General features: G+C 54.6%; 6 protein-coding genes across 9 annotated transcripts; 2 read left to right on the forward strand and 4 right to left on the reverse strand.

Annotated features, from left to right (window-relative positions):
- The first annotated feature begins 19,964 nt into the window (after positions 1–19,964).
- Positions 19,965–63,117, forward strand: OLFM2 (olfactomedin 2). 2 transcript variants are annotated; one of them, XM_055125949.1, is made up of 6 exons: positions 19,965–20,155; positions 57,789–57,938; positions 59,194–59,340; positions 59,526–59,745; positions 60,227–60,333; positions 62,020–63,117. In XM_055125949.1, the coding sequence occupies exons 1-6, from the start codon at positions 20,087–20,089 to the stop codon at positions 62,695–62,697; spliced, it is 1,371 nt and encodes a 456-aa protein (XP_054981924.1). In that variant the 5' UTR covers positions 19,965–20,086; the 3' UTR covers positions 62,698–63,117. The 2 variants fall into 2 exon arrangements, with proteins under 2 accessions (XP_054981924.1, XP_054981923.1); XM_055125948.1 differs by lacking the exon at positions 19,965–20,155 and adding an exon at positions 31,074–31,350.
- A 2,165-nt stretch (positions 63,118–65,282) lies between these two features.
- PIN1 (peptidylprolyl cis/trans isomerase, NIMA-interacting 1) lies at positions 65,283–72,979 on the reverse strand. The gene is made up of 4 exons (XM_004616555.2): positions 72,829–72,979; positions 70,428–70,649; positions 66,285–66,395; positions 65,283–65,814 (listed from the first exon to the last, which is right to left on the reverse strand). Exons 1-4 carry the CDS (start codon positions 72,884–72,886, stop codon positions 65,705–65,707), a joined length of 501 nt encoding a protein of 166 aa, XP_004616612.2. The 5' UTR covers positions 72,887–72,979; the 3' UTR covers positions 65,283–65,704.
- A 3,493-nt stretch (positions 72,980–76,472) lies between these two features.
- Positions 76,473–80,747, reverse strand: UBL5 (ubiquitin like 5). Of its 3 annotated transcripts, none has more exons than XM_055127311.1 (6): positions 80,621–80,747; positions 78,364–78,546; positions 78,084–78,150; positions 77,844–77,927; positions 77,714–77,751; positions 76,473–76,650 (listed from the first exon to the last, which is right to left on the reverse strand). In XM_055127311.1, exons 3-6 carry the CDS (start codon positions 78,137–78,139, stop codon positions 76,607–76,609), a joined length of 222 nt encoding a protein of 73 aa, XP_054983286.1. In that variant the 5' UTR covers positions 78,140–78,150; positions 78,364–78,546; positions 80,621–80,747; the 3' UTR covers positions 76,473–76,606. The 3 variants fall into 3 exon arrangements, with proteins under 3 accessions (XP_054983286.1, XP_054983288.1, XP_054983287.1); XM_055127313.1 differs by lacking the exon at positions 80,621–80,747 and adding an exon at positions 80,396–80,430; XM_055127312.1 differs by lacking the exon at positions 80,621–80,747 and adding an exon at positions 79,928–80,005.
- On the forward strand, positions 80,520–83,152 carry FBXL12 (F-box and leucine rich repeat protein 12). Its single transcript, XM_004616553.3, has 3 exons — positions 80,520–80,652; positions 80,729–80,801; positions 81,892–83,152. The coding sequence occupies exons 1-3, from the start codon at positions 80,564–80,566 to the stop codon at positions 82,711–82,713; spliced, it is 984 nt and encodes a 327-aa protein (XP_004616610.3). The 5' UTR covers positions 80,520–80,563; the 3' UTR covers positions 82,714–83,152.
- A 34,615-nt stretch (positions 83,153–117,767) lies between these two features.
- Positions 117,768–118,223, reverse strand: LOC105943282 (protein krueppel-like). Its single transcript, XM_012934512.1, has one exon. The coding sequence runs from the start codon at positions 118,221–118,223 to the stop codon at positions 117,768–117,770; it is 456 nt and encodes a 151-aa protein (XP_012789966.1).
- A 12,502-nt stretch (positions 118,224–130,725) lies between these two features.
- LOC101546918 (zinc finger protein 77-like) lies at positions 130,726–137,793 on the reverse strand. The gene is made up of 5 exons (XM_055127617.1): positions 137,665–137,793; positions 134,980–135,060; positions 132,942–133,068; positions 132,203–132,294; positions 130,726–131,944 (listed from the first exon to the last, which is right to left on the reverse strand). Exons 2-5 carry the CDS (start codon positions 134,998–135,000, stop codon positions 130,958–130,960), a joined length of 1,227 nt encoding a protein of 408 aa, XP_054983592.1. The 5' UTR covers positions 135,001–135,060; positions 137,665–137,793; the 3' UTR covers positions 130,726–130,957.
- Positions 137,794–139,169: the final 1,376 nt, after the last annotated feature.

Genomic DNA, 139,169 nt, shown 5'->3' on the forward strand with positions numbered 1-139,169 from the left:
TCACCCCACATTTTGAGGGTGACCCAACACTTTTCTACAAAGACGTGGGGAATGGAAGAAGATATAGCTCAGAACTCCTCAAGTCGGGGTGAGGGAATTGGCCACAAAGGAACTGCGGCTGCTTTGTTTTAATTTTCTTCCTTGTTTGTTTATGGCTGGGAATACACCAATATTGCTCAGGGGGTTCTCCTGGCTCTGCACCCAGGAATGACTCCAGCATGACTGGAGAATCTTATAGGGAGCCTATGAATGGACCTGGGTCCTGTGAATGAATGCAAGGCAAAAGCCCTAAATATTCTGCTCCCACTGCATAGGCCCAAACTGCGTGCTTGATCCTTAATGACCCTATACTTAACACTGAAGCAAAGAAAAGGGCTGAAGATCTTAAGCGTGGGAAAATTCGGGCTGCGGCAGTTCCTCTGAAGCACCACGAGATGGCGCTTATGTTCGTTGCAGTCCCACCCCAAGCTCATTTCTCTAAAAATTCTCCACAATTGGGTTTGCTTCAGTGATAAGTATGGGGTCATTAAGGGTCAAACACAAAGGTGCAACAGGTGCAGCAGTAGGAGAGCCTTGTGGCTGCTTGTCTTTCACGAGCATGACCAGGGTTCAATTCCCACCTTCAGACCTTTGTGGTCTACATAGCTGAATCTGCTCGGGGGTATTGAGTGGGTTGTCCCAGCTTTGTCTCTGAACCATGAGGGGTGCAGAGGATTGAACCTGGCCTGGAACGAGCAAGGCAACGTCATTTTTCTTTTACTTTTTGTTCTCTTCACTCTGAGCAAGAAAGCTTCTGAACCAACTTTGCTGTCTGTGACCAAGCCATTTAGAAATGTTTCCTGTTAAGGGGCTGGAGTGATAGCACAGCGGGTAGGGTGTTTGCCTTGCACGTGGCCGACCCGGGTTCAAATCCCAGCATCCCATATGGTCCCCTGAGCACCGCCAGGGGTGATTCCTGAGTGCAGAACCAGGAGTAACCCCTGTGCATCGCTGGGTGTGACCCAAAAAGCAAAAAAAAAAAAAAGGAAATGTTTCCTGTTATGGGCAACCCACACCCCACCACCCACATTCTGAGGGTGCCCCAACCCTCTTCTACAAGGAGGAGAGGCCATGGAAGAAGGTACAACTCAGAACCCCCAAAGTCCAGTGAGAGAATTCACCATCAAGGGACTGAGGCTGCTTTGTTTTTATTTTCTTATTTGTTATTTTATTATGGGGCTGGAGCGATAGCACAGCGGTTGGGCATTCACCTTTCACGCGGCTGACCCGAGTTCGATTCCTCCGCCCCTCTCGGAGAGCTCGGCAAGCTACCGAGAGTATGGAGCCCGCACGGCAGAGCTTGGCAAGCTATCCGTGCGTATTGGATATGCCAAAAACAGTAACAATAAGTCTCTCAATGAGAGACGTTACTGGTGCCCACTCGAACAAATCTATGAGCAACGGGGTGTGACAGTTATTTTTTTATTTTTTTGCTTTTTGGGTCACACCCAGCAATGCACAGGGGTCACTCCTGGCTCATGCACTCAGGAATCACCCCTGGCGGTGCGCAGGGGACCATATGGGATGCTGGGATTTGAACCCGGGTCGGCCGCGTGCAAGGCAAACGTCCTACCCGCTGTGCTATCACTCCAGCCCCCCGTGTGACAGTTATTTTATTGTGGGGTCACACCCAGAGAATGTCAGCGAACACTCCTGGCTCTGCACTCAGAAATCCCGATGGGCTCTGGGAGCCAGCTGACGAACGACGGTCCTGTGAATCAAGGCAAGAGCCCTAACCGCTCTGCTACCGCTGCACCTGTGGAAGCTGCGTGCTTGATCCTTAATTACCCCACACCTAACACTGAAGCAAACCCGTGAGGAAATTTGTAGAGAAACCTAGGGAGCAATGAAAACGTCCACAGCGCCATCTTGTGGCGTTTCGGCGGAACTGCTGCTTCCCGACTATCCCAAGCTTGATTTCCAGTCCTTTTCTTTGCTTCAGTGTTAAGGATGGGGTGATTAGGGATCAAGCTCGCAGCCTAGGGCCATGAATCAAATACTGATCCGGGAAGGGGCTTGCCTTGTATGGGGTGACTCGGGGGCTATCCCTGCACCAAATACGTTCCCCCGAGCATCTTCAGGACTGAGTGCAGAGTCAGGAGTAACCCCCAAATATCACCGGGTGTGGTCCCCGAAACACAAACAAACGAAAGCCTTTCACGGAGGATTCCAACACGCTGAACTTGGGGATGCCCAGCTGAATCTTGCTTCCACCACCTTCCTCCACGGAAAATTCGTGAAGGTCTGCATTCGATAGGACAGGAACTATGTGCAAATAAGGGCTTAGAGGGAGAGATTCTCTGCTGGGCAAAGCGCTTGCCACGCTGCTGGGTTCAATCCTGGCACCTGGGTCGCCCCATGCGAGGCAAGCGCCCTCGATGCTTTGCTACCGCTGCACGGCCTGAGGCGGCCTCCTTGATCTTAGTGACCCGCAGGTTAACATGGAAGCAAACCCAAGGGCTGGACATCTTGAGCGCAGGAAAGTCGGGCCATGACTCTTCCGCCGATGCACCACGAGAGGGCGCTGTGGGGCGTCTCCATCCCTCTCAGGGACGTTTATCAAAGAAATGTTCATCCCTGGTCCTGACCTCCCTCCAGAACCCACTATAGCTCCCAGGACCCTCAGAATTTCTGCATAAGAAAACAAAAACGAATTTTTGCACAGGGGAGCCTCATCTTCGTTCCTCTCCTTAGTCCACCGCACTGACTGGACAAGCTAGTGGCTCTGGCTTCTTTATTTGGGGTGTGGGCTGTGGGGGGCCGCAACAGTTTCTCAGGGGGCTCAGGTGACGCTATATGGCGCCTGAGATCGAACCCAGGGTGAGCACAGAAGACAATTGTGCCTTCCTGCAATGCAAGCTCTCCAAATTGGCCTTTTTTTTTTCTTTTTAGGTCACACCCGCAAATGCACAGGGTCACTCCTGGCTCATGCACTCAGGAATTACTCCTGGCGATGCTCAGGGGACTATATGGGATGCTGGGATTCAAACCCGGGTCGGCCACGTGCAAAGCAAACGCCCTACCTGCTGTACTATCGCTCCAGTCCCCAAAGTGGCCCATTCTTACAGGTATCCAGCCCCATCATCCTCACAAGCCCGCACTCCATATTCTGAGGGTACCATCTTCCTTTCAGAGAGAGTTTTGGGGTTCCTATACATATGAGAAGTCCCAAGTCCTCTGCTCTCTGTGGAGAGGGTGGCTGAGGCCAGGTTCAACTTCAGCATCTCTAAAGGTTTGGGGTGAAGATACCTACCATCAGAGAAATAGGGAGTGGGTTAAAATAATTTTGATTAAAACAGCAATAATGAGCCTAAGACCGGGCAATCTCCTTCCCTGGAAATTGTTCTTCTGCTGAGGATTTTTTTTTTTTTTTGCTTTTTGGGTCACACCTGGCGATGCACAGGGGTTACTCCTGGCTCTGCACTCGGGAATTACCCCTCGCCGTGCTCAGGGGACCATATGGAATGCTGGGATTTGAACCCGGGTCTGCCGAATGCAAGGCAAACGCCCTACCCGCTGTGCTATCTCTCCAGCCCCTTCTGACGAGGATTTATTTAATTTATTTTTTTTCCTTTTTGGGTCACACCCAGCGATGTTCAGGGGTTACTCCTGGCTTTGCACTCAGGAATCATTCCTGGCGGTGCTCAGGAGACCATATGGGATGCTGGGAATTGAACCCGGGTCTGCCGAATGCAAGGCAAATGCCCTACCCGCTGTGCTATCACTCCAGCCCCCGAGGATTTTTTTTATTTTTATTTTTTAAATTCTTTTATTGAATCACCATGTGGAAAGTTACAAAGCTTTCAGGTTTAAGTCTCAGTTATACAATGCTCGAACGAGGATTTATTTTAAATCGGGGGTTTTAATATAATTTTTTAATAGGGTGTGGGTTCTCTGGGTTCTGGAGACCCTTAAGAGTACTTGGGATTAAACCTAATCTGCCGTGAACAAAAGAAGGTTATTTTGTTGCTATTCCTTTTGTGATGAGCAAGAAAAGTTCTGTTTTGTTTTGTTTTTGCTTTTTGGGTCACAACCGGCAATGCACAGGGGTTACTCCTGGCTCATGCACACAGGAATTATTCCTGGCAGTGCTCGGGGGACCATATGGGATGCTGGGAATCGAACCCGGGTTGGCTGCATGCAAGGCAAACACCCTACCCGCTGTGCTATCACTCTAGCCCCGAGCAAGAAAAATTCTGAACCCACTTTGCTCTGTCTGTGACCCAGCCCTTAGGAAAGGTTTCCTGTTACAGTCAACCCCATCACCCATGTTCTGAGGGTGCCCTAACCCCCTTCTACAGGAAGAGGGGACATGGATACAGCAAGATACAGCTCAGATCCCCCAAGTTGGGGTAAGGGGATCTGCCAACAAGGGATTGAGTTTGTTTTGATTTTATTTGGTTTGTTCATGGTTTGGGGGCCACAAGCCAGCAATACTCAGGGGTTCTCCTGGCTCTGCACGACTCAGCATGACTGGGGGGCTGCATGGGGAGCCAAAGAAAGGACCAGAGTCCTGTGACTGCTAGGCAAGAGCCCTGACAGTTCTGCTCCCGCTGCTGCATAGGCCCAAGCGGCTTGCTTGATCCTTAATGGCCCTATACTTAGCATTGAAGCAAAGGAAAGGGCTGGAAATCTTTTTGTTTTGTTTTGTTTTTTTTTTGTTTTTTGGGTCACACCCGGCGATGCACAGGGGTCACTCCTGGCTCTTCACTCAGGAATCATCCGGGGACCATATGGGATGTTGGGATTCGAACCCGGGTCGCCCGCGTGCAAAGCAAACGCCCTACCGGCTGTGCTATCGCTCCAGCCCCAAGGGCTGGAAATCTTAAGCGTGGGAAAATTCGGGCCGCGGCAGTTTCGCCAAAACGCCACGAGATGGCGCTTTGGGCATTGCAGACACACCCTAGGCCTGTTTCTCTAAATTTCCGCCTTTGGGTTTGCTTCAGTGTTAGGGATGGGGTAATTAAGGATCAAGCAGGCTGCTTCCACAGGTGCAGCGGTAGGAAAGCTGTGTGGGTGTTTGTCTTTCACGCGGGTGACTAGGGTTCGATTCTCGCCTTCAGATCTTTGTGGGGCACATAGCTGAGCATCCTCTGGGGGTTTGGGTGGGTCACCGCATCTTGGTTTCGGACAAAGAGAGGTGCAGGGATTTGATCCTTGTCTGGAACGAGCAAGGCAAGGTTATTTTCTTTTATTTTTTGTTCTTTTCGCTCTGAGCAAGAAAACTTCTGAGTCCACCCTGCGATGTCTGTGACCGAGCACTTTGAATGTTTCCTGTAATGGGCAAGCCACACCCCATCACCCCACATTCTGAGGGTGACCAAACACTCTTCTACAAAGACGTGGGGAATGGAAGAAGATACAGCTCAGAACCCCTCAAGAAGGGTTGAGGGAATTGGCCACAAAGGAACTGAGGCTGCTTTTTTTTTTTTTTTTTTTTTTTTTTTTTGCTTTTTGGGTCACACCCAGCACTGCTCAGGGGTTACTCCTGGTTTTGCACTCAGGAATTACTCCTGGCGGTGCTTGGGGGACCATATGGGATGCCGGGGATCGAACCCGGGTCGGCCGCGTGCAAGGCAAACGCCCTACCCGCTGTGCTATCGCTCCGGCCCTGAGGCTGCTTTGTTTTAATTTTCCTCCTTGTTTGTTTATGGCTGGGAACACACCGGTAATGCTCAGGGGGGTTCTCCTGGCTCTGCACTCAGGAATAACTCTGGCGTGACAGGAGAACCCAATGGGGAACCTACGAATGGACCCGGGTCCTATTAATGCAAGGGTGTGCTACTGCTGCACCTGTGGAAGCTGCGTACTTGATCCTTAATTACACCATACTCAACACTGAAGCAAACCCAAGTGAGGAAATTTGTAGAGAACCCTTCCTAGGGAGCAACGGAAACGTCCACAGCGCCGTCTCGTGGCGTTTCGGCGGAACTGCTGCACCCCGACTATCCCAAGCTTGATTTCCAGTCCTTTTCTTTGCTTCAGTGTTAAGGATGGGGTGATTAAGGATCAAGCTCGCAGCCTAGGGCCATGAATCAAATACTGATCCGGGAAGGGGCTTGCCTTGTATGGGGTGACTCGGGGGCTATCCCTGCACCAAATACGTTCCCCGGAGTACCGTCAGGAGTGATTCCTGAGTGCAGAGTCAGGAGTAACCCCCAAATATCACCGGGTGTGGCCCCGAAACACAAACAAACAGAAGGCTTTCTTGAAGGATTCCTTCACGTCAAATTTGCGGATGCCGAGCTGAGTCTTTCTTCCACCACCTTCCTCCACGGAAAACCGCTAAGGTGTGCAGCCCACCGGGACAGGAACTGTTTGCGAATGGGGGCAAAAATCTCTCTAAGTGAGAGATTCTCTGCTGGGCAAAGCGCTTGCCACGCTGCTGGGTTCAATCCTGGCACCTGGGTCGCCCCATGCGAGGCAAGCGCCCTCGATGCTTTGCTACCGCTGCACGGCCTGAGGCGGCCTCCTTGATCCTAGTGACCCGCAGGTTAACATGGAAGCAAACCCCAGGGCTGGACATCTTGAGCGCAGGAAAGTCGGGCCATGACTCTTCCGCCGATGCACCACGAGAGGGCGCTGTGGGGCGTCTCCGTCCCTCTCAGGGACGTTTATCAAAGAAATGTTCATCCCTGGTCCTGACCTCCCTCCAGAACCCACTATAGCTCCCAGGACCCTCAGAATTTCTGCAGAAAAAAAATCTGTACAGAGGATCCTGATCTTCATCCCGCTCCATAGCCTACAGCGCTGACTGGCCAAGCTAGTGGTTTTGACTTCTTTATTTTGGGGTGTGGGCTGTGGGCACCAAGACTTTCTTGTGCGGCTAAGATGACACTACATAGTGCCTGAGATTGAAACCAGGGTTAGCACAGAAGAGGACTGAGCCTTCTCGAAGTGCGATCTCTTCAATTTGACCCGTTCTTAAAGATCTCTAGCCTCTCCATCACATCCCCAGCACCCCACACTGTATCTTCCACCTATACAACTGAAAAGTCCCAATTCCCTCTGTTGTTCTCCGTGGAGGAAGATGGCAGAGGCCAGATTCACATCCAACATCTCCAGAAGTTGGGGTGAAGGTACCTGCCATCAGAAGAACTGGGGGTGGATTGTGAAGGACATTATTTAACATGGTAATAATGAGTCTCAGCAGCCAATCTCCTTCCCTGGAAATTCTAAACACACCAATTCTGCAAAAGATTTTTTTTTTTTGCTTTTGGGTCACACCCGGCAATGCACAGGGGTTACTCCTGGCTCTGCACTCAGGAATTACCCCTGGCGGTTCTCAAGGGACCATATGGGATGCTGGGAATCGAACCCGGGTTGGCTGCGTGCAAGGAAAATGCCCTACCCGCTGTACTATCGCTCCAGCCCCAATTCTGCGAAAGATTTTAATTTCATTTTGGGGTTTGGTGTGGGCCCGTGGGGTCCTAGGGACCATTAAGAATGCCTAGGATTGGGGCTGGAGCGATAGCACAGCGGGTAGGGCATTTGCCTTGCACGCAGTCCACCCGGGTTCTATTCCCAGCATCCCATATGGTCTTCCGAGCACCGCCAGGAGTGATTCCTGAGTGCATGAACCAGGAGTAACCCTTGTGCATCGCTGGGTGTGTACCAAAAAGAGAAAAAAAAAGTTTGGGATTGAATTTCATCTGCCACAAGCAAGTTTTCATTTTTAAAAAAATTCAGTAAAAATGTTATGTTCTTTCTCTCTGAGCAAGGCAAGTTCTAAACCCGCTCTGATAATTCTCTGGCTGAACTGCTTCATAAGTTTCCTGTTATTGTGCATCCCAAACCTGACACCCCATATTTCTGAGGCTGCTCCCTTCCTGTTCTGTGAGAATGAGAGGTGTGGAAGCAAGATTCAGCTCAGTACCCTACTGAGGTTGCATGCAAAGGAATCTGCCAGAATTGGATTGAGGCTGCTCTGATTTCTTTTCTTTTTTTTATGTTTTGGGGGTCACAATTGACGATGCTCAGGGTCGTTTGACTCTGTACTCAGGAATCACTCTTTGCATGAATGGGGGACTGTATGGGATACCGGCGAAGGTTCCCAAGTCTGCAGAACACAAGGGCTCTGCTACTGATGCATGCCCCAGACTTCGTGCTTGATCCTTAATTATTCCATACCTAACACTGAAGCAAACCCAAGAGTGGAAATTTCTTAGAGAAGTGGGCCTGGGGAGCGACGGAAACACCCCACAGCGCCATATCGTGGCATTTAAGCAGAACTGCCGCGACCCGACTTTCCCTCGCTTAAGATTTCCAGCCCTTGGGTTTGCTTCAATGTTGCAGGTCATTAAGGATCAAGCTTGCAGCCTGGGGCGATAGAGGAATAACAGTGGGTAAGGCGCTCGCCTTGCATCGGTTTGGAACTCTTGTACCCCATATGGTCCCCTGAGCACCGACATGAATATTTAACAATTGGCGGAAGGAACCCCTGAGCATTGCTCCGTGTGTCCCCCCAACCGGATGCTCTCTGCCCTCCACAGCCCCCCACACTGACTGGCCCCGCAAGTGTCTCTGGCTTTTTATTTCGGCGTTCAGGATTTGCTATTCCTAGCGGGGTTTGGGGGAACATAAAGAAACGTGATCCTCATCCCCTCCCCACCAGTATGGTGATACTGACAAAGAAACTGAGGTTATGGTTTTTGTTTGCTAGTTTCTAATTGGGGGCCACACCCGGCGATGTTCCGGGGTGACTCCCGGCTATTTTTTCATTAATTACTCTTGTAGGTGCTCAGAGAACTATAGGGGGTGCCTGGGTTCGTACCCGGTTTAACTGCTGCAAGGGGAGCGCTTTTCTACCCACTTTTCTCTTCTCTATTGCCTGAGGTTTGATCTTTAATCCTTGAAGCCAAACTCAGCGCTGGAAATCTTCCCTGTAAACCCGGGACTCGCCACTTCCTCTCCATTGCCACAAGACAGTGCTGTGGATCGTTTTTTCCCTGCCCAGGGATGTTTCTCTCAGGAATGTCCACCCCTGGTCCTGATCTCCTTCCAGAACCTACTGAAGCTCCCCAGGACCCTCCGAGCTCTCTGCAGAGAGACCCCTGATCCTTGCCCACCTCTGCGGCCCCCCACACTGCCACACCAGTCCTCTGGCTTTATTTGGGGTGACCACAGCAGAGCTAAAGGTGTGTGTGTGTGGAGGGGGTTCGAGGCTTTCTGTGGTGCGGGGGATCAAATCCAGGTTGGCCAAGGCAAGGCAAGAGCCTTCCCAGAGTTCTGTCTCCTTTTCCTGACCTTTTTTTTTTTTTTTAAGGTTTCCCATCACGGTCATCCTCACACCACTTCCCCCTCCGTACATTTTTTTTCTTTTTAGGGTTGCTCAGGGGTTACTCCTGGCTCTGCACTCAGGACTTACTCCTGCTCAGGGGACCATCTGGGATGTGGGGATCGAACCTAGGTCAGCTGCGTGCAAGGCAAATGCCCTCCACGCTGTGCTATCGCTCCAGCTGCCCCCCCCCTCCATACCTCCAAACACTCTCTTGCTCCCTGCCGGAGTTTTGGGGATTTCCATAGATTTGAGATGTTCTAAACACCGTGCTCGACCTGTTCACAGCAGTGGAGGGGTGTGGGTGGAAATTTCAGTCCGGTAATCCCCAGGATTGGGGTGAAGCTGGGGGCTTGGTTGGGAATGAATGTGCAGCATTAGCACATGGAGATGGAGGGCAGAAATATCCAAGACCTTTGAGGATTTTTTAAAAATGTATTTGGGGGATCAGTGGGTCGCTCCAGCGGGGTGGGTGGGAGAGCGACACAGGTCCTCGCTTCCTCCTGAATCTTCACCCCTAAGCTCCTCAGCTTCCTTCCTTTCTCTCTTTCTTCCTTCGTTTCTTTCTTTTTTTCTTTCTTTCGTTTCTTCCTTTTCTTCCTTCCTTCCTGTCTGTCTTTCTTTCCTTTCTTCTCTTTCTTTCTTTCTTTCTTTCTTTCTTTCTTTCTTTCTTTCTTTCTTTCTTTCTTTCTTTCTTTTTTTCTTTCTTTCTTTCTTTCTTTCTTTCCTTCTTTTTGGGTCACACCTGGTGATGCTCAAGTCTTACTCCTGGCTCTGCACTCAAGAATTACTCCTGGCGGTGCTTGGGGGACCCTATAGGATGCTGGGGATCGAACCCAGGTCACCTGAGTCCAAAGCAAATGCCCTCCCTGCTGTCTATCACTCTGCCCCACTCCTTTACACTGCAGATCCTTGCACCCCAGCCTTTCGGAGTACCTGATCTTAATCTCCCCTTTATCCTTCATCAGTGGAGGACAGAGACAAGTACCTGGCCTGAGGCTTTTCACTCTCCAGGGAGAGGGGATGGCGGCACTCTCAGACAGGCGGGGTGATGGGGTGCGGGTAAGTCCATCGCAGCAAACCTTGAATAACGGGGGGGGGGGGGGGTTGGGACAGAGAGACAGGAGCGTGGCAGGTGTTTTGCTATTTGTGACCATCCTGGGCTTCACACCCCTTCTGGTTCCTTGAACCCCCTGGAGGGGTTGATCTACCCCGACACCCTGAATACCCAAATAAAATAAGGAAGCCAAAGCCACTTTGGCAAGTTTCTGTCATGGTCCAGGGAGATGGTGGGATTCAGACTCTTTGTCTCTAATTCCCAGCACCGTTTGGTGTAGCCAAAGGCAAAGAAAACTTAATTTAAAAAATAATAAAGGGGGCTGGAGCAATAGCACAGCGGGTAGGGCGTCTGCCTTGCACGCGGCCGACCCGGGTTTGATTCCCAGCATCCCATATGGTCCCCTGAGCACCGCCAGGGGTAACTCCTGAGTGCAGAGCCAGGAGTAACCCCTGTGCATTGCCGGGTGTGACCCCAAAACCAAAAAAATAAACAATAAAAATAAAAATAAAAATAAAGGACTGGAGCGATAGCACAGTGCGGGGTGTGGTTACTTGCATGCTGCAGACTGGAGTTCCATTCCTGGCACCCCATATGGTCCCCCTGCCTGCCAGGAATAATTCCTGAGGTCAGGGCCAGGAGTAAGCCCTGAGCACCACTGGGTGTAGCCCTGAAATAAAAAAGTAAAAAATATTTTTAAAAGCAAGCACATACACACAATGCAACACATACACACAGACTCGGGGTTAAATGCACGTGGGCAAGGGTGGGTGGGATAGTACAGTAAGTAGGGCGCTGGCCTTGCACGCTGACCAGAGTTCGATCTCCAGCATCCCATAGGGTCCCCTGAGCACCTCCAGGAGTGATTTCTGAATGCAGAGCTGGGAGTAACCCCTGAGAATCACGGTGTGGTCCACAACGGAAAATGAAGCAAACAGGCAGGTATTTGGAAGGAGGCGCAATTAAGTGTCCAGAGTTGGGGGCTGGAGCAATAGCTCAGTGGGGAGGGCGTTTGCCTTGCACGCAGCCCACCCGGGTTTGATTCCCAGCATCCCATATGGCCCCCTGAGCACCGCCAGGAGTAACCCCTGTGCATCGCCAGGTGTGACCCAAAAAGAAAAAAAAAAGTGTCCAGAGACCTCTGGAAGGAGCTCGCAGCACATTCAAGAATGTGGAACAGGGGCTGGCAGCGCCGGAAGCACCCGGACACGGCCCCTGATTTGCATACGCTGATAGGAAGGTTCCCACAGCCCCTAATGAATCGCATCTTGTTCTTTGGGCGTGATTCCAGCCCCTGACTCCCAGCTGCGGATGGGTGAGGCCAGGGTGGGCCTTCCAGGGTAGCCGGCTGATAGAGGGGTGACAGACAACCGTATCAAGCCCCTGCCCCCATCAAATCCTCATTCTACCCCCTCCCTCAGGACCCCCCCAAGCATCCGTCTGTAGGCTCAGCCGGATCCACACATGATGACCCACATGCACACACATACACACACAATGCACACACATGCACATGCACACAACAATGAATGCATATGCACCACATGCACACAAAATATGCACATGCACAAAATGCACACACAAACTGCACACACATAGATGCACACACATTCACATGCACTCATGCACATGTACACACACATGCACAGAGACACACAGCCACATACTCACCGTTAGACTACAAATATCAGGGCCCTCCCGGACTTCTGACTCTAATGGGGCGAACAGGTGTGTAAGCAAAGCCAGAGGGGGTGCCACAGAGGTAAAGAAGGTAGGGAGGAGGGCAAGAAGCTCTCTTCAGTCGTGGGAATCGCAGAGGGCTTCCTGGAGGAGGGATCCTTACTGCCAAGGTGTAGTGGGTGTCTTTTGGTGCAGTGGATTCTGGGACTCACACATCCTGTTGGGTGGGGCAGGGTCAAGATACCTGAGCTGTCTGGAGCTGGCTGGCCACACCCTGCAGCTCCGGGGATTGAACTCATACCCTCCGGCTTGCAAGGCAAGTAGGTCTTGTTCTGTGTCACGGGAAGGAAACTAAGTCAGAAAGGGTTGCGGCCAGGAAACGGCTGAGAAATGCCATCCAGTCACCAGGACCACACTGGAGAAGTTTTAAAGATTGATTTTCAGGGGTCACATCCAACGGTGCTCAGGACTGACTCCTGGTTCTGTGCTCAGGGATCACGCCTGGAGGGGCTGAGGGGAGACTACGGGATGCGGGGGATGGAGCCTGCACAGGCTGTGTGCAAAACGCCTTCCCTGCTGTGCTACGGCTCCAGGATGTTTCTCTCCACGGCTGCACCACCAGCATCGAGCTCAGCATGTGTGAGAGCCCCGGGGATTGCACCCAAGGCCTCACGCCAGAGACACTCAAATGTGGGAACTCTTTTTTTTTTTTTTTTTTTGCTTTTTGGGTCACACTCGGCGATGCATAGAGGTCACTCCTGGCTCATGCACTCAGGAATCACCCCCTGGCGGTGCTCAGGGGACCACATGGGATGCTGGGATTCGAACCCGGGTCAACCGCGTGCAAGGCAAACGCCCTACCTGCTGTGCTATCGCTCCAGCCCCTCAAATGTGGGAATTCTTTTTACTTATTTCTTTATTGATGAATCACCATGAGATACAGTTACAGACTTAGAAACTTTCGTGATTGGGGCTGGAGCGATAGTACAGCGGGTAGGGCATTTGCCTTGCACGCGGTTGACCCGGGTTCGATTCCCAGCATCCCATATGGTCCCCTGAGCACCGCCAGGAGTGATTCCTGAGTGCATGAGCCAGGAGTAACCCCTGTGCATTGCCAGGTGTGACCCAAAAAGCAAAAAAAAAAAAAAAACTTTCATGATTATGTTTCAGTCATACAATGATGGAGCACCCATCCCTCCACCAGTACCCATTCTCCACCACCGATGATCCCAGCATCCCTCCCACCACCCCCACCCCTTCCCACCCCCTGACTCCGTGGCAGGTACATTCCTTCTCTCTCCTTTGGGTGTTATGGTTTGCAATACAGGTACCAATCGACCATCATGTTTGGTCCACAGTCTACCTTCAGCCCGCATCTCCCATTCCGAGTGAGCCCTCCAAGCATCATTTACTTCATGATCCCTTCTCTATCCCAGCTGCCCTTTCTCCTGGCACGTGAGACCGGATTCCAAGCCGTGGAGTGATCCTCCTGGCCCTTATCTCTACCATCCTTAGGTGTTAGTCTCTTATTATGTTACTTTATATTCCATAAATGAGTGCAGTCATTCTATGTCTGTCCAAATGTGGCAGACATTTGGCTTGTCTTGTTCGAGGTTTTTGGGTCACACACCTGGTGATGCTCAAAGGCTATTCCTGGCCGTGCACTCAGAGATCACTCCTGGCAGTGCTCAGGGATCCTATGGGATGCTGGAGATTGAATCTGGTCCGTCACCTGTGAAGCAAATAGTGTCCCCACTGTACTATCGCCCCTGCCCCTAAAGTGTGGGGATTCTTTTGTTTGTTTTGTTTTGGGACCAGGCACTTGGCAATGCTCCAGGGTTACTCCTGGCCGTGCTCAGGGATACCGGGGTTGAACCCAAGCTGGCTATGTGCAGGACAGATGCCTGCCCCGTTGTGCTCTCCCTCCAGCTCCAAACCCTTGGAGACAATTTTTGGAGGAGTTACACCCAGCGATGCTCAGGGTTACTTCAAACTCTACACTCAGAAATTACTCCTGGCGGTGCTTGGGGACCCTATGGGATGCCAGGGATCAAACCACGGTTGGTTGCATGCAGAGCAAACGCCTTAACCTCTAAACCCTGTTCTGTCTCTCCAGTCTCTGCACTGGAAGATTTTTAGGGGCTGGAGCAATGGTCCATCGGGGAGGATGCTGGCCTTGCACATGGCCAATTCAGCTTCGATCTCCGGCATCCCATAGGGTCCCTGAGCACCACCAGGAGTGATCCCTGAGCACCACCGGGTGTGATCCCCAAATAAAAACCAACTAACCAAACACAATGTTTAAAGTGTCAGGCACAACTTGGCAGGTAACCGTCCTGGATGTTTGGGGTCGGAGAGACAGTACAGTGGGCGGGGCACTTGCCTTGCATGTGGCCGACCCAGGTTCTATCCCTGGCACTGTAGCCCCTGAGCACTGCCAGGAGTGAACATTAAGTGTTGAGCCAGGGCTAATCCCTGAGCATTGTCTGGGTGCCTGGGTGTGGCCAAAAAAATAAAAACCATAACAACAGTCCCAGTCTCCTGGGTGCAAAGCCTGTGCTCAGACCTTTTATTTTGTTTTGGGCCACACGCAATGGTGCTCAGGATGGACCCCTGGCTCTGTGCTCAGGAATCATTCCTGGTGGTGCTCAGGGAACCACATGGGATGCCGGAGATCAAACCCAGGTCAGCTGTGTGCCAGGTAAGCACCTTCTCCAAAGAACCAAGGCTCGGGCACCCGTGCTCAGCCCTGGAGCTTTGCCCTGCGATCCTTATCTGCGGTTGGAAACGGTGGAATCATCTTTTTTTATTCAGGATCCAGAACATTCCATGGAGGGACCCCACTCCACAGCCCTGCACAAGTCTCCCCCCACCATAGACAGGGACTCTTGCGGGGTACCCCTTCCTGCCCCGGTGCCTCGCAGGCTTCAGGGGTCCAGGGTCGCTTCCAGGAAAAACTCTCTGGCTCCTTCAGGTGGAGAGTCTGGACCAGCTGGCCCACGGATGTGCTGTTCTAGTTTTACTTGATTTCACTTTGGTTTGGGGGCCATGCCCGGTGGTGCTTAATGCTGACTCCTGGCTCTGCACTCAGGAGTCACTCCTGGTGGGGCTCAGGGGACCCTATGGGGTTCCAGGGATTGAACCCGGGTTGGCCGTGTGCAGGGCCAACGCCCTCCCTGCTGTGCCCTCGCTCTGGCCCCGGGGCCTGACTCTTAAACTGGGGGCTCCCGTCTGTGCCCCGTCCAGCTGGGCAGGAGAGGAACCAAGTCCGGTCCTGGCTCGGGCCAGCCCCCTGGGCATCCTGTGGACAAGCTGAGTCCAGCCCCGGCCCCATCAACTCAGCCTGCTCCTTCCTGGCGTGGCAGCCTGGGGAGACAGGCGGGGGCTCCCCGTCCTGCCGCCTTGGCCCCCAGTTCCCAGACGTTGGAGCCCACCTGCCCGCCGTCCCCCAGGGAGGGTCCGAGTCACCCGCCACCTTGCCAGCCTCATTCCCACATGCGCCTGTATCTGTGTGACGCCCCCACACAGGTGCTCACGTGTGTGCCCGTCTGCGCTCCCAACGGACACTTTGGTGCTCAGGTGTGTGGGGGCCTCCAGGGTGCATTGGGGGGCCTGTGTGTGTTTTCCCCGTCTGTGCATGCATGTTTTTGGCTCAGTTGTGTGTGCATTTTATCCCAAGTGCATGTATGTTCAGTCCATGTACATTTGTATGCGTGTTCAGCTGTGTGTATTTATGTGTTCAGTATGTGAGTTTCAGGGATCTGGGTGTGGCCTGTGGCCTGGAGTTGTATGTCTTTGTGGGACTGTCGTGTGCAGGTGACAGATGTGCTGGCTCATGATTAAAGTGCCCAGACCAGACACTGCATGTGTGACTATGTGGTATGATTGCCTGATGGTGCGTGTATGTCACTGTGTGGGACTGCGTGTGGGACTGTGTGTGTGACTGTGTGTGGCTGTGTGACTGTGTATGTGAGTGTGTGCCTATGTGAGAGTGACTGTGTGACTGTGTGTACATGAGTGTGTGTGACTGAGTATGAGTGTGTGTCACTGTGTGTGACTATGTGATTGTGTGAGTGACAGCATGTATGTGTGTGACTGTTGGTTGTGTCTCTGGCTGTGTGAGTGTGTGTAACTGTGAGTGACTATGTGTGAGACTGTATGTGTGTGTGACTATGAGTGTGTGACTGTGTGTATGAGTGACTGTGTATTGTGACTATGAGTGTGTATGTGACTATGTGTGAGTGACTGTGTGTGACTCTGTAAGTGACTGTGCGTGACTTTGTGTGATTATAAGTGTGTGACTGTGTTGTAGGCAGGTAGATAGGGAAAGGCCCCGGGCAATGAAACTCAGATCATCAAAGCCTCCGGGGAGGAGAATCCTGAGACACCCCCCCCTGTGACCTTCAACAGACTCTGAGGATAATAGACCCCTCCCCAGGAGGTTCCCCAAAGAAGGCTATCACCACTCCCAACCTCCCTGGTATACTTGAAAAGAAACCGCATGTGGTTGGGGGAGGCTGTAAAGAACCTATAAAAAACAGCCCAATAGTCCATTCAAGGCTCCCTCCATCTTTGGAGGAGCCCGCGTTCTTTCTTGAGCGCGTTACTCCTACTGCTTTTTCCTTTTCCACTTATCTCTTCCTCCTTCCCTAAGACCTTCTAAATAAAGTCTGTTACTTCACTGCTTGTCTACTCCTGAAATTCTTTTCCGAGAGCGAGACAAGAACCCAGTAACCCTGGGTCCCGGGTGTTTGAGGCGTTGGAGAGAAAGTGACTGTCTTTCTCCTCCCCGCTTCACGAGAGTCACCCGTGGGGCCCACCGACGTCAACTGTGTATGAGTGACTGTGTGTAGTAACTGTGTGTGACTATGTGTGATTGTGACTATGAGTGTGTGTGACTGTGTGCATGAGTGACTGTGTCTGTAGCTGTGTGTGACTGTGTGCGTGACTATGAGTGTGTGTAACTGTGTATGAGTAACTGTGTGTGCGTGTGCGCATGCGTGTGTGTGTGTATGTGTGTGTGTGTGTGTGTGTGTGTGTGTGTGTGTGTGTGTGTGCTTGGCCTACAGCCCTGTGCTGGGGTCCGGATAGGATAAGCCCGGGCTGAGCTGTGCATGCCGGGTGTGTGTGTGTGTGTGTGTGTGTGTGTTGGATCTGCTTCATGGCAGGAGCCGTTTCTGGGATGACAGCGGCTGATCACCCCGAGGCCCTCTGGGAAAGGGCCATGTCCACCCGTTGTGAGCTAGACTACTGTGCAAAGCGAGATGGGGGTGAGGAGTGTCCCCTCCTTAAAGGGAACCGAGACCGGGGCACAGCTCAGCTGTGTCCAGAGACAGGACAGACAGCATGACTGGCCACCACGCTGAGCCCAGCGACATGGGGGTTGCCCAGGCAGGAGAGACACGACGTGAGGGGCTGGCGACACAGGAAGCAGGGGTCACCACACTCGCCTTGCACGAGGTCAGTCTGGGTTCGATTCCTGGTTCGAAAACAAAACCAAAGTAAGCTTGGGGGCTTAAGGAAAGAGCTGGTGGACCCTACATTCCTCTGCAGGAGACACACGTTAGGATTCTTCCTTGGCTCAACCCCCTGGGATGGACCCTCCCTTCTCTAGACCATTTCTAGCTTTTTTTTTTTTTTTGCCACACCCAGAGATGCTCAGGGCTGACTCCTGGCTCTGCACTCAGGAACCGCAAGCTCAGGGGACCATACGGGCTACCAGGGATCAAACCCGGGTCAGCTGTGTGCAAGGCAAACGCTCTCCCCGCTGTACTATCACTCCAGCCCCCTGTAGCTTTATTTTATATTTTGCATGAGGTGAGGGGGAAAGTCAGACTGACCGTCATCCTGGGGGTCGGGGCTAGTACAGCGGGCAGCTTGTCTTGCCTCCTCAGACCCCAGTTTGATCCCTGCTGCCCCTTAGGGTCCTCCGAGCCCCGCAAGGAATGATTTTCTGAGTGTAGAGCCAGCCCTGAGCACTGCTGGGCGTGGCCCCCCCCAGTCAAAACCTCCCCCCAAAAGCAAACAGAAAAAGCACTCAGTCCTGTGAAGCGCTGCAGCTTCTGAGCCGCCGCGGGCGCCCGCCCGGCCCCATCTGGGTCAGCAGTCCCGCCGGCCATCCTGTCTCCGTGACGCCCTTGAGGACAAAGGCTCCCGCTAGGTGCCTCTGTGGCTTCCCAGCCACCATGGCAGAAGGAACCAGGTCACTGCGATGGATCACATGGGCAGGAAGGGACAGAACCAGCGGGGCCCCGCATCTCCCGGACACCCAGCCTCCCCCCTCCCTCTGGTAAAACCAGCCTAGACCCGTGCTCCCCTGCACGCACAGGGCCAGGCAGGATTCTCCAGCCCACCCCCACCCCCGGCTAGTTTTTGGGTTGTCTGGGGGGCCACACCCAGCGATGCTCAGGGATCACTCATGGCGGGGCTCAGGGAGAGCCTGTGGGGTGTCAGGGGTCCTAGCTGGTCCGCCCCCAGCCCCAGAGCCCTGGGGCCTGATGTGGGCAAGGCAGGCACCTACCCGCTGGGCTCTCTCCAACCCCAAGCTTGATGGACACTTCGCCTTTCCCATCACCCCATAAATTATTTTTCCTAAAAGCTATGGGGGAGTAATGGGGTCCCCATGGAGGGGAGAGGCAAAGCAGGCTTGGGGGTGGGGCTGGGTGCAGGGCAGCGTGTAGGGTGGCTGCCTTGCACACAGCTGACCCGGATTGGGTCCCCGGCACCCCAGATGGTCCCCCGAGCCCCATCAGGAGTGATCCCTGAGCACAGAGTCAGGAAGAAGCCCTGAACAGTGCTGGGTGTGGCCCCCAAACAAAGTAAGATTGGGGGCTTTGGGAAGGAGCTGGGGACCCCCCAAGTTCTTTTCCTGGCAACTGACTCTGCTGGAGACACACTTTAGGATTCTCTCTGCATCCACCTGCTCCGGCTCTCTCATCTGGAATCAGAAGCAAGAGGAGGCCCCAGGAGAGATGAGGTGGGGAGAGGGGGAGGGAGGGAGAGGGAGATTGGGAGAGGGGACAAAGGAGTCAGGGCAGGGAGTGTCTGTCCCTCTCCTTTCTCAGCTCCATCTTGGCACCAGCCCCCCCCCCCCCCCCCCGACTCACTGCCTCACATCCACCCAGGTCCTCGCTGCTCAGTTTCTGGTGGGTTCTTAGTGGGTGGCGGCCACACCCAGCAGTGCTCAGGGTTGGCTACTAGGTCTGTGCTCAGGAATTGCTCCAGGCCAGTTCAGGGGACCCTATGGGATGCTGGAGTCTGAACCCGGGTCAGCCACGTGCAAAGCAAATACCCTCCCCCTGTACTAACGCTCTGCTTTTGCTTTTTCTATAGGGGAGGGGGCAAGGGAGAGGCACACTTTGCTCTGTGCTCAGGGGACCAGATGTGGTGCCGGGAATTGAGCCTGGGTCTGCTGTGTGTAAGGCGAGAGCCAGCTCGGCTGTCTTCTCCCTTTCTTGGAGCTCCAGCACCTCTTAAGGGATAAGGAGGGGGCCCCCATTTCTCTTGCAACGGCATCTCCAACATGGAAACCGTTGGGGTGGGGATGAGACTTGCAAACAGGCGAAGGCTTGACCTCTCCCCACAGCCCATTCACTATTCCCATCTAGGTTGTGGGGTGCACATGTTTAGGGGTCCAGGGGAGCTGGGTCCTAGCTGGGCCGCCCCCAGCCCCAGGCAACAGCAGCTATGGGCGGGGCGGCGGGCGGAGCCTGTAAGGGACCGAGGGTGGGCGGAGCTCTAGCTGTGGGGCGGGGCCCACAACAAAGACCAACAAAAGATCAAGACCGAGGCGAGTGGGCGGAGCCATAGCGGCTATGGGCGGAGCCACAGCGGCTGTGGGCGGGGCCCGCAACAAAGACCCGGGCCGCGAGGGGGCGGGGTGGGATCCCGGCGGCGGCAGTGGCGGCGGCGGCGGCGGCGGCGGCGGGCGAGGCGGGCGGCGGCGGCCGAGGGTCGCCGGGCCGGGCGGGATCGCGCCGGCCAGGGGGGCGGTCCCCGCTCCAGGCGCCGCGATCGCGGGCGGGGGGCGCGTCATGTGGCCGCTCACGGTCCCTCCGCTGCTGCTGCTGCTGCCGCTGCTGTGCTCAGGCCTCGCCGGACAGGTAGGGGCCCGGCGGGCAGGTGCGGACGCGGGGGGATGGGGGGACTCGCTGGCGCGGAGGGGGGCATCCCGCGGGCTCCCCTACGAACAGGGTGTGTGTGGGGAGGGGTTCCCGGGCGGCGGCGACCACCCCAGCTGGCGGGAGAAGGTGTGTGTGGCTTCGAACCCGGCCTCCGGCACGCGTGGCTTCGGGGGACAATCTGACCTCAGCTTTGGGGTGCTCAGCCCCTGGCAGACCCTCCTTCTCGCCGGAGCTGAGTGGAGTGGGGTGGGGGACTCTAAAGCTCCTCGTGGGTTTCGCTGACCCTTTACGCCCCTGCCAGGGGGTGTCTCCCTACGAACGGGGCCCCCTGCCCGGTGCCTGCACCCTCATTGTGCGGGAGGGGGCGGGACTCAAGTGTGAGTGTGTGTGTGGAGGGGGGCTCTGGGTAAACGTCTTTGTGTCACGCTGGGCGTGACATTGTGTGTGTGTGGCCATGAGGGGTCTCCTACTGTGCAGGAGTTGGGGTGCCCGGGGGACAGTCTGTGTGTGACCGCGCAGGGCGTGTGATCCTGGGACGTGTGTGTGAGGACCATGCGAATTAATTCCCGCTGTGTGTGCAGGCCACCATCCATCTGGCCCTGGGGAATGGGGGCACAGCCCGTGCGTGACCTGGCGTGTAAGCTTTGGGTGACCGCGTGCCATTCTGTGCCACAGGATCAATCCTTAAAAAAAAATGTGTGTGTGCAGACACGTATGCTTTGTGCACGCGTGTCTTGCACATTCCACTCATGCTTTCCCAGAAACACCTTGCTCTCCAGGGCACCCCATGCCTTAGGTGTTTTTTCCTTTTTGGGGTGGAGGCACCAGCTCTCTTCAGCTCTGGGTAAAACCTCTTTCTTCCTCCATCTTGTGTGTGTGGGGGGGTGTGAGAGTCCCCTTGAATTCTCAGATGTGTGGACACTCGCTAGCGGGGACGCTGGGACCGAAGATAACTGGGACCTTGGCGAGGCTGCTTATGTCTGGGGCTCGGGTTCGAACCTGTGCACCCTGCAGCTGTCGTGCAAGGGGGCTGGCGCCTGGCCAGGGGGCGCTCTTGCTCTCCCTTTTCCACTGGCAAGGAGAAGTTGGGCGGCAGTGGGAGGCTAGCTCTTGTAGCAGGGGGAGAGGGTATCCTCAGCCACAGTTTGACCTTCTTGTCAGCTGACCCAGATCCCATCCTCAGCACCCCCAGACTCCCCCATTCCTGCCAGGAGTGATCCCTGATTAGAGTCAAGGAGTAAGCCCAGAACTGCTGGGTGTGCCCCCACCCCTCCTTGCACGCGCCTGTGCACACACACACACACACACACACACACACACACACACACACACAAGGAATCCACTCACTGGGTGTCCCAGTGACTGGGGTGGTGGGGAGGTGGTTGTGGTGGTATTGAGAACAAAGACACAAAGACACCCTTGTATCTCCCTCCAGGGAGACACAGTGGGAGGGATAGAGCCCGGACTGCAGATGGAAGCATTTTAGGCCCCTCTCCTGCTCCACAGGGGCGGCATGGGAGCTGTGCGCATCTAACAGCACCAGGCTGCATGCAGTAGGTGCCTAACGCATGCACGAGCCCCCAGAGCCTGATGAGATGCTGAGAGGCTGCAGGGAGAAGGGAACAGGGCACGTAGGGGTGGGGTGGAGGTTGGGTTTGGGGCTTGGCTTCTAAGCAGGGCCTTGGAGACCCCTCTCCCTGCCCTGGGGTATTCGGGTCCTGGCTAGCATCTAAGAGCTGAGACTGGCATCAGCGCCCGAGGGGAGGAGCTTATGAGACTTGTCTCGCCCCGCCCATAGAGGGCGTGGCCGGGCCAATGCAGGTCATTCCCTGGAGGGCGGGGCCAATCCAGGTCTTTCCCCTGAGGGCGTGGCTGCTGGGGCTCTGCTTCCTTTTTGGGGTGGAGCAGCACTGCCTGCTGCAGTGCCTCCTGGTGGCCGCAGCTGGTACTGCAGGTACTGATACCCACCCAGCCCAGCACCCCGGTCAAGGCAGTATCTGGAGAATGGACTCTCTGTCCCCTCGACACTCATCCCTCCACCCTCCCTCTCAGCTCGCTTTCTCATCCTCCTCATTCATTCTGCCATGCTTAAGCACGGAGATCTGCTGCTGAATCCAGCCAGGCAGTTCTCGCTCCCCCACCCCCCTGCCCACGCCCCAGTGCCCACCTGGGACGACGACTGAAGCCAGAGGCTGGTGATGTGTGTCGCTGTCAGCACGTAAATAAACACGGAATCGGGGACTGGTGGCGCGGAGAATGAAGAATGACAGGGGCTGGGAGCTAGAGCAGGTGGTGGGTGGCAACGGGATGGAAGGTGTTCAGCGGGGCGCCTGCAGGGGGAGAGCCAGGGCCATGACCCAGGGGTGGGGCCCACCAGGGTGGGTACGAGGGTATCCCAGGGGGCAGTGAGGCTGGAGAGGAGGGAGGGCGGGGGATAGTGGGGGCCCCGCCAGGTTCCCTCGGGGAGATGTGCTTCTTCATAACCCTGGGGAAACTCCCCTAGGATCTAGCCACATCTTTGGCATCATCCCGAATCAGCGTAGCTTCCCCCCTCTGTGGAGCCACGGCCCCTCCCCAACCCAACTGCCTGACTCTTCCCATCAGCTTAAATGTCACCTCCTCTGCAGAGGTGACCCAGTAGCAGAGCACATGGCCTACATGTATAAAGTCCTGGGTTGCAGACGGCAGGCACCACAAGCACACACGCAAAAATAAAACAAACAAAAACCCCACACAAAACAAAAATACCCAATGCCCCAAAAGTTTACCTCCTCCAAGAAGCCCTCCCTGATTAGCTATCTCAAATAAACTCCCAACCTACCACACTGAACTCCTCCAAGAGCTCCAGGTTTTCTTCTCCTTGACTGTCATATGCTCTCCTTACCGTCCGAATAAGCCACACCACACCACAGAGCAAGAGTTCCTTGGGTTCCCACCATCCCTAGCAGAGCCTGGGACACGGCAGGTGTGCAGCAAGGCCAGCTGCAGGAATGGATGAATGGGAGCATGGGGCTTGTTTTGTCTCACACTGTAGGTCACCCTGCCAAGGGAGAACTGGGAGGAAGAGCTCTCCCCACCCCACCCCGAACATCCCCACCTCACATCAGCGATAGCTCCCGGACCCAACATATTAGGAAAAAACCACTTCCTTCCATGCCTGAAATAATAATAAATATTATTTGTTGTTTTTTTTTTGTACTGGGGTGACTCCCAGCGGTGCTCCGGATGACTCCTGGCTCTGTGCTCAGGGATCACTGCTGGCGGTGCTCGAGGGACCCTGTGAGGTGCCAGATATGGAACCCGGGTCCACTGAGTGCAAGGCAGGTGCCCTACCCACTTTACTCCGGCTCTGGGCCCCATGACTAAAATTCTATCCTTCCAGGGCACTGCTGCTGGGATAAAACACTGTCCTCCCCGGCCCCTTTGGAATGTCTCAAATGGCGAGAAGTAGAAGGAAATCTTGAGGATTTTCAGAGCACAGGAATTGGCTGTTTTTCTAAGAGCCCAGTGGGGGGGCTGAGCCCAAGTGGAGCTGAGGCGACACCTAGTGGTGAACGGGGGTTAGCGCAGAGCCTGCGCGTGTCCCTGATTTTGTGTGTGTGTGTGTGTGTGTGTGTGTGTGTGTGTGTGTGTGTGTGTGTGTGTTTGGTTTGTTTTTGAGCCACACCTGGCGGTGCTCAGGACTTAATTCCTGACTCGATGCTCAGGGATCACTCCTGGTGGGGCTCAGGGAGGAGACCCTATGGGGTGCCAAGAACTGAACCCGGCCAGCTGTGTGCAAGGCAAGTGTCGTACCCGCTATCCTATCTCTCTGGCTCCGTGATTTTCTGCACACCCAATGGTGCTCAGGGCTGACTCCTGGCTCTTTGCTCAGAGGTCACTTGGCATTGCTTGGGGGGACCCTAGGGAGTGCTGGAGGCTGAACTCTGATTGCCCTCATAAACGACACAAGTTTACCTGCTGTACTATCTTTTCAGCCCTTATTTTCATTTTTTTTTTTTTGCTTTTGGGGTCACACCCAGCATTGCTCAGGGGTTACTCCTGGCTCTTCACTCAGGAATTACTCCTGGCGGTGCTTAGGGGACCATATGGGATGCCGGAGATTGAACCCAGGTTGACTGCATGCAAGGCAAACGCCCTACCTGATGTGCTATCACTCTGGCCCTCTTTATTAAACTTTTATTTCACTTGGCTCTGTGTTCTGGGGCCACTTCTGGTGCAGCTTGGGGAATATATGGGGATGCTGGGGATTGAACCGGTTCCTGCCTTACGCCTAGGGAGGCTGCCTAAACCCTTGCACTGTCTCCCCACCCCCACTCTCTGCTTTTCTGTCTCCCACAGCCAAGTGAGATTATCCTATATTTATCTTGCTCCTTCTACTGTTTTTCTTGGTTTGGGGCCACACCTGGTGGTACTCAGGGATCACTCTTGATGGGGCTAAGGGAACCAGAGGGGGTGCTGGGGATTGAACCCAGGTCCTTACCAGCTGTCCTATAGCTCAGGCCCTCTGCTGACTTATTTTTGTTTTGGTGTTTGGGCCACACCCGGTGATGCTTAGGAATCACCCCTGGTTCTGCACTCAGGAATCACTCCTGGCAGTGCTCAGGGGACCCTATGGGATGTCGGGGATTGAGCCCAGGTCGGCTGCATGCAAGGCAAATGCTCTCCCCACTGTGCTATCACCTCTTCTGACTTCACTCAACACAAACCCTGGCTCCATGTGAGTCGGTGCAAAGTTCTGAGTTCCTCTTTTCCCACATCGGAATCTCATTATGTCCTGGCCACACCCCTCAGCTCCTTTACCCCTCAGCTATCAGTGGGAACTTGGAAGGACTCCAAATCTTTTTTTTTTTCCCCCGGGGGGATACCTGGCAATACTCAGGAGCTACTTCTGGCTCTGAACTCTGGGATCACCCCTGGTGCTGCTCAGGGGTTAAAACCTACAGGATGCCAGGGATCGAACCTGGGTCGGCCACGTGCAAGGCAAAAGCCCTCCCCACTGGACCATCGCTCCAGCCCTTGGGGATCCAAACCTTGGCTGTGGGAGGGGGTGCGGCCGGAAGGCAGGCACGCACCTGGCCTTTCAGATGCGGTTTGAGGCTCTTCAGATGGATGCCAGGGAGTGGAGCTGGCAAGATCATCTGGTGGTTCTATTTTTAATTCTCCGAGACAGCTTCACACTGGTTCCCCCGAGACTACACCGATTTACCTTCCCACTTGCTAATCCACGGAGGGAAATTCGTGGAGAACCAGTGGAACCTGTAAGCACAGCAGGCGGCTGCTTGCCAAATCAACGGACAAAAATATGTCTTGGGGAGGGGGGCACAGCCCGGGGTGGGCGGTTTCTTGCCTTGCACGTGACCGCTGCTCCGCACATGCGCAGGGTCCCCTGAGCCTGGCCAGGAGCTATCCCCGAGCACAGAGCTGGGTGTCAGCCCTGAGCACCGCCGGGTGAGGGGTCCAAAGAGAGAAACAAACCAACGGCCGCGTTTCTATCTGCCAACACTTAACGAGAAAAGAAACGAAGACAGGGGGCTGGAGCGATAGCACAGCGGGTAGGGCGTTTGCCTTGCACGCGGCCGACCCAGGTTCGATTCCCAGCATCCCACATGGTCCCCTGAGCACCGCCAGGGGTAATTCTGAGTGCAGAGCTAGGAGTGACCCCTGTGCATCACCGGGTGTGACCCAAAGAGAAAAAATAAACCAAGACAATGGCCACATTTGACATCACAGCGGCAAGCGGGGCGCTGGGCCAGGGGATGGCGTGAATGCCACAGCGTGCGCCGGGCACCTGTGAGGTCCTGGGTTTGGTCCCTGGCACTGAGTGAGGTCTCCAGGTGTGGCCTCAGAGCACTGCCAGTGGTTCAAGATCCCCCAAGCACTGCCCAGCGATCCGGGTTCGATCCCCGGTGGCATCCCACCCCTATAGAAACAAGAAGAATCAGGGGACCAAAGACAGTGCAGGGGTGAAGGCGCAGGCGTGCCCGTGGCCGATCCTGGTTCGATCCCCAGTACCACATGGTCCTTTAAGATTTGGATGCCGCCCTGGAAGGCCCCCAAATACTGCCAGGGTGACCCCCGGCCCGCACGGCCCCCACACTCCTGGCGCTTACAGTGAATCCACAGCATATTTAACTGATGGCTGAGAATCCCCGTGTGGTTTGGGCCCCACCCAGCCTCCTCCTTGATCACCAGTGTTGGGGGGAGGAACCCACCACCCCAATTGAAACTTGAATTAACTAAGTTATTTTTAAGTTTTCATTTGGGCCACCCCCAGCAGTACTCGGGCTGACTCCTGGCTCCGCGCTCAGAGATCACTTCTGGCTGTACTCAGGGCACCCTAGGGGATGCCAGGGATCGAACCCGCGCCGGCTGCGTGCCAGGCAAGCACCCTCCCTCCTCTGCTGTGGTTCTGGTCACCTCCTCCCGATTTTAAACGAGAAGTAACCAGAAATAAATTCAGCAGGGAGACAGAGAGTTGTGTGTGGAAACCGCCGTCACTGGAGGCAGGAAAAAAAAAAAAACAGCATAGCGGGCAGGGCACGTGCCTTGAATGAGGCTGAATCGGGTTCGATCCCCGGCACCTCCTAGAGTGGCGCAGAGCCAGGAGTCAGCCCTGAGCACTGCTGAGTGTGACCCCCAAACCAAACCAACAGATCTCCCCGAACCACAGCATTCTTTAAGGAGTTAGAACTTCCACCAATAAAAATCTGTACGGACACACAAAGAATGCAAACAGCTAAGGCTAGAGCAGGGCGTCCAGAGGCGCCCTCAGAACTACAGCTAGTGGGTGCAGGAGGAGGGCGAAAGGCAAGCAAACGAGGGACCTGATTGATAGCACAGCGGGTAGGGCGTTTGCCTGGCACGCGGCCAACCCGGTACCGCCAGGAGCAATTCCTGAGTGCAGAGCCAGGAGGAACCCCTGAGCATTGCTGCGTGTGACCCCCCCCAAAAAAAGCCAAAAAAATATAAGGCAGGCAAGTGAGCCTCCTGAGACCAACGAAACCGCCAGCTGCACCCCCTCCCTGCCAGCACACACACACACACACACACACACACACACACACACACACACCATGAAAAACCTCAGATGTGGAGAGTTGCCATGATTAATACCCCCCACGGAGAGCAAGGTCAGCACTCCTGGGTGCTGGCTTGCAGGGTCTGTGGGGATTGGACCCCAGCAGGACAGAAACAAGCACAGGAAACAGGTGGGCACCCCACCGAGTCGAAGAATTTTCACACAGCCCAGGAAACTAGCCTCAGAGGGAAAAGATCTTCTGAACTGGGACACACACACACACACACACACACACACACACACACACACACACACACACACACAGAGTCTCACTCGGCCTCTGACAAAGGGAGCAGCTCCAGGGCTGGAGCGATAGGACAGTGGGAGAGATTTGCCTTACACGTGGCCAAACGGGATTTGATTCCCTGGCACCCCCCAGGGTCCCCTTGAGGCCCCCCAGGAGTAATCCCTGAGCACAGAGCCAGGAGTGAGCCCTGAGCATGGCCGGATATGACCCGAACATCCCCTCTCCCAAATTAATAAATTATTATTTAAAAAAAAAATCCTAGGGGCTGGAGTGATTATACAGTGGGGAGGGTGTTCGCCTCATGCACGACCGACCCGGGTTCGATCCCCGGCATCCCACATGCTCCGCACCGCCACACCGCCAATTGTAATTCCTCAGTGCAGAGCGAGGAGGAATCCGAGGAGGAATCCCTGAGCATCGCCGGGTGTGACCCAAAAAGAAAAAAAAAAGTCCTAGTGGGAACAAATGAAACACAATAGAATGTTACACGATGATGATAAAGGTTGTTTAGAAAGAAAAACGGGGGGGCCGGAGTGAGAGTACAGCGGGGAGGGCACTTGCTGTGCACGTGGCCGACCCGGGTTCAATTGCTGCCCCCCCCGCCCCCCGCAGGGTCCCCAAGCACCGCCAGGGACGGGAGAACTAACCCAGGAGGGGCAGTGCCGCGCCGAGTCCATCCTGCCGCTAGGTGGCACTTGTGAGCTCAGAGCCAGGAACAGGACCCAGGCGTGGCCCCCAGACCCACAGCCTCAGAATAAAGGGAATAAAGGGCAGCGAGGGAGGGGCGGCGGCCGGGACCTCATGGTGGCTGGGGAAGCCGGTTCTGCACATTCAGAGCTCGCTGTTAATCTCAGAGTCCCTTCCAGGAAAGAAACATGGCCGGGGTGCCCAGAGCCGGGACCCTGGACAGGGGCTTGCTCAGATGCATCACGGGGCAGCTGAGAAGCCAAGTTGTTGGAAGAAGCTAGGAGAGCCCCATGTCAGCCCTGAGCACCCAAAGTAAAAATAGAGTGGAAAGGTTCTGGGGGAGAAGGGGAGAAGGGGGCGCGGAGAGAGGAGTCAAAGTATCAGAGTGTGCTGGAAGGGAGAGGCCGCAGGTGCAAAGGTCCTGGGGTGGGTGTGAACTGGATGTGAGTGGGGATGACAGACCGGGTACCATGTGCAGGATTTAGGGGGCTTGGGACCCTCAGAGAAGGCAGGGAGTGTGAGTGACTGTGTCGCCCAGACAGGAGGCAGCGAGCAGGGCAGGACTGTAAAATGACAGGGTCTTTCGGAGAACAGGAGGCCAGTGCCGCCCAGGGTGGAAACCAGTGGGCGTGGGGGTGAGAGAGTCAGGGCTGGCTGGAGGGAAGGTGGGGGGGTGGGGGTGTGAGTGTGGAGAGGCTCTGCGAAGGCGATACTAAGGGGTTTGGCAGGGCAGGGGGGTGGGGGAGTGCTGCCAGTGGTGGGGCAGGCTTCCCCGGTTCAAATCCTGCCCCCACATCACCAGGGGACAGGTGCCCTCTTTTCTCTGGGGGTTTCTCAGCAAACGCATGTGCAAAGAGCTCAACCCCCCCAAACACAAGTTGCAGTTAAGTCTCCCCAGTGCAGCTCTGAGGAACAGAACGTTTTCCACCCCAGCTTGGGATGCGACAAGCGCCTTATCTTCCCTGGACTCTACACACACACACACACACACACACACACACACACACACACACACACACAGCGCCTTGCCTTATCTTCCCCGGACTCTATACACACACACACACACACACACACACACACACACACACACTCTGCAATGCTCAGAGATCACTCCTGGCGGTGCTCAGGGGACCCTATGGGATGCCAGATATTGAACCGGGCTTGGCTGCGTGCAAGGCCAGCGCCCTCCCCGATGGCCCCTTCCCTGAGCTCCCCAGAGCTCCCTCTGTACCCGGCACACCAACCCCCACCTCCCACCTCCCACCCCAGGACCTTTGCACTGGTTCTGCCCCCTGCCTGGTGTTAGTCCCTCAGCATCCACTCCCTGGGGTGCCCACTCCACTGCCATCTGCCTGCACTGCCCTGGTTTCTAACCTTCCATTTGATTTTTGGGGACCCTTCCTGTAATACTGAAGGGCCATTCGGTGTCAGTGGTGGAACCCAGGGCTCTCATATGCAAAACCTGAGCTGCCCTCCCCAGCCCCCTGCTGCCTGCCCAGCCCCCACCCCTGGTCTTGGGGGGCTGCTCAATCACCTTTCCCCTGGGCCCTCATGACCCCCCAGGCCGTCCATAACCACCCCACTTGGCAGAGGAAAAGGAGGAGGCGAGAGCGCGGGGCTGCGGGGGTACGCGGGGACGGGCCCGGGGGTGCTGGGCTCAGGAGTGACGGAGAGTCGGGGGACCCCCCGGCCGCGCGGTGGGCGCCGGGGCGCAGGCCAGGCCAGGAAAGGCCTGAGTCATCGGCTCCTCCAGACGGCGGCGGCGGCGGCGGCCCCGGCGGGCGGCGGCGGCCGAGGTGACGCGGGGACGCCGGGAGGGGGCGTGAGCGCCGGGAAACGAGGAAATTAAAACCCGCCGCGGACCGGGCCGCAGGCGCAGCGTGGGTGGGAGGTGGGGGCCCCCGGGGTGTCGCCAAGGCCCCGGCCCCGCCTCCCCTGCAACCCCAAGTTCAAGTTCATTGCAGACGCGCGCCCCGCAAAGGCCCCTCCGTGTGCCAGGGGAGCCCCCCACCCTGCGCCCCGCGCAGCTCCGACCGGCCACTCTGCGCCTGGGGAAGGGGGCCGGTCCCCGTAACTGTCCTACTGACGCGGACTCCCCCCTTCTCCAAGCCACAAGAGACCTTGGGGCCCCCGGGTCTTGGGAGCGCCCCCGGGTTTCGCAGAAACCCCCTTCCCTCGACCGTCCCATTTGTCAGCTTTGGGCAGTCGGGGGTCCCACTGGGTGGGGCGCTGCAGGAGGGGCTGCGCAGCGAGGTCCCCCCGCTGGAACACTGCTGGGGTGCAATGGGGGAGCGGAGTGGGAGCGGGTGCAGTGGGAGCCTCGGGGAATGCCTTTGGGGTGCAATGGGAGAGCAGGGACACCTTGGGATGCAGTGGGGGACCCTGGAACACTGGGGCACAGTGGAGGCCCCGAATATACCTTTGGGGGGTTGCAGTGGCAACCCGAGAATATCTTTGGGGTGCGGTGGGAGAGTGGAGACACCTTTTGGGAGCAGTGGGGGCCCAGGAATACCTTTGGGGTGCAGTGGAAGAGCAGAGACACCTTTGGGGGTGCAGTGGGTCCCCGGGAATACCTTTGAGTTGCAGTGGGAGAGCGGAGACACCTTTGGGGTGTAGTGGGGGCCCTGGAGCACTAGGGCGCAGTGAGAGGTCCTGGAAACACCTTTGGGGTACAGTAGGGGTCCCGGAAATACCTTTGGGGTGCAGCGGGGGAGCGGGACACCGCTGGGGGCGGGGCTTGGGGATGCCGCGGCGGCCGCGGGGGCGGGGCAGGTGGGGTCCCCGGCCGCGGGGTGGGGGTCGGCCCCGGCGCCCCGCGGGGCCGGGGCGTGACGTCACGGCTGGAAGTGCCGCGCGGGGGGCGGTGCGGGCGCGGTGCGGGGCCGCGCGGCGCGCTCTGAGCGGAGCCCGAGCCGGAGCCGCAGCCGCGTCCCGAGCGCCCCCGGCCGGCCCCAGCGCGCGCCCGTCCCGGGGGTCGGCGGGGCTCGGCGGAGCAGCGCGGGGCGCGGGGCATGCGGGGCCGCGATGTCGGTGCCGCTGCTCAAGATCGGCGCGGTGCTCAGCACCATGGCCATGGTCACCAACTGGATGTCGCAGACGCTGCCCTCGCTCGTGGGGCTCAACGGCACCGTGTCCCGCGCCGGCGCCTCCGAGAAGATCGTGAGTGGCCGCCGCGCCGGGGGGCGCCGGGGGGCCCCGGGCGGGGGGCGTGGTGGGGTCCTCCGCGCGCCGGTGCTGGCGCCGCAGCCCCGGGGGGCGCCCGCCCTGCTCCCCGCGCCCCGCCGGGCCGGGACCGCTGCAGCAGGGGGGCGCCCCGGGCCGGTTCCCAGTGCCGGGGGGAGCGAGCGGCGTTCCCGGGGCTGCGGAGCCAGCGGGGAGGAAGGCTGGACTGGGGCCACCAGTGGCGGGAACCGGCGCCGACAGGGGGCGTCTGGGGTCCCCACTTCTGGCGCGCTGAGTCTGGATCAGAGCGCACCCCGTCTTCCCCTCTCCGGTCGCGCTCTCCCCAGGGGACTCTCCGTGTCTCTGACTTGGGATCCATTCCCAGCACCGCTTTCTCTCTGCCCTGCACCCCACCCAGTGCGGAATGTGTATCCCCCCGCAAAAAAAACACACAAACCCTTGGTAGGAGGCAAAAGGGTCACAGCTTTGGCAGAGGCTGAGCTGCCCCCCAATCTCCCACATCCTGGCCTCCCCATTCCAGCTTCCTGGCCCTAGTCTCCCGAAGTTCAGGCTGCGCGAGTCCTGGGGTCCCCCCTCCTTCCTAGGATCCCCAATATGGGAGCTAGGGTGCACGACCCTGCGTTTCCTGCTCCTTGCTCCCCCCAAGTTCCCCAGCTCGCTCTGCTTAGCTCCCAGGGTACCCCCAAAAGGGAGAGGTCTTTGCTCTCAAAGGTGATCAGTGTCTGCCTGTGTGTGATGTCTGTGTGTGGTTGCGTGTGCGCGCACGGATCTGTGTGTCGGTGGTGACAGGTGCTGGGGCTGGGGCTGGACACTTGAGAACCTCTGTGAGACGTGACGACGGTGTTGGGAAGTGTCTTTCCGTGGCTGGCCTGGTGTAGCTCCTGCACCTGTGGCCAGGCGCTGGGGACCTGGGGTCCGGCGCTGGGGAACCCATGGAGTGCGCCAGAACGAGTGGGCGTGTCCCCTGGGCCCCGGTGGGCAGAGGGCGGTGTGTGGGTGTGATGGGTGTCTGCCCGCCTGTCGAAAACCTGAGTTCTTACGTGGTCTTCTGGGCAGGGCGTGTGTGTGTGTGTGTGTGTGTGTGTGTGTGTATGTGTGTATCCCTGGACCCGTTTCCTCCCCGCCGCACCCAGGCCTGCCAGGCCGTGGATGGATGCGCGGGCTGTGTGCGGCAGATGGCGTGCAAAACTGAGCGGATGATGTGTCTGGGAATGTGCGCCTGGGGTGGTGGCTCTGCCTGGGGACTCAGGACGCTGTATGTGCGTGTCTGTGCCCATAAGGAACCATGTGTGCAAACATTCAGTGTGTGCATGGCCCCAACGGGTTGTGTGGTTCGCCTGGGGTGTATGTGCAGATGCGCCCTAAGTGTGTGTGTGTGTGTGTGTGTGTGTGTGTGTGTGTGTGCGCGTGCGCGTGCAGATGCTCTGGCAGCCAAGTGGCCTGTCTCCATCCGGCCTGCCTCCCCTGGCAGCTGCCTTGGACCCATCTCTGTTGCACGCTTCTAACTGTCCCCTCACTACGCCTCGCCCAAGGGCTCTGTGGAGGGCCAGAGGCTCTGGGTGGGACCCGGAAAGGGGGGCCTGAGACATGTGGGGTGCTCCAGAATCGCTCCTTCTATGCTGGCACCACTCTGACCGTGGGCCTTGATGTCAGAGCGACGCCAGCTTCCTTGTGTACCAGTGGGGAAGAAGATGCAGTGGGTAAACTGATCTGCCGCCCGCCGCGCATGCGTCCACCCTGCCTTTCCATCCACCCACACACCCACACACTCGTCCATTTCTCACCATTCATTCATCCTCCACCTGCCCGTTATCCGTCCATTCACTCACCCATCCACTAACCATCTATGCATTCTATCCCCCCACAGGCCCATCCATTTCTTTCTTCTTTTGTTTTTGGGGGCCCCCGCCCGGCTGTGTTCAGGGGAATGCTATGGAGTGCTGGGGGGTCGAACCCAAGTCAGTCATGTTGCAAGGCAAGCACCTTCTCCTCTGGGCTATTATCCCGGCCCCACCCCTGCATTTCTTTTCATTCATTTCTCTGTCCGTTATCCACCATTGCCGTTACTTCTCTCCTTCCACCCCTCCGTTCCTCTCGCCACACTCCTTCCCATCCCTCCATCCGTCACCCATGTCCAGCCAGCTCCCGCTCCGCGCGCTGTCTCCATCCCTCTCTCCATGCTGCCTTTCATCCCTTTGTTCACGCGGCCGCCGTGGAATGCGTCTCCTCCGTGCCACGCGGGCTGCCTCTTGCTCGTCTCCAGCTCACTGCCCGCTGTCGCCAAGGCTGGGCCAGTTACTGAGACGGCTGTGACCAACGCGCTTGGGTTTGCATTCTCGCCCTGCTGTTTACCACCAGGGGGACGGACACGAGGAGGGGATCGGTTCATCAAAGTCCTGATATGCTCGTTAAGTGAAGGAGATTCCAGTGCCTCCGTGGACGGCAGGGTCCCCGAGGACGTCTGCCCTGCTCCTGTCCCAGGGCCGGCTGTGTGGGAGTGATAAATATCTGCCAAGGGGCTGAGGCATCGATCCCGTCTTCCCCGGGACGAGCAGTCTTGTCCCCGACTGCGGCCAAGCACGCACAAAGCAGGCACAGAACTGCACTGTCCCTGTCACCCGTCTACATCAATATGGCACCCTGACTGGGGCCAGCAGCGGCAGCGCCCTGAGTGCTCCGCGCGAAGGAGTTAACAGGATCTGCGTGCGTGCAGGGCGAGGCTGGCTGGCTGGTGGGGGCGCCAGGGCGCGGGTTCACCCATGCCCCCCGCAGGCCCCACCAGTAGCGATGCCTGAGTGCAAAGCCAGGAGTCAGCCCCGAGCCCCGCTGGGTGTGGCGCCCAAACCAACAAAAGCTTAAAAAGAAAAGACCCAGTGAGGGGGGGTGCAGGGGGAGCACGTGGCGGGCACGTGCGAAGGGCCATGCTGGGTTACCTGGGTCTCCGGAAACAGGGCCGCCGCCTGTAGCTGGTGGCAATCCAAAACATGAATGAAAGGCCCCCGAGCAGTGGCCATCCCGCGGCCTCGCTGGGCACGGTGGGGAGTCCTGCAGGCAAGGCCCCCAGCCCTTGAGCACGGGTGCGGATCAGGAGCGCCCCGAACCCTTGCTGGGGCGGGCGGAGTTGTGGGCCTCCGGTCTGTGCAGCCTGGCCTAGCCGAGGGGTTCACCAGGCCCCGCACAGAACTCTCCAGCGTCCACTCCTGACCCCACGCACGCGAGGCCACGGAGCCACGTACAGTCGGAGTGCTGGCAGGGGCGTGGCCTCATCCGGTGGACGTGATCTCCACGGTGGATGTTTCCCGAGGTGGGCGTGGCTCAGGCAGGATGGTACGGTGCATTGTGGGTAGACTTCTCTTATTTCTTCCCCCAACACACACACTTTTATTTATGTTTATGTTTTGGTTTGGGGGGCCACACCCAGGGATGCTCAGGGGTTACTCCTAGCTCTGGGGACCCTACGGGATGCCGAGGATCAAACCTGGTCGGGTGCAAGGCAAGCACCTTACCGGCTACACCATCTCTCCGCACCCGCCTCCACTTTATTTGGACACTGGGTCACCAAGTTCCTCCTAATGATTTGTTCCGGGCATTCATATTCCAGCACCAGTCCCACCACCAGTGTCCCCTTCCTTCCACCACCGTCTCCTTTCCCCCAGATAACCCCCTCTGGCCTGCCCCTGGAGCAGGCCCACATAATTTATGTTCTTATTGCTTGTTACCCCTTAATGGCTCACAGAATGATTAAAAAATATATAATTCCTGGAGAAGAAAATGTGTGAAAATGGTTGTATCTCACCACGGGGGCATTAAGTCCTAAGATAACTTTGTGGGGCAGGAGCGAGAGTACTGGCCAGCGGTCATCTGCCTTGCCCTGGCCTACCTGGGTTCAATCCCCAGCAGTCCCTAGGGCCCCTGGATAATGCCAGGAGTTGATCCCTGAGCGCAGAGCCAGAAATCGTTTCACTGGATGTGGCCACAAAACAAAAGGTGGCCTCACACGAGTGATTCCCTGAGTAAGTAAATAAATCAGACACTCACTGTAGTTGATTTGTCTGATTCTCTCAACTACAATATCAGCGCTGTGAGGGCAGGGATTTAAAAAGCACTGGCTGGGCACCCCATGTGGTCGCCCAGCACTGCCAAGGCATGGGATTCTGTGATCCCTGAGCACAGAGTTAGGGGGAAGCCCTGAGCACTGTTGGGGGTACCCTCTCAAACAAAACAAAAAAGCATTAACTTTGGGGATGGGAATATAGCTCGAAGGATCAGAGTTTAGGCTCCGCATGTGGACTCAATGCCAGCACCACGGGACGCCCTGAGCACTAAGCCAGGAGTCTCCTCCCAACCCTACCAGCTCTGGCCCAAAAAATTGAAAAGGAAATAAATAAGAACCAGAGGGAGTGTGGTTGCTTGCTTATGGAGGGCCTGGGGATTGCTCTCTCTCTCTGTCTCTGTCTCTCTCTCTCTCTGTCTCTCTCTCCCCCAGCACCCCAGCTTTTGCTGAATAATGAAGCCTTCCCGTGTCACGCTGGGCCCTGCACACAGTCGGTGCTCAATAACTACTTGTTGCTTGGCTCCCTGAGGGGCCCGGGGTGGTGGTGGGCAGAGGGGCCTGGGCCTTGCGCAGAGATGTCCAGTTTCCCTCCGCCCCCTTTGGGCCGGGAAGGTTGTTTTGGTAACTGGGTTCTGGAGGTGAGTGGGGGCGAGGGCAGGACCCAGGAGGGCGTGAGGAGCAGCTGTGTCGGGAGAGTAGCCCCGATACAGCATCTCTGACCCTCGGGCCACAGCATCTCTGCTTCATTTCTCACCCAGTGATGCACAGGAATCTCTCCTGGTGGGCTTGAGGGACCCTTCGGGGTGCTACGGGTGGACCCTGGATCACCCCTCCCCGCTGGACTGTCACTTTTTTTTTTTTTGCTTTTTGGGTCACACCCAGCGATGCTCAGGGGTTACTCCTGGCTCTGCATTCAGGAATCACCCCTGGCGGTGCTCAGGGGACCCTATGGGATGCTGGGAATCGAACCCGGGTCGGCCGCGTGCAAGGCAAACGTCCTCCCCGCTGTGCTATCGCTCCAGCCCGCACTGTCACCTTTTAAACTTTGCCTCTGCATCTCTCCCTGGGTCTCTCCTCCTCTCTGTCTCGTACCTTTGTCCGTCTCTATGTCTCACTGTCTGTCACCACCAAGTTCCAAACACCCGTCATCTATGTGGCCTCCCGGGTTGGGGGCTGCTCCTGTAGCCCAGCCGTCCCTGGGGTCTCTGTTAACTCTCCTTCTCCCCCTGGATCTTTGGTTTGTTTGTTTTGGGGGGCCATACCCGGCGATGCTCGGGGCTGACTCCTGGCTCTGTGCTCAGGGATCACTCCTGGTGGGGCTCAGGGGACCCTATGGGCTGCCGGGGATCGAACCCGGTCGGCTGCGTGCCAGGCAAGTGCCCTTCCTGCTGGACTATACAGTCCCTTCTGAGTCTTTTTTTGTGTGGGGGGGTGTCACACCCGGCGATGGTCGGGTTATTCCTGTCTCTGCACTCAGGAATCACTCCTGGCGGTGCTGGGGGGCCCTGTGGGGCCGGGCACAAGGCCAGCACCCTCCCTGCTACCCCTTAACCCCCTGCCAGTCTATTTTTTTCCCTTCCTCTGCTCCCTGTCTGGTTCCCACCCCAGTGGTTTCTGGGCGCCCCTGCAGGGCTGCTAACCCTCCCCTCTGCTCCTCCCGCCCAGCCTGTGCTTCTGTCTGTCTGTCTCTTTCCAGGGAATCAGCCCCCAGCCCCTCTCATTCCCGCACCCTCATGGGGGACAGGAAGGAACCAAACAAGCCTCTCGAAGGCCCTGGGGCAGAGGGCTGCAGGCTCAAAAACAAAAAAAAAAAGGAAGAAAGAAAAATGGGGGCCAACCCCAGGGCTAGTGCGATGGGGAGGGTAGTTTGACACTGCTGGCCGGGTTCGATCCCTGGCATCCCATAGGTTCCCCAAGCCCCCCAGGGGTAATTCCGGAGTGCAGAGCCAGGAGTAATCAGAGTAAGCCGGGTGTGACCCAAAAAGCAAAAAAAAAAAAAAAAAAAAAAAAGGGTGTGTGTGTGTGAAGGAGCTTGGACCCTTGGACCCCCAGGACTGCTGACGGGGGAGGTTGAGCCCTTTAGGGGGCGCAGGTGCCCGGAGGGCCGGTTGCCCTTCACCCTCCATCCCCGCGGGCACACAACGGGGGCTCCCGAGGCACCCCGCCCCGCCCCCAGCCGCGGGGCTCCGAGGGGAGCAGCTGCCTGGAGTCACAGCTGCAGAGACTCATTTGGAACAAGGGACATGATTGCGGGAGCGGGGGAGGGGGCCGGGGCCAAAGAGGAATCAGGCTGATCGCTGGCAGCGGCTGCAGGGGTGGGGGGAGCCGGGCGGGCAGGAAAAGGCAGCGGGAGAGAGGGAGCCTGTCTCGTCACGGGGCCATCTGCTCCCTCTCATCCTCTCTTGTGAAGTTTCTTCAGCGCTCACTCCCCTCTCTCCCCCTCTGCCTCTCCTCTCTCTCCCTCTCCCCCTCTTCTCTCTCTCCTCTCTCTCCTTCTCTCCCTCCTCCTTCCCTCCCTCTCTCTCCCTTTCTTTCTCTCCCTCCCTCTCTCCTTCTCTACCCCCCTCTCGCTCCCTCTTTTTCTCTCTCTCCCCACCCTCTTTCTCTTTCTCTCTCTCCCTCTGTCTCTGTCTGTCTCTGTCTCTCTCTGTAGTTCAGCTTCCCCTGCTGGCTTCTGCCTCTCCCCAGCTGCCTAGGTCCCCCGATGTCTATCTAGTGACGCCCACGTGCTCATTTTTCCTTCTCGTTGCTGCCACCGGGCTACCTGGGGTGTAGACAAAGAGGACCAAGGTCAGATTCCCAGGGCAGGCGGGATCGGGATCGAGTCCTGCACAGGGATATTTACCAACCCGTGAAGATGCTCCTCTCCCCCTCCCTCCCTCTCCCCCTTCCTCTCTCTCCCCTTCCCTCTCTCTCCCCTCCCTCTCTCTCCCCCTCTCCCTCCCTCTCTCCCTCTTTCCTTCTTTCTCCTCCTCCTCTCTGCCCCTCTGTCTCTCTGTTTCTGTCTCTCTCGCTCACTCCCCCTGTCTCTCCCTCTCTCTATATCTCTCCCTTTCTCCTCCTCCTCCTTTTTTTTTTCTCTCTCTCCCCCCCCACCCGCTTGGTGGCCCCCAGACTCTCTGCTTCCCTTTAGTTTGTTTTGGTTGGGGTCACACTGGGCAATGCTCATGGGACCCTCTGGCCTGTTGTGTGCTGGCCGGCGCCTTCCTGCCATCGGACCTTCTCCCAGACCTGAGGGCCGACTCCTGGCTCTGTGCTGGGGTCACTCCTGCACTAAGGGAACCTGAGAGGGTGCTGGGGATCGAACCCAGGTTGGCCACACACACACACACACACACACACACACACACAGAGCAAGTGCCTTCCACTTTGACTCCCGCCCCGGTGCGTCTTCCCCTGAGAAGGGCCATCCACACCCAGCCGGGCAAGCTGGACACGGTGTGGACGCCAGCGGGGCCCCAGACCGAGCAGTAAGAGCACCTGCAAAGGAGTCCTCCATCCTTTGTGTGTGAGCGTGTCTGCACAGAGGGCCACACGGGAGGCTGGGCAGGGGTCTGGGGTGCGTCCCCTCACCCTCGAGTGCAGGGGATGCCCAACACACTTCCCCTCTGCCCCACCTGGGGTGCCTGTCAAGGGCAGGGCAAGGTCGCGCTCGTGCTCTCGCTTGGCGACCCCAAGGCTGCAGGGGAAGCAGAGAGGGGGCGGACACTGCAGGCTCCAGCGGAGTCCGGCCCCCCCGCCCCCCCCCCACAGCTGCCCTGCACGAGGGCCCCAGTCTTGTCTCGAGGTGGCGCTCAGGGACTTTCTGAGTAGGGGTGACCCCTGTATGTGCTTGGGGGACCCCATGAGGGGCCAGGGGGTGAGCCCAGAGTGAGAGTACAGCGCTGTGGGCAGGGCTGCTGGCCCTGCACCTGGCGCCCCGCAGGAGTGATCCGCGAGCACAGAGCCGGGAGCACACCCCAAGGGCAGCAGAAAGCCCTTGGGCTTCTATACCCCCCTCTTCTCCTCCTCTCTCTGTCACCCCAACTCTGATTTTGGTTTGGGGACAGGCTTTCCTCAGGACGGGCAGCCTGGGGGCGCCCGGGAACTGTAGGCTAAGCAGGGGCCAGCGGGTGGAGGTTGGGGGAGCACCAGCTCCTTCTGGGGAGCACTGTTGGGCTCTTCCAGGCGGCCTGAGTCTGGCTCCATCAGCTCCCATGGCCGGGAGTCGCCTCGAAACTGTCCCCGGCAATTTCCAGAGAAGGACAGCTGAAGTGGCCAGCCCCTTCTCACTGCCCGCCTCGCCTGTCTCTGGGGCCAGATTCTCACCCAACTGGGGACCCCATGTGATCAGACAGCGGGGTGGGCGCTGCCCTGGCACGTGGCTATTCCCCGGGATCCCGTAGGGTCCCCGACCCCACCAGGAGTGACCCCTGAGCCCAGAGCCAGGAGTTGGCCCTGAGCAGCGCAGGGGGTGGGCTTCAGACAAAACCAAACAAAAATAACCTCTCTTGGGGCTGGAGCAATAGCACAGCGGGGAGGGTGTTTGCCTTGCACGCGGCTGACCTGGGTTCGATTCCCAGCATCCCATAGGGTCCCCTGAGCACCGCCAGGAGTAATTTCTGAGTGCAGAGCCAGGAGTAACCCCTGAGCATCGCTGGGTGTGACCCAAAAAGGAAAAATAAATTAAAAAATTTAAAAAATAACCTCTCTCCCATTGGACACCCCTGTTTCCCAGCGGCTGCCCCAGAGGGGTCCGGCCTGAGGGAGGGTCCCTGCCCTGAGGGCCCCCCACTCCCCTGGACTGAAGCCGGAGCGAGGAGGAGAAATTAGCCATTGTGTCTGGGTTTCCAGACGTTTCCCTCCTCCCCTGCCCGCCCCGGGCTCCCTCCAGCCTCTGCGTTTCATCTGCTTCCTCCGCTCCCCTGGCTCTAACTCGGGCGCCACGCATGCTCCTTGCCAGCCAAACTTCTCCCCCACCTGCGCCGGCCCCCCTCGCCACCCCCCCGCATCTTCCTGGGGCTGCAGCCGCACTTCCGGCCTCGCTGCCTGGGGGTGTCTGGGAGGCTCCGTCTGGCGGCCGGGGACGTGCGCTCTGCCCGGCTCAGAGAGCTGAGCCCCAGACCCGGCCGCTGCTTGCTTCCCTCCGAACCCGCATCCTCCTCCCGGCACCCCTGGGGGGTGCTGCTGGTGGTGGGGGGGAGATGGAGCAGGAGGAGGTGGCCCACGCAGGGTGACCTGGCAGTGGGGAGGGAGGCATGCATGGACCCACATACAAGCAGAGACAGGGTGCGGACCCCGGGGGAGCACAAGGTCTGGGGTCTGTCCTGGGCGGTGTGTGGGTCCCTGCCTCCGAGCACTGAGCTGGGAGCAGCTTCACAGCACCAAGCTGGAAGTCGCCCCTGAGCACTGCCAGGTGGAGTGAAGAGATGGGGAAGCAAAGGAAGGAAGCGGGTGAGAGAGAGAGAAAGAGAGAGAGAGAGAGAGAGAGAGAGAGAGAGAGGGAGGGAGGGAGAGAGAGAGAGAGAGAGGGAGGGAGGGAGAGAGAGAGAGAGAGAGGGAGGGAGGGAGGGAGGGAGAGAGAGAGAGAGAGAGGGAGGAAGAGGTGAGGGAGGGGGCAGAATAATACAGAATAATAGCACCAGGGGTAGGGTGCTCGTGTTGCATAAGGGAGACCCAGGTTTAATGCCGGCACCTCACAGGGTTTGCCGGGCACCAGGAATGATCCTTGAGCACAGAATCAGGAGTCAGCCTTCAGTAGTGCCAGGTGTGGCCCCCAAAGAAAACAAAAGACCCAGAAAGAAGGAAGAAAAAAAGGAGGGAGGGAAGGAAAGACGAAAGGGAGGAAGAGAAGGAGGCTGGGGTTTGATTTTCTTTTGGGCCCAGTCCCAGGGATGCGTAGGGCTGACTCCTGGCTCTGTGCTCAGGAATCACTCCTGGCAGGACTATGAGGACCCCATGGGGTGCCAGGAATCGGATCCCCTGGGTCAACCATGTGCAAGGTGAATGCCTTCCCTGCTGTGCTATGGCTCCCACCTCTGGGAGGGAGGGAGGGAGAGAGGGAGACAGGGAGGGAGGAAGGGAGGGAGGCAGAGAGAGAGAGAGGGAGACAGGGAGGGAGGGAGGGAGGGAGGAGGGAGGAAGGGAGGGAGGCCCTTGACAGCATGGAGCATCTGGGGGTGGCCCCCCCCCGCCCCTCCTGGTGGCCGGGAGGGTGACTTGGAGAGTGAGGGGTGCCGAGGCTGGGGGCGCTGAGCGTGAATCTGACACCATTCAGGAGTTGAGGTCAGACATGCGGTGTGGGTGGAGGAGCAGGCTGAGGGGACCATCCCTCCTTCGGGGCTGCGGATGGGTTGGATGGGTCGGACCTTAGGCCATGCCGGGAAGGGACCCGTGCGCTGGGGTGGCAGGCACAGAGGGCACCTGGACCCTGCCCCGGGTTCTGATTTCACTCTGGGAAGCGGGAAGGTCGCAGCAGAATGGACATGTCCACTGTTTAAAGCCCCCAGGGCACAGGGGCGAGACCAGCCCTTCCTGCACTCTGCAGTCTGGGGTCTGAGGCTAGAGCTCTGCTGTGACGGGAAGCACCCCACGTCTCGGGATGGGGGAGCCCCTGGGACAGCCCTTGTGTGTGTGATGCCCTGGGTTTGATCCCCAGAATGGGAAGAAAAAATAAAAGACACATGATAGGTCTTTGGGCTGGCACGATAGCACAGCGGGTAGGGCATTTGCCTTGCACGCGGTCGACCCGGGTTCAATTCCTCCGCCCCTCCTGGAGAGCCCCTCAAGCTATCGAGAGTATCTTGCCCACACGGCAGAGCCTGGCAAGCCACCCGTGGCGTATTTGATATGCCAAAAACAGTAACAACAAGTCTCACGATGGAGACGTTACTGGTGCCCGCTTGAGCAAATCGATGAGCAACGGGATGACAGTGCTACAGTGATGATAGGTCTTTATTTATGTATTTTGGCTTTTTGGGTCACACCCGGCGAGGCTCAGGGCTGACTCCTGGCTCTGCCCTCAGGGATCACTCCTGGCGGTGCTTGGGGGACCCCATGGGATGCCGGGGATCTAACCCGGTCAGCTGCATGCAAGGCAAACGCCCTCCACGCTTACTATCGCTCTGGCCCCAGGTCTTGAAGATTAATGTCCCCTGTAATAATCCGTCAAAAAAGCCTTATCATAACCCTTGAAAGTGGAGTCCATGTCCAATCCAATCAGCTTAATCAATGGCTGAATAAGTAGCAGTACTTCTACCTTATATAAAAAACAATAATAATAATAATCCTTGAAAAAAACACCCCTAAAATCCACAGTAATGAATCTCCCATAATGCAGTGAGATGTGAAATCTTCTCATGCCCATGAACCCTGGCCTCAGGTTCTCATGCTTAGGGGTTTTTTTCTTTCCTTTCGCTTTAGTTTGGAGGCATACCCAGTGGTCTCAGGGCTGACTCCTGGCTCTGTGCTCAGGGATCACTCCTGGTGGAGCTCAGCGAACACTATGGGGTGCCAGGGATTGAACCCAAGCGGGCTGCTTGCAAGGCTAGGGCCCTCCCCATTGTGCTCTGGCTCCAGCCCCTCATGTTTAGGCGTGAGGGCTTGGGAAGGGGAGGGGTGGGTGGTAGGTAAGCTCTGCCCTGGCTTTCTCACAAATTAATTTGCAAATTAATTTGCAAATTGCAAATTAACTTATCTAAATTACATTAGGAGAAGACAGACTTGTTTTGTTTGGGGCCACACACACGCAGGGATGCTCAGGGCTGCCTCCTGGCTCTAGGCTCAGGAATCACTCCTTGAGATGTTTGGGGGACCCTCGGGGAAGCCGGAGATCGAACCCAGGTCATCCGAGTGCAAGGCCAGTGCCCTCCTCACTGGACTATGGCTCCGGCCCAAACACATTCGTTTGCTCTCCCCACAGTGCTCTGAAAACCAGGTGGGGATCGAACCCGGGGCTGTGGCCTGTGACGCAATGAGCTTAGCCTGTGAGCCCTTTCTTTCCAATCCTGCATTTTTGTGGTTTTATTGTTCAGAGGTGGTAGTCTGGTTCGCTTTCCGCCACATCGGGAGGTACCTGGCTTTTCGGGAGGCCTCCTTGAGGGTGAATCAGGGGGGTCCTTGGGCTTGAACCCTCAGGGTGCCCACAATGCCCAACTTACACTCTGGGGTCTCGCAGGTGGAGTCCTCGTTTGACCCCTGGCACTGCACCGTCCCCAGGGCACTGCCAGAAGTGAACGTTTGGCTTAGGGGTTCGGTGCGACAGTCCAGCGAAGAAGGTGTTTGCCTGGCATGTGGCCGACTGGCTTCAATCCCCGGCATCCCCACAGGTTCCCCCCCGCCCCCCAGCCCTGCCGGGAGTGGTTCCTGAGTGCAGAGCCAGGAGTCAGCCCTGAGCACCGCCGGATGTGGCCCCAAACAAAATCAAACAAACAAGTCTGTGCTTCAGGGTCCGAGTCATCACCTCCTGCCCCTAGTCCCTAATGAGTCCTAAGCACCTCGGGACATGAACCCCCCCAAAAAAATGAGTAGTAAGTTTGCAATCGCCCCATTAACTAGAGCTTCTCCTACAGGGACACTCGATACCTCCCACCCACAGGCCTGTCTTTGCCACTTGGGGTCTGTCCCTGGGACGAGGTGGAAGGTCCCACTTGTCCCCCCCATCACCACCACACCCCCCATGTTCCTTTGCTGGGGGCACGGTGGGGCGCATCTGCAGCATCTCCTGCTCCCGTGGAGGCTGGGGGGACCCGGGGTAACGCATTTCCAAGCCGGAATGGAGCAGCCAAGACAGCGCCAACACACACCTTCTTTGCCCCCCCGGAGTGGGCGGCAGATTTGCACAGACACGGGGGAAGAATAATAATAGGCCTGAGCCGGGGCTGGCAGGACTGGCCGAGAATCTGCCGCACCTCGCCAGCTGCAGTGTGCAAGCCCCCCCCACCCCACGAGAGGAGACATCCGAGAGACCCTCCAGCCCTCCACCCTCTCCCTCTCCGCTGCACCCACACGGCACCCCAGCAGCCTCGCCGGGACCCTCTGCTTCCCTCTCCCTCGCCCTGCCCCATTCTTCTGCCAACTAGTTAAATATTCCGAGGCAAGAAATTCATGAATATTTATAGGGCCCTGGCAGTGAGGGAGATAAAACACACACACACACACACACACACACATATGCACACATTGGGAATTTATGAACCAGGATTGTCTATAAATAACAGTCTTGTGGCCTGGTGGGTTCTTTTTCATCCACTACATTCCGGTTTCAGCTCCAGCCCACCTTGGGGTGCTCTACACACACACACACACACACACACACACACACACTCAGTCACTCAAATTCCCACCAGTCACCACTCTGTTGTGTTACCTTCACACACACAGCTGGGCCCCTGCTGTCCGGGTCCAGCCAACTGTCTTCCTTTGCCATGAAGATCCCAGGATGCAGAAATCCACCCTGACTGGTCCAGGCTTAGCTGAGCCCGAGTAACACACTTTCACATGCTCTGTCCCAGAGATGCTGATGCCCTGACCCGCATCTTTCTGGAGGAACCTCTGTTTCTTTCTCCTGGGGAGGGTAGGTCCAGCAGGCCCCCGCCTCATAGGGTTGATATAGAGTTTGAAAATAAGAAATGAGGGGGCGGGTATAGTCCAATGAGGAGGGTGTTTGCATTGCACACGCCATTGATTCCTGACATCTCACAGGGTCCCCCAGGCATCACTAGGAGTAAGGAGTCACCCCTGAAGGGCTGGAGCGATAGCACAGCGGGTAGGGCATTTGTCTTGCACGTGGCCAACCCGGGTTCGATTCCCAACATCCCATAGGGTCCCCCGAGCACCGCCAGGAGTAACCCCTGTGCATCCCCGGGTGTGACCCAAAAAACAAAAACAAACAAACAAAAAGGAGTAATCCCTGAACATCGCCAGGTGTGGTCCCTGAAACCAAACCTAAAACGTAAGAGAAGGGGCGGGAGGGATAAGACAGAGGTTAAGGCCCTCCTTGCCTTGTACCAGCCGATGCTGGTTAGATTTCCCTCACCACATAGGATCCCCTGAGCACAAAACCAGGAGTCAGGCCTGATCTGTGGCCCCAAATATTTGCTATTAGCGTCATGAGAAAGAATACAACTTGGAACAGCCTCACTCAGGGCTGGGGGTAGCACAGCGGGGAAGGTGTTTGCTTGGCACACAGCCAACCCCGATCTGATCCCCAGCACCGCAGAGGGTCCCCAAACCTGCCAGGAGTGACCCCTGAGTGCAGGGATTCTTTTATTGGTTTTGGGGCCACACCTGGCTTTGCTTAGGAATCAGTCCTGGCAGAGCTGGGGGCCCTCCGGGGTGGCAGGATCGGACTCAGGTCAGCCGCATGCCAGGCCAACGCCCTCCCTGCTGTCTTATCACTCCGGCCTCTCTTTTCCATTTTTTTTTGGTGGGGGGGGTTGGGGGGCCACAACCAGCGGTGCTCCGAGCTGACTCCTGGAGTTGCCTACATGGGATTCGAACCCGGTCAGCCGCCTGCAAGGGAAGTGCCTTCCCTGCTGCTCTCCTATCTTTGGAAGCTGAAGAGAATCAGTCCTGGGGGGCGGGGGAGGGGAGGGGGTGTGGTGTGTCCCAGGCATCTCTGCAGGCCCAAGGGCAGGCTGGGGGGAAGGTCACAGGTGCTCCCCACACCCCCCTGCCGCTGTGGGCTGGCCTCATCACCACCCCCATCAGCACAGAGATCCGGGCCGCATCCCAAGTCCAAGCGCCTCTTCCCCGCCCCCAGAGCCTCCGGAGCGGGTCAGGGCAGCTGCAGTGTCCAGGCTGGGAGCTGTTCTTGGCTCCTCTCGGGTGAAAACCGGGCGGTTTGGCAGAGGGTTCCCTGAGCACCCCAACCCCCACCTCCACTACTCGAGCCAGAGGGAATGCGGCTGCTCCCGAGCCAGGCAGAGCACCCGTGCCCTGTTGCCCCAAGTTATCCCAGGAACCTACTGTGTAGAGGGGGAAACTGAGGCACCATGGAGTAATTCGCCCAGCACTACACAGTTAGCAGGTGCAGGCATTGACTTGTGGGGGCCCTGAGTTGGATCCCAGGCACCCAGGGTCACTGCACACCCCGGGAGTGATCCCTGAGCACCGAGCTGGGAGGAGTCCCTCTGAGCACTGCCCAGTGTACAATACTAGGGTCAAAACATATGCGTGCACGAACGCGCGTGCGCATACACACACACTCGCGCGTGCACCCACGCACGCACACAGAGAATCTAACTCATGCCCTTATGCTTGCAAAGCCTTTCAGCACTCAGCTCTCCTGGGGGAGGGGGGCTGTCATTTTCTCTCTGATTTTTTCTATTTGAGTCACACCCGTCGATGCACAGGGGTGACTCCTGGCTCATGCACTCAGGAATTACTCCTGGCGGCGCTCGGGGACCCTATGGGAATCGAACCCAGGTTGACCACGTGCAAGACAAACGCCCTCCCCACTGTGCTATCACTCCAGCCCTGTCATTTTCTCTTTACCGCTATACACAGTTTGATGATCTATGCGTGCAGAGCCCTTGGTTTTACAGATGGGGAAACTGAGGCACCGCGAGGATCAAGTCACTTGCTCAGAATCCTGCCGCCAAGAGGGGGCACAGTGCACGGGCAGGATTTGTGCAGGTGGCCTGGCAGGTACGGGTGATCAGGACAGGCTGCCCCGCCCCAGCTGAACGAGGCCTGTGGTGGGTTGAGGGGGTTAGTGCCTCCCCCACAATACTCCCTGATGAAAACGCCCCGGGGAGGACCCACCAGGTGGCAGAACAATCCTCAGGCCCCCGGCTGGCTCCAGCCCCAGCCTGGAGCGGGGGCACCTGGGGTCTCTCCCCCGCTGCTCTGCCGGTCAGAGCAGCTGCTTCTCCTGCCGCCCTGATCGATTTCCCTTCAAGTGGCCCATTCTGGATGACAAAGGGGCCCTGGGGACCCAGGTGGCCGCCCGCCCCTGCCCGTCCCCTCTCCCAGCTGAGGAGAGGCCGAGGCCCTGCCAGAGCCTGTTTCTGTCTGAAATTCATTCATTTCCTCCAAAAGCTCCAAGGAATGGGCCGAGTTTGCTATTGCTGCTGTAACCCCCTCCCCAAAACAGCACAAAAACACACAAGTGCACACATGGAGCACACACACACACACACACACACTTATACACACCACCCGCACGCACTCAGAGACACAGATACTCTTACTCACTATACACACAGGCACACGCACGCACAGACACACGTGTGCCCTGCATACACACAAGCATACATATATACACATGCATACGCGCACACACCTGCATGTACAATGCACACACAGACACAGAGACACATGTGTGCACTGCACACACACGCACACACAGCCACCCTGGGCCTGTGGAGGTGCCTGCGTGCCGGGGAGTGTGTGAGTGTGCGGGGCCGGTGGTAACAACACTGCACGCCCGGGACGCTTTATTGGCACCGATGCTGTTTCTCCCGCTTCTGTTCTGGGGGCTCCGGTATGTGGCTTTGGATACAGAAGACCTGAGTCCAATCCCTGGCCCCGCCCCCACGCCCACTGGCCCCATCCAGGGGCCGAGGGCACCGCCGTGAGACCTGTACCCTGCGAACCGCCAGCCCAGGTCAATCCCTGTCACCAGGGGCCCACTACCAGGGGTCGTTCTGATCCTTTTCCCCTTTGTGTGTGCGAAGCACATCCAGTGGTGCTCAGGGCTTAGTCCTGGCTCTGCACTCAGGACTCATTCCTGGTGCGTCTGGGGTGGGGGAGGCCCTCTGGGATGCCAGGGCTCAAACCCAAGCTGACCACATGCAAGGCAAGTGGTACTGTCTCTCCAGCCCTCCCTTCATTTCTTTTGTTTTGTTTGGGGGCCACATCTGGCGATGCTCAAGGCTCACTCCTGGCTCTGCGCTCAGGGATCATTCCTGGTGGGCGTTGGGGGACCCTATGGGGTGCCGGGGATGGAACCCGGGTCAGCCATGTACAAGGCCAGTGTCCTCCTCTCTCTAATGCCTCACTATATTTGAGGGGGGAGAGCACACCTGGTGGACCTCAGGGCTGACTCCTGGCCCTGCACTCAGGAATCACTCCCGGCAGTGCTCAGGGGACCCTATGGGATGCTGGGATCAAACCTGGGTCGGCCGCAGGCAAGGCCAGAGACTGACCCGCTGTACCATTGCTCCAGCCTCTCTCGCTCTGATTCTTCACTCTTTTGCAATAGCTTTGGTGGTGTGTGTGTGTGCGTGCGTGCATGTGTGTGTGTGTGTGTGTGTGTGTGCTGGGGGAGGGGCGCCCTAGTCTCTCTGCCCGAGATGCTTCTGCCAGGCCGGAAGATGGATTTCCCCCACGACACCCGTCCCTGTGCTCTGCCGGATTGATTTCCCGCCCTGGCCCGGGTGCCCAGGGTGAGGATTTATGCCCAGGCCAGAAATTGCATTCCGGGAAGTCTGGGAAGAATCTAGAAAAGCTCCTCCAGGCTCTCTCATTTTATTTATTTTTTTGATGATTGGGCTACACCCCGTGGTGCTTGGGGCTTACTCCTGTTTCTGTGCTCAGGGAGCACTCAGGGGGCCCTATGGGATGCTGGGGATCGAACCCAGGTCAGTGTGTGCCAGGCAAACGCCCTCCCTGCTGTCCTGTTGCTCTGGCCCCACCTCCAGATTTATTTTTCCTCGGGACCAACTTCAAACCGAGGGAGCAAAATCTGAGCCCGTGGGTCCCTGAGGGGTAGGGGCGGACGGTGCCCCTTGGGGACAGGCTCTGCCTTCAGCTTGGCTTCTCAGGGCTGAGAAAAACGGCAGCTGGGGCCGGAGCGAAAGGCCAGCGGGAAGACGTTGCCTTGCACGTGGCTGACCCGGGTTCGATCCCTGGCGTCCTATAGGGTCCTCGAGTGATCCCTGAGTGCAGAGCCAGGAGTGAGTCTTTAGCCCTGCCGGGTGGGGGCTTCTCCAAAAAAGGGCGGTTGAGGGGGATCAAGATAGAAGTTAGGGACTGAGCCCACCAGTGTCTCAGCAAATCCACGGGGGGCTCCTAAAGCTTCCCTGGACAGCGGCACAATGGGTGTGAAAGCCTGGATCCCTCCAGAGCACACCAGTGGCCCCGATATTCTCCCCCTGATGGAGGCGAGGAGGCCGGGAAGGGAGCATCGGGGAAATCCAGTGACAGTTCTGACATGGGGGCGGGGGGGGGGTACTGGGGGGTGGGAGAGAATAGGAAGAAGCTGGGCCACTGTTCTCTCGGCCGCCAGTGTCTCTCCTCCCCACTTGCCTTGAAAAAGGAGACAGGGATGCTAATGCCGCCGCTTCTCTTTGGTACAAAGGCCCCTAAATATTCAAGAAATGAATCTTTGATGTAGACAAAGCAAAGGATCAAAACCCAGCCTGTCTGAAGGAGAGAAGCGCTTTTCATTCCCCGCTGCACGGCTCTAGATCTCCCTGCCGGCCGGGATGCCCCCAGCACAGGGATGGAGGAAACGGGGGCTGCAGCTGGTGCCTTCATTCATCATTTATTCATTCATCATTCATTCATTCATTCATCACTCCCTCAGGAAGTGCCTCTGAAGCTATGTCCTTGGGCCAGGTTGAGGGCTACAAGGTGGGGGGGCTGCAAAGTTGGGGGAATGAGGAATGGGGTGAAGGATACCTTAATTATCCAGGGGGGGTATGGTACAAAAATCTTTTTTTTTTGGACATTTTGGGTCACATCGAGCGATGCTCAGGGGTTCCTCCTGGCTCTGCACTCAGGAATTACTCCTGGGGACCCTATGGGACTCAGGGCATCGAACCCGGGTCGGCCACATGCAAGGCAAACACCCTCCCTGCTGTACTATTGCTCCAGCCCCAACAAAAATCTTTTGCTAGTCCTCAAAAACTATCAGGGCACTTGGTCTGTGGGAGTCCTGGGTTCGATTGCCAGCACCATGTAAGCCCCCAGGATGGTGGGGACCTGGACACCCCCCCACCACAAAACTGATTTTTGTTTGTTTGGGTGTCACAGCTGGCCATGCTCAGGGGTCCATAGGGGGTGCTAGGAATAGAATCCAGGTCTGCTGCGTGCAAGACAAATGCCCTCCCGGCTGTCCTATGGTGCTGGCCCCAAGAACAAAACGTTTTGAAGTGGGGTGAGAAAGAGGGAAGAGGTGTGATTTCAGGATGAGCGGACTGATGATGGGTAGTGAAGAATAGATGGAGGGATGAGAGGATGAATGGATGTGGGTGGATGGAAAGACGGATGATGGATGAATGGATGGATGGATGGGTACGTGAATGAGCGGACAATCCGCTCAGCAAATCTTCCATCCCCTCGGCTTCAGCCTCTCCCAGAAAAAAACCCCGGCGGCTTGGGCCGAGCGAAGCCTCTTTCTCCCTCTCGGCGCCAGCAAACTGACATCTTCTTTAAGGCCTGTCAAGTTTATCACTCAGGGGAGACCTGCCCGATGGCTCCTGGTGTGACAGGGGCAGCCGGCGATTATCTGGAACCCTCCGAGGGGCCGCGGGCCGCGGCAGGGCTTAGCCGCGGCCGACAAGCGTGTCGGGGATCATTCATCACATCCGCTCGGCTGTCCCGACGGTCAGATCCAGCCGCGGCTGCCTCCCGGCCTGCCAGGCGGACACCTGCCAGCTGCCCTCCGCGGGAGAGACCGGGGCTGGGGCGGGCAGAGAGGTGCAGAGACGGGCTGTGCCAGGCGCCCTCTCCGGGGGCCGGGCCGCGCCCTCTCTGCCCAGGGTGGCGGCCGGCCTCGAGGCTGCTCCTGCCGCTGCAGACCCCGTGGCTCTCAGCTGGCCTCATAAACAGAAGTGGACACGAGGCCAAGGAGAAATGCTGACTGCCTCTGAGGGGAGGGGAGACGTGCACCACAGATGTCCAGGCTGCTTCCTTGAACAAAGGGCTGGAGAAGGGTTGTTTTTGTTTTTTTGGTTTTTGTTCTGCTTTGTTTTGTTTTTTCCTTTTTGGGCCACATCCAGCCGTGCTCAGAGGCTCCTCCGGGCTCTGTACTCAGGGAACATTCCTGGCGGGCTCAGGCCACCGGATGGGATGGCAGGGATCAAACCTGGGTTGGCCGTGTGCAAGGCAAACGCCCTCCCCACTGTGCTCTCTCTCCAGCCCCCAAAGTTTCCATTTTCCTTGAGTGTGTGTGTGGAGTGCGGGAGGCGGGGTTCTCACAAGTGCAGTAAGTGCTCTATGGCTGAGCTTTGTTCTTGAGTCATTATTATTATTATTATTGTTGTCACAGTAACAAGGAGTTTCACCGTGGAGACGTTACTGGTGCCCATGGGAGCAAATCAATGAACAGTGGGACGACAGTGCTGCAGTACAGATGTTGTTGTTATTTGTTTGGGGGCTACACCCATCAGTGCGGGGGTTAATCCTGGCTCTGCACTCAGGGATCTCCTGGTGGGCTCAGGGGACCCTCTGGGGTGCCGGGGATTGAACCCGGGTCAGCCAGGTGCAAAGCAAGCGGCCTCTCTGCTGTAGTATCTCTCTAGCCCCCCAAGGCAGTGTTGGGACAGCCCGGAACCCTGCTGGTCTGTACCCTCCACGGGGGACCGAGAAGCTTCCAGAGATATAGGGGCCGTTTTGGGGGGCTGATGCTGTCTGGGAAGGTACACGTGACGTCATGCGGGCGCCATTTTCGGAGGACCGTGGGAGAGAGCCAGGCCTGTTCTCAGAACCAAAAATAGTTAACTTTTCCTGGGAGCAGCTGGCGTGCCTGGTTTTGGGGCGCAGAGCGCGGCGTCGATGGGCAGTTTTCCCTTTTTGGGCAGGTTGCTCGGGGAGCTGAATACCTCATTTTTGGTCCAACCATATGCCGGTGGCCGGGGACTGGAAAAGACGTTTATTCTGTGCCTCCTTTCTGGCTTCTGTATCCCGGCATTTCCCTCGGCCCTTTCTGTTTATTTTTGTTTTGGGGTCACACCTGGCTCTGCGCTGGGGGACCGATGAGAAGCCAGGGATTGAACCCAGCCTGGTGCGTGCAAGGACAGCCTTCTCCCTGCTGCTCTGTGGCGTGGACCCTCTTTTTCCTTCTTCTCTCTTGCCAAGTATATACGTATAAAGAAATCTATGCAAGGATGTATTTGTTGCTAACAATTTAGAGGAATCCACTGAAAGATGACAACAACAATAGTAATAATAATTAATAATATCCCACTGAGGAGCTGGGGAGATCGGGACCCGAGAGCGGGGAGGGCACTTGTCCTGCAGATGTGGATTTGATCCCTGGCATCCCACAGGGTACCCCAAGCACCCCTGGGTTCGACCCCCGGCACCGCATGGTTCTCTGTGCCAGGACAGACTCCTGAGCACTGAGATGGGACTAACCCCATCCTTTTTGTGGGTGTGACCCTTACAAATTCTGTTTTATTTATGTATTTATTTGTTTGGGGGCCATACCCAGTGGTGCTCAGGGGGCCCTAGGGGATGCCCGGGTTGGCCGAGTGCCAGACAAATGCCCCAGCAACCGTAGTACTGCTCTGGGCCCTTTTTTTGGTGGGGGGGGGGTCACACCTGGCGATGCTCAGGAATTACTGCAGGTGGTGCTCAGGGGACCCTATGGGATGCCCAGGATTGAACCCAGGCTGGTCATGTGGAAGGCAAATACCCTCCCCACGGTGCTATCACTGCAGGCCCCATATTCTGGGCCTTTTAAATAGCACCGCTGGGAGCTTCCTTACAGCCCAGGGGTGCCCGGGGCCGCTGAGCTGCCGGGCTGAGTCCTCAAAGACCCGACTGGCCATGTTCCGTGCAAATGCAGCCCGAGAGCGCTGGCAAGATGCCCTCCTGGGTGCCGGATTGCCGCCTCGCCTAGTTAATTGGCACGATCGTGTGGCATTTAAATACCCTTGTAAATCACTTGGAGTCTTCTCTGCAGCGAGGCTGGGTACCAATAAATATCTAAACCCCAAGTCACTTCTGCTTCCTGATTAAATTATCCAGCCTCAAATGCAATAACATCCTTGTCTTATTAAGAGCCAGTCGCTTGCTCTATTCCTGTTGGCTGATCCCTGACAAACAGCCCGGACGGGTGGGCCGCCTGTCCCCGACACCCCCCTCCCCCATTTCTGGGGATTCAGGAGCCGGCTCTGCTCTGGGTGAGGGGAACCCTAGGAAATTTTTTTTTTCATCGGAGCCAAGAGCTGCTTGAGGTTTTGCTTTGTTTTGTTTGGGCACATCCGGTTTTGCTCAGAGTTGATTCCTGGCTCTGTGCTCGGGGTTGTCTCCTGGTGGCGATCAGGGGACCCTCTATGGCATGGGGGGGGGCTGAATCCAGGTTGGCATATGCCAAGAAAGCACCCTCCCTGTTGTCCTATCTCTCTGCCCTCTCCTGTCCCCAGAGCTGGAGAAAGACAGTGTTTACTTCTGGGGACTGCAGGTGGTTTAATGAGAATAGATTATTATTATTATTTTTTTTTGCTTTTTGGGTCACACCCGGCGTTGCACGGGGCTTACTTCTGGCTCATGCACTCAGGAATTACTCCTGATGGTGCTCGTGCTCGGGGGACTCTATGGGATGCTGGGAATCGCCACCCCCCCCCACCCCCCGTCCACGGTCCGCATGCCAGCCCCCCTCCCTTTTTTTTTCCTTTAAGGCAGGAAAAGAATATTTGAGGAGTAGCAACTTGAGGGCACAGGTAGCCTGCTTGGAGGCCGTCAGGGGTAGGTTTTACTCCTGGATCTGCACTCAGGGATCACTTGTGAGTGGCGGGGGGGGGGGGGACCCTATGGACTGCCAGGGATGAAACCTGGGTCTGCCGCGTGCAAGGCCTTAACCGCTGGACTACTTGCTGGCCGCAACTGCACATCATGAGGCTGCATCACAGCTACACCTCCTCCTGAGAGCCTACAGGGAACCGGGATCGAAAGGGACCAGCATAGCTGAGCATCCTCCCCCGCCCCTCACATCACGCCCCTCCAGGCCCCTCCTCCCTGCCGCATTTAATCTCCGCGCCCGCAGAGCGCCCTGAGAGGTGCGAGGTGCTTTGGCCGCTGCAGACAATTATTTTTCCTTGAGAGCCGCCGAGCCCTGCTTGGTGCCGCTCGTCAAATCTTCTCTTTTGCAATTCCATCATTCAGAGGAGGAGGAGGAGGGAGAGGAGGGGGAGAGAGAGAAGGGCACATGGGCTTTGGAGCTCACTAGAGAAAAGGAGGGAAGATGTTAATGAAGGGGCCTGGGGTGCTGCTTCTGGGTCTGTACTAATGGGGGTCTTGGGGAGGGGGCTTGGTGTATGGTGCTTTTTTGTTTTTTTTTTGGCGGGGTGCGGGGCAGGGGGTGATAGGTCACATCTGACGGTGTTCACGGCTGGCCCTGTACTCAGGGATCACTCCTGGAGGTGTTCAGGGAACCCTGTGGGATCCCGGGGATGAAACCCAGGTCAGCTGTGTGCAAGCAAATGCCCTCCCTGCTGTACTGTCCCTCTGGCCCATGCTAGTACTAAAATAAAATAAAATAAAATAAATAAGAAAGAAAAATTGCATTCAGGGGCTGGAGCAATAGCACAGCGGGTAGGGCATTTGCCTTGCACGAGGCCGACCCGTGTTCGATTCCCAGCATCCCATAGGTCCCCTGAGCCAGGGGTGATTCCTGATTCCTGAGTGCAGAGCCAGGAGTAACCTCTGTGCATTGCCGGGTGTGACCCAAAAAGCAAAAAAAAAAAAAAAAAAAAGAAAAAGAAAAAAGAAAAATTGCATTCAAACGACCTGGGTTAGATTCCCTACCACCATATAGGGCCTGCCTGAAGAAGCCCCGAGCGCAACTGGTGTGGCTCCAAGACCAGAAATAAACAAAAATCAAATAAATAGGGGCCGGAGTGATAGGACAGCGGGAAGGGTATTAGGGTATTTGCTTGTATGCAGCAGACACGGATTCGATCCCTGGTACCCCATAGCATCGCTCCCCTGAGCACCGCCAGGAACGTTCCCTGAGCGCAGAGTTAAGGAAAACAAACAGACAAAAAGTCAAATAAAAATAAGGGACCCCAGGGGACAGTGGATAGGGCGCTTGTCTTGTCTCAGCTGCCACAGGTTCAATCCCCGCACTGCACAGGGTCCCCCAGACACTGCCAGGAGTGCTCTTTGAGCATAGAACCAGGAGTCAGCCTTGAGCACTGTGGGTGTGGCTCAAGACTTCCTGAGTTTTTTTTTTTTTCTTTTTGGGTCACACTTGGTGATGCACAGGGGTTACTCCTGGCTCTGCACTCAGGAATTACTCCTTGCGGTGCTTGGGGGGACAATATGGGATGCTGGGGATTGAACCCGGGTCTGCCTTGCGTGCAAGGCAAATGCCCTACCGGCTATACTATCGCTCCCCCAAGCCTTTCTGCTTTAACAAAACAAAACAAGACAAACAACAGGATTTGCACAAAAGGTGACAGTTTTGTATTTGGATGCAAGGCTGGGAAAGGTGAAACTGAAGTGGACAGGTAGGGAGGGGAGCTGGTGGCCGGCGTTCAGGGGTCCGGGGGTACGAGGGGGTTGGGGGGAAAAGGCTAAGTCCTAGGAGGCTTTGGGGAGTGCCGGGTGGGAGGGGCTCTGGCTGGCTGAGCGCAGCCCTGACCCCCCCCCAAAGTTCCCAGACTTGGGGGGCAGGTCTGCAGTGCGACAGCCGAGGCACGAATAAGGGACGGACTCCCTCCCCGCAGGGGAGCCGGGGATCCCCCACCCCCGCCAGGCTGTGCGTGCCTAATTAGGATCATTTCAGATAGCGCTTATAAATGGGTGATTATCCTTATAAATGAGCCGCGGAGCCGCGCGCTTCTGTACAATTATGTCGCTGGCGCACGTTCCAACAGGCGTTTTGCACAACAGCCCCCAGACGGGGCGGGAGCGAGGAAGGAGGCAGCGGGCGGGAGGGAGGGCGGCGCTGGGGCAGCCGCGTTACACACTCGCGGTTTCCAGCCAGGCATTCAGGACGCACATCTCCGCATCCCAGCCCCAAACAACAGCAGCGACCACGACAGCCTCCTGGACGGGGGAATTCACCGGCCCCTGGGGTTCCGCTTCCGCCCGCAGGCTGTTACCTGCGCGACCACCAGAGGGTCCCAGTGAGCACCCAAGTCAGGCACCCTGCGGACCCCAGCAAGGGTTCCAACCGTAACTCATCCGGCCCCCCACATGCCCTCTCTCCTTTCCTGCTTACCCCTTTGGCTCACTGCTGCTCCAGCCACGCCAACCGCCTCCCCCAAACCCACTGCGCCTTTGCTCTTGCCTGTGTTTTGTGTGTGTATGTGTGTGTGTGTGTGTAACTTTTTGGGTCACACGCAATGCTCAGGGATTACTCCACTCAGGAATTAACTCCTGGCATGCTCGGGGGACCCTATGGGATGTCGGGATCAAACCCTGGCCCCTATCTGCTGGCCTATTACTCAGTCTCCTTTTGCTGTATTTTTTTTTTTTTTGGTCACACCCAGCAATGCACAAGGGTTACCTCTGGCTCATGTACTCAGGAATCACTCCTGGTGGTGCTCAGGGGACCATATGGAATGCTGGGAATTGGACTCAGGTTGGCCGCATGCAAGGCAAATGCACTACCCACTGTGCTATCGCTCCAGCCCCTGTAGTTTTTTATTATTATTATTTTTAATTTTTTTTTAATTTTTGGGTCACACCGGGCGGTGCATAGGGCTTACTCCTGGCTCTGCACTCAGGAATTACTCCTGGCAGTGTTCAGGGGACCATATGGGATAATTCGAATCGAACCCGGGTCGGCCGTGTGCAAGGCGCTGTGCTATCACTCTAGCCCCTCTTCCTGTAGTCTTGGCTAAGAACTTTCCCTGCTGATGCTCCCGCCCAGGGCTCCACCCTCATCCTCTCCAGTTCATGGCCTCACTCCCCACCCCATCCCTGCCGTTTCTTCCTCTTGTGGCTGTTGAGGGACCCGAGGACCACACATGTTTGAGGGTGGTTAAGACAGTGCCACGTTTTCAGTTGGGGTGCTTGTGGGGGTGGACGTGTGCGCTCTAGTTCGGGGTTCTCACACTCCTGGCTGCAAAAATTGGGCGTGGTGCCCTCTTGGTTCCAGGGGTTGAGATTACAGAGCTGCCTGGACAAGAAACTTGGAGGATGTGGGTGTCAGGGGGGTTGGACTCCAGGTCTCATGTTTGCAAGGCAGGTACTGCTAGACACGGAAGCCTCGCCCCTCTCCCCCTCCCCCGGGTCTGCTTTGGGGCCACACCTGGAGGTGCTCAGGGATTACTCCTGGTGGGGCCCCAAAGACCCTATGGGGGGGGTGCTGAACCTGGGTTGGCTGTGTGTTAGGCAAGCGCCCTCCCTGCTGTCTGATCAATCTGGACCCTCACCTTCAGATCTTGATTCAAGAGGCACCCATCCCTTCACCCAGGTCATACAGGGGCTGGAGGAGTCCTCCCCACAGCCTGTCTGATCTTGGAACCCCCCACAGACCCTCTTCCAGAGCCCTGAGGAAGGCTGGCAGCTGTACACGTCGGCCCAGGCGCCCGATGGGAAATGCATCTGCACGGCAGTGATCCCAGCCCAGAGCACCTGCTCGAGGGACGGACGCAGCCGGGAACTGCGCCAGCTCATGGAGAAGGTGAGACCCTCTGGGATGGGGGAGGGCTGGACTCCCCCCCCCCTGCTTTCTGTTCCCCAGCTTGCTCTGTCAGGCCAGGATCCTCAGAAACAGCTGGAAATTTGGCAACCCGATGCTTAGTCAATTTCATTTCTTTGCAGCGCTTTTTTTTTTTTTTAAAGGGGGCTCATTTCCAGCCGTGCCTGGGGCGACACCTTAGTGCTGGGGATCAAACCCTGGGTTTCAACCCGTTCAGCCATTTCTCCCCGGCTCCTAGTTTAGTCTTGGGGAAGCCGATTGCTTCTGATAGCAGTGGAGCCTTCTGCGTATGAACCTGGGGTCCCTCTGCCCTGCAGTTCACAGGCTCACACGCACACTCACCTCTCCCCTTCCATCCCAAGAAGCTGCTTTAAGGATCCCTCCCCTTCCAAAGAGTTTCCTGCTCACAGCATCCCTGCAGACGCTTTGGTCTCTCGCCCCGCCACCGCCACTGGGCTTGAACTGTTCTCTGAGCCTGGGCTTGAAAGGGACCAGCAGAGGGTCGGGGAGGTGGCTCAAAGGGCTGGAGAGGGGACCAGAGCGTTAGGACAGTGGAGAGGGTGTTTGTCTTGCATGCCGTTGACCCGAATCCGATCACCACCGACATCCCATAGAGTCACCAGAGCACCGCCAGGAGTGATTCCTGAGAGCGGAGCCAGGAGTAACCCCTGAGCATCGCCAGGTGTGACCCCGAAACAAAACCAATAATACGAGCCAGGGCAGTGCAGTCTCTGCGTGCAGGAGACCCAGGGTTCGATCTCGGGCACCACCAGGAGTAGCCACGGAGCAGTGCTGGCCGCGCTCCCATCAATCCACCACCGAGAGGGCACAATGAGGGAGAAGGGTTGGCAGGCGCGACGGCCCTCGTGGAGTCTCTGGGGAAGGGGCTTCGGAGTCTGGGGTGCTGAGTCTGGGGTCGGTGGGTCTGACAGGAAGCGGGTGCGGAGCGGCGGGACCAGCTCCCTGCAGGGCGAGGGCCTCCGCGTTCCTGGTCACAAGCGCCCCCTGGCGGCCGTGGGCGGTCAGTGCTGCCGGCGGGTGCGGGGCCACGCCAGGAGCTGGCCACGGATGGGCCGGGCTGCCCTGCACCTGGAGGATGCCCTGCATCTGGAGGCTGCTGGCCAGCAGCGGGGAGCGGGGCAGGGAGAAGGCGGACCTCGGGCACCCCCCCAAAAATACACAAACACACACATACACACACACCTCGCCAGGCGTCGTCACCCTGCCCGCTCCCCAGGTGCAGAACGTCTCGCAGTCCATGGAGGTGCTGGAACTGCGCACTTACCGTGACCTGCAGTACGTGCGGAGCATGGAGACGCCCCTGCGCAGCCTGGACGCGCGGCTGCGGGCTGCCGACGGCTCCCTGTCGGCCAAGAGCTTCCAGGTGCGTCCTGCGGGGGTGGGGGCCAGGTGTTCGGGGGGCGTTGGGGGGGACTGCCAAGGGAAGGGCGGCATTCCCGGGGCTAAGCTCAAGGGGCTTGAGGGGAAGGAGGGGAGCAAGCCCAGACGGGGCGGGTGTGGGTCAGAGGTCGCGCTGGAGGCGACGGGTCCCTGTGGGGGCGGGGCCAGGAGCTGAAGGAGCGAATGACGGAGCTGCAGCCGCTGGGCTCGGTGCTGGAGCAGTACAAGGCCGACACGCGTACCGTCGTGCGCCTGCGCGAGGAGGTCCGCAACCTGTCGGGCAGCCTGGCGGCCATCCAGGAGGAGATGGGCGCCTACGGCTACGAGGACCTGCAGCAGCGGGTTCTGGCTCTGGAGGCGCGGCTGCACGCCTGCGCGCAGAAGCTGGGTACGCCTTCACCTGCCGCCTCCACCCCTTGCCCCCAATGCCATCTCAATGCCCGTGTGTTTTTGTTTGCTTGGGGGAGCATCCGGCGAGCTTAGGAATCACTCCCCGGGGGCTCGGGACACACTATGGGGTGCCGAGGGGATCGAACCCGGGTCGGCCCCGTGCAAGGCCAATGCCCTTCCCGACGTCCTATCGCTCCGGCCCCCTCAATGCCCAATGCTTGTTTGCGCTGTGCTGGGACTTGAGCCTAGATTTCCGTGCATGCGAGCACTTCGTCCGGATTGCAGTTTGGGTCTTTCTAAACCTGGATCCCTTTCATTGCCCTGCCCAAGCCCTTTCCCACCAGAGAGGGAACCCACCCTGACCTTTCACCTCCAGCCCCACCTCACTGCATCTCGGACCCTCTTGCACCCCTGCACCCCTGCGCTTTCTCCCTGCACGACCCCCCTCTCTCACCCCGCCCTGTGTTCCCACTTCCCAGGCTGCGGGAAGCTGACTGGGGTCAGTAACCCCATCACCGTTCGGGCCATGGGGTCTCGCTTCGGTTCCTGGATGACGGACACGATGGCCCCCAGCGCCGACAGCCGGGTGAGTTGCTCAATGCCACACCAGTGGTTCTCTTGTACCCAAAAGTGTCCTGTCGTTCCCCGCCCCGCCCCGCACCCCCCAACTCTCTAGGGACCACCAAGCGGACCGGGAACTTCTAACGTTGAGAATTCCAAAAGGGCTCAAGGGGTATGCTGGACCTGCTCTCAGTAACCTTTGATCCCAAAGGTCATCTGTGACTGATGCATGCCTGCCCCCTCATGAGCTTTGAACTCCCAGTGGCTGCTCCTCACTTCTGACTCTCAGAACTGCTGGGAAGGCTGATCACGACCCCCAGGCAGCATCAGTGGTAACCCTCGGCATCCCCCCCCACTTCCTGGTCACTGCCATTGACCTCCCACCATGACTTGCATGGACCAAATGACCAAGAGTTTGGGGTTGGGGATCAGGCTGAAGTTTGCATCCTACTCCCTCCAGTTTTTAGCAGGAACCATGGGCAGGTTCCTCAGGATCTCTGAGCAGCCCTTTCTGTGTCTTCAGAATATTCTGGAGGAGCCATAGCGATAGTGGGTAGGGCGTTTGCCTTGCACACCACGACCTGGGTTTGATCCTTGGCATCCCATAGGGCCCCCGAGCAATGCCAGGAGTAACCCCTGAGCATTGCCAGGTGTGACCCCAAAAGCCAAAAAAAAAAACCCCTAAAACTAGAATATTCTGGAGTGTTGTTGGTACTCACTTCTTTGGGGTGGGGGTTTTGGGGCCAGTGCTCAGGGTCCACTCCTGGGGAGATTCCAAGGACCACCTGAGGTACACTGTTGATGACGATGGTGGAGATTCTGACAGCTGGGTCCCCTGTGCCTTCAGGGCTTACCATTGGCGATAAACCCAAGGGACTCATTGTCGCACATATTGTCAATGACCAGTGTAAGCTCTCAGTGCCTGGGAGTCCTTGGGGATTACAGGGTCCTGTATTTCTTTGGTTTGTTTTGGGTCACCCGGAGCAAGTTATTATTCCTGGCTCTGTACTCAGAAATTACTCCTAGGAGTACTTGGAGGACCGAGGATAGAACCTGGGTCAGCTGTGTGCAAGGCAAAAACCCTCCCCACTCGCTCTGGCCACAATTGCAGTGTCCCTTGATTCTAAGGGGTTAACCCCCTTGACTTAGTGTCTCTTTTTAAGACAAATGGCTTAAAAAGAGGGGCTGGAGCGATAGCACAGCGGGTAGGGCGTTTGCCTTGCACGCAGCCGACCCGGGTTCAATTTCCAGCATCCCATATGGTCTCCTGAGCACCGCCAGGGGTAATTCCTGAGTGAAGAGACAGGAGTGACCCCTGTGCATCACCGGCTGACCCAAAAAGCAAAAAAAAACAAAACAAAAAACAAAAAACAACAAAAAAACCCCAAAAAACAATGGCTTCCTTGACCAAAGATGGGAAGTAGGCTGACCAATGAATAGCCAGGAATAGCTCCCAGAAGGCCCATGATTGGTTGAGAATGAGTACCAGAAGGCTTGTGATTGGACATGAATAACCTCTGGAGGCCCTATGATTGGTTGAGAATGGCCACCAAAGTTTTGATTGGTCATGACCACCAGAAGTCGTCGTGTGCGAAGCCCTGTGATCGGTTGTGAGCAGCCACCAGAAGCCCCTTGCCTTGTGCCAACTTGGTGACGTGGCTCCCTAATGACCCGGGTTAGTTGGTCGCATTGACCTGTGGCTCTCCCCCAGGTGTGGTACATGGATGGCTACTACAAAGGCCGGCGGGTCCTGGAGTTCCGCACGCTGGGCGACTTCATCAAGGGCCAGAACTTTATCCAGCACCTTCTGCCGCAGCCGTGGGCGGGCACGGGCCACGTGGTGTACAACGGCTCCCTCTTCTACAACAAGTACCAGAGCAACGTGGTGGTCAAGTACCACTTCCGCTCGCGCTCGGTGCTGCTGCAGCGCAGCCTGCCGGGCGCCGGCTACAACAACACCTTCCCCTACTCGTGGGGCGGCTTCTCGGACATGGACTTCATGGTGGACGAGAGCGGGCTGTGGGCCGTGTACACCACCAACCAGAACGCGGGCAACATCGTCGTCAGCCGCCTGGACCCGCACACGCTCGAGGTGATGCGCTCGTGGGACACCGGCTACCCCAAGCGCAGCGCCGGCGAGGCGTTCATGATCTGCGGGGTGCTCTACGTCACCAACTCGCACCTGGCCGGCGCCAAGGTCTACTTTGCCTATTTCACCAACACGTCGAGCTACGAGTACACGGACGTGCCCTTCCACAACCAGTACTCGCACATCTCCATGCTGGATTACAACCCCCGCGAGCGCGCCCTCTACACCTGGAACAACGGCCACCAGGTGCTCTACAACGTCACCCTCTTCCACGTCATCAGCACCGCCGGGGACCCCTAGAGGCGAGGCCCTTTCTACTCTGCCTGTGCCCGCTCCAGCTGACCTCCCTCGTCCTCCCTCACACCCTCCCGCCCCTTCCCTCCCCGACCTGTTTCCCCCCACGCACACACCGGCCCCCACTTCCCTTTGCATTTAACCTTGACTGATCTCATTTGGAGTCTCCTTGTCATCCAGCCCGGAGGCGGAGGGCGGCTCACTTTCTTTTTTTATTGATCCCACTTCCCAGCTCTTTTCCTGGCCCCTGCCTGTCTCCCTCCCCTGCCTCTTTGCACCTTATGCCTTCCCCTCCCCACCTCTCCATCCCTGCCCACCCCCCTTCTTTCACTCCTACCCGCCCAGTTTGAGTGCATGGTTGTTTCTTTTTTCTATTTACACTTTCTTTCCGGAGTTGCCGGAATAAACGGGACCTTTGACATTTGATACCCAGGGAGCTGTGTGATGTCCCCTGTCCAGGCCTTGCCCCAGGGGGTAATTTCCTGAACTGGGCAACTGGACTAGGCCTGGCTCCATGCAAGGCAAGAGCCGTAGCTATTGTACTATACCTCTGACACCCTTGGTCCCCCAGCTGGTTGTAAGGCTTGTAGAAGTGCTAAGAGGGGCCAGAGAGTGCAGCAGGTAAGGTTCAATTCCTGGCACCCCATATGGTATACCCCAACCCCCTCCAGGATTAATTAGAGTGCAACACCAGGCATGCTTCATCCCCCATCCCCTCTAAAAAGTAAAAGTGCTGTCATCTGGGTACCTAGGAGAGCTAGCTGAGGAGGGGCATGCTTGCATGGACAGGGACTCAAGTTCAACCCCCCCCACCGCCAAAGGTGGTCCCTAAGAACCTCTGGGCTCAACCACACATCAAAGGGGTTCCCTCACCCCCCAAAACCCCCGAGCACTGATGGGGGAACAGTAAGGGAAGAAAAAGAGCAACCTGACCCAAATAGTCATGGCTCCTGGTCACAACAGTGACAAGTGACTTAGATAATCCTCTCCACCATGGCCCGATAAAGGACCAGCAGCTCTGAATTTATGTCCTTGGAAGGGCAAAGGGCAGGGCAGGGTTTACATTGATCTATTGATTTGGGAGTCTGGGGGCTCCCCTGGTGCTCTCAGCCCACATGCCCCTCCCGCAGCCCTGAACCCAGGTATCACCCATCCTGCTGCCCCCGCATCATCAGTAGCTTTCCCCAGTTTTGCTTTTGATCGGGGATGGGGCGTTTGGGCCACACGTGGCAGTGCTCAGGGATCACTCCTCATGGGGCTCAGGTAACCAGGAGCCAGAGACCGAATCTGGGTCGGCCGTGTGCAAGGCAGGGAAGAGACAACATGTGTGGAGGATGGTTAGGAAGACACCTATAAGACCCTGAACAGAGCCAACCCTTGGGGGCCTCAGTGATCCAGTGAAGGGCTCCCCCCTCCCCAAATCCTCCCCAGCTCATCCCAAAGGCCCCACTTAATCCAAACAGGAACTTTGTGTGCCCAGGGCCTGCCACGGCCAAGAACCCCCTCCCCACCTCTAATTAACAGGTCCCTGATGAAATAATCTCTGGGCAGGCTGGGCTCCTGCCCACGAAGCCCATGAATAATACATAGGGCTCCTGGTGCACGCAGGAAATCCTCAGGGAGAGCAATTCATCTCCATTTCCACGAACCAGCCTGCTGTCAAAGGCAATCTGTTCCTGGCTAGGCAGTGGGTGCAAATGCTTCAAAACATGGGATGGGGCGAATACTTCAAAACTCCCCATGGTCTGTGTTAATTTGGGGGGCAAATCTCCAAGGAGGGTTTGAGGAGTGATGTGGGCCCGGCGCTCTGCACCCACTGCTGTTTGTGCCCTTGGTTCTGGTGCATCTTGTGGTCTGCCCACGGCAGTGCCTGTGTTCTCCCCCATCCCCCTCCCAACACATACAAACACACACACGCGCGCACGCCACCCTCCAGTGAGAATAATTCACCTGGAGTCTGCGTGGGCTCAGGGGTGTATCTGTCCACCAGGGTCCTTCTGAAGGTGGGTGGGTCCATGGGGGGGGACCCAGGACACCCCCAGGTACCCAGAGCGATAGGCTTCCCTCCAGAGGTCATGAGTCTTCAGGCCTTTGGTGTGAAGTGAGGTGCCCTGACCCTAGGGCCTGGCTTTAGACCCTTCCCCAGGCTCCAGGAAGGGGGTAATCTCCTGGCCCCCCTCCAGCCCACAGAACTGTCTGAGGGCTCCCAGGAGAAAGAAGATTCTGGAGGGAGAGTAGGTAGTGCACTCCTGAGGCACAATGAAACTCACTGAAACGCCCCCCAGCTCGGCGAGTGGGGAACCAGCCCAGGGCACCCAGGGTTGAGACCCCACCCCCATCTCAGCTCTCCCAGGATTCCCCTGCCCCTCCATGGACCCTCTGCATTCCAGAAGCTTCTTTGACATCCAGGTCCCAGGATCCTAGTACTGGTACTGAAGGGCATGTCAGTTCACTGGGCGAGGGTACAGGAAGGGTCCTGGGTGGGGGCAGGGAGGGGAAACTCCTGGATGGCTGGGGCCATTTCTCAGGGTGGAGCCGCAATTGGCCCCATGGGGAAAGTGAGGCAGGGAGGAAGTGAAACGCAGACAGCAGCAGCGGCTTGAGGTTTAATGGCAGGTGCACGGAGGGCACCCCAGGCCCTGCATTCACAGGGCACCCCAGGACAGCCGGGCCCCACGCTTGAATGTCTGTTAGGCTTTTTTTTTTTTTTTTTTTGCAACTGGGGAGAAGGGCAAGGCCTCACCAGAAACCCCTAGGGCCCTCCTGCTCCCCACCCCCGCCTGAGCCTGGCGGGACCCCTTGTGGCCAGCCCTTCTCTCTTGGACTGGAATGCGTCCCCTGGATCTGGAGCCCCTCACACCCCTTGCTGAAATCAACTCCTAAAATATGAAGGGGGCGAGGGGAGGTTGCCCCTATGAGGGGGCAGACATGGAGCAGAGACCCCGATGCGCCGCCCTCCCGGCCCTGTGGGGAACAATAAATACTGGGTGGGCAGGAGGGGGGGTGGCCGCCCTCACTCGGTGCGCAGGATGATGTGGATCCCCGAGTCCGTGAACACAGGCCCGCTCATCTCCCCCGTCCGCAGCGCGAAGGACGCGTCCTCGAAGGGTTTCTGCATCTGACCTGGGGGCAAGGGGTGTGCGTCAGGGCTGGCCACAGAGGGGGCGCTGCGCTCAGCCCCACTCCTCTGCTCCATCACAGTGGCACGGTCCCAGGAAGCTGGGAGACGGGGCTGAGATCTCCTGCACCCTGGCCTCCAGGGGGGCCTGGCGGGTAGTCAGAGCCTAGATCAGTTCCTCCAATCCCCCAGTCCTGAGTCCTCCTCTCCCAAGGCCCCCCCAACCTTGGCAGAAAGAAGTGCCCGCCTGGCTAGGCCCCAGGCAGGAACAGGGCTGCCACCTGGTGGGCCCCGAAGGCTCATGCAGCTGCACGGTCACCCCTGGGCTGGGGCGCCCCCTGGGGTTCAGGAGGCCCAGCCCTCCTCTCCTTGCCTCTGATGGCAGCCCCCACCCCTTACCCCCACCTCTGCTGACAACCCTCGGCCCTCCCTGCCTCAGCAGACAGCCCCTGGCTGCTGGCCCTCCCCACCACACCTCTGCTGAAAGCCCCCAGGTCCCCCCTGGCCTTGGCTGAGCTGCAGTCGCTGAACTGTGAGGCCAGGGATTCAAAGTCCTCCTCTCCAGACTTGATCTTCTGGATGTAGCCTGCAGACAGGACACACGGGGGAGAGGGGGAGAGAAAATCCCTGTGGATTAATCATGGAGCAAGTGAGTGTGTGTGCGCCTGACTGAGTGATGCAGGACCATAAGTGTAGCAGGGAGGGGGGGAGGCGTGTGTGTGTGTGTGTGTGTGTGTGTGTGTGTGTGTGTGTGTGTGTGAGAGAGAGAGAGAGAGAGAGAGAGAGAGAGAGAGATACAGGACCATGAGTGCAGATAGGTGTAGGGAGAGGGTGTGTGTGTGTGTGTGTGGTGTGTGTGTGTGTGTGTGTGTGTGTGATACAGGACCGTTACTGCAAGCAGGTGTAGGTGTGAGTCTGTGTGATAGAGGATCATGAGTGCAGACAGGTATAAGGTTGTTTTTTTTTTTGTGTATGAATGAGATGGCGCGTGGTGCTGGAGCCCCTCCAGCCTTCTGAATCACCTCCCTCCCCCCTTCCCTTTTTTGTGGCCCTGTGGCTTGAACCCAGGGTCTCTCACACATGCCTGGGATCTATCCCCTGCTTGGTGTCCCTGCGAGGACCCTCAGACTTGCCCTGCTTGCTGCCCTTCTGTGGGGGCCTTTCCTGCAGAACCCTTGGGGACGCAGAGTGGGCTTGCCAGCAGTCTGAATGACCAAAATGGGCAGAGGAGGGAGACGCCCCTGGGCAGGGTGCGGTGGGGGAACCTTTGGGTGTCCCCTGAGCTGCAGAAGAGGGAAGACATGGGCTGACCGCCTCATCCCATCCACAGCTACCAGAAGGCCCCCAGCCAACCTTCTACAGAGGCATCCGCAGCCTTTCCATGGGGCTCCTGTGTGGAGCCAGGGCCTGCCAGCTTGGGGGCCCCAGGTCAGAGGCTCACTAGGGAGGATCAGGAAGCCCACTGGGAACTCCACCCCAGCTCCTCCCGAAACCCTGACTCTCGGGACCTCCCGGTGGGGTCTGAGAAATGGGCTGTACAGCAGCTCGCCTTCTGCGGGACAGGCGGTGCCCTGACATTCTGTCACCAGCTGTTTGACCAGGTGGCAAGAAGTAACAACTGTGCGCCCAGTTGTTCCCTGAGGCCTGAGCTGGGCCCCTGAGGGGTGCGAGCAGCTCTATAGACAGCAGAGGGCCTGAAGAGGCTCAGACACAGCCAGGGACGCGGGTGGCCCCAACTGCCCCCTGGCCTGGGCAACAAAAGACAGGAGACCCGAGGGTCCCCCACTCCCACCTCTTCCGACCCGGAAGTGCCCAGGAAGGCAAGAGAACAGGCAGGCTGCCCAGAGGTCAGGCCCGATCCCTGGCACTCTGGACACAGCCCTGCAACTGCAGAGCCAAACACGGGCAGCTGGCTGCCACCACGGTCCCTGGTCGTCCAGCTGCATAAGGTGGAATGGTCCTGGCCCATCTCAAGATACAGGACCCAGCATGGGGCGGGATCCTCTCTGACTCCAAGGGACACTGCGTCCGCCCTGATGGAACTCCCTGGCCCCTGCTGCCCTAACGAGAACCCCAACAATCCCCTCACCTACCCCCAGTTTCAATCCCATGACCTCTTCGGGCGCCTGATACTCTCAATCTGTGGTCCCTCATCAGTAGTGCCTCTGGCCAGGCACGTCCCTGCCAGGGGCTGTTTGCAGCTGCCCACCTCAGGACGGGGTCTGTCCCTGCGGCCTGCAGCCTGGTGGCAGCCTGGCCCCACGTTGCTGGTGCCCACAGTTACCTCCTACTTACTCATGTGGAGTCTGGAGTCTCAGAATGGGGTCACTCAGCAAAAAAAAAAAAAAAAAAAAAAAAAAATCAAAAAGGGGCTGGCGCAATAGCACAGCGGGTAGGGCGTTTGCCTTGCACGCGGCCGACCCGGGTTCGGTTCCCAGCATCCCATATGGTCCCCCGAGCACCGCCAGGAGTAATTCCTGAGTGCATGAACCAGGAGTAACCCCTGTGCGTTGCCGGGTGTGACCCAAAAAGCAAAAAAAAAAAAAAAAAAAAAAAAAAAAAAATCAGAATGGGGTCACTCGAGCTGGGGGGGTGGGGGGGACAGGACAAGAGACCATCTTACAAGTCTTTCCCCACCCCCTCCTGCTTGGCTCCCTGCACATACTGTTGGGGGTCCCCAGGTCCTTCCAACAGGGGCCTTGCCCTTGCACGGTCCTCCCAACCTCCTTTCTTCCCTCATCAGCTTCCTCCGGGCCCAAGAAACGTTGCTAGGAAGTAGGTGGCAGGCACTGTGGAGGCGTGTACAAGTGGGAGGGTTCAGCAGGGAGGGACAGAGTCTGTTCCCGCCCTCATGGATAGAACTGAGAAGCCCCTTCCCCCGCCTGTAGGATTCCATTCAGGAACTTGGCTTGGGGGAGGCTGGGGAGAGAGGGAGGGGTGCAGGCACTGGCTTATATGCCACAGACAGTGGTCCTATCCCTGACACTGCAGGTCCCGAGCCAAAGGCCAGGAACAGCCAATGAGCACTGCTGGCCGTGACCCCAAACCCTCCTCTACTCCAGAACAACACAATTCAGATCTTGTCTCTGCGAGGCCTCTAAACCAGCCCCATGTCTGTGCATGCCAGTGAGCTGAGGACTTGGATCATGCCTGGGTCTGGGTCAGCGGTCCCCGAGACTCTAGCCACCGGGACCTGCACACGCTCTCCTGCCGTTCCTTCTGGTCTTGGCTGCGCTCACCCAAGGATGAGTCCTAGAGCACGTCCCTCCCTTTCCAGGACAAAAGAGCCAGGCTAAGAGGTCACACAGCCTGGCCCTGGCCGACCGGGATGAGGGGACAAGGGTGGCACAGGAGCGGGTGGGGAGACCACAGAAACTCCAGTGAGATCCCGGCTGGCTCTGTCCCACAGAATGGACGTGCCTGCCCTGCCCTGTGGCGACTGGGATGTGGATTTCTGCTATTTCCTTCCACTGACTGGCGCTGGTGGTGCTGAGGACAGACCCTGGGCCTCTTGTGTACAAGGTCAGGGCTTTACTGCTGGGCCACCTGACGGGGATTAAAGGGCAATAGCCACAGGCTGGCCACAGATCAGGATTCGAGGAGCCTGGCCTAAACTGGTGGCTTTGTCAAGTTTTATTGGCACATGGCTGTGTGTAGGTTTCCCAGGGTTTATGGTCACTGCAGAATAAGGACAGTTTTGACCCATTTGAGCCCCACCCCCCAACTTTTTCTGTTTTTTGGGACACACTGGCAATACTCAAGGGCTCTAACTGGCTCTGTGCTCAGGGCTGACCCCTGGCGGTGCCCAGTGACCGCATGTGGTGCCAGGGATTTGAACGGGATTTCAATGCACACCCACATGCCGGCCCTCCTTTACTACTTCCCAACCCGAACTGGGCCTCTGTAACAAAGCAGGGTCACTACTGCTCTGCATGGGGAAACAAACCCGACCCAGGCCAGCCTCCCATACCTAGCCCTGGTCCGATGCAGCCCCCGGGGTCCCCTGCAGGTTGACCCAGGACAAAAGCCTTTGGAAAGAATGAAGGTGGCTTCAAAAGGAGGCGAGAGCACGGCCAAGAGAGAGTAGGGGGAAGGCATCGGATGTCCTTGTGGCCGACCCAGGCTCCATCCTCAGCACCCCAAAGGGTCCCCTGAGCCCTGCCAGGAGTGATCCCTGCGTGCAGAGCCAGGAAGAAGCCCCGAGCATTGCCAGATATGGACCTCCCTCACTGTCCCCTCTCCACCCCCAGAAAAACCAACTCCAGAAGCTGACAGGGCCCAAAGAAGGAGTCTCCCTGGCTCGCCCTCAATATGGCTGCTGCAAAGGTGAGACAGGAGTGGGGAAGCCACAGGAACCACAAAGTGAGCTGAACAGATGGCCAAGGGTGGCTTTGGGCTATACCCGTGAGGGACTCAAGTCTGACTCCTGGCTGTGTGTCTGGGATCACTCCTGAAGGGCTTGGGGGAATATTTGGGGTGCCGGGGATTGAACCCGAGTCCGCCGCGTGCAAGGTAAGCAGGCTCCCCTCCGTAATCCCTCTGGCCCCAGGGCGGCTCTAGCTACTGGGTCTGAGGCCTCCGCCCCCCATGTCTCCCTTTCTCCCCAGGATCCACTCACCATTAATCAGCTCCAGGGCCTCCTCCTTGCTCCGGGTGATCTTCTCCTGCCGCCAGGATGAGGGGCGCCGGGACTGGCTGTGCTTGACGAGAAGGTGTGAGCAGCGGACCCGCGATGGCTCGCCCTGTCCATTTCTGCCGCCGCTGCTGCCGCCACTGCTGTTGCCGCTGGGCCGCTCCCACTGGCTGGCGTTGGTGATGTGGTTGAAGTAGTACACGCGGCCTGCAGGGGTGGGGGAAAAGCAGGTGATGGAGTGGGGACCCACCCGTTGGCTCAAGATAGGCCCATGGGCCCAAGAGATGTGACCAGGCTTTAAATTTTTTTTTTCTTTTTGGGTCACACCCAGCGATGCACAGGGGTTACTCCTGGCTCTGCACTCAGGAATTACTCCTGGCGGTGCTCAGGGGACCATATGGGATGCTGGGATTTGAACCCGGGTCAGCCATGTGCAAGGCAAACGCCCTACACACTATGCTATCACTCCAGCCCCTGTGACCAGGCTTTAGACGCTGGTTTGGCACGTGGCCGATCCAGGCTCAATCCCCAGCACTGCCAATGGTCCTCTGGGCTCTGCCAGGAGTGATCCCCGATTTTTATAGAGCCAGGAGTCAGCCCTGAGTACCACAGGCTGGGCCTCCACCGCACCCCAAAAAGGGGACAGTGAGACATCTTTGGTTTTGGCGGGGGGGGGGGGGGAGGGGGGCATACTTGGTGATGGCAGCAGCAGGATGATTCCCAGCTTGGTGCTCAGGGGCTGGGGCCAAAGGCTGCTTCGAGAGGACCAGGTGATGTCGGGGAATCAAACCTGGGCCTCGCGCTTGGAAAGCAAATACTCATTCTGCTGAGCATCTCTCAGCCCCGGGAGAGCTTTGGCCAGAGAAGCCACTGCGGGTCCACCACCAGCCCCAAGGGACTCGGCCATCCTAGGTGAGGGGAGAGAGCCCTGGCCCAGCACTCCAGCTACAAGTTTTCTCTGTGTCCTCAGGAGGAAGCGAGTGCGGTGGGCTGGAGGGAAGCCAGGGGACTGACTGGGTGTGGTTCAGAGCACACCAGAACCTTCCATCTCTCAGGCTCTGCCCTGATTCACCGCCTCAGTCTGCTCCCCTGGAAAACATAAGGAACTGGGGGTGGAGGGGTGCTGTGAGGTGCTGAGGAGAGCTGCCGCCAGCGCCCTCCTCATGAGAAAACTTTCTAGGTGACATTTGCTTCTGTGGCCTCATCTCCTGCGTCTGACAGCGAGGCCACAGTCAAGTCTCCTGACCGCTGGTACCTTTCTAGGCAGATATGGGGGCGGCAGGCGGTGCACCCCTGGAAGTCTGACCGGAAAGGTTCCCCCTTAACTCCAGCTGCAATGCTCAGGGGCGGGCAGTGAGGGGGGAGGGGAGCAAAGCCGTCAGGATCAGAGCAGCGGTGAGGAACTGAAGCCTGAAGAAGGACCCCCAAAAGGACCCAGTGACACTGCGGGCGGGCCAAGCACGCTGGGCTGCACGGGGACCTGCGGCCCACAGCAGGCGGGAACCCCAGGGGATGCACATGGGGGGGTCACCGAAGGCAGGTACAGGGAGGTTGTGGGGGAGAGCGAGACTAGGGCGGGATGTCAGGGCGACAGTGGGAGGCAGGGCTTTGGTAGGGAGGACTATACCCATCCCCCCAAAAAACCTGAGCAATGGGCTTCCGGCACCCCAAAACCCCCCTTCCTTCTCTACAAAATGGGGTGAAGGTCAGAGGGACATCAAGACGCTGTCCAGAGATGACAGAGGCAAAACGTGAGCAGGGGGGTGGGGGTGCAGGCCGGGGGCCGGGGGCGCCAGGGGCGGCGAGGGGGGGGCGGCGCGGCGGGGCCAAGGGCACGGGGGTCTGGGGTCAGAGACGCCCTCGGGAGTCGGGAGCGCCCCGGTTCCGTCCCCCGCAGGATGGGGTGCCGCCTCCCGCCCGTCCCCGCGCAGGGCGTTCCGGGAAGAGAAGCCCGAGCGGGCGGGGGATGGACGCGCCCGCGGAGCAGCCCGCGAGGGTGGGGGGTGGGAGCGGCACCCGCGGCGACCCCGGAGCCCGGCGACACCCCGGCACGCGCTGGAGGGTCGAGGAAGCCCCCCTCAGGGCGGCCCCGGCGTGCCCCGGGGGCGTCAGGCGCCCGGGGCGTAAAGACGCCGGCCCGGAGCCCCTCGCATCGCCCAATCCCGCCGCCTGCCTCAGTTTCCTCCCGTCTCGGCGCTCCTGCGGCGTTAACAATCCCCACGGGGCGGCCGGGGCCGTTACCCGGAGACGTCGCTGAGGAGCCAAGAGTCCTCCTCACGGGAGCCGGGCGGTGGCGGCGACGCCGCGTCGCGCCCCAGAGACGAGCCCCAGCCCGGCTTCCCGTGGCCCCCGCGAGGACCCGCCCGGGCCCCGACCCCCGTGGCACCTGAGCTGCGGCTCATGCGCTTCTCCCAGCCGGGCGGCAGCTTCTCCTCGTCCGCCATCTTCCCTCCTGCCGCAGCGCCCGCTCCGCCTCCGCCGCGCCGCCTGTGCCGCCCGCGCCTGGCTGCTGCCGCTTCCCATTGGCTCGGCGCGCCCCGGCCCGCGGCCTGGAGGCGACTTTCATTGGACAGCCTAACTGTCCGGAAGAGCCCTTCGGCTTTCGATTGGGCAAAAAAGAAAAGTAGGCGGAGCTTCACTTGGTTCACATGCCCCGCCCCCGCCCTGCCTCAGCAGGCCCCGCCTTTTTCCTCTCCGCGGCTCCTGAGTGGTGCGGAATGGATGGAGCCGCCCTAGTCCACGCCCTTTGGCGAGACTCTCCGAGGTCCCGGCCCCTCCTAGTGGGGGGGAACCCTCGTTGCAGCACGTCGCCGATTGGCTACAGTGGCTGCAACTCCCGCCTTCTCGGAGGCCCGCAAGCTCCCCTGGAAAAGGCGTCTGACTGGTGAGGAGCTAACGGTAGCCGACGAGGTACTTGGCAAGGCGGTGCTTCCTTTGCCGTTGCCGCAGCAACGCAGTTACCCTGGTGATGAGCCGCTAAGAACCCCAAAGCCCAAATTTGGCTCTCTCATCCTCCCTCTTCCTGCCGATTTCTTCCAGTTGTCCGAAGCTTACCCACTTCTTGTCATTATCAGCATTAAAAGAAAAAAAAAATTATTCTTTAAGGGGTGGGAGGGAAACTGGGGATACTGATTGCTGGGAAACTACACTGGTGGAGGGATGGGTGTCGGAATATTGTATGGCTGAAACACAATCACAAGCAATTCTGTAATGCTCTATGTCACGGTGATTCAATAAAAAAAAAATTTATCTTGGTTTTGGGGCTACACCTGGTGGTGCTCAGGGGTTATTCCCGGCTCTGCACTTAGGATTCACTCCTGCGAAGGCTCAGGGATGCTGAGATTTGAATCCATGCAAGGCAAGCACTCTACCTACTGTACAATCGCTCTGGCCCCCATTATCATTTTTTAAAGCACAGCTAATCCTTTCCCTTGTGCCACTGGCCCCAACACTGTCCATTGCCTTTGCAACCTAATTTCACTTTCTTGCCTCTGACTTGTGTTCTCTCACTCAGATGGGGCCCAGGGAAGAAGCCGGGGTGAAAGAATGAGGGGCTCCGGTACAGTCCACTTAAAATGGTGTCATTGGAGCTCACAGGACAATGAGCTTGTTAGGGGCCCAGCAGGGAGGAGATATTAGAATCTGAGAGCCCCCCGGGCCACAATGGAGCTCTTGTTAGACCTTGTCTCTAGCAGGGAGCCTGTATGATGAAGAAAAGCAATGGGTGGGTGGAACTGGAGAGATAGTACAGCATGCCAGATGCTTGCCTTGCACACAGCCGACCCAGGCTCATCCTGGCACCCCATAGGACCCTCAAATTCCACTCACACCTCCCCAGTTCTGTGGGGGAAGACAGGCAGAAGGTTGCTGCTGGGGGCCAGAGAGGTAGGAAGTAAGGGTTAAAGGCGCTTGTTTTGAACATGAGCCGCTGACTCCAATACTGCATGCTGACTCCAATACTGCATAGGGTCTCACGGGAACCTGAGAACTTCAGAGCAATTTCTGAGAAGTCAAGGGGCTGGAGCAATAGCACAGCAGGTAGGCGGTTTGCCTTGCATGCGGTCAACCCGGGTTCAATTCCCAGCATCCCATATGGTTCCCCGAGCGCCGCCAGGGGTAATTCCTGAGTGCATTGCTGGGTGTGACCCATAAAGATAAAAATAAATAAATAAATTTCTGAGCAGTCAAGAGTACGCCCTGTGGGCTGTAGTGATAGCAAAGCCGGCAGGATGATTTCCTTGCACACGGCCCACCTGGGTTCGATTCCCAGCACCCCATACGGTCCCTCGAGCACCGCCAGGAGTAATTCCTGAGTGCAGAGCCAGGAGTAACCCCTGCGCATCACTGGGTGTGATCCAAAAAGCAAAAAATAAAAATAAAAAAATAAAAAAAAGTACGACCTGAACTCCATCCCCCTGTGGCCCCCACCCAAACAGCCTCATTTATTGAAAGAGAGAGACCCAAGTTTGGATCTGGGGAAGAGCCTGCTGTGCAAATGTGGGGTCACAATTTTTTCTTGCGGAGGGGGATTTGAGTCACACCCGGTGATAATCAGAAGACCCTTCCCGGTGCTGGGGATCAAGTCGGATTGGTCAGATACAAGGCAAGCCCCTTCGCCCAGGCTGGTGTGAGGCAGTTTATAGGGTCAGGATGGAAGCCAGCAGAGGGGAGAGGAGGCGTGACAAAACAGGACAGACTTCGGGGGCCAGAGATAGGACAGCGCACGTTGGCATGGCAGGCTCTTCCCCAGAGCCAAACTTGGGTCTCCTTTATTTATTTATTTATTTATTTTGCTTTTTGGGTCACAACCCAGCGATGCTCAGGGGTTACTCCTGGCTTTACACTCAGGAATTACTCCTGGCGGTGCTTGGGGGACCATATGGGATGCCGGGGATTGAACCCGCGTCAGCCGCGTGCAAGGCAAACGCCCTACCCGCTGTGCTATCGCTCCGGCCCTGGGTCTCCTTTAATAAATGATGCTGTTTGTTTGTTTTTTTTTTGGTGAGTTCAGGGAATACTCCTGACTATTCAGAAATCACTTCAGGGTGTGGCTTGATGGCCTTTATGGGGTGCCGGGATAGCCTGGGTCAGCTGCATGCCAGGCAAGCGTCCTGACCATGCACGCAGTGGACCAAGATTTGATCCCCAGCATCCCAGACGGTTCCCTGAGCACTGCCAAGAGAAATTCCTGCGTGTAGAACCAGAAGTAGCCCCTGAGCATCACTGGGTGTGGTCCCATAACAAAACAAAGACATACCATCTTGAACAAATCTGGGGGCGGGTAGGCTCACACTCCCCAGCCCCGTGGGGGAAGGCAGGTAGAAAGTTGCTGTTGGGGGACCGGAGAGGCTGGAAGTACAGAGGTTAAAGGTACTTCTCTTGGGGTACAGCGATAGTACAGTGGATAGGGCGATTGCCTTGCACGCAGCCCACCCGGGTTCGATTCCCAGCATCCCATATGGTCCCCTGAGCACTGCCAGGAGTAATTCCTGAGTGCAGAGCCAGGAGTAACCCCTGAGCATCACCAGTTGTGATCCAAAAAACAAGACAAAAAAAAAAAGAAAGAAATCCTGCCCAAGGGTGCTCACCTGGGTTTGATCCCCATACCCTCTGACATTTCATATGGTTCCCCTGAAATGGGTGCTTGGGCAGTGAAATTAGATTCCGAAGGCAACGGAGGTGTTTGGATCAGTGGCACAAGGGAAAGGATTAGCCGAGCTTTAATCACACTGTCAGGAGTGATTCCTGAGTGCAGAGCCAAGAGTAACCCTGAGCATCTTGGGTGTGGCCAAAAAAATGAATAAGATAAATCTAACCACATGGGTTAACTGCTCTGGGGCACTCTGGTGGGTTAGGAGAGGGTGCCAATCAGGCCACATGCATCCTCCATTGAGGATTCCCAGTCAGCATATCCTCAGATGACCTCTAACCTTCAAACCCTGGCTCACATCAATCCACTCGGTCCTGAGCCCCAACAGAGCAATCTCCACACACGCTCAACCCGTCCCCCCCAAATAAGAGACCAACAAAGAAACTTTTGCATTTTTTATTACCATGGGTTTTTCTTTTTAAAAACAGGAGGCCAGGCGGCCATACCAGTGAGGGGGGTCAGGGTGGCAGGAAAAGGCAAGTGGGAGGTAAGGAGGGGGGCGGGTGATTCTGCTCTACTGATAATAAAGCTCCAAGTTCATGCCATCATGGATTTCATCTGGGGTCAGAGACTTAAGGAATCATTCTGGATGTTTCGAGGCCGGCTCAGGGGAGCGTGGGGTGCCTGAGCTTCCTGGCACAAAGCACAGGTCTTCTGAGACAAAGAAAGACGCACACGGGCACTGACCCACAATTTCCCCCATCCAAGGAAGCTGCTTTTGGTTTGGGCCACACCTGGTGATGCTCCCAGGTGACTGACTCCAGGCACCATGTTCAGGGGCTGCCCCTGGAGGGGACCAGGGGACCACTGCATGGCAGGGATTCAAGTTCACCTTCCCATCCATGTCAAAGCATTCCCAGGGTCAGAAAGAAGAGGTCAGCGATCAAGGTACTTGCGTTCCTGCAATGCATATGGTCCCCTGAGTGCTGCCCTGGGTCACTTCTGAGTAAAAAAAAAAAAAAAAAGTTCCTGGGCCCAGCCACAGCTACGGTAAGGGGTCTCCCTTGCACACGCCAGGCAGGGTTTGATCCTCTGCACCCCATCTGGTCCCCCAAGCATCACCAGGAGTGATTCCTGAATGCAGAGCCAGGACTAATGCCCGAGCATCACCAGGTGTGATCCAAAAACAAAGGAACAAAAGTAGTTCCTGACCACTATCAAGTGTGCCCCAGGCCCCACCAAAGATACTCCACCATTTTGTTTTTGTTTTTGTTTTTGGGTCACACCCGGCGATGCACAGGGGTTACTTCTGGCGCTTCACTCAGGAATTACTCCTGGCGGTGCTCAGGGGACCATATGGGATGCTGGGATTAGAACCTGGGTCGGCCTCGTGCAAGGCAAACGCCCTACCCGCTGTGCTATCGCTCCAGCCCCGATGCTCCACCTTTTGACCCAAAATCCCCTTCTCAAGGAAGCAGTTTGGGGCACATCATTAGAATTTAAGGAGACTCCAAACTCTACTATCTGGACCTTAAGGTATCTCAAGGGTGTCTGTCTCCTAAGTGGGGACAAAACCATTTACCCAGTCTCTCGCGCCCCCAACACTCCGGACCCTGAATCGAGAAAGCGTCCTCCCCAGGACGAGTGACCCGGGTCTTGAGACGCCACGCAGAAAGGATACAGTCCCCCAGAGACACGTGGTCCTTGAAAATCGTGTACCTGTGGGACAGATGCCGCGTTCAGAGCGCGGGCCTCAACCCCCACCTGCCTCCCGGACCCCCAGCTCCCCGCCCGCAGAGAGGCGCACTCACCACTTCTTCAACACGATCTTGTTCCAACGGGTTCCCGTCTGGGCCGCAATCAGCTTCTTGAGATCGCCGATGGTGTCATCGGTGCTGGGCGCCGGGGAGTTAAGGCAAAGACCAACCAAGGGCTCCAGGCCCGGTCGGGACACCCCACCCGCCCCCTCCCCCTGAAATCACACCCATGGGGGGGACCTCCACGCCAACTCCACGCCCCTCCCGGGAAACAGGACAGCGAGCAAAGGATACTTGCACTTAACACGGACTTTTTTGCCCAGACGGTCGTTACACACAACCTCGATCATTCTGTTCCGTGCTACGCGCAGGGGGGAGGAAGCAGCAACATCAGAGATGGGGTTATGGGGGAGTCGCCCCAGATTCTCAATTCTCACCTTCGCCTTCCCCACCCCCACCCCCAGCCCGAGTGTCCCGGGCCCGAGGTCCCTCGTCTGCGGGCCGGGAACCCCAAACGTCCACCCCCAGTCGCACCGTCGGGGACTTGGGGAGCGGAGGGGAGCCACGTCCTTACCTCGAATCGCCTGGAACCTGCCGAAAACACAACCGCGACGGCGGAGCGCAGAGACCGAATTAAAGACGTCTCTGGTAACCGGAAGCGGAAGTGCGCGCCCGGAAGACACGCCCCCAACCCGGGGCGCTGCGACTCTCGGCTGCAGGCTGCCGGGTTGCTAGTGAAGTCGCGGGGGTTCGTAACCTAGGGCGGGGCGAGTAATCATTCAAGCGGCTTAGAAATAAGTATCGAGTAGCGTGGACCTTCCTTTGCCTCCAGACCCCATCCCCCGCTCTGTGGCAAGGACTGTTGAAAGCTCGCGTTTTTATTCGCGGATTTCCAAAGACGGTTTCACTGCAATAGTGCGTACCTGGGCACTTGAATGTAGTTAACAGAACAGAAATGTTTGAATAAAGTTTCACTACAGTTACAAAGTGCTGTTTTATTTTACTTTTATTTAGAGGCCACATCCAACGGTGCTCAGCTGCTAGTCTCAGTTTGGTGCTGGGGGTGGCTCCCCTCGTTGCTTGAGGAACTAGGGGGTGCCCGGGATCGAATCCAGGTCCTCTGCACTCGCAACCCGCTCAATCCTGAGCTCTCTGACCTTACTGCTTTTCAAAGCGAGCAATGTAGTCAGTGAACAATTTGGCAGTACAGATCGAAATGAAATATTAAAGATACCCTCTAACCATGCTATTTCATGTCGACAAAGTTCCCTTTGTGCATATGCATCAAAAAGTATTATTGGGGGGCTGGAGCGATAGCACAGCGGGTAGGGCGTTTGCCTTGCACGCGGCCGACCCGGGTTCGATTCCCAGCATCCCATATGGTCCCCTGAGCACCGTCAGGAGTAATTCCTGAGTGCAGAGCCAGGAGTAACCCCTGTGCATCGCCAGTGTGACCCAAAAAGCAAAAAAAAAAAAAAAAAAAAAAAAGTATTATTGGGAGGCTGAAGCGATAGCACAGCGGGTAGGGCGTTTGCCTTGCACGCGGCCAACCGGGTTTCAAATCCCAGCATCCCATATGGTCCCCTGAGCATCACCAGGAGTAATTCCTGAGTGCAGAGCCAGGAGTAACCCCTGTGCATCGCCGGGTGTGACCCCCCCAAAAAAAGGATTATTGGGATGAGGGCGATAAACAAGTGGCTGGAATTCTTGGTCTGCGTGCAGTGACCACCCCTCTTCTCATAGGAGTTCCCCTTCTATCTTCTGTGTCCAAACAATCACAACAGAAATTAACTAAAAATGTAGTGATTACAAGGTTCCCGGCTCTTGATCCGATCCCAGCTGCGTCACCGCCCTAGCCACACCTTGCAGTTTGATCCTCCACCCGGCCCCCAAAGTTTCCGCCCAGTTCTCAGCTCTACACGCCCCCCCTGCAACTGCCGGCCCGCGGGGCTGAGCTCCCGATATAGCCCCGCCCCCGGAAGCGTTCCGCCCAATCCGGCCTTTCAGATTAGCCTCGTCCCCACCCTCTGAGTTTCAGCCCTACCTCCCGAACCTCGTCCCACCCTTCAACCCCGCCGTAGGGGCGGTGTCACTATGCCATTCAGGCCGTCCCCAGTCTAATCCTCGTTCCCACCCACTTCAGTTTCAACAGAGCTCTCCTAGTAGGATTTGGCCTGAAAGCAGGTCCGCCGAGACTCGATCTGCCTTTGAATAGCCGCGCGCCTACGCGCCTACCGCAGCCCCCCTTGACGACCTCTGTCCTCCTTCCCAGTCCTTAATCCCGCCACCCGTCGCCGCGTTAACCCCGCCTTTCCGGGCGTGTTCCTCCTTCAGAGCCCCGCCCGAAATCTCATTCCTGTCTGCCTTTAACTCCACCCCTGGCTACATCACCGCCCTCGCCTCGCCTTCCGGGATTGGTCCGCCTCCAGAGCCCCGCCCCCAAACGGCTTTCTGCCCCGAACTCCGCCCCCTTGAAGCGCGGCCGCCCTCGCCTCGCCTTCCGGGATTGGTCCGCCCTTGACTGCGTCACCACCCCAGCCCCGCCTTCCGGGCTGGGTCCTCATATATAAAGCCGCTCCTCCTCGAGGCCGGGTCCCGGTACGAACTTAGTTGGACTCTGCGTGCCGAAGCTCCTCGCGACCCAACGACCGCCGAGTCTCTGCGGCTCCCCGGAAGCGGATCCCGTGACCCCGCGGCCCGTGCTCTCCCCAGCCCCAGGCGCCCCTCGGACGGACACGTCCCGGGTGTCCAGGACGGAAGTGCGTGTCGGTGGGATGATGGCCACTCTGAGCGACCTGCCGGACTCGGTGCTGTTGGAGATCTTCACGTACCTGCCCGTGCGGGACCGGATCCGCATCTCCCGGTGGGTGCGGGAGGAGGGGCGGGAGGGGGCCCGGCCCGCTGGCCGCTCCTTCTAACGGCGCGTCCCCTCCCCGCAGGGTCTGTCACCGCTGGAAGAGGCTCGTGGACGACCGCTGGCTGTGGCGACACGTCGACCTGACCCTCTACACGGTAACGCGGGCCGCCCTGGTGGCCTCCGTCTCCGCGTCTCGGATGCCAGGACCGTCCCGGCGGGCGCGCGGGGCTGGGCGATGGGTAGTGGGCCCCTTTCTCAGGCCGGATAGCCGCGCCTGCGTGGATAGAGCAAAGCAGAGTCCAAGTAACGTCCCGAGTGAATTTCCCCAGCGGGGCGAGCCAGCTGCGTTGCTGGCGTTTCTCGCATTAGCACTTTTCAGAGAAAGAAAGAAGTATGTGTCTGGATGAATTGTTTCAAATAGAAATAAAGGGCAGGAGAGAGATAGCGCAGGGAGGGAGAGCGCAGGGAGGGAGGGCACTGGCCTTGCACGGGTTCCACCCCTGGCACCACGTAGGTTTCCCACAGCCCTTCCAGGAGTCAGCCCTGAGCACTATGCCAGGAATCAGCCCTGAGCATTGCCAGTGTGGCCCAAAAGAAAATTGCGTGAATTGTTAGAAACTTTTTTTCTTTACTTTTTTTTTTTTTAGGGGGTGTAATCTGGGACACACCCCACAGTGGTATTCAGGGGCTCATTGCTCAGGGGTCACTCTGGTGATGCCCAGGGGAGGAAGGAGGCACCAGGCATTGAACTCCAGGCTTCTGAGTGCCCCAGCCTGAAGAACTATCTTCTTGGCCCCTGGGGTGGTTTTTCTTTTGGGGGGGTCACCCCCGGCAATGCCCAAGGGTTATTCCTGGCTCTGCATTCAGGAATCACTCCTGGTGGTCTGGGGGGACCCTATGGGATGCCGGGGATCAAACCCAGGTTGGCCCCGCTAGACTACCACTCTAGCCCTTTTTTGCTATGTTCTGGATATTCAGAAGCTCATACCCAGGGGATCATGTGGTTGTGGGAATCGGACCCAGTTGGGAGAATGCCAGGCATTCTGTTCTGACCGTTGCCCTGTCCCTGCCGGCCTGATTGTGGGTTACACCCAGCAGCAAGTGGGGCTCCCCAGGGGCAACGACCCCAATAGGGTTGTGAGTGGGTGCTTGTGTCCGTAAGTGTCTGTGAGGAAGGGAAGCTTTTCGGGGCTGCCAGTCTGCGCTCGCCTCTAACTGGCCTCCCACCTTCTCCGTCTCTTCCAGATGCGACCCAAGGTCATGTGGCACCTCCTCCGCCGCTACATGGCGACGCGCCTGCACTCCCTGCGCATGGGGGGGTACCTGTTCTCGGGCTCCAAGGCCCCGCAGCTGTCGCCTGCGCTCCTGCGGGCCCTGGGCCAGAAGTGCCCCAATCTGCAGCGCCTGTGCCTGCATGTGGCCGACCTGACGCTGGTGCCCATCACCAGCCTGCCCTCCACCCTGCGCACCCTGGAACTGCACAGCTGCGAGATCTCCCTGGCCTGGCTGCTGCGCGAGCAGGACCCCAACGTGCTGCCACACCTCGAGCGCATCGTGCTGGACCGCGTGCCCGCCTTCCACGACGAGCACCTGCAGGGCCTCACCCGCTTCCGGGCGCTGCGCTCACTGGTGCTGGGGGGCACATACCGCATCACCGAGACCGGGCTGGACGCGGGCCTGCAGGAGCTGAGCTACCTGCAGTGGCTCGAGGTGCTGGGCTGCACCCTGTCGGCCGACAGCACCCTGCGCGCCATCAGCCGCCGCCTCCAGGAAGTGCGCAAGATCCGGCTGACCGTCGGGGGACTCTCGGCCTCGGGCCTGGCCGTGCTGGAGGGGATGCCGGCGCTGGAGAGCCTGTGCCTGCTGGGGCCCCTGGTCACCCCCGAGATGCCCACCGCCACAGAGATCCTGTCCTCCTGCCTCACCATGCCCAAGCTGAAGGTTCTGGAGCTCCAGGGCCTGGGCTGGGAGGGGCAAGAGGCCGAGAAGATCCTGAGCAAGGGGCTGCCCCACTGTACGGTCATCGTGAGGGCCCGCCCCAAGGAGACCATGGACTGGTGGATGTGACTGCGCTCCCAAGTCAGACCGCCCACCCCCCACCCCCCAAGCTGCGTGGGGGGCAAGAGGGATTCCAACAGTGGTGTCTTGGGCATCACTGTCAGCCTCGGACACCTGCCCCCTCCCGATGTCGGGAAAGGGGGAACACTGGCTACCTCGTGGTTATGTTACCAAGCCTTACTCTTTAGTCTCTGGCCCCCTCTGGAAAAGCCCCCATGAAGAGGCATGGCCAGGGTCACCCCAAGGGTGAGGTCATGTATTGGGGGAGGGGCCTAGAAGTTCTGGGGGACTTTACACAGCCCCCGGCCGTGTGCCTGCCCACCCCCCAGTCTGGCAAGTTGATGGACACAGCTGACCAGAAAGTTCCTAAAGATTCTCAGTTGGATTTTGTTCTCGCTTTTGTACTCTGAAGTTTTCCAGTCTCTTTCTTTTCACAATACAGACTTTTTTTTTTTCTATTAAAGAAACACAAGTTGTTTGTTTGCCAGAAAGCCACTCGGGTTTCCCCGCTAGCCGATTCCTCCTCTAGCATCCGCTGTTTGTTAGGTTGGGGGCCCCCAAGCAGGCGCAGGTTCATTTCAGAGCCCAGAAAGCTAATCCTGGGGGGCTGGAGTGATAGCACAGCGGGTAGTGCATTTGCCTTGCAAGCGGCCTACCTGGGTTCGATTGATTCCCAGCATCCCATATGGTCCCCTGAGCACTGCCAGGGGTGGGTCCTGAGTGCAGAGGCAGTAGTAACCCCTGTGCATTGCTGGGTGTGACCCAAAAAGAAAAAAAAAAGCTAATCCTGGTCACAGGACAGAGGCTGTTAGTGGTGGCGGTGGTTGTGGTAGTGGTTGGGGTGGGGGAGTGGGTTCCCCAGAGTCAGGACCAGCAAGATGCTGAGAAATGTGCCACGCAAAGCACTAGACAACCAACGAAAGTCCAAGTTGTTTTCCCCAACCCCCGGGAGGGAAGGAACTAGATGTTTCCCAGGACTGAGAAGGACCCATGCTGGGTGATCAAAAGGAAGTGAAGGCATCGGGAGGGTTGACGGGTGAGGCTGGGTGGGGACTCGCAGGTGCCTCAGGCTTTGGGGTTCACCAAGTGGCAAAGGCTCTTCCTGTCCCTTGTGTCTCTACCACTTGAAAGTCACAGCTGCCAGTGGCCTACTGGATCCTGAATACCCCCTCCCCAGCCAGAGAAATGTTGCTACTTTGTTTTTTGCTTTTTGGACAGGGGACCCTCCCTCCCCCCTTCCCCCCCACCCCACGCAATGTGCAGGGTCAGTTCTGGCTCTGTGCTCACCCCCAGCAGTGCTTGGGGGCCCAATATCGGGGATGGAGCTTGACGGCCACATTCCGGCCAGTGCATTGCTCGGTGGTCTCTCCAGCTGATCTGGTAGGCGGGGCCGAGAGAGGAAGGGGGGTGAGAATAGGGGCCCCACATCTTCTCCAGGAGGAAGACCTGGTTGAAAGCCCTTCCCCATCCGCAGGGGCACACAGCTCCTTATGGGGGTCATGCTTCCAGCGACCTTGTCCCAGAGCCGCTGGGGCTGGGGGGAAGCTGGGTTGGTCCAGCTTGAGGTATTTTTCCAATCGTGGGCAGGGGCCTTGTTGGGCGTGGACAGGTCAGGATGCAGGGAGGAAGGGTGGGGAGCAACCCCAAGCCTGTTGGGTGGGGGCTTCCTTGATCAGTGGTCTCCCCCAGCAGCCCCCCTGCCCACAGCTCTGCTGCTTTTCTCCCAGCCTTTCCAGTAGGAAGGAAGCACCCTAGGAAACTCATATGCTAAAGGGCCAGTACTAGAAAACTCACAAACTTTTGTATGTAAGGGTCCCCCGAGCCCGCCAAGAGTGATCCTTGAGCACAGAGCCAGGAGTAAGCCTGAGCACCACCGGGGTGGCCCCCATACCAAAATGAAACCAAAACTCTTGGGGCTGGAGTGATAGCACAGCAGGTAGGGTGTTTGCCTTGCACGTGGCCGACCCGGGTTCAATTCTCAGCATCCCATCTGGTCCCCTGAGCACCGCCAGGAGTAATTCCTGAGTGCAGAGCCAGGAGTAACCCCTGGGCATCAACAAGTGTGACCCAAAAAGCAGAAAAAAAAAAGTTTTGGTCTCTTTTTTTTTTTCTTTTTGGGTCACACATGGCCATGCACAGGGGTTACTCCTGGCTCTGCACTCAGGAATTACTCCTGGCAGTCCTCAGGGGACCAGATGAGATGCTGGGAATCGAACCCGGGTCGGCCACGTGCAAGGCAAACGCCCTACCCACTGTGCTATTGGTCCAGCCCCAAGAGACCAAAACTCTTTTTTTTTTTTTTTAAGAAAAGGGCTGCAAATTTTTTTAATTATAATTATTATTATTTGGGGGGGGGCTCACACGCGGCGATGCACAGGGGTCACTCCTGGCTCATGTAGTCAGGAATCACTCCTGGCGGTGCTCAGTGGACCATATGGGAAGCTGGGATTCGAACCTGGTTCGGTTGCGTGCAAGGCAAGCACGCTTTGCTATCACTCTAGCCCCCGAGACCAAAACTCTTAAGGCAGGATCCAATCTCTCAGCTGGACAGGGTGCCCATTTGGGCTTTGGGGAACCCCACATATCAGCTTCTCTCCTACACGTTCATGTCACAGCAGTGAGACTGTTATTTTCATTCTTGGCTAACCATTTGGAAGAAGGAACTGGACAGTTCATGCCTTTTCTTTGAAAGTCAGCTGGGCCTCAGCTGGGGGTGGTGGTGGTGTGTGTGTGTGTGGGGGTGGTGGAGTGTGTGTGTGTGTGTGTGTGTGTAGTGTGTGTGTAGTGTGTGTAGGGGGTGGGAATCAGGGCCAAGCAGTGAACAAAAGGGGATGGTGGTGGCTGACCAGCTGCACCAGAACTTCACGATGGGACTTTCTGTGAGTGCCTGGGGCTGTGCAGAATGAAGCAGTTCCTGCAACCCAGGGATGGACTCCAGGCTGTCTCCCCTGCCTCTTCCAGGCAGCCCCCCTCTCTGCCAAGAGAATCCCACTGCTGACCTTTGTTCAAAGTCCTACTGGTAGACCAGCGTTCGGGAAAATCATACACATTTTTTTTCTCCACAACGATTCCCTCTGGGAAGTTGGTTCACATTTCTATAATGCTTTTACTCTTTCCTTTGCTAGGATAGGGTGGGGGATGGGCCACATCAGGTGTTCTGGGATCCTGCTAGCAGGGCTCCGGATCACAAGGGTGCTGGGAATTGAACTCCGGTCAGCCACAGGTAAGGCAAGAACCTTACTCGCTTGTACTCTCTTTCTGGAAAAATACTTTTTTTGGCGGGTCGCGCCCAGCGGTGCGAAGAACTAACCCAACTTTTTCAGAAGGTAGGGAAGGTTAAAAAGACAACGTGAGGGGCTGGAGCAATAGCATAGCGGGCAGGGCGTTTGCTTTGCACGAGGCCGACCCGGGTTCGATTTCCAGCATTCCTTATGGTCCCCTGAGCATCGCCAGGAGTAATTCCTGAGTGCAAAGCCAGAAGGTAACCCCTGTGCACTGCGGGGTGTGACTCAAAAAGAAAAAAAAAAAAAAAAAGACAACGCGAGTCTTTGCAGATGTAGTACCCTCCTTTCCCAGCAGGTGGCAGCACGTCACCGACGTTGTCTCGTAAATTATGTTGGTCTTCCGTCTTGGAACCGAAATTCAGCCAACTTGCTAACATTTGCCAACCCCTACATAGAGGGGAAAGAGAGGCGCACGTATTTGCGGGCATTTGCTGTAACAGCGGGACACTTTTAGTTTGTAATAAATCTGAGCATGTCCCTCATTTTACAGAACTCTCGAAATAACTAGGACTAAAACAATTTGAATATAGTATGGTGTCTAGAAGGTATCTTGATTACAAGATATAAAGTGAAGTCAACGGCCCCACGCAGCTGAACCCACGGCTTCTGCGTGCAAAACACGTACTCCAGGGACTGGAGCGATCGTACAGCGGGTACACTGGACGGTTGCCCAGGGGGCGGAGTCTCAGAGGCGTTGGGAGGTGGACCCAGGGGGCGGAGTCTCAGAGGGGGCGAGGAGACAGGACCCAGGGGGCGGGGTCTCGACGTAGGCAGGGACACGGGGCGGAGACTCGGCAGGGGAGGAGAGACAGGACCCAGGGGCGAAGTCTCGACATAGGCGTGGATATGGGGCGGAGTCTCAGAGGGCGGGGAGATTGGTTTTGGGGCGGAGTCTCAGAGGGGCGGGGACAGGGCCCAGGGGCGTGGCTTCAGCGAGGGCAGCGATGCGTTCAGTGCCGTGTGGGGGCGTGGCTTGGCGGGGGCGGGGTCGCGTCTGGCCCCTCGGGGTCCGCTAAGGTGGGGGAGGCCGGGCGCTGGGAGTTCGGAGGCCGGTGGTCTCGAGACTCGGGAGGCGGGTAGGCGTTGAGTTTGCTCCGCCTCCTCGCGCGGTGGACATTTAGTCTGTTGAGCGGAGTGAGAGGCGCCAGCGAAAGTTACACAGCCAGGGCGCCCCTTTCTGTCCTTAAACAAGTTGATTTTTACCTACCGTATTTTACTTGGTGAGTACGAGGCTCTAAAAACGCAGCCATTCCTCTAGGAAAAGAGCTTATCGGGATTGTACGGTGAATGTAAGGCAGAAAATAAACGAAATGAGAAAAGCAAAAATGTCAGCTCTGGGGCGGGAGCGGATAGCACAGCGGGGAGGACACTAGCCTTGCAGGAGGCCGACCAGGGTTTGATCCTCGGCATCCCCTAGGGTCCCCCCCAGCCCCGCCTGGAGTGATTCCTGAGTGCAGAGCCAGCAGTACCTGAGCATGGTCTGGTGTGACCCAAAATCAACCCCCCCAAAAAAAACCCCAGAAAATTTCAGCTCTGCTTTACAAGGCAGTTTGATCCCTCCCGCGGAAAACATATCTCCCCAATTCGCGTTCCTAAGAGTAGTAGCAGAAAATTGAATTTACTTACCTTAGGAGGGAGGTTTTCACCACGTGGATTTTCGGAGTAATATCCAACATGCTGTGAGGGATTTGAGGAAAGGTAAGTCTGGGGCAAGCTGAGCAATCCCTGCTCGGTGGGAAGAGAGGGCAGACACATTAGAAAGAATCTGAAAACTAGGAAAAGATGCTTCTGGGTCAACGGCATGGAGTGTGGGAACTTGGGATATGGGTCGTGATGACTGAGGGTTAGCGGATGGTGCAAGGTGTTTACTTGCCTAGTACTCAGTCCACCCTGATTGTCTCCCTGGCTCCTCAGAGGGCCCCCCTTCCACTGCCAGGAGTGACCCCTGAACCCAGAGCCAGGGTTGGCCCTGGGCACCGCCTGAGGGTGTGCTCCCCCAAACAAAAATACGTATAATAACTCAATTCACCTCAGTTCAGACCCCTTATCTGTAGGGGAAGGGCTCCCTCTCCCAAGAAAATCTTTTGCTTGAGAAACTAGATTCAAATCTAGGCTGTAAACAATTTTTTAAGAACCATTTTTTTTGGGGGGGGCTGGAGTGATAGCACAGCGAGTAGGGCGTTTGCCTTGCATGCGGCCGACCGGGTTTGATTCTCAGCATCCCATATGGTCCCCCGAGCACCGTCAGGAGTAATTCCTGAGTGCATAAGCCAGGAGTGACCCCTGTGCATCACCAGGTGTGACCCAAAAAAAAAACAAACAAACAAAAAACATTTTTGAGTCAAACCCAGTGATACTCAAGGCTTAATCCTGACTTTGCACTCAGGATTCACACATGGCAGGGCTCGGGGGAACCTATGGGATGCCAGAGATCCAGCCCAGGTCGACCTCATGCACGGTGAGGTGAGCACCCTCCGGGCTGTCCTATGGCTCTGGCTGTAAACTTCGGAATGACTCGCTCTAAATGGGTGGTTTGTGGGGTGCCCTCCTTGGATCAGATTAATCTGCTTGAGATGCTCACAGAACCCCGGCAAGCCATGGATGCACTAGACCATATCTTCATTTCAAAATCTATCCCCCTAAACACACACCAGCCCTTAGGAAGGGCAGGAAGGGCCAGTTGGGAGAGAGATGGAGAGCAAGAGGGCATGGGCCATTCCTGCTGTCGCCAGCGTGCAATTCTCCCTAGATGACCACCGCTGGGATTTTCAGAGGATTCATAACTCAGGTTCAAGTCTGCACTGAGCTAAAGGTTGCAGGTCTCCCATCACAGATTCCTCTGTGCATGAGGTCAACCTGGGCTGGATCTCCGGCATCCCATAGGGTCCCCCGAGCCCTGCCAGGTGTGAATCCTGAGCACAGAGTCAGGATTAAGCCCTGATTCCTCTGGCCACTGCGTCCTACTTCGGTGATCTCCCCAAAGTGACTTCAGCCACACAATAAGAGACACATCTTTTTTTTTTTTTTGGCGGGGTGGGGGGAGGGTGGTATACTGGCAGTGCTCAGGGCTGAGTCCTGGCTCTGCGCTTAGTCATTGTTCCTGGTGGGTTTGGGGAACCCGAGGGGATGCTGGCGCTTGAACCTGGGTTGGTCACGTGCTGTACTATCGCTCTGGCCCAATAAGAAAAACTTTTCATTCTTAACTTTCAGAAAATTCTTGGGATCTGGGAGTCAAGAAATGTGGAAGTGGGCCACAGCGATAGTACAGTGGGGAGGGAGTTTGCCTTGCTTGCGGTCAACCGAGGTTCAATCCCCGGCATCCCATATGGTCCCCCGAGCACTGCCAGGAGGAACCCCTGAGCATCGCTCGGTGTTATCCAAAAAGTTTTTTTTTTTTCTTTTTGGGTCACACCTGGCGATGCACAGGGGTTACTCCTGGCTCTGCACTCAGGAATTACCCCTGGCCATGCTCAGAAGACCATATGGGATGCTGGGATTTTTTTCTTTTTTTTTTTTTCTTTTTGGGTCACACCCAGCTATGCTCAGGGGTTACTCCTGGCTTTGCACTCAGGAATTACTCCTGGCGGTGCTTGGGGAACCATATGGGATGCCGGGGATCGAACCCGGGTCGGCCGCGTGCAAGGCAAACGCCCTACCCGCTGTGCTATCTTTCCAGCCCCTGTTATGCAAAAAGTTAAAAAAAAAAAGTGGAAGTATGGGGCTGGAGTGTAGTACAACAGGTCAGGCGCTTGTCTTGCATGCAGCTGACCCAGATTAGATTCATGGCATCCCCCAAAGTACCACCAGAAGCAATTCCTGAGCACTGCCAGGTGTGACCCCAAAATAAAACAGTGGATATAGATTAAATATAAGAAACATAGTTGGGGCTGAAGTGATAGTACAGCAGGTGGGGCGTTTGCCTTGCATGCAGTTGATCCAGGTTCAATCCCCAGCATCTCAAAGGTTCCCCTGAGTGGCACTAGGAATAGTTCCTAAGTGTAGAACCAGGAGTAACCTGAGCATCACCGGTGTGACCCAAAAAGCTAAAAAAGTAAAAAAAAAATTTTAATTATAGTTCTGGTTCTCTGAATGTTTGGGGGTGGGGTTGGTCCCACTCAGTAGTACTCAAGAACTGCCCCTGGAGAAGCAGGATTGAACTGGGGTGCACGGCATGTCGAGACAGCGCCTGAACCCCGCAACTCACGCTCTCCCACCTGCCATTTTCTTGCAAATCCCAAGATTGCAGCAGATGAACCAGTGAATCGTGGAGGGCGGCTGTGGCGGGGAGACACAGGGAGTGGGCAGCCCTGTAGAACCTTGCCTGTTCTCTCTGGTGCTTTCAGCTTCGCCGTGCCCTCCTATATTATTACACTGAATGTTTCTCACCGGGTGGCTAAGCCTGGAGTTAGCCCAGGTCACCGGCAGCGGCAGCATCTGTAAGGTCTACGGGACTCAGTTCAGAGAACCAGGTAGAAAGACGACAGAATGGATGATCTCGGACCTGGGCTCAGGGGTAAGGCTTACCTCACCTCTTCATTCCCACATTTTCTTCTTTAAAATTTATTTTTTATTTTTTTCCCGTGATAGATAGGTAGATATTTGCCAACTCAGGGCTTATTCCTAGCTCTGCACTCCTAGTGGGTTCAGGGGATCCTATGGGATGCTGGGGATTGAACCCCGGTTAGAGGCATGCAAGGCAAGCGCCTTCCCTGCTGTACTATCCACCCCTCAGGAGTGTCTGTCTCTATTTTTGTTTGTTTGTGGGTCATACCTGTTGGTGCTTAGGGCTCACTCCTGGCTCTGCACTCAGGGAGGGTTTAAAGTGCAGGGTTCTGGACTTTTTTTTTTTTCCAGAACCCTGCACTTCTGGCAGGGTTTTAAGGACCATGTGTGGTTCTGGAGATTGAACCCAGGTTGGTTGCATGCAAAGCCAGAACCCTCCCCCACTCCACCCATGCCATCACTCCAGCATCCCCTTTAGGCTCATTCTTTTTTTTTTTTTTTTTTGGCTTTTTGGGTCATACCTGGCAATCCTCAGGAGTGACTCCTGGCTCTGCACTCAGGAATGACTCCTGGTGGTGCTCGGGGGACCCTATGGGATGCTGGGGATCGAACCCAGGTTGACTGCGTGCAAGGCAAACGCCCTCCCTGCTGTACTACTGCTCCGGCCCCGAATCTCATTCTTGATAATATCATTTCTCAACAAGTCACCTGCCACTTCGATCTCTGACTTCCCTGACAAGTTCTGCACATAGCTGAAATCTCTGAATCCATCTTTTCACTGCTGGTCATTTGTCCTGCCACCCCGACAACTGACTTATCTTGTTTGGTGTCCGTCTCTATGACAAGGATCTCTCCCAAAACTGAAATAAGACCCTGGAGAGATAGTACCGAGAGAAGGGTATTTGCCTTGCATGCACTGACCCATTTGATCCCTGCATCCCATATGATCCCCTGAGCCCATCATGGGTAATACCAGAGCACAGAACCAAAAGTAAACTTGAGCACTTCTGGGTGTGGGTCCCCGTAAATAAAAGAACTGAAAGAATTATTTCCCCACCCTTCTTTGTTTCAGATGACAAATCTTAAAATGACAGAGATGGCTACAAAACAATGGAACAGTGTGGGAAAACCCATCTCATGGCTGGAAAGAGCTCACGAGGACTTCTTATTGGTTCTCTGTACTAGGAGACAAGAACCCCTGGGGACAGGACAACACAGTATTCGCAGGGGAGCCTTGGAGTCGGTGACCTCCTCAGTCTACTGGAAGTCCCATCTCTGGAGAGAGTCTCTGGGTATGATGAATCTGGGGACAATCTGAAACCAATTCTGACACTGATTTAGTCACGGAGAGTTCTCACAAGTGAAGTACATGACAGATTTGACTCACAGTGAATATCCAAACAGTTTAGTTTTTTGGGTGATGATTTTTGGGCCACACCCAGCGATGCTCAGGACTGACTCCTGGCTCTGCATTAGGAACCACTCCTGGTGGGGCTCAGGGGACCCTACAGGATGCCAGGGATCGAACCTGGGTCAGCTGCATGTAAGGCCAGTGCCCTCCTAGCTGTATGACAGCTCTGGCCTACAACTTAGGTTTAAAAAAAAAATCAATTGATTATTACTATCTTCAAGATGATGATTATTGGAGTCTGCATTTTGGGGATCCCACCAATACCGTACTCCAGAACTGCTCCTGCCCACAGTGTTTTGGGGGGACACATACACGGAAATTATGTGCTTGGCCACCAAGCCGCCTCTCTTGCCCACAGTTTCATTCCTTGACAGTGAAATGTTGATTTGATTTTGCCTCACTTATTATTTTTTAACTGCTGTGATGAGAATCAAACCCGGAGCCTCATAACTGCAAGGCATGTCCATGTTCCACCAACTGATCTGCATCCCAGGTATCTCATAATTTAATTTGTTTTAAAATTTCTCAGGAAAAAAAAAAATCAGTGTATCAAGGAGCCTTGTGAAGAGTTTGGCTACAGAGGGGCCTTGAGGCAGAATCTCTGTGCTTGGAAAGATCTCAACACAGGACAGGATTTTGACAGTTTTACGTGCTTGAAAATTATAATGACCTCCAACTTAGTGGAGACTCAACTTAAAATCCTTACAAAAAGAGAGCACGTTTCATGACATACCTCTTTTTACTTCTGTTTTGGTTTTGGGGCCACACCCAGTGGCGCTCAAGGCTTAGTTCTGGCTCTGCACTCAGGGGATCACTCCTGGCAGGGCCTGGAGAACTCTGTGTGTGTGGAGGGTGCCAGGAATTGAACCTGGGTCAGTTGCCTGCAAGGCAAACGCCTTACCTGCTGTGCTATCACTCAGCCCTACAGTATCTCTTTTTACAGAAGATCTCTTTTAAGAGAAGATCCCTGACTATAACTGAGTGGACATCCTATCTGAAGGAATTCTAACCTGATCCCCACCCCCATCACACCTCTGCCCAGGGCAAGTTACATAAAACTGCTGTGAAGAGAAGAGATTTGGGGTGGCAAGCAATCCACCTCCTTGTTATGATGCGTGTGTGATCTCATGCATGCTGTTTTCAATGCTTCCAGCCCCGACTAATTCCTTAGGACACAGGAAAGCTCACACTGGAGAGAAACTAGGTGTGTAGCCATTGGAGAAACTGAGAATATGCTTCTCAGCCACACACACAAAGGAAATACACAGGAATATATGTATGCAGATTGGCCTTCATCAGAAGTAATAATCTGTACACATCAGAGAGAAACCATGTGCTGTCAATGTCCAAACCCGTAGCCGGACATTTCGCTGGATTCTGCATGAGAAGCCATACTAGGGTGACGCTGGATGGGGCACGGCTGTGGAGCAGACTATAGGAGCTCTCACCTGGCTGTCAACACATGGGCCTGTCAGGCGGAGAAGATGCACCTGTTTCCTGACCGTGGGAAAGCTCGCAGTCACCCATCCCCTAGGAGATGGGAGAAATTGTGGTATCGACACACTCCACAGACTCACCCAGCTGCACCCAAGCTGCTTGAGTAGCTTGCACAGGGAGAAGCAGCTGGCTGGACCACTGACTTCCGGCCACGTGGGAGAGGAGCTGTGTCCACATGATCAGCCTGGAGTGGCTTTTAGTCATCGGTTCTTGCTCTGGACGTGGGAACTCATGACTTTTCAGTTGACATTTTCAAATGTAAGCATTCAAGGCCATCGGTCCCCCTGCTAAATATTCCTTTGGCCACACTCCGGGGGCGGGGTGGTCATCTAAGGCTGCTTCTTCCAGTTGGAATTATTTGGTTTCGTTTGAAATCTCATCTTGATGTCCACAGATGTCTGGTAACTCATCACATCAATTTCATTGGTCCCTGTGATAGAGGATTTGAAGGAAATTTCAATGATCCCTCTCTTCCCCTGGATCCTCTGACACCTAGATGTTCCCCATTGTTTAATTTGGGGGTAATCCATAGTTTCCCATCTATTTGATCCCTTGTGAGTCAGTTCCCCTGACTTTGTCAGACCACCTGCCTTTGGTTCCTAGTGCTTTGTGGCTGACTGTGTTATAACAATAGCATGGGGTTCCAAACATGTCGTCCTCTCTACACCTCTCAAAACACACTTATACATCCTTCTAAGAAACCTCTTCTAGGGTCCAAAGAGATAATACAGTAGGCGAGGCACTGGCCTTGCATGAACCGGGTTCAATCCCCAGCATCCCTTATGCGGTCTCCTGAGTCCCACCAGGAATGATCCCTGAGCACAGAGCCAGGAGAAAGGTTTAAGAATTGATGGGTGTGACCCTCTGCGACAAAACCCAAATCCTAATTCAGCACTTATTTTTTAATATTTGAAAGGCAGATTCCTACAGCCCATTGTTTTCTTCCCCTTTTAGGCCTCTGAGTCATCCAAGTTTACCAAAGAGTGGAGACAGATAGTCCGGGAGCATGAGCTCCTTACAATACTGGGGAGTCTGGCTTGGTGGCAGAGCCCTTGGGGGGTCAAATGGAAAGCTAAGGGTTCAGTTCTGGCACTGAAAATAATTCAGTCATATGGTCATTTTGCCTGAGAACATAATTTGCACAGTAAGAAAACGCCATTTCAGAGGTCCAGGTGGATGGGACTTGACAAATGTTTATACCCCTATAATTGTCATCCCAACGAAGAATACAAAAAAATTCCCATGACTCCATTGAGTTCTAAAACGCGTGTGAACTGTGGAAATAGAAGTTGTGCGGGGAGTGGGTGTTGATGTTAAGCTAGGTTCAGCTCCTGACCCCTGTCCTCTCTCCTGCCCCTGCCTGCACAGACATGTTCTATAGGTCCCCAAAGTGGAAAAACACTGAGAATCCAGGAGTATCGACTGTAATGGATGCAGTGAAATATTGTGTTGTCTAGATGATGTTCTGACACCTGTCATAATGTTGGACTAACCTTGATCAAATCCTGCGTCAGCATTACCGTAAACGTTGCTCTCTCTTGCTTCTCCCTTAGGCATGCGTCTCCCTCAAGGAATAGGCAAAGCCATAGAGGCAAGTCGGTCTCTTGCCTAGGTTGTGGGGGGGAGAGGAGGGGACCTATGAGAGAAATGGGCATGAGGCTCTTACAGGGTTGATGTTTGTGAGATTCAGTGTTTTCCTGGGGGTGGGGGGTGAGTATCAAGTTGTAGAAAATTCTACCTCCCTCCGGCTGAGCCAAGATGTTTCTGCTGTGCGCTGTGCATTTGTTTTTGACAAAACAAACTCAAGTCTCTATCACGTGAATTTGAGACACAATACCCGCCCCTGCAATTGTCTTGCAAGCTGCTGCCGTATTTTTATTTGGGGGAGAGAAAAAGGTGAGCTACATCCCTTGATGGGGTGCATTCCCCTTTTGCAGTGGATTCATGATGTAAAGTGATCCCCCTCCCATTTGTGGGGACCTAAATAGTGTGGCTGTCCTCATTCTTTTTTCCCCTCCAGGATTTTTCTTCTGTGAATCCAGGTCTTCCTATGCTCTAGGTTTTCAAAGTTTGGTTCGCTGTCTCCTTTGGAGGACCTTTGGTTTTCTTCTTGAAACTTCTCCTAGAGCATCGCAGATTGGTTTTCTTTGATGGGTTTCAGCTACTTTAGAATCAACCCAGCTTTTGGGGCTTATCAAGGTGCCCCTTGTCTTGTGGAGTTTGAACAAACTTCTGATGCTCTTATTCTCATATGGATTCGGTGGATTATGGGTTTTTGTTGGGTCTAGGTAACCATATCTACCAATGCAGATTCTATCGGCTCCTTTTGATCTTGATGCCAGATTCTGGCCGACAAGAAGTTGCCTTAGATCCACTAGTCTTCTTACTGACTTTGGAGGGCATTCATTTTCATTTTTTCATCTTCCCATTGGGGGTCTGCTGTAGTTGCTTTTTTTTTTCTTTGTAGAATTTTCTATCAGATAATAAAGTTCCCCAGGCCAAGAAGTGGACTGTCAGGGTCGAAACCCAAGCTTTGCATGAAGGAGTTCCAGTTCAATGCATGCCCTCACACCCCCAACTCTGTGTGGTTCTCTGCTCACCTCTAGGTGTGATCCTCAAGCCTGCAACACAGACTAAAGTTCTCCATGCCTTTCATTAAGCTGTCGGGTTCTCTCCTCGTGCAATGCTTTTCTGACACTTTTCTCTGTTGATCTATCCAGAAACGGAGTTTCTTTGAACACCTAGCAACATCAGAATCCCCGGCAGGTACTGAATCAGTATTTGTTGAATGAATGAATGACTATGTGTCACTTCTCAAGCCAGGTTTTGGTGGTCAATATACATAATATGTAACATTCCAGTTTCTAGTTGACAGGGCTAGCTTGCCCCTTCCTTCCACACATTGCTGTTTCTTATTTGGCTGGTCTCATCTAGACGTATCTTTGAAGGAAATTGTCTGCCATTTTGCCTTCTTCCCAGATCTTCCTTTGTTAGACTTTCAAAGATACACTACCCTCTAAAGTGGCTGAAAAAGCCCCCAGCTTACCCCAAGTTCCATGCTCTCATCTACACATTTACTCCTTGCCAATTTTTGGTGGGCTGTTGTATAGCTCTTTGCTTATGCCTTTTTTTTTTCAAATTTGCACCCCCAAATGGATGCCCCACCCTGACATGAGTCTTGGGAAGAAGCATCGACTCCAGCTTTCCTTAGTATTCTAGTCCTTTGTCAGGAACTGAACGGACTTGAGAAGCTTGACCATTAGCTTGCCAGTTTCACAGATGTTGTGCAGGAAGCGGGTGGTCAGTGACTTCCCTACAGCACAACAAGACCTAACGCTTCCTCCTCCTGTCAGTTATCTTCAAGTCCCTCCACACATGTTATAGTTGTCGTGGCTTTGTGACATAGATCCCCCAATATTTGCTCCAGAAGGAGAGGCAGCTTTCAGGCCACTGGCTAGTGCGCCAGCCAGCCCTTCCCTCTAAGCTTCCTTGCAACAAACTTGCTTGAAGAGGAGACTTTCCCCAGATTAAGAAAGGTAGAATGGTGAAGTGATTCATTAATGCTCTCTATATAGCCACTTTCCTGGGTCGCTGGACGCTTCCCAGGAGAAATCAGTGTGACCAGTATGCAGTCTCTTAAATTGCTCCCTCTCCGGTACATTCTTTGACTGAGGATTGAGAATAGAATCTAGTTATTTTTATTGCCTTGGGACCACACCCATAGGTGGCTTGAGGCCCTACTCTAGGCTGGGCCCAGGGGACTCTCTGAGGTGCCGGAGATTCAACTTGGGATGACCACATGCAAGGCCAGGGCCTTCTCCTCAGTGCTAGCTCTCCAATCCAGGGCTTAGGTCTTTTAGACGAGAAGCCTTAAACAATTGGATGACAGATTTCTTGGGGGTGTGTGGGGGAGAAGAGGGAATCCAATGCATGCTTCTGGCAAAGTCTTCGACTCAAAAGAACTAGACTCTGGTCAGTGGGGTGCGTGCCCAGGAAGTGTGCACCAAGCAGACTGGGATTGGTGGGGGGGAAGCAACCTCTGGCCTGAGGTCAAGTTCTTTGTCTTCAGATTACTATAAAGACTGTCTAATGAAAACTGAGCAGGAACTGGCTTCCTTTATGGAACAAGAGTGAGGAACTCCAAGTTGGGTTGTGTGGTCAGTTCCAGAATGGAGGGGGGGGGGCAAAAGTAGGGACTCACAGCCACTCCCCTTCAGAAGGTTGGAGATGACTCCGGAAGGGTCTGTGCCTCCAGAGCTTTCGTAGAACTGGTTTTCCAGGCCCCAGGGGAGGTGAAGAGTCCAGTTGTTAGGGGATTGTCAAGGAAAAAGGACTTTGAGTTCAGGGGCCCATCAGGGCATTTGTTTGGCTAAATATAGATGGTCAAGAGGCCTCCAGGCCTTAGGATTTAAGCTGTGGGCTTCCCCAGTCTGCCCTGGCAGCAGCTCCTTCTGGGTTGCATCCTTTCTGTTCTTTCTGGCTCTAGAACCCCGTATCACCCGAGGGTCACCCCCCGCCCCCCTTCCCTGCCCCTCCACACATGCTACCTGCCCGCCTACTTACTGCAAGACAGGACGGGAATCCCAGACGGACCCCCAGTCTGTGTGTGGGGAGCGTACAGAGATATGAAGGGCCTTTCGCAAGGCCCGGCCTCTTAAGATTGAAGGGCATGTTCCTGAGTTCTGAGAGACAGCGGGAGAGATGCGGGTTCTCTGTGCTGTTCCCTGATTAAGAGCCGCCTTCTTTGACTTCTCCTCCACCCACAAACTCCAGGGTATACAACAGTCCCCGGCACCCCCACTAGGCTCTGGGCCAAATTGGAAGTGGACAATAGTTGTGTAGGTGAGGGCTGAGCTCCTGATGGGGCCTCATTTCCATTTTGGGTTCCAGGGCTCTGGGGTTATTGAGGAATGCATGGGAGGAAAGCTCATTCTCTGACTTCTAGCTTCTTTCTTTTCTCTGGCATATAATCCCCTCCCCCCAACGCTCCAAGTTCCCCTGGGATCAGTGCTGACAGTCTGTAAGCTCTGAATTCTTTCGGAATCTTCTGGGACTTTCAGCTCCCGGGTTGGGGGGGTGTGTGTGTGGGCGGGGGAGAGGCAGACTCTGATGGCTGCCTCAATATCCATTCTCACAGTTCTTCTTACACTCAGAACCTAAGCTCTAGGGCGGCGGTATGGAGTTATGCAGCAGTGAGCAAACCGTGGGGTGGATCCAGCCTACTAGCCTCTCTGAGATGGAAATCAGGAAGGCGACAGACACATGGGCAAAAACAGAAAAAACACTGATTCTCTGTCTCTGAGTTCTCCTCTGTGTCTGGGGAGGGAAGTGTGTGTGTGTGTGTGGGGGGATGAGTGGGTGTCTCACTTTTAGCCAGCAGTAAGATCCCCAATGGGCGCCCTGCACTCACCTACCTGGAGCCCTCCAGGGCAACATCAGAGAAAAAGGTGCCTTCAGGGAGGGAAGCCTCAGTCCAAGTAATTCCTCTCTGAAGTCCTCCAGCTAAGGACTTCCTCCCTGGGGGGGTGGGGGGGTTTGAGGATGGTGAGCAAGACCCCAGAGTGCCATGGCAACGACGGAGCAGACAGAGCGTGAGAAACAGAGTCGGGGATGCTCAGAGGAAAGAACCCCCTTCCCATGTTTCCCTTTGCCTGGTTGATATGACTTTCTTGGGTGGGGGGCCCATTTTCTGTTTGTAAGGCTCATGCAGCCGCAGATGGGGAGAGGGGACGTGGCAGGATGTGCGGTGGAATCCCAGAGGCCCTGGTCCGCGCTTGGGGGTGTTCAATGGTGGAGGGAAGAAGCATCTCTGGGTTTGGATTCAGACTATCGATCTCGTGGGGTTTTTTTTTGGGGGGGGTGGTATTGGCCCCTGGGGTTGGAGGTTCAATGCAAGGGCCTGAGGTCTAACACCCCATGCCCCACTGCCCTGGCGGTTCTCAGGGACTCCCCCCATCCCAGAGCTGCAGCCGGATCTGCTGGGAGTTCCTAAGTTACTGGGGCTGGGGGTGGGGTGTCCAACTGAGGTTGGCCATGTGACAAGGCCAGGACTTTCACTCCTGTACTCTCTGGCACCCCTGTGTTTTCTTGACTCTAAGAAATGGGGTGGGGGGGTTGTATCTGGTTACAATCTTAAGGCTCTTTCAGGTCTCGGAGGGTACATGATGACACCCCTTCCTACCCCACCTTTGCTATGAATTTTTTTTCTCTGTATCCTCTTACTTCAATCGGAGCGTGGGAAGGCCGTGTATTCTGGACCGATGATTCTTGGTTCTTGCTGGATATGGAATCCAAGCTCTCGCCCGGATGTCCTATTTGATGGGTTAGTAGAATGAGGAACAGCAAGGCTGAATGGGGCACCTTGGAGGCAGTGTCTTGGCACGAGGTGGTCTGGTCCAGTACTCTGTTCTTCTTTCCTTCCTTCTCTCTTTCCTCTCTCCTTCCTCTGCTCTCCTGAGATAACTGCTCAGACGGGCCGGCTTTGCTCTGCTTTGCTCTCTCCTAACCTTTTAAGGTGCTGAGCACGATACAAGGGGCAGTGGCAGAAGTGAAAATCCTATGCAGGGTCCTTCACTCTTAACTTAGTGGCCCTGAGTTGCAGAACTCCGCCCAGTGTCAAGCTGACTTCCAGGGGGAAACTCCTGGAAAGCCCAGCCCTTTGCAAATGCTATTTTCCTGGGGCTCTTTTGTCCCTTCCTGGATTGCAGATCGGGAACAAGGAAGCCCGGGGCCCAGCAGGCCATGAGCCTGCACGTTCCAGGTTTCTCTTTGGCTGTGGTAATTGCAAACGGCTCAGGTCTAGCCAGCTTTAAGGAAAGAGAAAAAGGAAGAGAAATGCTCATTCACGAGCTCCTCTTTGGGACGGGAGTGGGAGCACAGGCCTGGCACACAGGAGGCTGGGCTTGGACCCCCAGTACCAGGCAGGGCTGTGAGCAGACCCCCCCACGCATAGCACTGGGAGTAGTCAACCCCCCCGCCCTGGCCCAGCACTGCCACGGGTGTCCCTGTGTCCCCCAAACCAGAATCCGCTCTCTTGCCCCACCAACTTATTTTTCTTCTTTGTAGTTTCACGGTCGGGGTTGCGGGGGGGTGATCGTGAACTTTTTTACTGCCACAAAACTGTTTTATTGCTTCCAGGTTAGTATAGTGGAAGCTGTTAGGATGCTCCTGGGGTAGCCCAGTGAGGGGTTGACCTCTCTGCTGACCCTCTTCCCCCACTCAGCCTAGCCTGAGAGTTGGGTTAAGCCCTATAGTGCAGCTGGAGACAGGACTGCGTGCCCATTGTTGTGGGGTCATCCCCCACTCCTCCCTGGCCTGTGTCAAACTTTGCGGGCACTAACGCCCCAGTCCCATCCTGCTCTGAGTGCCAAGGAAATCACCCGTACTGGGTTCTTTAGAGGTTGGACAAATAGACAAAGATCAGACAAAGCGCAAGAGAACTCGTGAGAAATATGCCTGGAACATTATCCAACATTACATAAGGAAAAGGCACTCAAGCTAAGGACAGGGCGGGCTAAATTTCTTGTTGGACTAAATCATATCAATAGTGCCATTGGCACTATTAGGCTAGTGCCATTCTTATTTTGGTTGCCCTGCCAAGATACACCCGTTAGTAAAAACTTGTAATGTCAGGAGAGATATGATGGCTAAAAAAGCTTCAGGAGTTTTCTCCGTGTTAGTGTTATGTAATACCTCTTCAGCACGGCTGGTCAGGGCTTTCATGTTCCCCCATGTGGGGATTGTTGCTTGCCATGTTGCCGGAAGGCGTCTGTGTCGAGGAGGTCTGTTCTGGTCCAGAGCCTGATGGCTGACCCGGAGCCTCTTTATCCCATTCTGCAGTTTTTTCATTTTCCGTCTCTTTTTGTGATTCATTGAGAAGCTTCATTCTTTTGTTAGGACACCAAAAATGATCCATATCTGTGGAAATAAAAGGAAAAACCTTCATACCAATTGCGCATATGTTCCCCTCTCTCCTGTGCCATAGAGACCCAGAAGTATAGAGTCCCTGGCTTACAAACATCATCTTTATCTTTTGTGTTTGTTTGGGTGGTGCATACCTGGAAGTGCTCAGGGATCACTTCTGGAGGGGATGAGGGGGGATCCTATGGGATGCTGGGGATCAAACCCAGGTCGGCCTTGAGCAAGGCAAGCATCTTTCCCACTGCCTTATCTCTTCAGCCCCAATTTCTTTCCTTTTTTCATATTTTTCCCACTTAAAAAAAATTGGGGAATAGAAAAAAAAAATAGGTAAAACTGTACAAGTGAAGTGCAGACCCACTAAATTTGTAGCCAGTGACAGAGCCGACAGGGTGAGGGGAGGGGGGTGGGTCGGGGAGGAGGCTGTTCAGCCTCAGAGGTTGCCTTGCCTCTGTGATTCTTTGCGGGTAAACTGCACAAGCAGGTTCAAGCTTTGTGCACTGCTATCCCTTCTCTTTCCACTCCCAAATTTTGGAGGACCTTCTGGGATGAGGAAAAGCTAAAACAGTCCAGACTGGAACTTAGAGGTTTGTGGGAGGGGGGAAGTGACGGCCTTTTGGGGAGAAGCATCCCCTAGTACCTTGAGGGGAACCCTGAACACAGTCTCAACTGAGCAGCGTGCAGGGCCGGCTAAACAGGGCAGAGGGTGGCTGCCCGGTCCCACCCTCTCCCCTAGCCTTTCTGCTCTTCCTCGCTATTCTAAATCCCCTCCTAAGGGCATTTCTCTACCACTCTCCAGACCCCGCAGCTCGTGTCCATTTTATGCCCCTCAACTTTTTTTCCAGCGTTTCCTGGAAGACCACACGACTGTGTACGTGACGTCTTGTGGCTCAGGCTCTACCGAGGGTCGAAACCAGCCCCTCTGGAGTGCCTCTCCTTGAAGCTGTTCTCCAACCCCAGCCGGTGGTCATGCCCTTCCACACAGAAGCATTTGTCTTAGCCAATAAAGCCCTTCTTTATTTTTTGGGGGGGGGAACGGGACAGGGAAGAAGAGGGGAAGAGCCATTCCCAGCAGTGCTCAGGGCTGACTCTTGGCTCTGCGCTCAGGGATCACTCCTGGTGCGTGTAGGGACCTTATGGGGTGCCTGGGAATCGAGCCTGGGTGAGCTGTGTGCAAGACAAGCGCTCTCCCCACTGTCCTATCTAAGGCCCCTCTTTTCTATGCAATTGTTCCTCTGCTTTTGCAACGACAATGCTTAAAAGACAAGAGATGGAAAAAAGTTACTATGAAGGTGTTTTTTAAAAGTTACTTTGAGGCCACCCCCAACAGTGCTCAGGGCTCAGGGAACTCTATGGGGTGCTGGGGATCAAAGCCGAGCCAGCCTCATGCTGGGCCAGCACCTTCCCTGTGGGACTATTGTCCTGGCTCTCTGAGGAAAGAGTTCTGTATCTCAACTGTGGGAATGGCCACGTGGATCTGCCCACGTGACAAAACTGCCACTGAACTTTACTTGTCATCTGTTTTAACACAGAAACATGTTTTCCCTGTCCAAAGGTGGGTGCAGGGCTTGGAAATGCAGAGAGTGTTTGGTCCTGGATTAATAATATTGTTAACACTAGCAATGTGCTGCTTTGGAGAACGTCTCTGGGTCTGTAAACTCTAATCCCTGAAGGTGGGGGGCAAGAATATATGATAACTCTGTACTAAGTTGACGGATTTCTTGTGAGTTTAGAAATATTTGAGAAGAGAATATATTAAAGGAAAACAAGATGTATTTTTGAGATTTTCGTGTCATGTGTTGTAAGTTCACAAAGCGTGGGGGCTGTGACATGGGCATTCGTGACCGAGAGCCGCCTCCCGCCCTCCCCAGGCCTCCCCAACAGAGAGACACAGAGACGGGGGCCACAGCCTGATGGTGAAAATTGCCCGTTTCACACAGAGTTGCTCGAATCCTTCTGAACATCTGAAGGGGTCAGAGGTACAGCACTGCATGTCCGTGTGATAGATCGTTTGCAGAGGGAAAACATCCCAGGAGAGGCAATTCTCTGGGGGAAGATTAACTCAAGGTGATGCTCTGTCTCCCAGGGACATCTATAGTGCTTTTCTCATTTTGTTGTTGTTATTGTTTTGTTTTTTGCCTTGGGTCACACCCAGCAATGTTGAGGGGTTACTCTTGGCTCTTCACTCAGGAATTACTCCTGGCAGTATTGGGGAACCATATGGGATGATGGGTATTGAACCCAGGCCTGCTGCATGCAAGGCAAACACCTACCCGTTGTACTATCGCTCTGGCCCCTCTTTCCCGCTGGTCATATATATGAAACAGTTAAGTCAAACAATCAAACAATTAAGTCCACTTCTTATCAATACTTGCAGTTGTTTGGATAAAAACAGAGATAAAGATCCCAAACTTAGTTCTCTGGGCTCTGAGAGCAAGGAAGGCTTTTACTGTAAATCCCAGCTTGTCCTTCCCCATGGGCATCCTGTCTTATACATGTTATACAAGTCATAACAACTTGTATCAGGACCATGCATTTATGCTTTCTACACTGTGCCATTTAGATGCTGGGGTAGCTTTGCCATTTGCCCTGGATCCATCCCTTTTGAGGTGTTAGGAATTATGACAACTGAAGCCTTAGTCAAGTAATTATGATGGATGCCCAGGAGTAGATAGATTTCAGTCAATCAACTCCCGAATATTAGGAGCACAGCATTAACGGTCTTTCTGTGTTTAAGCAAAGAACAACAGTGTTCTATAGTAAAATATGAAAAGTCCCTAGGGGAAATAGAAAAGCAGGTAATACACTACAGATACAAAATCCAGAATTACCAGAAAGTTGGGGTTTATAAGCAACCGAAACAGACTTGTGGAACTGTGACAATGAGAAATAAAATACAAAGGAAAGGTTAAAGATAAGCTTGTGGGATTAGGGATGTTCACAAGAGCAGTGTAAGCCTCTCAGGGAGGAGAAAAAGGGCCAATTCACTGATGAAGCCTAAAACACTTACGGTTAATATCCAACAAATCCAACAACGTGTGGCTTATCTAAACTGCAGCAAAGACGTCTTTTGTATGCATACATAATTTTGTCACCTCCAGCTGACAGTCATCTTTATAATTTTTTGCATGTCTCAGTACATACACATATGAACAACTCCCAAATGGAACTTTCTGGGTAGAGAATCTCTTTATTTAAAACCATTTGGGGGGCTGGAGTGAGAGTACCTCAGGTAGGGCGTTTGTCTTGCACGCAGCCCACACAGGTTCGATCCTCAGCATCCCATATGGTCCTTCCGTGCACTGCCAGGAGTAAATCCTGAGTACAGAGCCAGAAGTAACCTCTGAACATCATCGGATGTGACCCCCAAAAGACAAACAAAAAATCCATTTGGGGGCCTGAAGGGCGGTTTGGTTGGCAAAAGATAGCTGTTGGCATGCCTGAGGCCATGAAGCTGATCCCCCAAAGCCACCCACATACACCAGGATAACAGCAGGCAACTCTGTGGTCTGGGACCCCGCCCCCATGCCCACCGCACCATGAGACCATGTGATTCCCAGAGCACAACCAGGTATGTGTGAACACAGCAACCAAAGACACGCAGCCTCTGGGGCTGGAGTGATAGCACAGCGGGAAGGGCGTTTCCCTTGCACGCGGCCGACCGGGGTTCGAATCCCAGCATCCCATATGGTCCCCTGGGCACCGCCAGGGCTAATTCCTGAGTGCATGAGCCAGGAGTGACCCCTGTGCATTGCTGGGTGTGACCCAAAAAACAAAGAAAAAAGACACGCAGCCTCTACCACATGTGCGTGAGCACCACACTGGGATGGTGTAGGGACTTAACACTCGCACTTTCCCCTTCCAAAGATTTTCAACCCATTTGCGGTTTCTGTCCAATTGTGGCTCTAGGCTAAATATCACTTTTTTCTTCAATATGCCAGTTCTCAGAAACCACCTTGCACGCAGTGAATGAAACTCCGGCACTGCGGTTCAGTGGTCTATTACCAAAAGCACTGCAGGTGATTTTTTTTTTTTCTGGGGGGAGAGGGGAGTGCACCCAGCAATGCTCACCCACTGCTCCCCACTCCGCCTGGATCAAACCAGCATCAGCCATTTGCAGGGCAACAGTCTGAATCCCTGTACTTGCTCCCAGGACCCAGTGCTAAATATCTTATACATTAGTAGATAAAACATTAAGAACCATAGAATATTGACTCAAGTGCATAAAACATTTAGTGGTGCCATGAAGAGGCTTGGGTCGGGTGTACTTGTAAATCAAGAGTGGAAAGACCTTTACTAACTCCATTTAGTTTGCCCACAGCAAACTTTTTCATGGGAGAAATGTCAGTCCCTGTGCCTGAATCAATGAGCCTCTGCTTTCAGCGCTTGGCCTAGGGCTTAGAAAATCGGGCCAGACACTCAACACCTTTATTGCAAACCACAACACCTAATCAGAGAGAGAGAACAAAAGGGAATACCCTGCCATAGTGGCAGTGTGGGGTGGGGAGAGACGGGACTGGGGAGGGTGGGAGAGATGCTGGGTTTACTGGTGGTAGAGAATGGGCACTGGTGAAGGGATGGATTCTCGAACTTTGTATGGGGGAAACATGAGCACAGTAATGTATAATTCATTTCAATTCTTTTTTTTTTTTTTTTGCTTTTTGGGTCACACCCAGCGATGCTCAGGGGTTACTCCTGGCTTTGCACTCAAGAATTACTCCTGGCGGTGCTTGGGGGACCATATGGGATGCCGGGGATCGAACCCGGGTCGGCCGAGTGCAAGGCAAACGCCTTACCCGCTGGGCTATCGCTCCGGCCCCCTCATTTCAATTCTTAATGTAATTTTATTAGATCAATAAAGTCCAGATGACAAAATAAAAAAAAATCTAAAAAAAAATTAATTAATTTAAAAAAAAGAAAGAAAAAAAAAAGAAAATCGGGCCAGATAGTACAGCAGGTAGAGCGTTTGCCTTGCATGCGGTCAACCTGGGTTCAATTCCTGGCATCCTACATGCCTACATGGTCCCTCATGCACCCCCCCCCCAGGAGTAATTCCTGAGCCAGGAGTAACTCCTAGGCATTGCTGGGTGTGATCCAAAAAGAAAAAAAAAAGATCTAAGAGAGTAAGACCCAGAAGAAAAGCAGAAAAACAAAGCAGACAGAAGGGCCTGGAGCTATAGCTATAGGTAGGGCATTTATTTGTCTTGCATGCAGCCCATCCAGGTTCCATTCCCAGCATGCAATATGGTGCCTTGAGCACTGCCAGGATGGATTCCTGAGTGCAGAGCCAGGAGCAACCTCATAGAACTGTTGGGTGTACATACTGTACATACCAAACAAACAAACAAAAAAACCCACAAACACAAATACTTGCTAGTAAGGGGGCAGGGGAAAAGCCACTGCAATCTCAATGCCTTGGGCCGGAATGATAGCACAGCAGGTGGGGCATTTGCCTTGCATACAGCCCACCTGGGTTCAAAAACCCAACATGCCAATACCATCCCCCAAGCACCACCAGGAGTAATTCCTGAGTGCAGAGCTAGGACTAACCCTTGAGCATCACTGGGTGTGACCCAAAATGGAAATAATAAGAAGGGGATATAATGCCTAGATGAGGGGCTGACTGACAGGAGGCGGCTGATTCGTTTACACAGAGGAAGGGTAGCCATGGCCTCGAGACAAGGCATGCCTGATCCTCCCCAAGTCCGGCCCGCCCTCCTGCGGCCCCCTATGGCGGTGATGTCATCAGCCCATGCTGGCACCCAGGGGTTGGTCCCAGGAGGTTTGGACCTGGCGGGTGGCAGGAGCATGCAAGGGACGAGGCCTGCAGGACCACGCCGTGCTGAGGCCTCGGGGCCATGCGGCCACCTGCATGCAGAGTATGTGATCAGCTCCCTGAGCTGTCCTTGCTGCCCTCCAGGTGACCACCCGGCCGTTGTTTTTGTTTGGGAGATCTAGAACTTAAGTTCTAGATTTGTCAAAGAACACATGATACTTGAGTTGAGGTTTTTTTTTTTTTGGGGGGGGGGTTACCCCCGGCGATGCTCAGGCCAAGCACTCTGGAGTTACTCCTGGAGGAGCTCAGGGAAACACAGGGGATGCCAGGGATCAAACCCAGGTCGTGGGCATGCAAGGCAAACGCCCTCTCCGCTGTACTATCACCCCATCCCTCCTCCCCCCTCACCCCAATCTATGCCCTCTGCTCAGGGATCACTGAAAAAAAAAAAAAAACCTGTGCGGTCCAGACTTCATGCTGGTTTGGGTGCGCCTGGTTTTGCCTCACCCTGCAGTGGGGGACCATGCGCTGTTGTGAACCTACTGCCAGGTTTCCTGCCTTTAAGTCATCCATTGAACTATCTGGCCCCAGGATTTGTTGGTAGGACGGTTCACCATTCACTTTCTTTTTCCTTCCTGTTTTGAAGAGTCACCAGTGTTCCTCTAGGAAGCCACTCATGTTGACATTTTGTTGTTATTTTGGGGCTACACCTGGCAATGGTGTAGCCTCACCCAAGTAATCCACAGAGGTGACCCTAAAGCCAAAATAGCACCCAAACTAGTGGCCTGTGAGCTAGGATGGCAGGTAAGGGGCTGGCCTTGCTCACCGCCCAGCCAGATTTGATGCCCCAGGAGTGATCCCTAAGCAGTTAGGGAGGCCTGAGCGCCAACACCAGCCCCTCCCCGAAAATAAAAAGTCATTCTATGCTGCAGTAGAAGAGCCACGATATAAAGCAGACGGTTCCTGAGGACAGCCACACGCAGGTGGTTCCTAAGTCGCTGCAAAGGGTTCAGGGACATGTATGGGTGGGAACTCTGTAGGAAACTTCGATCTGCGTGCAATGTGCAGTAACGTAGTACAGCCCCAACGTGCATCCCACAGCACCGAACACCATGCCGTTCAAGACTCAAGACCTGTTTCTGGAATTTGCCACTAAGTATTTTCACACCACACTTTTTTTTTTTTTTAAGTTTTGGGGCCATACCTGGCGATGCTCAGGGGTTATTCCTAGCTTTGCACTGCATTTTTCTTGGCAGTGCTCAGGGGACCATATAGGATGCTGGGAGATCAAACCAGTATCAGTTGCATGTGAAGCAAGTGCCTTACCCACTGTACAATCTCTCCAGCCCTTCACCTTTATATTTTTTAAATTTGTTTCGGGGCCACATCTGGTGATTCTCAGGTGTTACTCTTGGCTTTGTGCTCAGCAATTACTCCTGGTGGTGCTCAGGGGACCCTATGATCCAAATCGCCCCTTCCTACAGGGTCCCCATCCATACATACACAAACACCCCTGAGCCCTTAAAGCCTTAGAAACCATCCCCGTTCATACTGGCATTATGAATATTTTGCAGTGTATTATGAGTCTTCTATTTAGGTATATGTATGGGATGCTGGGGATCAAAGCCATGTTGGCTGCGTGCAAGGCAAGCGTCCTACCAGCTGTACTATCTCTCCAGCCCCTCCTCACACCATTATTTATTTATTTGCTTTTTTGGGTCACACCTGGCGATGCACAGGGGTTACTCCTGGCTCATGCACTCAGGAATTACTCCTGGTTGTGCTGGGGGGGGTGGCATAGGGAATGCTGAGAATCGAACCCGGGTCACCGTGTGCAAGGCAAATGCCCTACCGGCTCTGCTATTGCTCCAGCCCCTCACATCACATGTTACTGAACCCGGAGAAGCATACCCAACTGCAGGAAGGGAAGGCTGGAAAGAGCACAGTGGGGAAGGCATTTGGCTTGCAGGCGGCCAGTCTGGATTCTCTCTCCCCAGCACCACATCGGGTCCCTTATCCTCACCTGAGCAAGCCCTGAACATGGCTGGGGTGGCCCCAAGAAAGTCACTTGCAGGAAGGGAGATGGCTGTACTTGCGATTCTTTTGTTAAGCCTTTGAGGATTCTTCTCCTCTCTGGGGGAGTTCACGAGGGAACGCATGTCAGGCTTCCCTCTTCCCCCTCACCCTCCCTGGTACCCACGCTGTGTGTGTTAGTGCCCTTGTGTCCTCACCTGGTATCTGTTGCCCTGTGTCACGCATGAACCAGCGTTTCTGGAGAACAGTCTCTGCTCATGGAAACGTTGAGTCTTTTCTGCACACGTTGTTCTCTACAGCTCCTTCTCTGGGGACAAGTGACTGTTGCTGAAAGAATGGAGTAAAGGACTGAAGCCACTCAGAGCCCCCCACTGCCGTGGCCTCCGGTGTCCCCGCAGGAGCGTGTGACCTGAGTTAGGTGCTTGCTGCTCCGTTTCCTTCTCCTGCCCAGGGCCTGTCCATGTCTCCTACAGTGAGAGGTCATGGCCATTGGGATAATAGTCCTAGTGCCTAGGATAAACAAATTTTTTTTTTTTTTGGCTTTTTGGTCACACACGTCAATGCTCAGGGGTTATTCCTGACTCTGCATTAAGGTATTACTCCTGGTGGTGCTCAGGGGACCATATGGGATGCTGGGGATAGAACCCGGGTCGGGCGCATGCAAGGCAAACGCCCTACCCGCTGTACTAACGCTCCAGACCAGGCAAGTTCTTTTAAATTGACATTATTTCTAAAAAGATTTTTTCCATCCCATTCCCACACAAATATTACTCTTCTGGCAATATAAAAATGAAGCCTTTTTTGGATGGGCATTCCAGTTCCAGCTGATGGGCCTGGGGGTCTGTGGGACTCCGTTAGGGATTCTTGGCTGTGCTGGTGGTTCAGCATGAGGCCCCAGCTCGCTGTGAAAAGCCCTTGCTCTTGACCTTTCTCAGGAGGCTGCTCAGGGTCCTGTCTGTGCTTCTTTCTTATTTGGCCCCGCCTAGAGCCTGCTGCTTGCTCTGTTATTTATTTATTTATCTATTTATTTATTTTGGTCTTTGGGTCACACCCAAACTGAAGTGATAGCACTGCAGGTAGGGTGTTTGCCTTGCATGTGGCCGACCTGGGTTCGATTCCTCTGTCCCTCTCAGAAAGGCCGGCAAGCTACCGAGTATCTCTCCCACATGGTGGAGACTGGCAAGCTACCTTTGGAGTGTTCAATATGCCAAAAACAGTAACAAGTCTCACAATGGAGATGTTACTGATCCCCACTCAAGCAAATCGATGAACAACGGGATGACAGTGCTACAATGCTACAGTGGGTCACACCCAGCGATGCACAGCGGTTACTCCTGGCTCTATACTCGGGAATTACTCCTGGTGGAGCTCGGGGGACCACAGGGGATGCTGGGAATTGAACCCGGGTTGGCCGCGTGCAAGGCAAACCCCTACCCGCTGTGCTATCACTCCAGCCCTGAAAATATTCCCCCCCCCCGCCGCCGAAACAACGAATCTCCTGGCATGAACGACCATGAACAATGCCCTGTTTTTCTTTCAGGCATTTGGCGGCTGACAGCAAAATGAAAAAGGAAAAGAATCGGAGTCACCGGTGGTGGCGGGGACTGTCCAAGACCCTGTCCGATGGCCGAGAACCCGCGTCTCCCGCAGGCTCCAGCATCTTCGGGGGGGGAGGGGGGGGGCAGCGAGAGTCCAGACGGTTCCCGATGCGCCGGGATGGCCGAATATTCTTCAGGTTACGAGCTTGCTCGTCACACAACGACCGACACTGAGACGCCCAAGGGACATGCCTTCCACATTCTGGAACCTTCGCCCACTACCACCGCCCCGCCCCCGCCCCGAAGCTGCCCCCCAGGTCCCCGCGCTGCCCCGGTACTCAGGAATTCACCTTCCGAACAAAGGAATGGGCGGTGGATCTGAACTCACCCCGCGCGGGTGTAGACGGTGGGGCAAAGAGCCTTGTCGCCGCGCCACTGAGCAGGGGGACCCAGTGCGATTCGGGGCTCCACCCTGAGGTGCCCGGACTGCCCGCACCTGCGCCTCGTGTAGTCGCACTAGCGAGCATGACCAACCAATAGCCGCCAGTCAGCGCAGCTCGCCTGGCACCTGACCAGTGACATCACTTCCGCTTCCTGTCAGGTCAGGGGGCGGGGCTGTCGGGCCCACATGTCAGTTTCCGGAAGAGGGTTTTTTATATGATGGATTTCGAAACTGTAAACATAGAACCCAGGCCTGCTCTTTATTTATTTATTTATTTATTTTTGAGTCACACCCAGAAATGCTCAGGGGTTCCTCTGGGCTCAGCACTCAGGAATCACTCCTGGCGGTGCTCAGGGGATTAAGGGATGCTGGGGATTAAGTCTTGGTTGGCCGCATACAAGACAAATGCCCTACCCGCTGCTCTATAGCTCGTCCCTCTTGCTTTTTAAATTTTTTTAAATTTAAGTGTACTGGGGCTGGAGTGATAGCACAGCGGGTAGGGCGTTTGCCTTGCACGCGGCCAACCCGGGTTCGATTCCCAGCGTCACATATGGTCCCCTGAGCGCCGCCAGGGATGATTCCTGAGTGCAGAGCCAGGAGTAACCCCTGTGCAGAGCCAGGTGTGACCCAAAAAGCAAAAAATAAATAAATAATAAATAAATAAATTTAAGTGTACTGCTGGAGCGATAGCACAGCAGTAGGGTGTTCGCCTTTCACGAGGCCGACCCATGTTCAATTCCTCCGTCCCTCTCGGAGAGCCCGGCAAGCTACCAAGAGTATCCCGCCCGCACAGCAGAGCCTGGCAAGCTACCCGTGGCATATTGGATATGCCAAAAACAGTAACAAGTCTCACAATGAGAGATGTTACTGGTGCCCGCTCGAACAAATCGATGAGTAACGGGGTGACGGTAGGTGTACTGCTATTTATTCAGTCATTGATTAAGCTGATTGAATTGGGCATGAGCTCCACATTACCTTTTTTTAGTTTTTTTTAAATTGAATATTCGTGAGATAGATCACCACAAAGCTGTTCATAATCGGGTTTCAGTCACACAATGATCCAGCACCCCTACCTCCACTTGTGTACATTTTCCACCTAAGACCGAAACTCGGGGCTGGAGTCATAGCACAGTGGGTAGGGAGTTTCTCTTGCACACGGCGAACCCGGGTTTGATTCCCAGCATCATATATGGTTCCCTGAGCACTGCCAGGAGTGATTCCTGAATGTAGATCCAGGAGCAACCCCTGAGCATTGCTGGGTGGGATCCAGAAAGCAAAAAACAAACAAACAACAAAAACCCAAACTTGGCGGACCTAAATTTCCGTTTCCCCTATCAGAAAGTTCCGACTTCTCAGAAAATGATATCAACCTGGACAGATAAACCGACTCTTGGGCAACAGCCTATCAGAATAGAGAGCATCGACAGTGGCGCTCAGCCAGGTAGAGGTGGCCAGTGGAAACAAGTAATGGGACAGGACTGGGACCAAAATTGGAAACATACTGTTAGTTCCTGGGAGAATGCTGTTATGTAACCAAACCTAGACTCCACGGTGTTAGATGAGACTCTGACCCTAGCTCGAGCTAGCCTTGCATTTGCATCCTCGCATCTAGTCTGGTCAACGTGCGAGCAAAACTCCCTTCCCTGGTCTTAACACCACCACCAATGTCCCCTGTTTCCCTCCCACCATCCCCCAACACCCCACACCCCACCCAAGCCTCCCTCAATGGGAGGCACTTTCCAGGTCTGCTCTTCAAGCCTGTGTTCATCCTCAAAGCTTTGCTTCATCCTATTGCTTTGCTTTTTCCACTCTGGAGAAGCCCTCTCGTCCTTTTCCTTCACTCCCCTCATGTCTCTTTCTAAATAAATTTCAATGATTTTTTTTTTTGTTTCATTTGCGGGGCGGTCACACCCAACCTTAGGTCGGCTGAGTTTCGGTCTTTTTTTTTTTTTTTTTTTGCTTTTTGGATACCACCAGGCAATGCTCGGGGGTTACTCCTGGCTCTGCACTCAGGAATCACTCCTGGCAGTGCTCAGGGAATCCTATGGAATGCCCTGGTTAGGCAGCATTCAAGGCAAACATCCTACCCGCTGTACTATTGCTCTCACCCATTTTAATAAAAATGATCTTGCTTTGGGGTCAGAGCAATAGTACTACAATGCGTAGGATTTTTTCCTTGCAGGCATCTGGCCTAGGCTCATCCTTGGCATCGCATATGGTCCAGAGTCTGCCAGGAATGATCCCTGAGCACAGATCCAGAACCGAGACCTATGCACGGGTGTGGTCTGAAACAAAAAATTATCTTGCTTCACACACACACACACACACACACACACACACACACACACACACACACACACACAAGACACAGCTGACTTTTAGATTGTTTTGGTTTTAGGGCCACAGACCCAATTTCTTTTGTGCCCCCAGCAGTGCTCTGGGGGCACAACAGAAACTTTCTGTTTTTTTTTTTTTTTTTTTTTGCTTTTTGGGTCACACCTGGCGATGCACAGGGGTTACTCCTGGCTCTGCACTCAGGAATTACTTCTGGCGGTGCTCAGGGGACCCTATGGGATGCCAGGGATCGAACCCGGGTCGGCCGCATGCAAGGCAAACGCCCAACCTGCTGTGCTATCGCTCCAGCCCCAGAACAGCAGAAACTTTCTGAACCCAGAATCCAAAACTTTCTAGTGCAAAGCATGTGCTTTAGTTCTCTCCTCTGTCCGCTTGAGCCATTCTTGTAGAACTTTCAAGAATAATTTTTTTTCTTTTTTGGGGGGGGTTACACCCAGCGGTGCTCAGGGGTTACTCCTGGCTCTGCACTCACTCCTGGCGGTGCTTGGGTGACCATATGGAATGCTGGGAATCAAACCCTGGTTGGCCACGTGCAAGGCAAACGCCCTGCTATCGCTCCAGCCCCCTCAAGAATAAATTTTAAAATCATCCCAGTAGTAGTAATTCTTCCAGAAGATTAAAAGATTAAAAGTAATTTAATAGTTTATATATATATATATATATATATATATATATATATACAAAACTAGCGATTTGGAGGAATTAAGACTTTCCACAATCTTATTCACTATGAATTCATTTGTGAAGACTTTCCTGCAGTTTCACATACTTTTTTTGCATTTTGGGTCACAGCCAGCAATGCTCAGAGATTACTCCTGGCTCTGCACTCAAGAATTACTCCTGGCGGTGCTCGGGGACCCTATGGGATGCTGGGAATCAAACCTGGGTCGGCTGCATGCAAGGCAAATGCCCTACCTGCTCTGCTATTGCACCAGCCCCCACATACATTTTTTTATTGAATTATTGTAGCACTGTAGCACTGTCATCCCATTGTTCATCGATTTGCTCGAGTGGGCACCAGTAACGTCTCCATTGTGAGACTTGTTACTGTTTTTGGCATATCGAATACACCACAGGGAACTTGTCATGCTCTGCCGTGCAGGTGGGATACTCTTGGTAGCTTGCCAGGCTCTCCAAGAGGGATGGAGGAATTGAACCCGGGTCAGCCGTGTGCAAAGCAAACGCCTTACTGGCTGTGCTATTGCTCTGCCCATTGAATCATTAATTTAAAAAAATTGATTCTGAATACAATGAACTATGGATACAGGCTTCTGTAATGTTTTTCTGCATACATCACACTGAAAAGGCTTTTCTCAGTCTGGAGCTACTACAGTGGGTAGGGCACTTGCTTTGTACACGGCAGATCCGGGTTCAATTCCTAGAATAGAAGCAAAAATATACAAGGGGCTGGAGCAATAGCTCCATAGGGTCCCCAGAGCTTGCCCAACCTCCCTCTGCCCCCACACCCAAAAAAAAGAAAATTTAAAAAGGCTATTCTCCAGTGTAGGTTCCATAATTTACAAGATGTGAAGCCAAAATAAAACCTGACATTTGTCCCTATGAAAGGGATATTCATTCTCCTTGTGAGTTTTCCTCCTGAAGATTTGAGGACTAGCTGAATATTTTCAAAACCCTTGCTCAAACTGAGTGTTCCCATGTTTCTCTTAGCTTGTATAGTATGTATGAGGCCTTTCCCTCAAGGAATTACAAGGTGTTTCTCCACTGTGATCTTTGATGTACATTGAGTAAGAGATCTAAAATGCACAATATGAAGTTAGTATTTTCTGTATTTATCACATGTAAAGTATCTCCAGTGTGAATTCTCAGTTGGCAGATAAAGCAGGAGGACAAGTGCAAACTTTGCCGAGTTCCTTTCATTCACGGTGTGTCTCTCCACTGTGGGTTTGCATTTGTTTTTTGATGTGAAAAAACAACAAAACGGTGTGTAGTCTTTCATACACTTCATGCTAAATATTTTGTTTCTCTCAAGTATGCCTTTTTACATAGCAGTTAAGATTTGAGGACTTTCTATTCTATTTGTTTCTTGTGGGGTGAAGAAACTTCTTGGTTTGACATAGTCTTGTTTATTTATTTATTTTTGCTTTTTGGGTCACAACTGGTGATATACAGGGGTTACTCCTGGCTCTGCACTCAGGAATCAGATGGGATGCTAGGAATTGAACCTGGGTTGGCTGCGTGCAAGGCAAATGCCCTACCCACTGTGCTATTGCTCCAGCCCCTTGTATATTTATTTTTGCTTCTATTAAAGACATCTCACAGACTGGGTGAAAATATTTGACCACCACTCATCTCATAAACAGTATGCAAATATATTTATTTTTTAATAAAATTTTTTTTTGACTTACCATGAGATAGTTACAAAGCTTTCATGATTTTTAGTCATACAAACACCCATCCTTCCACCAGTGCACATTTTCCACCAATGATGTTCCCAGCATCCCTCCCGCCCCCCCCCCCACTCCACCCCACTCCCTCTCACAGGCACCTTCCTTCTTACTCTCTCTCTACTTTGGGAACTATGGTTTACAATACAGATACTAAGAGGCCATCATGTTTGGTCCTTAGTTTACTTTCAGGCCATACCTCCCATCCCAAGCGATCTCTCCAATCATTGACTTAGTGATTCCTTCACCATCTCAACTGCCTTTTCCACACCAGATGAGGCAGGCTTCCAAACTGTGGAGTAATCCTCCTGGCCCTTATCTCTGTCCTTGGGTGTTAATCTCATATATTATTATTATTATTATTTTTTTTTGCTTTTTGGATCACACCTGGCGATGCACAGGGGTCACTCCTGGCTCTGCACTCAGGAATTATCCCTTGCCGTGCTCAGGGGACCATATGGGATGCTGGGATTTGAACCCGGGTTGGCCGAGTGCAAGGCAAACGCCCTACCGCTGTGCTATCTCTCCAGCCCCCAAATCTCATATATTATGAGTGCAGTCATTCTGTGTCTGTCCCTCTCTTTCTGACTCATTTCACTCAGCATGATACTCTCTATGTCCATCCATCCATTTATAAGCAAATTTCTTGACTTCATCTTTCCTAACAGCTGCATAGTATTCCCCTGTGTAGATGTACCAAAGTTTCTTTAATCAGCATCTATTCTCGGGCACTTGGGTTGTTTCCAGATTCTGGCTGTTGTGAATGGTGCTGCAATAAACATACAAGTACAGATGTCATTTCTGTGCTTTTTTTTCATCCCCGGGATATATTCCAAGAAGTGGTATTGCTGGGTCACATAGAAACTCAATTTCTTCTAGTTTTTTTAAGAGCTAATATATACATGAGCACATGTAAAACTTAACAATCAACCCCATCAAAAAAATGGGAAGAGGGGGTCAGAGGGATAGAACAATGGGTAGGGAACTTGTCTTACAAGCAGCTGACCCAGGTTCAATCCCCGGCATCCCCCTGGTCCCCTGAGCACTACAGGAGTAATCCCTGAGTGCAGAGTCAGGAGTAAATCCTGAGCACTGATGGGTGTGGCCCCCAAACAAACAAAATGAATGGATAGAGAAATTGTGGCATCTATACCCAACTTAGCTTAAAAAAAAAAAAGCACATAATTTGCTGCTTCATGGATGGACTAGAGAGTATCATGCAAGTGAAGCCAGCCAGGAAAAGGAACATATCTGGAATGATCTCTGTACTATGGAGGATATAAAGAAACATAGTAAGAGAGCAACAAATGGCCAAAGGCAAGATAAATGGAGACTTGGTCCAAGGGCCTGAACTAACCTGGGTGAGATGGGAAAGCCACTAGTGCCGCTCAAGTCTTTCCAGAGCTGATCCTGGGATCAGGGCTTACTCCTGGCTCTACTCGGGACCGTACGGGTGCCAGGAATCAAACTCATGTCAGCTGTGCACAACATAAATGCTCTGCCTGTTGTATTATTGCCCTGGCCCCATAAAACCTATAGCTTTGAGGAGCCCAAGCGCTTGCCCCACATGGTGACACAGGTTTGATCCCTGGCACAGATGGGCCCCCAAGCACTGCCAAGAGTAATTCCTGAGCACAAAGCCTGGGAGAAACTGAGCAATTCCAGGTATGGCCCAACACCCCCCTCCCTGTACCCCCCCCAAAAAAAATCCTTTAGCTTTGATAATACATATAAACAACATTTAGTTGCTCCTGAAAAGTGGGTGTGTGTTTGAAAAGATCGATTTGCTAAGGGAAAAAAAACTCGCAGACTGAATGAAGCGTTTCCCACATTCATTCTCTCCGCGGGGTGGATCCCGCCCTGTGCTCACACCTGTGCCACCCCTTCGCGCCTCCCCACGTTCAGTTCTGGAGTCTCTCTTCATCATGCGTTTTCATGTGGGTGCTGAAGCTAGAGGCCCGAAAGTAGGTTCTCCCGCACTCCGCGCACAGGTAGGGTTTGTCACCGCTGTGCGTCCGCAGGTGATCCCTTAGCTGAGCGGTGATCCGGAAGCGACAGCTACATTTGGGGCACCAGTGAGGCCACTGGTCCCTGTGCATTTTCAGGTGATAGCTGAGATTTGAGGCCTGGATGAAGCTTTTCCCGCACTCGGGGCACTCGAAGGGCCGCTGGCCGCTGTGGGTCTGCAGGTGCCGCTTGAGGTTGGAGAGGCAGGTGAAGTCCTTCCCGCATTCCTTGCAGTGGTGTGGCTTCACGCCTCGGTGGATGCGTTCGTGCTCCACGAGGTGGCAGGAGCGCTTGAAGCCCTTCCCACACGCCTCGCACTTGAAGGGCTTCACGGTGCTGTGCGAGCGCATGTGCAGGTTGAGGCGTATCCTGGTCGGGAAGCACTTCCCACACTGGTCACAGAGACGGGTCTCCGGGTTCCGGGCGGGCTGGTGGGAGGTTGGCGGGGAGGATTTCTCACCTTTGTCTGGATCCTTCCCCGGGAGGGCCGGGATGGAATTGCTATGATGCAGGGAATGTGTCGCTCCTGGCTCCTGACATTCGGAAGGGTTTGTGGAAGCGTGGCACTGGGTGTGACCACAGGAAGCCGAGGCACTTGTTGAACCCCTTCCGTCTCCCTCACCAGTCAAGGCAGATGTCGCTGCAGCCTGTTCAGTGGGCTTCGTCATGGTTTTCCGGTGGGGATGTTTGTCCACCGCTGGTTCCTGCCAGGAGAGTCCCCTTCCCCGCACTCCTGGGGACAGCTGCAGGTGACGGGGTCCTGAAGACGCTCTTGTGATGCGTGTAGCGACCAATATTCCCTTCACTGTGGACATGTCCCTGGTGAAGAGTAAAGTAAGCATCAAATCGGAAAGAAGACAGCCGGAAAGAAGATAGCACAACTGATATTTTTTTTTGCCTCATTTTGATTTTTTTGTTTTTGTTTTGCTTTTTGGGTCACACCTGGCGATGCACAGGGGTTACTCCTGGCTCTGTGCTCGGGAATTACTCCTGGAAGTGCTCAAAGAATCATATGGGATGCTGGGAATCGAACCTGGGTCGGCCGTGTGCAAGGCAAATGCCCTACCCACTGTGTTATCACTCCAGTCCCCCCATTTTGATCCTTATTTATCTTTTTTTTTCATAAAGTTGTTCACAATAATGGATTACATTCAATATTTCGACACCAGTCCCACCACCATTATTCTGAATTTCCCAACACCTCTTAAACCGAATAGGCAGATGCTAGATAATTTATTAGTAGTGCCCGCTATAAATAACATAGGATGTCATGCAGCTTGCAGTCACAAGGTTCCTATAAATCTAAAACTTTAGATAATTCGGGTCTGGATAAATCTCTGCAGTGAGCTGCTGGCTTCTGAGATTCTTTTGTGTGTCTCTGCATCAAGGCCGTTAATGAGCTTAAATAGTGGCCGGAGGCAACTCGTGGGTCCAGAGCCCCATAGGGGCGGGGAGATGGGAATGCAACTGATCTTTACCATCTCAGCCACATAATCCTTCCCCTTACAAGTCTCCCACATCGAATGACAGTATACTTTTCCTGGACCATCTTTAATCTTAAGGATTCATTCGGTAAAAGCTGCTGTTTGTGTGGCTGGAGTGCTCAGTGGGTAGGATGCTTGTTTTACACGCAACCCACCTGGGGTTGAGGTCCTGGCACCCCCTAGAGTCCCTCAAGGCCTGTCAGAGGTGATCACTGGGTCAAGAGGCAGGGGTAAGTCCTGAGCACTGCCAACTTTGGCCGCAAAGGAAAGAGAATCAACTCATGGTTTGGTTTTCTACGTAGGAAAGAGTTCCCCTGAGCATTCTGAAGCACAAGTTTATTTTTGTTTTTTAAATTTATTCTGTTGGGTCAAAACAATAGTACAGCACATAGAGCACTTGCCTTGTACACAGCTGACCCGGGTTCAATTCGCACTACCCCATATTTCCCCCTGATCACCCTAGAAATGATTCCTGAGCACAGAACCAGGAGTAACTCCTCAGCACCACCAGGTATGGTCCAAAAGTAAACAAACAAAATGTCATTCTGTTGACAGTGACTTGGATGCCAGCTAAGGTGGTAGGCTGGGGTTGCCAGCCTGGGTATATGGGGACACTGGTGGAGAGAATGTCACACCAGTGTTGAGGTTGGTCCTTGCTCACTGAATACCTGAAACAACTCTACTATGAAAAATTCTCAACTGTGGGGTTAAAATAAAATTTCAAACAAAATTATTCTGTTCCCTTTTTTTTGTCATATCCAGCAGGACTCAGTGTTTACCACTGGTGTATTGCTAGGGACAGAGTCCCTGCTCTCCCAGATGGAAAACATATGCAGGGACCCCCCCCCTTTTTTTGGAGGGGAGGGTCTTTTTTGGTCACACCCAGCAATGCTGGGGGTAACTCCTGGCTCTGCACTCAGGAATCACTCCTGGCAGTGCTCGGGGAACCCTATGAAATGCCAGGGATCGAACCTGGGTCAGCCTTGTGCAAGGCAAATGCCCTCCCTGCTGTACTATTGCTTCAGCCTGGATCCTTCTGACTATTTCCCCAGCTCAAGTTTTAAGCTCTGAAACATTTCTGAAATGGACATTTCTGAAATCCATCGTTATCAGAATTTCTTGACAGAGGATCTGGAGCCATATGTACAGTGGGTAGGGTGTTTGTCTTGCGTGCGACCACCCAGGTACGATTCCCAGCATCCCATATGGTCCCCCAAGTACCGCCAGGAATAATTCTGAGTGCAGAGCCAGGAGTAACCCCTGTGCATTCCCGGGTGTGACCAAAATGAAAAAGAAAGAAAGAAAGAAAGAAAGAAAGAAAGAAAGAAAGAAAGAAAGAAAGAAAGAAAGAAAGAAAGAAAGAAAGAAAGAAAGAAAAATTTCTTGCCAGAGACAGGACACTGTCCCTTCTAGGACGACTGAAATTAATCTTGACTAGTTACTACTGATCATGCTCAAGTCCAACGAACATGGAGCTCAAGATATTTGCAACACGAAACAACTTACACATCTTACCTTTTTCTGCTTGGATGTTCTCTTTCCAAATTGAATCTGTTTAATTGTGTGAAACTGCAGTTCCACTTCTGGAAAAAAACAAAAAATGTGAAATATAAGGTTCTGCCAAAAAGAAATGCTCCTTTTAGCAAATAAGAAATTCAATTGTATGGCTTATAAGAAATGGCAACAGTGAGGGGCTGGAGCGATAGCACAATGGGTAAAGGGTTTGCCTTGCACACAGCAGACCCGGGTTTGATTCCCAGAATTCCATATGGTTCCCTGAGCACCACCAGGAGTAATTCCTGAATGCATAAGTCAGGAGTAACTGGTGAGTGACCCAAAAAGGAAAAAAAAAAAAAAGAAAGAAAGAAAAAAAGAAAGAAATAACAACAGTGAAATTCATCTATATTGTTTCTAAATTGAATGTGAACATCCAAAAAGCAGAAAATGTCTGAATTTGTTTCGGTAAGAACTTTAGCTTTTTTGGTTTGTTTTGGGGCCACAATTGTTGGACACGGAGCAGGCAGGTGCGACTCCACCTAGCCTGACTCCTGCCCCATGCCTTGTTTTACTTAAATCTTTTTTCTTAAAACCCCGCATCTGGGGCTGGAGTGATAGCACAGCGGGTAGGGTGTTTGCCTTGCACACGGCTGACCAGGGTTCGATTCCCAGCATCCCATATGGTCCCCAAGCATCGCCAGGAGTAATTCCTGAGTGCAGAGCCAGGAGTAATCCCTGGGCATCGCTGGGTGTGACCCAAAAAGAAAAGAAAACCAAAACCAAACAAACAAACAAAACCCTGTTTCTCTCCTCCCCCATATTTGTGAGGGAAGGTCATGTGGACTGAAAACTCAGCCTTGGCAAATAGTTTATAACTGTTATTGGCTGTCTACAGAAGCCACCCAGATGCAAGCAGGGTGAGCAGCCGCCAGAATGTTCTGAAAACATGTCTAGATCACCTATCTGTAACTGCTTGTTTGTATTACTTGAAATTATTTTTTCCTCTGAGTCATGAAACTTGCATTTTCACTTATGTTTTTATTAAAATTCATTAAGGATGGGCTATGATGTAAGCAGATGTAAGCATTGACTATAAAACTTGCAGCTTTTACCTTGTCTTGCTTTGGCCTGCGCGCCTGAGAGCTTGACCCCAGGTAGCTGGCTTGAATAAACTCTGCTTGTGGTTTGCGTTACTGGCTGGACTGTTTATGCATTTTGGAGGGGGAAATTATTGACTCCAGACCCTAACACACCTGGTGAGGGTCAGGGCCTACTCCGGGCTCTGCTTGGGGGACTGTTTAGGGTGCCAGGAATTAAACCCATGTCAGCTGCGTGCAGCGCAAATGCCCTACCCATGTATTATTGCCCTGGCTCCATAAAACCTTTAGCTTTGAGGGGCCAAAGAGATAACACAGCAGGTAAGGAGCTTGCCTCACACATGGCGGTACAGGTTTGATCCCTGGCATAGAGGGGCCCCCAAGCACTGCCAAGACTGATCCCTGAGCACAAAGCCAGGGAGAAACTGAGTACTTCCTGGTGTGGCCCAACAGGCCACCTCCCCCCCGCCAAACAAAACCCATAAGCTTTGATAATACATATCAACATCATTTAGGTTTTGATTTAAAAGTAGACTGCAGAGAAAGCACAGTGAATGGGTGAATGGAGGCTCTTCAGAAAGAACCTGTATCTGATCTCATTATTATTATTCTGAACGTACCTCCCCAACATTCACCAGGGATTTTTATAGACTCACTCACCTTGGAGAATTCCCCGCTCTGCTGTCAAACCTTCTTGTTCCAACAAGAGATCATGGTGGGTTTCAACCTAAGAGTCCATGCATGCACCTATAGGGAAAGGCATATCTGTAGAAACATGTATTTTAAAAGTTGGAACCTTCTGGCTAAGTCTTGTCTTGTTTTGTAAACCATTTGAGCCTTTTCTGCAGGGATTCAAGAGTCACTCCCAGTGGCTCTCAGGAAAGCATGAAGCTCAGCTGCTCCTGATAGGTGCTTGGGGCTCTTTCTCTTCCCCTGGTCCAAACACTATCGGTCTAGTAGAAGCTGTTAATATCATTTCAGAGACAGTGACTTCTCGTCCACTGTGCCACCAGTAGCTGACCCCCTGCGCTGTCCACCAGAACCACAGTTGTTCCTCTCGTGAAAGTGCAGCCTCGGGGCTGGAGCGATAGCACAGTGGGTAGGGCATTTGCTTTGCACGTGGCCCACCCGGGTTTGATTCCCAGCATCCCATATGGTCCCCTGAGCACCGCTAGGGGTGATTCCTGAGTGCATGAGCCAGGAGTAACCCCTGTGCATCGCCAGGTGTGACGCAAAAAAAAAAAAAAAAAAAAAAAGCGCAGCCTCGCCTACTGTCCTGAAGTGCTGGGGTGTCTCCAGCATCACGTTCCTGCAGAGGTCCCTCTGAGAGGTGTCCAGGCATGCCCACTCCACTTGGGCAAATTTCAGTCACTTCACAGAACTTCACCTCGTTCTATGTCATCAAACACATGTGGGATTGAGTCAAATGCCTCTACCCAGATTTGATCCCGGTCACCCCATAGGGTGCCTGGACCATCGCCAGGAGCAACTACTGAGTGCAGGGCCAGGAGTAGCCCCTGAGCACTGCATGGTGTGCTGCACCCCCCCTCCCCCAAATCTAACATTGTTCTTTTTTTTTTCTTTTTGGGTCACACCCGGAGATGCACAGGGGACCTATGGGATGCTGGGAAACAAACCCAGGTAGGCCTTGTGCAAGGCAAATGCCCTACCCCACTGTGCTATTGCTCCAGCCCCTCTAACATTGTTCTTTAGGATTCCCAGTAATCGTTTTCCTTTGTTTTCATTTTGAGGCCGCGCCCAGCAGTTCTGTGGGCTTCTCCTTGCTGAGCTCTGCTAAGGCAAGTGCCCAGAGCAGCTGGACTATTTCTCAGACCCCAGGGGTTTCTTGTTTCTTAATTTGGGGGCCACACCCTACAGGGTTTAACTCCTGGCTCTGTGCTCAGGGGTCACTCCTGGCTGGCAGGCTCAGGGGACTATATGGAGTGCAGGGGATCAAACCCAGGTCCCCTGCCTGCAAGGTAAACACCCATTAGCACTATGGCCCAGGGGCTATTATTATTTGGGGCCACACCTGCAGGGCTTACTCCTGGCTCTGCACTCAGGAATTACTCCCAATGGTGCTCTGGGGACCCTGTATACTGAGATTGAAAGGGAATCTGCAAGTGTACAAGACAAATGCCCCCCCCCCCACCATCTCTCTGTACCCCCCAGGGGCTGTTCTTGTGACAAATATTTGTTGGAAAAGACATTGCCCATTTGCACATTAAAAAAAGGAGCTTCCTGGGGCAGGAGTTATAGGACAGCCAGTGAGTGTGTGTGTGTGTGTGGGGGGGGGCCCGATTTCCTGATCCCTGGCATCCCATATGGTCCCCCAAGCACTGCCAGGAGTAAACTCTAAGCATCGCGGAGTATGACCAAAAAAGCCAAAATATAAGTAAATAAATCAGTAGGTTCTGGAAGCATGCTGAGGCGGATCCCAGACTCTAGTTGGAACCCCACAGCACCCAGCACTCAGCTCCAGGTCACTGCACACAGGGTGAGACCAGCAACACGAGAAATGGCAGAAACACAATCACCATAAAACTGAATGAGAAACACCCAAATGTTCAACTTTGTCTGGGTGACCTTCAAGCCTGCATGCTGGGCGGAGACACAACCCTCATTCCACTCCTGGCGCCACATAAGCACCAGGGGGAGCAATCCATGCGCAGAGCCAGGAGCAAGTCCTGAGCACTGCTGGGGGTAGCCCCCCCAAAACACATAAATAGAATAAAAAGCACTGCATTATCAAGAACTCAAAAATGCAATTTCTCTCCAATTTTTTCATTATCAAGTACCTCGCCATAAAATTATCTATGCAGGGGCTGGAGCAATAGTACCGCAGGTAGGGCATTTGCCTTGCACGCAGACAGCTGGTGTTCAATCCAGGTTTGAAAATGCCCTACCCCCCCATCGCAAATGGTCCCCCAAGAGCAATTCCTAAGGGCAGAGCCAGGAATAACCACTGAGCATGGCTGGGTGTGACTTGAAAAGCAAAAACAGGGGCTGGAGCGATAGCACAGCGGGTAGGGCGTTTGCCTTGCACGCGGCTGACCGGGGTTCAATTCCCAGCATCCCATATGGTTCCCTGAGCACTGCCAGGGGTAATTCCTGAGTGCAGAGCCAGGAGTAACCCCTGTGCATTGCCGGGTGTGACCCAAAATAAGCAAAAAAAAAAAAAAAAAAGCAAAAACAAACAATTGTGCACAGATAAAACATGTTAAAATGTTTAAAATGAAACAATTGTTTTTCTTTTTTTTGGTTTTTGGGTCACACCCGGTGATGCACAGGGGTTACTCCTGGCTCTGCACTCAGGAATTACCCCTGGCAGTGCTCAGGGGACCATATGGGGTGCTGGGAATCGAACCCGGGTCGGCCGAGTGCAAGGCAAACACCCTCCCCGCTGTGCTATTGCTCCAGCCCCTAAAATGAAACAATCTTGCACCAGACAGAGAACAGTGGGCAGGGCTCTCTTGCCTTGCATGCAGCTCACCCAGGTTTGATTCCCAGGGCCCCATATGGTCCCCAGATGGTCCCCAGAGCTCCACCAAGTGTGATCCCTAAGTGCAGAGCCAGGAGTAAGCCCTGAGCACAGCCAGGTGTGGGAAAAAAAAAAAAAAGGAAAAAGAAAAAGAAAAATCAATTAAAGGATATAGTTAATTCTTTTTACCTTTTTTGGAGGAGCCCCCATCCAGTAGTGCTCAGGAGTTACTCCTGGTTCTTCACTCAGGAATCACTCCTGGTGGTGCTCCACAAACTCTGAGATGCTGGGGATCAAACCCTGATCAGCTGCGTACAAGCCAAGAGCCTATCTGCTGAACTGTCTCTCCAGCCCCTGTTTTTATCTTTCTTTGGAAGGCTAATTTTATATCAATCACCATATGTATAGAGAATGTACTATACACTAATCCCACAATTAGTTTGATTATCTTCCCATTTACGTGTTACATTCAAGGAACAAGGGTGAGGCCTGAGCAGATCTCAAAGGAACAGCCCAGGGGGCCGGGCCCACCCAGGCTCCTCACCTCTGGAAGTGCAGGTTCCCCTTGTCCCTGCCGCGCAGGGCACTGGGCTTGAGCCCCGTGACAATCCAAGCAGAAACTCTCCTCCTGAATAAAAGCCACGGTTTTGTGGGAAGATTAGAATTAGAACCACAGGGACCTGGCAGGTTTGGGGGATAAACCTGGCTGGCCCAGGAGGGAGAGGATGGGGCCGGGATGACTCTGCAGGGAAGCCCAATCAATCCCGGGACTCGGCAGGCCAGAAAGACAGTACAGTGGGCAGCGCTCATGCCTTGCACTCAACCGAAATGTGTTTATGCCCGACATCCCCATAGGTCTCCAGAGCCGTGCCAGGAGGGATCCCCTGAACCCGCCACTATAACTCTAATCCAGGGGCTTTGCATAACAGTTGTATCCCCAACACCCAATGGGTTCACTGAGGGGCAACCGGGAGCAGAGTCCGAGGTAGTACCAAGAAGAGCTCCAAAACACCAAAAGATAAAAGTGGGGGCTGGGGGGGCCGGAGCGATAGCACAGCGGGTAGGGCGTTTGCCTTGCATGCGGCCGACCCGGGTTCGATTCCCGGCATCCCATATGGTCCCCCAAGCACCGCCAAGAGTAATTCCTGAGTGCAAAGCCAGGAATAAGCCCTGAGCATAGCTGGGTGTGACCCAAAAAGCAAAAAAAAAAAAAAAAAAGTGGGGGCTGAGGAGGGCGCCCTAGTACAGCAGCGAGAGAGCTGGCCTTGCTCGCGGCCGCCGCGGGTTCGATCCCCGACACCCCACAGGGTCTCCCAAGCCCCTACTGGGAGTCACCCTTGAGTGCACAGAGCCAGGTGTCAGCCCTGAGCATCTCGGGAGTGGCTCAATCACCATCAAAATAAATAAAATCAAAGGCCCCGTCTAACCCAGGGCGACCCCGGCAGGGAGCCTCACCTACCAGTTCGAAGAGGATCTCAGTCCATGGGTTCCACAAGGTTGCCACCGAAACAAAGTCGCATGGTTTGGGCATCATTTCTGCTTCCGGGGCGGGCCTCCAGGGCCCGAGGCTCCGCCCACCGTGGACCACAGTGCTGACTCAGGTTTCCAAACTCCAGTGCAGCTGGTTTGGCGCCCAGCAGCAGGGGGCCTGGAGAGAGTGGAACAGGGAGTGCGTTTGCCTTGCATGGGGCTGACCCAGGTTCAGTCCCTGGCACCCTGTATGGTGCTCCATGCCTGCCAGGAGTGATCCTCCAGTGCAGAGCCGGGTGTGACCCCAAGAGCAAAACAGAATAAATAGAAACCCCCAAACAAAAGCTCCAGTCAACTCGTTTTTTTTTGTTTTGATTTGTTTTGTTTTGTCTTACTGCACCTATACTGCGTGTTTTGTTTTAGGGCCAAACCTGGTGGTGCTCAGGGACCAGGTGACTTTACAGTGCCTGGTATGAAACCCGGGTCTGGCCTCTTGCAGACCCCCCTTAACCTGGTCACCACCTCTCAGGCTCCTGACCCAAGTTTTCTGCGGCACCACATCTCTCGAAGAGCTCAGGGCACCACGAAATATGGGGTTTATTGAACCCGGAGCTTGCAAACTCAAAGCAGCCTTCACTCTGGCCATTTCAGTCATTTTTCAATTCTTTTAGTGAGTTGTGAAAGTGAATGGCTGTTGTGCCGGAAATCAGGATCAGGAGAGCACTCTCGTGATGCAAAAGCTAGGAATTTTATTCCTAGCTGGAACTAGGGTCCAAGTCCCCACCAACACATCGGCCTCAGGACAAGGACCCTGGCTCCAATTTCAGAGGGCATTAGACAGCATATGGTTACATAAGCTACTCATTCTTTGCAGTTAACAAAAGACTGGCACTGTCATTGCTGAAACGGCACATGGTAATTGGTTGAGCCCACTTGCTGGGTGCTGGGCCCAAAGACTTTATGGTTGACTTGTTTCTTCGAAGTTTCATTTGGGTGGGAGGGGGGCGTAATAGAAACTGTTTCAGTTCCAGGAACTGAACCTGAGGCCAAACCGAATTTTTTTTTTTTGGTCACACCCAAGGTTGCATAGGGGTTACTCCTGGCTTTGCACTCAGGAATTACTCCTGTGGTGCTCAGGGGACCAAATGGGATGCTGGGAATCGAACCTGGGTTGGCCGAGTGCAAGGCAAACGCCCTACCCACTGTTGATTTTTCTTATTTTGCTGCCTGTCATGATGTTGCCATTGCTTATTGTGTCTCATCTCTTCAAGGCAGAGAGAGAGAGAAAGCGTGAAAATAAAGCGCTAGACCAGCATCTGCTGACTCACATTCCAGCTTTGGCAGTGCTGAGGGTCCCCTCAGCAAAACTTGTGCAGGCGTGAGCCAAAAGTGAACAGAGAAAGAGACAGTTCAGGATAGAATAAGTGAATTTATTAGACGCTCTGCGCTGAGGACGTCAAGTCAGGAGAGAGACTTGTAGCCCCATTTGCTGAGAGGGTCTCCCTTTTATTCTCTAAAGGTGAGCTACAGTCTAAGTACAGAAGATACAGAAGATCTTCTGTATACAGAAAATACAGAAATAATAAGCAAGAAAAAAAAACAATCAATGCATCGTTCTTACATGGTATGGCCTTCAGGTGTTCAAAGATAAATAGTCAGCATCAGTATCTCTTGGCCATTTTTTTTTCTTTTTTTTTTGCTTTTTGGGTCACACCTGGTGTTGCACAGGGGTTACTTCTGCCTTATGCACTCAGGAATTACTCCTGGTGGTGCTCAGGGGACAATATGGGATGCTGGGAATCGAACCCGGATCGCCCAAATGCAAGGCAAACGCCCTACCCACTGTGCTGTCACTCCAGCCCCACCCATTTTGGTGCGGCCTTCAGGTACCATCTCCTGGGCACTCCCATAAATCTGGCGGAACCACTGTGCTCCCATCAATCTGGTGGACTGGCAGGACCTTAACACGGTTAACTGGGGTCCTAAAGGAATGCTTCTCTCTCCCTTCTCTTGTTTAACGGGTCAATTTCAGTTTCTCAGTCCCCATCACCTTTTCTTTTTATGGCAGTTTAATAATTCTCATTATACACAGCTTCTTATTTGTTATTACAAGACCAGGAGTGATCCCTGAGCAAAGCAGGATGTGCCTCCCCCCACCCCCAACAAACCAAAACCATAACGACAAAGCTTAAGAAGAAAAAAAATGGAAATCAGAGGCCAAAATGATAATACAGCAGGAAGGCACTTGCTTAACACATGGCCAACCCTGGTTTGATCTCTGGCACCCTACAGGGTCTCCTGAACCTAACGTGTGATCCCTGAGCCTAACGCCAGATGTAAGCCCTGAGAACCACAAGGTACGGGCCCAAGACAAAAACCAACCAAATAAGCAAGCCAAAAATAAAGACAAAAATACGTAAGCCGGGGCTGGAGTGACAGTACAGTGGGTAGGGCATTTGCTTTGCATTGCCTGTGACCCACCTAGGTTTGATCCCGGCATCCCATACGGTCCCCTGAGCAGTGCCAAAGTAATTTATTTCTTTATTATTATTATTATTATTTTGCTTTTTGGGTCACCCCCGGGGATATTCAGGGATTACTCCTGGCTTTGCACTCAGGAATCACTCCTGGCGGTGCTCAGGGGACCATATGGGATGCTGGGAATCGAACCCGGGTTGGCCATATGCAAGGCAAACACGCTACCCGATGTACTATTGCTCTGGCCGCCCAGAAGTAATTTCTGAGTTCAGATCCAGAAGCAACCCCTGAACATCACCAGATGTGACCTACTTGGCAAAATAAATTAGTCTTAAAAAAGCATCTCTCAGGCCAGAGTGATACTAAACTTGCCTTGCAAGTGGCCTACCCAAGTTTGATCGCTGGCATCCACAAGGTCCCCTGAGCACCAGCAGGAGTGATCCCTGAGCACAGAGCCAGGAATAAACCCTGAGCATCACCAGGTATGGCCTAAAATAAACAAATAAATCAATAAAAGGCTCCTCTGTTAGGGGCCAGAGTGATAAGAAAGTGAGTAAGGCACTTGCCCTCAACACCACTGACCCAGAAGTGATCCCTGTCACCCCCATATGGTCCCCCAAATCCCACCAGGAGTGATCCCTGAATGCAGAGCCATGAGTAAGCCCTGAGCACTTGGGGTATGGGCCACAACCAAACAAATAAACAGCAATAAAAATCTCCTCTCCGGGGCAGCTGTCACAAGTGGAAGAACTAGGAAAACTTTCAGATATCTGTCGTATTTAAGAAGCATCTTTCAGGAGGCTGAAGCGATAGCACAGCAGGTAGGGCATTTGCCCTGCACGCAGCCGACCCGGGTTCGATTCTCAGCATCCCATGTGATCCCCTGAGCACCACCAGGAGTAATTCTTGAGTGCAAAGCCAGGAGTAATCACTGTGCATTGCCGGGTGTGACCCAAAAAGAAAAAAAAAAAGTTAGGCTGAAGAGTTAGGCTAAAAAGCATCTCTCAGGGGCTGGAGTGACAAACAGCGGGTAGGACATTTGCTTTGCACACAGCCCACCTGGGTTCGATCCCTGGCATTCCATATGGTCCCCCAGCACTGCTAGCAGTAATTCCTGAGTGTAGAACCAGAAGTAACCCCTGACAAACTGGGTGTGACCCCAAAAAGCAAATAAATAAATAAATAAAATTTAAAAAAATTAAAATCTTCTCTTCAATATGAATTTCTGTGATTACAAACCCTTGGGGACTGAAGGAGAGCTTGCAGTCTCATGTACATCCATTTGTTTTTTGTCATTATAAACACACCTGTTCATGATATGAAGACCAGGCCTGAGATTTCCCCATGGATGACACAGAACATGCTTTATTCCGGCAGGGGCTCAATCACATACAGCAAGATCCGAGGAGCCAGCGCCATAACCCAGCGGGCTCCATCTGGGCTCCATCCCCGGCGTGTCCTACGGTCCCTGAACATGGAAGCTGGGAGCCAGCCCTGAGCATCGCCGAGTGTGCCCCAGAACAAAAACAAACAAGCCACAAAGCTATCCAAGGAGACAGGAGATTCTGGGTCACATGTCACAGGCCACAGCCTTTGGTCTTCCGGTGGCGGGAAAGATGTGTGGATCGGGTGAAGAACTTGCCACAGTCCCTGCATCCGTAGGGCTTCTCTCCGCTGTGCGACCTCAGGTGCCTTTTCAGGATGGAGGGCGAGACGAAGGCTTTCCCGCACTCCTTGCACGTGTGGGGCCGCTCCCCGCTGTGGCTCTGGATGTGCTCCCGCAGGTGCGACGCTTTCCTGAACCGTTTCCCACACTCCTCACACGCGTGGGGCCGCTCCCCGCTGTGCGTGTACCGGTGCTCCTTGATGTACGTGGCTCCGAACCGCTTCCCGCACTCCTTGCACTTATAGAGCTTCCTTCGGTCGTGGGTCAGCATGTGCCTCTTGAGGTGTGCCAGTGTCATGAAGCTCCAGCCACACTTGTGGCACTCGTGGGGTCTGGGCCCCGTGTGGGTCTGCTCGTGCACACGGAGGTAGAACCTGGACTTATAGGCCTTCCCACAGATGTCACACTCGGACTTGGCTCTGGAGCGGGCCCTGTGGGGCTTAGCAGGGTGTGGTGGGGCCGCTGGCTGCTCCCGTTCGGGATTCTTTGCGGTGAGAGCCTCGGGGGGCACGGAGCCTTCCCCACACGCCTTGCACTTGGGAGGTTTCTCTCCGTGGGGGGCACCTGGGCTCCCCTGAAGGTTTGAAGAACTTTTCAAGTGTTTGCCGAATTCCTTGCATTCCGATAGTTTTTCTTCACTTCGGGTTTGCCTGGACGTCCTCAGACCTGACAAAGCGTTTGAGTGTTTTCTGCATTCTTCGGGGTAAGGGAGCTTCCCTACAGCCCCTGTTCTGCCGCCTGAGCGAAATTCGGTGGACCGCAGGGAGGGTTTCTTGGTGGAGGAGCAACTCGGAGGAAGGATGCTTTCATGCTGAGTGCTGATTGGTGGATTTGTACAGGACTGTCCCCTGAAATTTTTTTCCTCTTTCACATCACGATTGACATCCCACTCATCCTGCTGGAGAATAAAGAAGTATTCAAACTGGGCCAAGAGGGGCTGGATCGATAGGGCAGTGAGGAAGGCGCTGGCCTTGCATGCAAATGACCCGGTTCAATCCCTGGCATCCCAGTGGGTCCCCCCAAGCACCACCAGGCGTAATTCCTGAGCCCAAACTCTGCCCCCATCGAAAAAGGAATTCTTGGGTTCATTCTCTATCTAAAGAAAATGTCAACATTTCTGTAATGTGGAAAACAAGAAATATCTGTTCACACTTACTGAGCTTTCTATCCGGAACCTATGGGATGTTTTCTTTCCAAAGTTCATCTGATGAAATGGTGAATGCTGGTTTCTGAGTTGCAGTTCCCATTCTAAGAAAAACAGCAAGAAATGTGAGAAAGGACATGAAGGACAGGTTTGTTTAATGAGTTTTTTTTTTAAGTGTGAGGGACTGGAGTGATAGTATAGCCGGGAGGGCATTTATTTGCCTTGCACGTGGCTAACTTGGGTTCAATCTCCAGCATACCATATAGTCCCCCGAGTACTGCCAGGATTAATTCCTGCTCCTGAATGCAGTGTCAGGAGTAACCCCCTGACCATTGCTGGGTGTGACCCAAAGAAGCCCCCCACCAAAAGAAAAGTGAGATCTTTGGGCCACAGCCATAGTATTGCAGGGAGGGTGTATGCACTGCACATGGCTGACCCAGGTTCAATCCCCAGCACCCTATATAGTCCCGTGAACCCAGCCAGATATAGCTCCTGAACACAGAACCAGGAGTAAGCCCTGAAGACTACCTAAAACAAATATTAAAAAAATTCTCTGAGTAACGCATACCTGTGCCTTCGACTATGTCACAAGGCCCGACCCACGACCCCACTCCTGCTGAAGAGACTTTAGGTGGGAAAAGCGTCTGTCTTAGTCCCTGTGTTTCTCTAGGACATCACCCCCCAGGGATACAGGCTGAGAACATCCCTCGTCTGTCACCAGAAAGGCAAAAGGAGTGACGGCTGTCCTCACCAACTGCCCTCAGGTGCTGGCACGTCTCCAGCATCACGTCCCTGTAGAGATTTCTCTGCGAAGTGTCCAGCAGTGCCCACTCCTCTAAGGTGAAGTTCACAGCCACATCGGCAAAGGTCACCATGTCCTGAAGCATCACACACACACACACACACACACACACACACACACACACACACACACACACGTTGGATTGAGATCAGTGGCATTTCAATCAGAGTTCACCTGTACTGGGGCCAAGACTCATAGCATGGCTGGGAGGGCACTGGCCTTGCATGCAGCTGACCCGGGTTTGAGCCGCGACACCCCTGAACCCGGCTGGTAGGGCCTGCTTAGCTGAAATACTGCCATGACAGGCCATGCGGCCTCTGGGTGGCCTAGGTCTCTTCCAGGAACAAGGTACTAGCTCATTTCTGGTAAACAAGGGTGGGAGGTCCCGGGCTGTCACAACTAGATTAGCCCCCTCCCCCACAATAAGATTAGGTCTCTCCGGAACATAACTGTTAGGATGTGGGTTGGATGTTGCGGGCCAAAAATATGTACTCTAGGGGCTGGAATGATAGCACAGTGGGTAGGACATTTGTTTGACTTGCACGCAGCCGACCCAGGTTTGATTCCCAGCATCCCATATGGTTCCCTGAGCACCATCAGGAGTAATTCCTGAGTTCAGTGCCAGGAGCAATCCCTGTGCATCACTGGTGTGACCCAAAAAGAAAAAAAAAAAAGTACTGTGGGGCTGGAGCAATAGCATAGCAAGTAGGGCATATTTGCCTTGCATGCGGCCAACCCAGGTTCGATTCCCAGCATCCCATATGGTTCCCTGGGCAGCGTCAGGAGTAATTCCTGAGTGCAGAGCCAGGAGCAACCCCTGAGCATTGCCAGGTGTGACCCAAAAAGGAAAAAAAAAAAAGTACTCAATAGATAATAGAAAATTGCCAAGTAATGTATGCTTGCTAAAATGAAAGTATAAAAAAATTGCTGACTCTAGCATTCAGGGTCCTTGTTGAAACCCACTGTGCCAAGCAGATACTTGGACCCCAGCTAGCTGGAAAGAAACCTCGCTGTGTGACTTGCACTATCATGTGCGTCCTCTGTCTTTTGAGCGATGGACGACTCTGGACCCTAACATGGCCACAAGTAATCTCAGGTATGGCCCCAAAACAAAACAAATAAAGATTCGGGCCAGAGTGATAGTACAGCAGGGAGGGCGCTTGCTTTGCACGTGGTCAGCCCAGACTTGATCCCAGGCATCCCATAAGGTCTCCTGAGCCCAGCCAGGAGTGATCACTGAATTCAGAGTCAGGTGTGGTCCAAAAACACATATGTACAAAAAAGTTAAACAACATTCTTTGAGAAAGGCTTATCTGCATCTTTGATTATGTCATACTGCCAGCAAAATAAAACAGGAAGAGGGGCTGGAGTGATAACACAGTGGGTAGGGCGTTTGCCTTGTTCGAGGCTGACCCGGATTCGATTCCCAGCATCCCATCTGGTCCCCCGAGCACCGCCAGGACTAATTCCTGAGTGCAGAGCCAGGAGTAACCCCTGTGGAATGCTGGGTGTGACCCAAAAAGCAATATATATATATATATATATATATATATATATCGGGAAGTCACATCAGCAGAGACAGCAGGGGAGATACTGACAGAAACAAGGAGATGGTGAGATGGTGTGAGGGATCCCTTAGTGTCCCCCGTGGAAAGAAACACCACAGGGGCAGTCTCAAGGTGAATTTGTTTCTCTGGAAAGTGGAATCTGGGGGCTGGAGTGATAGCATAGTGGGTAGGGCGTTGGCCTTGCATCTGGCTAACCCAGGTTTGATTCCCAGCATCCCGAATGGTCCCCCGAGCACCGCCAGGACTAATTCCTGAGTGCAGAGCCAGGAGTAACCCCTGTGCACTGCTGGGTGTGACACATACACCACCAACACCCCCCCCCCAAAAAAAAAAAAGTAAAGTGGAGTCAGAGCTGCCAAGAAAGCTGTGGGCAGGTGCGGAGACACAGGAGGACATGTGTCGTGCTGCTTTCTTCTTACCTGAGGACAACTGGTCACCATCCTGCCTGTCTGCTTCTGTGTTCTCCTGAGAAAGTCCCAAAGGCTCTTTAGGGAAAACACCTGGAGGGAAATTAACAAGGCATGAGGGACTGGATCCACAGTACACCTAATAAGGTGCTTGCCTCCCACACAGCAGACCAGGGTTGAACCCCCAGCACCCCATGGGGTCCCCTGAGTCCCACCAGGAGTGATTCTTGAGCACAGAGCCAGGGCTAAGCCCTGAGCACATCCGGGTGTGGCCCCCAAATAAAAAAACAAAGCCTAGGGGCCAGAGCAATGGTACAGTGGGTAGGGCGTTTGCCTTGCACACAGCTGACCCAGGTTTCATCCCTGGCATCCCATATGGTCCCCTGAGCAGCTCAAGGAGTAACCCCTGAATATAGCTGAGCATGACCCCAAAAGCAAACAAAAACCAACCAAAGCTTGAGTTCCTAGTGCTAGTCCTAACACTCATATTCCCAGGCTTGAAATCAACACATTTGAGCTTGAAGTGACCAACTATGCCTGCATACTTGGGCATGCTTGAACACTCAGTGCTACTAAAATGCTGGAGTCCTGTTTCATCAGGAAGTGGAGAAAGAAATTATGGCCAGGGGCCTGAGTGAGAGCACAGCGGGGAGGGCGTTTGCCTTGCACGCAGCGGAGCCGGGTTCAATCCCCAGCATCCCATAGGGTCCCCCAAGCACCGTCAGGAGTGATTCCTGAGTGCAGAGCCAGGAGTAACCCCTAAGCATTACTGGGTGTGTCCCCAAAAGCCAAAAAAAAAATTATGGTCAAGGGGCCGGAGCGATAGCACAGCGGGTAGGGCGTTTGCCTTGCACGCGGCCGACCCGGGTTCGATCCCCGGCATCCCATATGGTCCCCCAAGCACCGCCAGGAGTAATTCCTGAGTGCAAAGCCAGGAGTAACGCCTGAGCATCGCTGGGTGTGACCCAAAAAGCAAAAAAAAAAAAAAAAAAAAAAAAAAAATTATGGTCAAACTGCCCAGAAAGGTTAGGATTCATGCCAGAGGAATGATTCCGCTAGATAAGGTTGAGCCCGCAGGGGTCCCTGAGCACTGCAGAGTATTTGTCCCGACCCCCTCCCAACCCCTGCAATAAAAAGGAAGGAGAAACTCCTCTTCATACTTTCATTCCACAAGCGACGACGATTTGAATCAGAAGTTTTAACACCCAGTTCCAGTAAAAGATTACAGAACGCAGAGGCACGGTAAGTAGTTCTCTCCAGGACTGGAAGGGGGTTATAAACTGAGGGCCAAGGAGGGAGTCCAACACACATACGTGATGTGATTGGCCATTGGACATGTGATCTGGTTGCCATGGAGCCAATCAAAGACAGCAGAAATAATAAAGGGGCGGGGCTACGGGATTCTAGAAACCGAGGTCTGTGTAAAGTGGGTGGTGGTGTGAGAATGAGAGGAGGAAGCTGTGAGCCCCGTGTGCATTGGTAACTGGACAAGGGCCGCAGTGTTGAGGGGAAGTGATGGCATTCTAGGGTCCAGCGCAGCTATAGAAGCTCCTATTGGGGCTGGAGCGATAGCACAGCGGGTAGGGCGTTTGCCATGCTCGCGGCTGACCCGGGTTCGATTCCCAGCATCCTATATGGTTCCCTGAGCACTGCCAGGAGTAATTCCTGAGTGCATGAGCCAAGAGTAACCCCTGTGCATCGCCGGGTGTGACCCAAAAAGAAAAAAAAAAAGCTATTTCTTCAGCTGCTGTAGCCTGCAGAGATATATTCACATGTACTCCTATGTGACATAAATACCTATTTATTTTTAAAAGCGATTAGTACAGGGGCCAGAGCGATAGGAGCACAGTGGGTAGGGAGTTTGCCTTGCACACAGCCCACTGGGTTCAATACCTGGCACCCCATAGGGTCCCCTGAGGGCCACCAGGAGTAATTCCTGGGTGCAGAGCCAGGAGCAACCCCTGAGCATCGCTGGGTGTGATCTAAAAGGCCAAAATTTAAAAAGTGATTAATACAGAAGAACTGTAGTGGCTGGTTGTAGCTGGGGATAGGGGGCGTTGTTAGGTTTGGGGGCCACACCCGGTGGTGCTCAGGGCGATTCCTGGCTCTACTCAGGAGTTTGTGGCTGGTCTCCGGGGACGCTACGGGGTGCCGGGATCACACCCGGGTCGACCGGCGCCTTCCCTGTCAGGGTCCATGATCTAAGGAACGAGTGCAACACCAAGGTGAAAGTTCGGCAGAGCTTTATTTCGCGCCAAACACCTGACGGATCCGGGCGGCTCCCCAGGAAGCTCCCCCACGGCTCCGAGTCCCTTTCATACCCGGAAACCCAGCTGTGAACCGACCGATTCCCTATTGGCGGGGCTCGGGGCAGCTAGGGACTTTGCAGCAGGGCCAGCGCCGGACTGGCTGCCTTTTCCTGGGTCAGTTATTTCCTCCTCTCCCCCGACTGGTGCCCCACGCTGGGGTCGGGAGTTCTTCCAGCTAGGTGGGCCCTGACATTCCCCGCTGGACTATCGTTCCGGCCCCCACAACTCGGCTGGGGCTGGGCTTTGGGATGAGAATCCACCGAGCCGGTTACTGCAGGCTGCTCCTGCAACACTCTCAGTGGCCCCTCGTGCCACCATTTCCCAGGCGCAAGCCCCCAGCTCGCTCCCCACCCCCGTCCCGGGCGCCCCCTTTAGGCCGCCCCGCTACCTTGCCTCCCCATTGTTCTTTGGCCCGTACACGCGGCCAAGGACTCCGGAACCGGTAGTGCGGGGAGGGGCAGCCGTCAAATCCTTCCCCTCGGCGAAGCCGGACGCTAAGAAGCTCCAGTTCCGGGGACCCGGAGAATCCCGCGGGATGCGGCCCGCGGAAGACAGAAGAGAGGACACACCCGAGAAGGGCCCAAGGCACGCCCGCCAAATGGGCGGGTCAATAACGTGATCACGCCCCTTTCCGGCCCGGGGACTTGGGAAACGCTCCGCCCACTGCCCATTGCTCCACTCTAATGTCCCTCCAGAGACCACCAAATCCCAGTGCTGATGAGTCCCCGGGGCCTCAGGACGCACATTATTAGTTTATTTTTTTTTGTTTTGGGGTCACACCAGGCGATTCACAGGGGTTACTCCTGGCTCTGCACCCAGGAATTAGCAGCACTCCTGGTGGTGCTCAGGGACCATATGGGATGCTGGAAATCGAACCCGGGTTGGCCGCATGCAAGGCAAATGCCCTACCTGCTGTACTACCGTTCCAGCCCCAAGAAGGCATATTATTAGGAAGACTCATTCTCGATTTTTTTTTTTTTTTGACCCACACCCAGCAGTTCTCAAGGCTCATTCCTGGTTCTATCCAACGGGATCATTCCTGGAAACGCTCAGAGGGACCATATGTGGTGCTGTGCCAGGCCACACCCCTGCCAGGGCGGTCACGCCAGCAACCCAAGAGAGAAGGATGAAAAAGACTTTGGGGTCCACTTGAGGGTTTTCTTCTACATTCATCTTTTTGTTTTGGTTTGGTTTGGGGGCCACACCTGGCAGTGCCCAGAGCTTACTCCTGACCCCTTAGGAATTACCTCTGGTGGTGCTCAGGGGGGCCAGAAAGGATGCAGGAGATCGAACCCAGGTTCACAGTGTGCAAGGCAAATGCCCTACGGGCTGTACCATGGCTCTTGCTCCTCATTTCCTCCCTTTTATCTCACTATGAAGTTGTTCCTAGGACTGAAAAAAGTGTTGGAATATTATATGTATGAAATTAATACTATTGTAAAAACGATATTCTAAATCAGAATGGGTGTCTGAAATTAAAAAACAAAAAAACTTTGGGGCACAGGGGCTGGAGAGATAGCACTGCGGGTAGGGCGTTTGCCTCGCATGCGGCCGACCGGGGTTTGATTCCCAGCATCCCATATGGCTCCCTGAGCACCGCCAGGAGTGATTCCTGAGCGCAGAGGCAGAAGTAAGCCCTGGGCATCACCAGGTGTGACTCAAAAAGAGAAGAAAAAAAAAACTTTGGGGCACAAGTGATAGTACAGCAAGTAGGGCACAGGCCTTGCATGCTGCCAAATCTGGGTTCTGTCTCCTGTGTATGGTCCCCAAATCCACCAGGAGTGATCCCTAAGTGAAGAGCCAAGAATAAGACTTGAGCACTGCTGGATGTGGCCCAAAAATAACAAGTAAATTAAAAAAAAAATTAAAGCAACTTTCAGAAGATAAACTTTT

The sequence above is a fragment of the Sorex araneus genome, chromosome 2 (genome assembly GCF_027595985.1).
Source record: "Sorex araneus isolate mSorAra2 chromosome 2, mSorAra2.pri, whole genome shotgun sequence".
Taxonomy (NCBI): Eukaryota; Metazoa; Chordata; class Mammalia; order Eulipotyphla; family Soricidae; genus Sorex; species Sorex araneus.

Coding starts and splice junctions, on each gene's coding strand:
- OLFM2 (XM_055125948.1), top strand. CDS start 31,216: ATGTCGGTGCCGCTGCTCAAGATCGGCGCGGTGCTCAGCACCATGGCC. Junction 57,939..59,193: donor TGCGCCAGCTCATGGAGAAG/GTGAGACCCTCT, acceptor CCCGCTCCCCAG/GTGCAGAACGTCTCGCAGTC. Junction 60,334..62,019: donor CCCCCAGCGCCGACAGCCGG/GTGAGTTGCTCA, acceptor GCTCTCCCCCAG/GTGTGGTACATGGATGGCTA.
- PIN1 (XM_004616555.2), bottom strand. CDS start 72,886: ATGGCGGACGAGGAGAAGCTGCCGCCCGGCTGGGAGAAGCGCATGAGC. Junction 66,396..70,427: donor GGCCCTGGAGCTGATTAATG/GTGAGTGGATCC, acceptor TCCTGTCTGCAG/GCTACATCCAGAAGATCAAG. Junction 65,815..66,284: donor CCTGGGGGCTTTCAGCAGAG/GTGTGGTGGGGA, acceptor CCTTGCCCCCAG/GTCAGATGCAGAAACCCTTC.
- UBL5 (XM_055127311.1), bottom strand. CDS start 78,139: ATGATCGAGGTTGTGTGTAACGACCGTCTGGGCAAAAAAGTCCGTGTT. Junction 77,752..77,843: donor AAGATCGTGTTGAAGAAGTG/GTGAGTGCGCCT, acceptor TCTGTCCCACAG/GTACACGATTTTCAAGGACC. Junction 76,651..77,713: donor CCACGTGTCTCTGGGGGACT/GTATCCTTTCTG, acceptor CTCTGACCCCAG/ATGAAATCCATGATGGCATG.
- FBXL12 (XM_004616553.3), top strand. CDS start 80,564: ATGATGGCCACTCTGAGCGACCTGCCGGACTCGGTGCTGTTGGAGATC. Junction 80,653..80,728: donor GACCGGATCCGCATCTCCCG/GTGGGTGCGGGA, acceptor CCCTCCCCGCAG/GGTCTGTCACCGCTGGAAGA. Junction 80,802..81,891: donor TCGACCTGACCCTCTACACG/GTAACGCGGGCC, acceptor CGTCTCTTCCAG/ATGCGACCCAAGGTCATGTG.
- LOC105943282 (XM_012934512.1), bottom strand. CDS start 118,223: ATGCGCTCGCACAGCACCGTGAAGCCCTTCAAGTGCGAGGCGTGTGGG.
- LOC101546918 (XM_055127617.1), bottom strand. CDS start 135,000: ATGGTGACCAGTTGTCCTCAG. Junction 132,295..132,941: donor CCAGCACCTGAGGGCAGTTG/GTGAGGACAGCC, acceptor TGTTTTTCTTAG/AATGGGAACTGCAACTCAGA. Junction 131,945..132,202: donor GGTTCCGGATAGAAAGCTCA/GTAAGTGTGAAC, acceptor TTTATTCTCCAG/CAGGATGAGTGGGATGTCAA.